The sequence below is a fragment of the Microcaecilia unicolor genome, chromosome 2 (genome assembly GCF_901765095.1).
Source record: "Microcaecilia unicolor chromosome 2, aMicUni1.1, whole genome shotgun sequence".
NCBI lineage: Eukaryota > Metazoa > Chordata > Amphibia > Gymnophiona > Siphonopidae > Microcaecilia > Microcaecilia unicolor.
The window spans coordinates 580,781,655-580,925,833 of NC_044032.1; positions in this window are offsets into that span (position 1 = coordinate 580,781,655).

The window sequence follows — 144,179 nt, forward strand, 5'->3', positions numbered from 1 at the left end:
GGACAATCTTGTGGCTGTAATAACCTCTTTTACTTCACCTATTAACCATGTTGTTGTTTTATCTTCTTTCCACCTTTGCAAATACGTGGAATGCATCTGGTTTTGGCTTCCAAGATGGTATTTTTGAATAACGTCCACACCTGATTTAGTGTTCTAACCTTACCAGCCGATCAGTTTAGTTTCTTTTTAACCATTTTCCTCATTTTATTATTATTGCCCTTTCAAAAATTAAATGTAGCTACAGTAGATCAAACTTGAGCAAGTTATGATCACTGTTTCCCAGAGGGCTCTAGGTGTTGTTGATGATACATTGAAACCTTCTGCTCAGTGTGCTGCTGCGGCTAAGAAAGCAAATAGAATGTTAGGTTTTATTAGGAAAGGAATGGAAAACAAAAATGAGGATGTTATAATGCCTTTGTATCACTCCATGGTGCGACCGCACCTCGAATATTGTGTTCAATTCTGGTCGCCACATCTCAAACAAGATATAGTAGAATTAGAAAAGGTGCAGAGAAGGGTTACAAAAATGATAAAGGAGATGGGATGACTTCCCTGTGAGGAAAGGCTAAAATGGCTAAGACTTTTCAGCTTGGAGAAAAGGCAGCTGAGGGGAGATATGATAGAGGTCTATAAAATCCCCAGCCCCATTCCAACACCTCTCCCTCATTCTCAAACTCCCCACCTCCACATCCCACAGGCCCCACAGCTTCTCTTCTCCAACATCCTGTCCCCTTCTGATGCAATTTCCTGTTTTTGCGGGCAGAGCAGGATGCAGTCAAGGGAGAGGAGTTGTATCAGAGGGGGCGGGATGCAAGAGAAGGAAAGCTGTGAGGGGAGGACCTCAGGCATAAGTTTGAAGGTAGTATAGGGCTGGGGCAGGGCAGTCTGAGATTGAAGGGAGAGGCACCGGATCATGGATGCGGAGGAGAAGGGGCAGTATGCTGAACTGGAAGAGTGGGAGAAATAAGAGGCTATTGGGAGAGGACTGGTCCCCGAATGCATGTGAGGGCAGCCAAATGAGTATGGAGGGGATTCTCACAGGATCCCTGCGGCACACCAGTTGAAAAATGCTGCTCACAGGAGATATTCAGTAGGAGAAAGCCAGCTATCCCCCACTGAATATTGATGGTTATGGGCATGTAACCAGCCAGGTGCTGATCATGGCCAGTTAAATGCTTTGAATACCGTGGGGGAGGGATATTCTTTCAATGCAAGGAACAGTACTATGCCCAAACAGAAGGAACAACAATGGTCTTTGCCCTTTATCCAGTGGTAGCCAACATATGCATGAAGTCTCTCGAATCCACCCTACCCAAGCTCAAAAAACAAACTGTGGATCCATCATGTGAATGATACATTTATAATTTAGACCCATATATGATAAGTCCTCTGCAACTTTCTCAACCATCTGAATAGCAGTCACCCCAACAAAAAAATTAATCATGGAGACCAAAATCAGCATATATGTCTTTCCTTTCTGGATGTAAGGATCAAAAATTGGACAGACAGAAGTCTAGGTCACACTATATTAAGGCTGCCATCTGGATCCAGTTTCTCGGGACAGGGTTGATCCAGGTCTAGGTTTATTCCAGCACATGCTGGGACTTGTAGTCTTCATTTTCTTAGGGAAGACCCTGCATGCAATATAGTAAACCCAGGACTGGATCAACCCTGTCCTTCACATCTGGATCCAGTTGGCAGCCTTACACTATATACAGGAATTCAACTCAAAGTTTTCTAAATGTAGAGTACCACCATCATCCGGCCACATAAAGAGGAGTCCTATGTACCCTAGTAAACAGAACACTAAGAGTCTGTGACTCTGACAATCATCAGAAAGGAACACTCTCCAAGACACATTCTTAGCCAAGAACTACAGCAAAAGAACCACTTCTTAAGACCTAAACATTCTGTACAACACAACCCATGAAAACAGCAACAATTAACAGCCACTATATGGGAAACCCCATGACAGAAAAAAACTTGCAGTGCTCCCCTATGCCTAAAGAGTGACAGACCACATAGGTAAATCGCTAAGAAGAAGAATATCAGAACAGCATACAGTGCATCACAGAAGCTGGCATTCACTCTCACAGATTTGAAGGACCAACTACCTTTTTCCAAACTCCTGGATTTTATGTAATCCCATGCCGTTGTGGCCAGTTACACATTGGCAAAACTAGCTGCACCATAGAAGAAAATCTACAAGAGTATATCAGACAACTAAAACTCAGTAACATAGAAATACACGTTGTAAACCTACATGCAAAAAAAAAAAGCTGGTCATAAGATTAGATTTGAGGACCTATAAATCTTGGAAAAAGAAGCTTGTTGGAAGACAAGAAGAATCAAAGAAGCAGTGAATATACCAAGATACCCACTTAACCTCAATGGAGACAAAGAAAGCATGATAAAATAACATAACATAGGAGTAGCCATACTGGGTCAGACCAATGGTCCATCTGGCCCTGTATCCTGTTTCCAACAGTGGTTAAGCCAGGTCACAAGTACCTGGCAGAAACCCAAATTGTGGCAACATTCCATGCTACAAATCTCAGGGCAAGCAGTTGCTTTCTCCATGTCTGTATCAATAGCAGACTATGGACATTTCCTCCAGGAACTTGTCCAAATCTTCTTTACACCCAGAAACACTAACTGCTGTTACCACATCCTCCGTCAAAGAGTTCCAGAGCTTAACTATTTGTTGAGTGAAAAAATATTTCCTCCTATTTGTTTTAAAAGTATTTCCATGTAACTTCCTCGAGTAACCGCTAGTCTTTGTACTTTTGGAACAAGTAAATAATCGATTTACTTCTACTCATTCTACACCACTCAGGATTTTGTAGACCTCAATTGTATCTGTTCTCATCTGTCTCTTTTCCAAGCTGAACAGCCCTAAACTCTTCAGCCTTTCCTCAGATGAGAGGAGTTCCATCCCCTTTATCATTATGGTTTCTCTTCTTTGAACCCTTTCTAATTCTGCAATATCTTTTTTGAGATAAGGTGACCAGAACTGAACACAATACTCAAGGTGTGGTCACGCCATGGAGCAATACAGAGGCATTATCATTTTCAGTCTTATTTACCATCCCATTCCTAATAATTCCTAGCATCCTGTTTGCTTTCTTGGCTACAGCCGCACACTGAGCAAAAGATTTCAATGTATTATCTACATTGATATACAGATCTTTTTCTTGAGTGCTGATGCGTAACTATGGTTCAGATTATTATTTCCAATGTGCATCACCTTGCATTTGTCCACATTAAATTTCATCTGCCATTTGAATGCTCAGTCTTCCAGTTTCCTAAGGTCTTCCTGCAATATTTCACAGTCTGCACGTGTTTTAACAACCTTGAATAGTTTTGTGCCATTTCAAATTTATTCACCTCACTCATTATTCTGATTTCCATATCATTTATACCTTGTTAAATAGCATCAGTCCCAGTAAAGATCCCTGTGGCACTCCACTGTTCACCCTCCTCCATTGAGAGAACTGGCCATTTAACCCCACCCTCTGTTTTATGTCCAATAACCAATTCCTAGTTCACACGAGAACCTTGCCTCCTATCCTACTACATCAACCGATTCACCTTTATTCACATGTTTATTCATGCCTTTAAAGAAATGAAGCAAATTTGTGAGGCATGACTTCCCTCGGCTGAACCCATGCAGACTCTGTTCCATTAAACCATGTTTGTCTACATGTTCTGAAATTTTATTCTTTATAATTGTTTCCACTATTTTGACCGGCACTGACGTCAGGCTTACCAGTCTGTATTTTTTCCAATCACCCTGGAACCCTTTTAAAATATCGGCATCACATTGGTCATCCTCCAATCTTCAGGTAATACAGACAATTTTAACGACAAGTTACATATTACTAAGAGCAGATCATCAATTTCATGCTTGAGTTCTTTGAGTACCCTTGGATGTATGCCATTCGGTCCAGGTGATTTACTACTCTTTAATTTGTCAATTTGGCTCAGTACATCTTCCAGGTTCACCAAGATTTCTTTCAGTTCCCCCATATCATCACCCTTGAAAACAATTTCTGGTACAGGTGGATCTCTTACATCTTCTTTTGTAAAGACAGAAGCAAAGAATTCATTCAGTTTCTCTGCTATAGCCTTGTCCTCCCTGAGTGCCCCTTTTGTTCCTTCATGATCTAATGGGCCCACAGATTCCTTCACAGGCTTTCTGCTTCTGATAGACTTGGAAAAGGTATTACTGTGAGTTTTAGCCTCTCTAACAAGTTTCTCTTCATATTCTCTTTTAGCCTTCTTTATTAATGCTTTGCATCTGACTTGCCAGTGCTCATGTTGCTTCTTATTTTCTTCATTTGGGTCCTTTTTCCATTCTTTGAAGGACAATCTTGTGGCTGTAATAACCTCTTTTACTTCACCTATTAACCATGTTGTTGTTTTATCTTCTTTCCACCTTTGCAAATACGTGGAATGCATCTGGTTTTGGCTTCCAAGATGGTATTTTTGAATAACGTCCACACCTGATTTAGTGTTCTAACCTTACCAGCCGATCAGTTTAGTTTCTTTTTAACCATTTTCCTCATTTTATTATTATTGCCCTTTCAAAAATTAAATGTAGCTACAGTAGATCAAACTTGAGCAAGTTATGATCACTGTTTCCCAGAGGGCTCACCTCTTGCACTATGCCCTGTGTACCATCAAAAACCAGATCCAAAATGTATCTCCCTTTTGTTAGTTCCTGGACCACTTGATCCAAGAAGCGATTGTTTATTACATCTAGAAATTTTATCTCCCTCACACTCATTGGTGTAACATTTATCCAGTCAATATTTAGATAATTGAAATCACCCACTATTATTACAGTGTTGCCCAATTTACCAGCTTTTCTAATCTCTGTAAACATGTATTCATCTGTTTGTTCATTCTGCCCAGGTGGATGGTAGTACAGTCCTACAAGAATACTCCTTCTTTTCACACATTTAATTTCAATCTTTAATGATTCCATACTGCTATCTGTTTCATGTGGAATGTTTATTTTATTTGACTCAGTTCCCTCTTTAACATATAGCACAACCCCCCTCCAATTTGATCCTCTCTATTATTGAAATATAATTTGTACCCTGTTAACACAGTGTCCCATTGATTGTCCTCTTTCCACCATGTATCTGAGATGCCTATTATATCTACCTCATCATTTAGTGTTATATACTCCAACTCTCCCATATTAATTTTTAGGCTTCTAGCATTTGTTCACAGGTACTTCAGATTGTGTTTTTTACTTGGATCTACAAGCTGCTTAGAAGTTAAAGGGGATAATGTGCATCCTTTACCCTGCTCTCTCATTAAGCACACCTGGCTTCCTTTCAACATTGTTGAAACCTCTCTACTGGGATTCCCTAAATGTCCTGTTTCAGTAGTATCCTTCAATGATACTCAACACCGAACCATGCGCTCCTTAATGACTGTCGACTTTCCCTCCATTCTAGTTTTAAAAAGCTGCTCTATCTCATTCAGCAGAAGTTTAGCACTAATAGGACTGGCTATGTCTTTTTCATCCCTCCCAGAGTTTCAGAATGTGACCTATTCCCCCCCCCCCCCCCAAGTCAAAACTGTTCCAATAAATTTCCTGCCTTAGCTTCCCTCTAAAATCAAAATTGGTGACCAGCAAGTTTTCTGCCAAATTTCAAATCTGTAACCAACTGACTTTCCTAGTTCAGATCCTGGCAAAATCTCTTGCCTTCCTAGGGAAATTGCCCACCTCAAACCCAAACCAATCAGATCTGAGAACCTACTATATAAAGACCAACTGAATGACTCACAGCGCATCCTGAAGAAAGCTATATCATGCTGGCTGAAATGTTGGTTCTATTTACTCAAATATGAAATTGATGGATATCTAACAAAAATGGACAAATTGAGAAAAATGAAAATGAATTGGAAAAATTAATGTGATGCACTCAAACTTCTTATATAATTTTTAAAGCATCAGAATAATCCAACACCTTATATATTTCCTAAGGATTGGAGGAAGAAAACCCCAGAAGCCCAGGCCTTAACACATACCTCTCAATCTTGGTGTTTGGCCCAATGGACTCAATTCAAATCATTGGTCTTAAAAAAAACCCTCCAAACAATTTAACTCATGCATACAAAATATAATTTAAACATCATTTGAATCTCAATTAATAATGTAATTTAAATCATGTACATATCTTCTGTTTGCAGAAAACATATTTAACAAGCAAGCAATTAACTGTACTCTCCCGACGGGGATCTCTATTTCACTTTACACAAGCTTCTTCAGGGGATCCAATCTACTGTGCTCTTATACTCTTTTATTCAAAGTGTGACAATAAACTTGCTCTTGCATAGTCTTGGATTCTGTTTTATCCATGATGCTACTCACAAAATTACAGTTCTAATTGTATATGTTCCCTTTCAAATTGCTGTAACTTATCTATGCAGTTGCTGTACATTTTAGGTGGGCCAATACAAATTTACCGTCTTATAGGGCAATTTTATAAAGATACATTTAGATTTAGGCACCTAGAGGGTGCTTATGTGGAGCCTATTCTATAAAAAAAAGGCAGATGCCTGCATTGTTTTATAGAATAATAGCATAACATATATGTTTAGGTGCAAACACCTACACCAGCCATACAGCTGGTGTAAATGCTCATGCATAGATTACAAAGAGACATGTGTAATTTCCTAAGGAATTTGAGGGGAAAACTGGATAAATTCCTCCAGCGGATTACTAAAGTTGTATAAGGAACTTTCCTGGTTCACTGTGGGGAGGGGTGGTATGTAATGGGGAGTGGAGAACTCAGCCCTAGGGTAGTATTAGGAGTTTGAAAGAAAGGGGATGTCATAAGGGTGTGGAGTCAAGATATAATAAAACTGTTGCATTGCTGAGCACATGATTTTTAATTGATCACACACCCGCCAGGAGAGAGGGTATCCCAACTGGGCCCAACAACCTGAGACTGAATAAAGAAAGTCTCTACTAGAATTGTAGTGCCTGGGAGAAAAGCTCTGGGTGAGAAGAGAGAGAACCTTCTGGGAGAAGAACAGGGAAAGGCCTGTTCTGAGGCAAAGGGGACAGCTTAAGAAGCATACCTCTGCAAGGACAAGGACAGGGAGGTCCACTCCTGAGGAGATCTGATGGCTGGGAGTAGTGGAGGGGAGGGAGGGGGAAGTGCTGGACAATGGGAGGCAGGAAGGGGATAGATAGAGATAATGGACCCCAGGAAAGAAAGAAGATAAGGGACCTGGGGAACAAGGAGGGGGAGAGAGGTTGAGAAAAGGAGAGATGTTGGGTCTAGGGGTGGGAAGGAAGGAGATTATTAGTCCTATAGAGAAGGGAAGGGTAATGGGATTTCTGTGGCTCCCTGCCCGTCTTCAAGTCTTTGCTTAAAGCCCACCTCTTCAATGCTGCGTTCGGCACCTAACCCGTGCAGTTCACTGAATCCAGACTGCCCCAATTTGACTGCCCCTATCAGACCGACCGTTCACTTGTCTTTTAGATTGTAAGCTCTTTGAGCAGGGACTGTCTCTCTTTGTTAAATTGTACAGCGCTGTGTAACCCTAGTAGCGCTCTAGAAATGTTAAGTAGTAGTAGTTACAATTAAAGCCGTTTACATATTATATACAAGTACTTATTATGTACCCAGGGCAATGGAGGGTTAAGTGACTTGCCCAGAGTCACATGGTTCTGCAGTGGGAAATAAATAAAATACCTTTAATTGTGTGATTAATCATGATTAATTTTTTTTAATCATCTGATTAATTACGATTAAAAATGTAATCAAAATGCAGCTTTAGTTTCCTGCAATATAATAATGTGAAGAATCTGCTTTATGTTATCATATTCAACAACATTTAGTTAACTCAGTAGCTTGATTTTCATAAGGGGGAGGAATCGATTGTATGAACAGCAGTTTGTGCTAAAACCACATTTCCACTAGAATGACATTCCTCTATGTGACAGTAATAGAAACATCATTTTCTATTAAAGCTAAGTCTTTAAGTAAAATCAAACTGATCAATAGACTGAAATCACCGAAAAGAAATATTACCTATACTATAATAGAGAAAACTTCCATTAAATATCTACTAGATCTTGTCCTGAGCAGGTGGTATACAGCCTAATAAAAGTGTTGAAAAAGCTCGTCTTTCAATTTGTAGACAGAAAATAGCTTTCAGAAGATCAGTGGATTTGTATAAGTTATTTTCCTTTGTCTATTCAGTATAAGGAAACACACACTTTCTTGTCTGAACGATGGTCTGATTATGAATGGACTGCTCACAAAGCTCATTAATTATACACTTTATAAAACATGCTTGCATTAAACAGCCATTTGTCCTATCTTAAAATATTTCACTGACACATGAATAATGCCAGGACAAGGGCTAGAAAGATAATTATAAAATAATTAGTTACGTGTTATTTAATTACTCGTGTCCTCACCTCCACTTAGTTTTCACGTTTTGTGGTAGTCTTTTTTTCATCGCCCTGTTTTGCATAAGCAATACATCAGAAAGCACTCTATAATAAATGCCCAACAGCTTCTGGCCTTGAACAGCTTATTCGCCTAATTGTGCATCCCATGTGGATTTTTCATAATACTTTACAGATCTAATTTAAATACTTTTACAAAATTCATCAAAAACATTCTCTGAGGCACATTTATACAGCTTACTTTTAAAACTTCTAATGAATTCTCCTGATATGTAATTTTATACTCAACATCATGATTTGAATTAAATAGTATTGAACAAGGTGTTCATTATTGGATGTGAATTATAATTAGAATGATAGGCAACCTTAACTAAGAAAACTCTTTTATTAATTTTCCTCTGGGACTCCCAGTTTGCAATCCAGTACAAACACCTACTCCTTCTGCTTGAAATCCTCTATAAAGGTTACGTGTAAATTAAGTGCTGTCAGTTTTAGTTGTGATGCACTGAGAATTAACTCTTGAAATAACAGATGTGGTACTCTGTTTCTATTAGCTGTATAATATTCATAGACCTACCTTTTACATCTCAGATTTCCTAAGCACCATGCAAATATATTTAATAATGGGAGAAATTTACAACAACCCTATATTTCTGTTGGTAGCTTTTTATCACTTTAAACAATCCAAATGATTTTAGTCTTGCCCGGTGTGCAACACTGAGTGCATTCTTTTCAGAATTATAATTAAAACCGCTGTGGTTAGTAGCCCCACTGTGACCACAGTTCTGCTACTGTTGTATATTTTGTTTTAAAAAGTTTACTTTGATGTTTGTTTTATGCTGATTACATTTAATTTGCATTACAATGTAGGAAGAAAGATCAGTGAGAGTTGCATGACAACCTTACACATTTTCAACTCTGACAATCACTTCTACAGTGGCACATTTGTAATCTAACGTGGATGTTTATTCACATCCTTAGTATTTTGGACACTGGAAGAGGAATCTCTCATGAAATTCATGTTTTGATAAATAGCGACTGTTTTTTTACATCCTTAGCAAGATAAGGCCTCCAAAACTGAACACAATACTCCACGTCGGGCCTCACCAACAACTTGTACAAGGGCATCAACACTTCCTTTCTTCTGCTGGTTATACCCCTCTTTACACAGCCTAGCATCTTTCTGGCCATGACCACTGCCTTGTCGTACTGTTTTCTCACCTTGAGATCCTAGGGGTCATGAGAGATCAAAAGCTTACCTTCAAAAATCAGATAGAGAATGTGATGACTAAGATGTTCCAAATTCTTTGGAGACTGATAAGGATATGGAACTGCTTTCCCAGAGACATTTTTTGCATGCTAGTACAAATGATGGTCCTAACACACATGGACAACTACAACAAATTATACACCAGCTGCAAGGAAGAAATCCTGAAAAAAATTCAGACCACACAGAAAACAGCAGCAAGATTAATACTAAGAAAAACACATTACGATAAAGCATGCCCACTACTGCAAAAGCTCCACTGGCTCCCAATAAAGGAGCACAACTCATTCAAAATATGCACCCTGATCCATTGAATAATATTTGGCATGGCCCCAGCTTATATGAAAGTCCTAATCAATGTCCCTCTCAGGAATGCAAAAGTCGAAGCCTGCACTTACCTAAACTTCCACTACCCAAAATGCCAGAAACTAATATACAAGATCATATACTCAGCTGGCTTCTCATGCCAAGGCACAAAACTATGGAATGCCCTACCAAAAAAGTTAAGATGTATAGGTCAATACCTCAACTTTTACAAACACCTCAAAGCATTTTTCTTCAGGAAACTTTATTATGAAGACCACTAATTATTCTCTTGATAACCTTGATCTATGATCTTTCTCTCTGTTCCTCTTAAATATGTAATCAGCTGACCTATACACCTTGCCCTTTTAGAAGCAACTTCTATAACTTTCTGAACTCAACTCTACTTAATTTCTATTTGGTCTGTTACCCCCCCCCCCCCCCCGTTGTTAATGTGAGCCACAAAGGGGCATAATCGAAAGGGACAGCCAAGTTTTCCTGTGGACATCCTCGCAGGATGGCTCCAGCAACGGGCGGGGAAACCTGTATTATCGAAATAAGATGGACGCCCATCTTTTGTTTCAATAATACGGTCGGGGACGCCCAAATCAGCAAATTTAGATCGACCTTAGAGATGGTCATCCCCAGCAGAGATGGATGTCCCTCGGACTTGGTCGTTTCTGATTTTGAGCGATAATGGAAAGTGAGGATGCCCATTTCAGAAATGACCAAATCCAAGCCATTTGGTCATGGGAGGAGCCAGCATTCATAGTGCACTGGTCCCCCTGACATGCCAGGACACCAACCGGGCACCCTAGGGGGCACTGCAGTAGACTTCACAAATTGTTCCCAGGTACATAGCTCCCTTACCTTCAGCCAGATGCACTAACTGAACGGAAAAAGCCCTTCCCTTACCAATCCCTTAGCGATTCAGAAAGGAACAGGCATGCATGCAGGAAATTGCATGCAAATGAGCTGCTCACTGTTAGCTCATTTGCACACAATTTCCTTCCTAAGGAGGGGAAACCAGTGCAGAGCAGCCAAGCATTATGTGTGGCTGCTCTGTGCATGCCAAATACAGCTTCATACATGCAGACAAGCTGCGTGTATAATAGCCGTCTATAGAAAAAAACAAGTTCAGGTGAAAACGTCCAAGTGCTCGTCTTTTTTTCTTTTGGAGTAAGGGTGAAGGACGTCCTCCGTCCAAAATGTGGATATTTCTGTGAGAAGGATGTCCATGCCTCCGCTATGCCTCTGACATCCCCTTTATTTATTTGGATTTTGGATCACAAGTAACAGCAGTGGGATTTGAATTGACCACCTCTGAGCAAGACCAGTGCTCTAACCACTAGGCCTACTCTTACACTCCACTCCCTTGAACTTTGGCTGTCCCTGTGGGGGGGGGGGGGCAGTTCAGGACGTCCAAAATGTTTGAAAGAAGGACGTGCATGCCCTCTGCTGACACACACATACCTCCCCCCCCCCCCCCCCCCCCCGGGGACCTGCATACTGCTACGATGGACCAGGTATGACATTTCAGGCTGGCAAAAAAAGTTTTTAAAGTTGTTTTTTTCAGGGTGGGAGGGGGTTAGTCACCACTGGGGGAGTCAGGAGAGGTCATCCCCGATTCCCTCCGGTGGTCACCTGGTCAGTTCGGGCACCTTTTTGAGGCTTGGTCGTAAGAAAAAATGGACCAAGTAAAGTCGCCCAAGTGCTCCTTAGGGACGCCCTTCTTTTTTCCATTATCGCTCGAGGATGCCCATCTGTTAGGCATGCCTAATCCTGCCTTCGCTACGCCTCTGAAACGCCCCTGGGAACTTTGGTCATCCCCACGACGGGAAGCAGTGGGGGACGCCCAAAGTCGGCTTTCGATTATGCCGATTTGCTTGTCCCTGAGAGAAGGACGCCCATCTCCTGATTTGTGTCAAAAGATGGGCGCCCTTCTCTTTCGAAAATAAGCCTGACATTGAATCAATGTAAGTTAGGAAATTGTGGGATATAAATGTTATTATAAAGAAAGAAAGATACTACACAACTGAATTGTATTTCTTAGTATACTTTCATTTAATTTCCCCACCATGGCATTAAGGGACCCTTTCACCAATGCATGATAGGGCTACTGTGCAGGTAGTGTGCAGCAAAACAGCACTACTACCAGGCGCACCCAGGCACCCTGCAGTAGTTTTGGTTTTGCCACACACCATTTTGCACACTAGAAAATTATTTTTATTTTCTAGCATGGTGGGGCAGCGAAGAGGCATTCCTGGTGGTAATTGGATAGTGCGAGCACATTGTGTGCTGACCAGTTACTGCATGAGTAGCACATAAGCCCTTACTGCCTATTAAATAGGAGATGTAAGGGCTCAGATGGTAATGGCCGTGTGCTAATTTGGAAATCAGATGAGGCCATTAATAGAAAAAAATTGAAATTCAGCCATTTTTGAGTAATGTTACAAAGTGGCCACGGCACACAGGAAACCCACATACTGTACTATAACTACCACAGGCAGTGGTGTGCTGGAGCCGGAGCCGGTTGTTAAATTTTGTGAGCCAGTTGTTGAATGGATCCAGCACACAAACATCAGATCGTTTTTTTCCTCCTTCTCTAGAGCTAATAGTATCATCATCTCTCCCTCCTCCCCGCCAGCCCACAAGTCCAGCATACATTTCTCAGATTCCTACCTCATATCCTCCCTCAGGTCCATTCCCCTCACTATCGTCTGTCAAAAACAAGGAGTTAGGATTTGGTCAAGCATCACTACACTTCCAGCAGCGCTAGCGGCAAGATGCTGCCTGGCTGGCGCCTTTTCTCTGCCAGATCCCACCCACATGGAAGCAGGAAGTTGCATCAGCGAGGACAGGACACAGCAGAGGAAAGGCTCTGTGTTGGCTAAGCAGCCTGTTACCGCTAGAGCTGCTGGGCTGGAAGAGTAGTGTGGTTTGAACAAGGAGGTTAGATTGAGAATCCTCCTTGGGTTTAAAGGATGACCGGTGAGGGGAATGAATCATCTGAAGGAGGATATGAAGTGGGAAGCTGAGAGAGGTATGCTGGACTCATGGGGAAGGGGGGTGATGAAGCTGTTAGCTCTAAGGAAGGAGGTTTGATTGACAACAGGAGATGGCATGAAGTACAAAAGTTGAAGCCAATCTGTTTCCCCTTTCCTGTGCAGCTGTCTTCACCATACACTCAAAAACAAAGCAAGCAAACCTATGAGCTGCTGCATTCACATTGTCGTTCTTTATTTTTGGTAGCATTTTTATTTAATCTCACTTATATTTTCAAATATGCTGGCTTGTGCAGGATATGAATGTACACAGAAGAAGTATAATAATGGAATAAATTTTCATAAATAGAGTAGTAATTTGTTATAAGCCGTAATCAACATGTCATTTGGAGGAGCTGGTTATAGGGATACCCTAGCACTGTTTTAAATGTGCACAGATTTTTTTTCTCCTGGTAATGGGCCACTGAAACAGACATCATGTGATGAGAATGAGGTTCTCAAGATTCAGAGTTTCTACCTATCTATTTATTTATTTACGTATCTATGGAATTTATATCCCACATTAAACACGAATTAGGTTGAAATCTGGGAGATTTAAAATCTTTTGTTTTTCCCTGTGCCAAAATGGTTTGTGGGAACTTGCTCCTTTTGTTTTGTGGAATGCAGTGGTATGTTATAAAAATGCACTGCATATTGTTTATTACTACTATTTAAAAGAGAGATATTGAATGAAGACAGAGCTACTTTCATGCAGAAGTCCAGAGTCAGTCTAAAATGTACCAAAATTATCCAGTTCTGTAACATATATTTATATCTCCTTCAAGTCTGTTTGGTTGAAAAAGGCATTTCTTTTTTTTTTTTTTTTTTTTTTTGGGGGGGGGGGGGGTTAATCTTTCTCTCCTGGCTGTGGGTTTGTATATAGATGAGTTCCAGGAATAATGATAACTAAGAGAAAGCAGCAGGAGAACAGATGGAGCTGAATGACATTTATATTCATACACATTATTTTCAGTGGCCCAATAAATACATAAATAAATAAAGAATACTTCTAATCTTTACAACACCAGCCTTCCCAAGGCAGATTACAACATCAGTAAACAGTGTATACTCACTGAAATTTGACCATTTATTACTATATTGTATAGAACAGTGTAGACAAATGAGCACAAAACACAACCTTTATTAGTGTTGTTTCTACCAGCTACAATAATTTTAAGCTGTTTTAGTGATATTAAATTTTATTTCATGATATGTATATCTACTGTGACAAGGCTACAGCCCAGAGGTGCAAAATGAAACAACAAAATCCTGAACTACGTCTCCCAGAATCCATTGCTTGTCCCAGCAAAGGGAGCCCCAGGGATAGACAAGATGGGTATATACCAACTCTGACCACAAGAGGGAGGGAGAAGGAAGAAGCCCAGTTCCCTGGCTCCATAATCAATACATGATGCCTCCCACCTGTAGAGGGAAGGGTGGGGTGAGAAGCAGGTGGTGGAGGAGGGGGTTAAGGCTGCTGAGCAAGAAGCAGAAGGAGGATGGAATGGGACCTGGAGAGCCCTGAGGAAGGTAGCACCTAAAGGGGGAAAGCTATGGGTTTAAACGTTTTGATTTAAAACCTGTTGTAAGGAAGAAGCCTGTTTTGATTTGAACTGTTTGCTGTGGGGGAAGGGCAGAGGACTGGAAGAGTTATAAGCCTGGTTCCCCAGCTGCTCCTGTTTGTTGTGTAAGAACTGTGGGAGCTGGAAACCCTGGTTGGACAGGAGGGAAGGCCAGCACTGCTTGTGATACGTACTTTGGGCCAGCACTGCTTTTGATACGTACTGTGAAAAGGAAGTATTTCCAAAGGGGACTATTGCAGCCCTCAAGAAAGGTCAGAGACTTTGGATTGCTGGGTGAGGGGCAGCACTACCCTGCCTGGGGCAGCCCTAACCCAGGGCTGGACTGAAGCTTTTGTTTGTAACTTGGAAACAAAAATAAAAAGAAAAGAATATTTGAAAGTATCTGCTGGTGGCAAATTGTGGGGCTTGATTAATCCTGGGGAGGAGACTTCCTTCCTCTCCCTACTGGCGCAGCTAGGGTTACCATATGGCTCCAGAAAAAGGAGGACGGATTGAGCCAGCCAGGTTTTACTTCCATTGCTTTCAATGGAAGTAATTGAGCCAGCCGGGTTTTACTTCCATTGCTTTCAAGCAATGGAAGTAAAATCCGGCTGGCTCAATCCGTCCTCCTTTTTCTGGAGCCATATGGTAACCCTAGGCGCAGCGGTCCCGTTTACACTACACATGGGAAGTTTTCAAATAATTTAAAAACCTGTCAAATAAGTTTTAAAAAAACCTTTTTGTCCTCCACCTTTTAATGGAACAACTTTAGACTTTTTAACAGATGGATCACACATAGTCAGATCATGTTTACATTTAATTCATAAGAACTGCCATACTATATCAGACCAAAGATCTGTGAGGTTCATATACGTTGAATGTATCCTAACTCTTCCTCTCCATCTCTAAGTTCCCCCAATTGTATTTGCCATACATGTAGCCCATTCTACCACAATTTCACCTTGTATTGTTCATACCTGTATTTGTTTAAACCGGAATCGGCTAACACCGTTTACGGTACTATGTAAGCCACATTGAGCCTGCAAAAAGGTGGGAAAATGTGGGATAGAAATGTAACAAATAAATAAATAAATAAAATGTCACATATGCAAATGCAAGAATTATCCATCAGGTGTTTCCCCGACTGAAAAAATGTTGAGAGCCACTGCTCTAGAGAATTCTGGCAACCATTTGTACGATTGCTACTACTGCTTAATATTTCCAGCTACTAGGAAAGGTTAAGCTTGTGCTGTGCCTCTGTTTGAAACAAAACTCCAAAAAGAAGGCAAGGAAAAACAAGGGAAAATACCAACATCACAAGATACGTCTCACCTGACTGTTGTGATTTTAAATTCGGAAACCAAACTCAACCCCCAATAAGCAAATCTAAATACATACTCAAACATCCCACACATACACACCCCAGCCGTCCCTAGCAGTCAAACACCTATACCCTCCCCCCATTACATTTTATTTGATGCTTGATATACTGCCTTTCTGTGCTAAACCAAAGTGGTTTAAATATATTACATACAGGTACTTTCTCTGTCCCTAATTGGCCCTGCTGCAGGTAACTCGGGCTAAGCTTTAGTAAAAGACCCCCAAAGTTTTGAAGGTCCTTTTATTAAGGTGCGCTGAAAAATGGCCTGCGATAGTGTAGATATATGTTTTGGGTGCACGCAGAATCATTTTTTAGCACACCTGTAAAAAAATGCCTTTTAAAATTTTTGCCGAAAATGGATGTGTGGCAAAATGAAAATTGCCGCACGTCCATTTTGGGTCTGAGACCTTACCACCAGCCATTCACCTAGCAGTAAAGTCTCATGCGGTAACTGGGTGGTAATGACCTATGCGCGTCAAATGCCACTCGACGCGCATAGCTGATGTGTGCTAGAAAATAAAAAAAATATTTTTCAGATGCATGTAATGGACATGTGCCAAAAATGAAATTACCACAAGGGCCACACGATAGCGAGAAGGTAACTCAGAACTGGCGAACGTTTGGCGTGCAAATGCGCTTACATGGCTAAGTAAAAGGGCCCCTTTGTATCTGGGGGTTAAATGAGTTGTTCAGGGTCAAAAAGGAACTACAGTGGGAACTGAACCCAATTCCCCAGGTTCTTAGCCCACTGCACTAACCATTAGGCTTCTCCTACACTCCTTTTTTCTTTTTTAACCACAAATTATCTTACCAATTTGTGCTAGATTGGCTATGCTCCAATTCTCAGTTACCATACAAGAACACAAAATTTCCTATCTTCCTATCACTCAGATCCCATAAGACCCTCTCTTTGCAAGTAAGACCCCTTCTCAAACAAATCATACATTTTTCTGATAAGGTATAATTCTGGTTATAACTTATTTGAAATATTTAGGGGAAAATAAGGTAAATTGGATGGTGGGTTAAGCAGAGACAAACCGCCAAGGACACTAAGGTCATTCCAAGGACTTTCACTAACTATACCCTCTCCAAAATACATTACACAATGTGATACCCGCAAGCGAGTCTTCTTCAGAGTAGCCCCCACACTCTGGAATGCACTGCCTGAAAGGCTCCTCTTAACACAAGACTATCCCTACTTCAGGAAGCAGGTGACGGGGGCGTGTCAGAGGCATGTCGGAGGTGAGACTGGGGCCTGGTTATCAGCCGAGGAGAGATGGGCGTCTGTAGCTGATAATCGAAAAAAAGGCGTTTTTACTGCGATTTTGGGTCACTTTTTTGACCCTTTTTTTTCATGAACAGGTCCCAAAAAAGTGCCCCAACTGCCCAGATGACCACTGGAGGGAATTGGAGATTACTTCCCGGGCTCCCCCAGAGGTCACTAACCCCCTCCCATCAAACCGCCCCCACTTTAAAAACTTTTTTTCCCAGCCTGCATGCCAGCCTCAAATGCCGTACCCACCTCCATGACAGCAGAATGTGTTTGATCCTCTCACAGCCTTTCCCTGGGTCAGATGTGGCTCTCGGGTGCACTACCGGGTCACATCAGCATTGCATTGTGGTGGGTGTAGGGTATTGGGCTCTGTGATGTCATTAGCTTGTGTTACAGTCTCACGATGTTGGTAGTTGGTAGGCTCTGCTCCCATGGTGCTTTTCCCCCTGCTTACTGGGTCAGAGTGTGCCCTGTTGTGTTTCCTGTTGTAGTCCTTGCGGTAGTGGCCATTTTTGTAAGCCAGTTTTAGTTCCCTTTCCTGTGTTAGTCACGTTACAGAACTTAGTTCTTACCTTGAATGTGGCTGAAAGAGGGCATTGCACACCATTCTGCCAGCTCATACCTACTGCTCATCTCAGTACCAGGGAGACTCGTTGCCAGTGGGGCACAACCTCCGATCTGCAGTTAACTGTGAGTAAACGTGCTTATTCCAATAAAGGACGTTTTTGGAGAGATTAGTCTTCAGGTGTCAGCAGCAACAAGTCCTAGAGGCCTGCGTGTATGCAGGTCCCTGGAGCACTTTTAGTGGGTACCGCAGTGCACTTCAGCCAGGTGGATCCAGGCCCATCCCCTCACCTGCAACACTTGTGCTGGTAAATGGGAGGCCTCTAAAACCCACTGTACCCACATGTAGGTGCCCCCTTCACCCCTAAGAGCTATGGTAGTGTTGTACATTTGTGGGTAGTGGGTTTTGGGGGAGGGGGTTGGGAGCTCAGCACCCGTGGTAAGGGAGCTATGCATGTGGGAGCTTTTTCTGAAGTCCACCGCACTAACCTAGGGTGCCCAGTTGGTGTCCTGGCATATCAGGGGGGCCAGTGTACTACCAATCCTGGCCCCTCCCACGACCAAAGTGGCTCGGATTAGGACGTTTTTGAGCTGGGTGTTTTTAGTTTCCATTATCGCTAAAAAAAACAAACGCCCAGCTCAAAAACGTCCATTTTTTCGAAAATACGGTTCGGCCCGCCCCTTCATGGACCCATTCTCGGAGATAAACGCCCATGGAGAAAGGTGTTTGCGTTCGATTATGCCCCTCCACGCCATACTTTGAATTGTTATTTGAATACTTTTTTACTGCTGTAATAGCCTATTGCTCATGTTTGATCTATTCTTATTGTATACCACCTTGAGTGAATTCCTTCAAAAAGGAAGTATATAAATCCTAATAAATAAATAAACACAAGTGCCACTGTGACTCATTTCTGACATTTGCTTGGACCATAGTCACACAGTGTGGCTTCTGGTTATGTTGCTAGGTGGAATGTTCCATTGACTCTGTTGCCTTTCCAAAGGGTATACATGAGTAGAGGCCCTCTATTACAACCCCTGCACTCCCACGTCTCGATCAAGCTTATTAAAGGATGAGTAAACCCACATGGTCTTTAATGTCCCTGGAGGTTAAGAGGAGATTCTGAGATGCTATAAAGGATGCCTATGTTAGAAGTCCAGAGAAAACAAACAAAAAAAAAACCGGAAGATATACAGAAAGACCAAACTCGAAAATGTAAAAAAGCCAAATTTATTTCTCGAAAATGTAAAAAAGCCACTATGTTAGAAGTCCAAAAGGGTGCTTATTTTAAGCCTGTTTTATAAGGCAATTAAGTTGCCAATGTGCTTTTATAAAATAGGCTCTCAGATCTACCACCAGCAGATCACAAATAAAGGTGCTTTCATTTGAAAATGAGCTTACAATCTTGTAGTTGCAGAGTACCCATGAACTTAAAACTCCACTCAGAGTACTTCTATCACCCTCTCACACATAATATGACTATCAAAAGATTACTCATTCCATCCGTGAATTTTAATGACTGAATCATTTTGTTAAAATAATTGAAAGTTACTTTGACTTTGTAGACTTAGATTTATTGTAACCATAATTGGATCTTTTTACTTCATACACTCACTGTTATGGGCCTGGTTTACTAAGGAGTTTCTTCCATTAAAGCTTGGTGAATCAGGCAATATATCAATGCTGACTTGAGTTTTTCTCTCAGCTCATAATATTCAACATTTTTTCAACTACATTTCAAGTGCCTGCTATAGGTAGAACATAATATCTGTCCTTATCTAACTGCTGAAGATTTTAAAAGGTCACCTTATCAATTGTCAACAGAACTGTTAGTTTAAAATTTCGGCAATCTGAAGAGGCCTGAGGCTGTTGTGGCAATTCATGATCATGTCTATTAACTCAAAATGAGTTACAACAGGTTGCACTAGCAACATATCTGACATAAATAGCCAATAGCACAGTTGTTATTAAATTGCTGGTGCAGTCTATCACAATATCATACATTTTCTTTATTATTAAATAAAATTGTATTGCTTATGAAAGATGAAGATTGATAGCGCTAAACACAGAAACCTTCCATTTTTCAAGAAATGCAGTATAAGCATCCCTGCCGCACCCACTCTGTTGAGTTCCCTTCCTACTCAGGAGGGATCAGCTCTAGGAATGAGAATGCATTTCTTTCCCTACACTCATTCTGTTTTTGTGATAGAGATACCCTTTCTCTTCTCAAGACTGTTAACTTATTTCACCTTCATCATCAAATGGCTTTCAAACAGCAGTCAAGAATATTCAGCACATTCAGATTTGAAGTGGCAACCTAGAAGCGAAAAAATCTGCATTGTCACTTTAATCCACTAAAACATGTTAATCCCTCTGACAATGCATTGATAAAACATTTAAGCATCATATTTCTACAGAGCTGATAATTAATATTTGCCTTCAGTTCAATAGGTTTTAAAAAATATATAAAATAATTATACTGTATAAAATTTCACATCTGTTAATAACAGTGCATAAGTAGAAGGAATTACGAAGTCTGATTTAAAATACAGAACACATCATTTTATTTCATTTTGTTTAGAAATCAGAGCTGAATGAATGAGTATGCGTCTGAAAGGAGGAATACACCACATCTCCAAAACACAATCTATTTACATGAGATAGAAATGAAATAGTTTACAAGGAATGGCTTTCATTACCTTTTTCGAACATAATCTAATACCCAAGTTTAAAAAAAAAAAAAAAGCCCAACAAATACTAGAATGTGGAACAATTAAGATTCTCCCCATAAGCCCAACTCTATCATTTTATTAAAGGCTATTGGGAAAACCCCTACAGAATAACTAATTCTAAATTATACTCAATAAAAACAAATTAATGTAATAATTTTCTTTCTGAAATTAATTTAAACCTCTGTGGAGGCTGCAACAAATTTAGTCCTTACCACAGTGTGCATGCATAAATTTATGAAAGGCTTATTGCACTGCTTTAGGAAAAGATTCATTGTTTCACAGTCAATGGCCAGAATTCCCATCTGGAAAACTGGCTTTAATTGCTCATTTTTGCTTCCACTATATAGCAGGACATCACTGAAATGTCTTTTTTTTGTCCAGCCTGCCTATTACACATACTGTTAAGACTATCAAATCAACTCTAACAGACTTCACTTGGCAAGTGTAAGTTCTTTTTCTTTGGTCCTCATTTTTTTTCTTTTCTGATAGCATTTAATTTGATAAGAGCTGCCTTAAAATAGCTGATATTTTGAGTGCATTACAAGGATTCTTTTCATAGACTTAAATGATCAGTAGAATGTATTTCTCTTTGCATTAGGAATTATATAACAGGGAAATAGCAGCTCTCAGGATCCCTTCCCTTCAATTGAATTATTTCCTCTTGCAAATAAACATATAGCAACCTAGCTTGTTGGATACATGGTTGCAACTTTATTAGATAAGCTGACATGGCAATCTAATTAGTTACTCATAGTTTACAGCCTATTCCTTTTCTATCCCCTAACCTTTTCTGACCCTGAAAATAGGTGCCAGTCTGCTTACCCATCTCCCGCGGGAGGTGGAAGAGATGAAAACGGTAACTGAATTTTAAAAAATGCATGGGATAAACACAGAGGAATCCTGTTTAGAAGGAATGGATCCAAAGAAGCTTAGCTGAGATTAGGAAACAATACCGGTAATTAGGAAGCAAAGCTAGTACTGAGGAAACTTCTATTTTCTGTGTTCTGATCATGACTGGGCAGATGCAGCTTCAGCTTCAGAAGCTGGTGAACAAGGCAAGTGCTGGGCAGACTTCTATGGTCTGTGCCCTGATTGTGGATGAATAGATCATGGATTACCAGGAGTGGAGCTTTTCAGGGGCTTCAATGTTAACGTCTGAAATTTTAGAAAAAGGACAGTGCTGGGCAGACTTCTATGGTCTATGCCCTGAAAATGGCAAGGACAAATCTGGACCAGGTATATATATGAAGTATCACATACCTTATGTAATGAGTCCATTATCCGGTACTCGGTGAGAAACCACATGGCAGGGGGGGGGGGGTATAGGCCCTCTTGCTATTTTTATTCTTGAGTGGGAAGCACACTGGGGATGGGCAGTGCTGGTGCTGGTGCATCGCATCCATGATGAGTTTGGCCACCTTTTAAAAAAGTCATGGCTGTCCAAAGGCCATAAAAATCAGATCTGGAGAAAGATAGCTAAGGATATGAGTGCCCTAGGTGTCCAGAGGCACACTGTGGATCAGTTTGTGAAAGAAAAATCACACAAGCTGTGGAAGCATGTGAAGGGTATTGGGGAGGGAGGGCTTGATGTGACATGAATCTAATTCCACTGGAGGAGGCTGTGTTGCCCACCACCGGTTATGAGCAGGTCATGGGCCTGTGCAGTGGCATTGACATGTTGGAGGAGTCCACCAATGTACTGGAAGGTGAGTTCGAGGTGGTGGTGGTGGGGAGACCACAGGGTGATGGTACAAAGTATATGATAACAACTGCCTTATGTGTTTTGTTTGTAGGGGAATGTCTTGCGGTAGGCACTTTCAAAGGGTGCTCCGGTTTTCACCGAGGAAGATTTGTGAGAGATACCAGTGCCAGAAAAGATATTCAAAACTGATAAGTCAGAGAAAATGAATGAAATCTCTATAAACCTGGAAGATGTAAAGGCAGAATTTGAAAAATTCCAGAGTAGCAAATTGCCTTGACCGGATGGTATTCATCCCAGAGTACTGATAGAGTTGAAAAATGAACTTCCAGAACTATTGTTAGTAATAAGTAATTTATCTTTAAAATCAAGCATGGTACCGGAAGACTGGAGGGTGGCCAATATAAGGCCAATTTAAAAAAAAAGGTTCCAGAGGTGATACGGGTTCCTGTAGGTGCTAGGCAAAATGGTAGAGACTATTATAAAGAACAAAATTACAGAGCATATTCAACAGCATGGATTAATGAGACAAAGCTAAAATGGATTTAGTGAAGGGAAATCTTGCCTCAGTAATCTACTACATTTCTTTGAAGGGGTGAACAAACTTGTGGATAAAGATGAGCTGGTCGATACTGTGTATCTGAATTTTCAAAAGGCATTTGACGTGGAGGGGCATTTTCGAAAGGGATGTCCAGGTTTTGATTTAGACATCCTCGCAAAATGTCCCGATCCAGGGGCGGGGAAACCTGTATTTTCAAAACAAGATAGACGTCCATCTTTCGTTTCAAAAATACCGTCATGGACGTCCAAATCCTTAAATTCACATGCATGCTGCCAAAAAGGGGGCGTGGCTATGGGTTTAGAATGGCTGAACTGTTGGCAATCTGAGGATACACCTGCTTCATGCCTAACTTAGGCCTAAATCTAAGCACCAATTATAGAATACGCTTAGTCAGCACTGATTTCAGTGCCAGTTTTTTAGGCGCCATATATAGAATCTCCCCCTTAGCAGCTAACCTGCTCACCGGCAGTGTCATGTGACAGCCAGTTAGCGCCAATATCTTTGGCCTATCTTTGGCCGCTAAGCCAGACAGCTAATGAATATTCATTTAACTATGTTTTAGAGGCCAAACCCCCCTGGAAAATCAACACCAGTCACCGGATATAGCCCCCTGCATTGCATTTCCAGGTTCACCGCCGACCATGGGAGTTAGCCGGGCTCCCTCCCGCAGTCTCAGTATTGGCCCCAATGTTATTTTAATCACGAAAATGTTTTCCCTTGGATCCTTCTCAGCCTATATACTGCTCTCTAGTACCACTTTAAACCAGCGTGTATTTCTAGATATTTCTTGCTTGTCTGTCTCTTCCTCAGCTCAGATTATTTGACCTGGCACTTTAAACAGCAGGTGAATGCTTCCCTATGATTTGTAATTAGAAACCTTTTCACAAAAAACACATTGCTTATTGGTCAGTTTCCAAAATCTCAGCCAGTAATTTAATTCTTCAAGTTATAATCGGCTGAATTCATATTTATGACATTTTTTCCTGAGGTCATATGGGTCTAGGAACACATGAAGTCTGGAATTAATGTCCACTGGAAAGAAGTAATATTTAATTTATATTGCCAGTTCAAAAGAACATACAGCCTAGGTTCCATTCAAAAAGTAACTATATCGTAGGACAGGCTATAATATGGAGAATGGGCAAAACATCACAGAAAATTTAAAAACCTGATTGTTACACATATAGATAGAATTTTTATTTGTTTGTTAAGGCCAATCAATCTGGAAGGATGCCCAAAGTGGTATTTTGAGCAGTCTAATTTAAGAACACAAGAAAATAAGACACTGCCATACTGGATCAGACCAAACGGTATATCAGGCCCTGGATCCTCTTTCTAACAATGGTCATATATACCTGGCAAGCTCTCCAAAAGTAGACAGATTCCATTCTTCTTATTCCACAGAAAAGCAGTTGATTAATAGCAGGCAAGTATGTATAAAGTTTATATCATTTTCAAAGGAAAAACTATACATATACTTTATAACACACACACATACATACACACACACAACAGAAGTGGTCTTGCTAGTCAAAACAGCAACCCCACACTTCCTACTCAAGGTTGTGGCAGCATAACATGGTTTAACCCAGCCTCCCTTAAGTTTGCTAGCCTCAGCTACTGTTCTGACCTGGTTTCACAGCCTGCTTCACTGACACAGACTACTCAATAATTACTGTGGATTCTTTGGGATTTGTATTAGGCCTTCAAAACTCAGTCTTGAAGGCCCAGTGTTGCTTTTTTTGTTTGTGCACTTCTTGTGTATGCTGTAATTACCCTCTCTGTTTGTTCTGGATTCGTATTAGGTAAATGAGACTTTTATTAGAGGTTCACTTTAAATGGAGAGTGTATAAGTCATTATTGTCTTAGATGCACAATGATTAAGATATGTACACAATGATTAAGCTATATAGCTGAAGAGAAACAATAATAGAAAAGAAACAATCATTACATCACTGGTCATTAATTACTACATCCAAGCAAAGCCAGGAGTCTCTCGACTAGGAAAAGCAATAATAAACCATACATCAAAATATACAAACATCATTGGTCACACATCACCCACACTTTTTACATCAGCTGAGAGAAGCCCCTTTTTCAGCGAAGCCAGAGTCTCGTAACCATGCATTTAGGTTCCTATGCAGCACATCTGCCCATAGATGAGCTTCCGATTTCGCTATAAGAGGCCCCCCTTTTAATCAGGCTTAGAACTCATTTTCAGAGTTAAGGAAAATTACAGAATGCTTGAGACATGTGAGAATGTGGTCACATGTTTCTCCATCCAGATGGCCAGCCTGAACTCGAAACATGTTCCACCTCTCTCTGCACATACCAAATTAATTAGAGCTGTCTTATCTTCTTACATATTCCAAATCATTTCACACAAACAGAATTATCACTTCAATGAGAGAGTGCACTGTCGGTCACTCAGAGTTGAAAAGCAATCTTTAAAATCCTTTACAGTTACAGAGACTTGACTCAAGGAAAGCTGGGGTATAAAAATTGTGCCCTTTCCATTGGCTTCCCTTTCAAAGTGGGCAGGGATGTGTGAGCAGCATTTAGGAGTGTGTAACACAGGACACGCACCAGACTTGCTACTCTCCTGCTTTTCTTACCCATAGTCCAGCCCATAGAGAAATGTATACCAGTTCCTACCCCCCCTCCCCACTCCCCCCATACTCTCAAACTGCATGCACACAACCATCCAACCCAACTCATACTGCAGACACACCAGCTTTCCTTGAGTCAAGTCTCTGTAGCTGTAAAGGATTTTAAAGATTGCTTTTCAACTCTGAGTGACCGATTCAGGTGATATTTCAAAAACATGATATAATATAAACCTCTCAACACATTACAAAACATTGCTACCCAGCAGCAAGAAACAGCAGAGCACATCTCATAGTGATCGAACATGACAGTGTCTCAAAATGGTATAAACTGTGCACAGTGAGACCCAACAAGAGTCCCATAGCTAGAGAGTCCCATAGCTAGATGAAGGCAACGTTGATGTGTTGCATAGATGGATTCATGATATATCATAACATGATGAAACTGCATTGTGCCTGAAAACATGGCAGGAAAGACTATATAAGTCAAAGTGGAACCCAGCCAAAAATTCAGGAATTCAACAACACAATGTAATAGTTGATTAAGGAACAACTTGGCCATAATCTTCCAATAATTTTTTGAGGGCTTCGTTTGGCAGACTCAAAATGATGGGTGTGGTTAGCATATGTCACCCATAGCCTCACAGGATAAAACATGCTGAACTGTGCCCTGAGAAGATGCAATTGCAGTCTCAAGGCAAGGAGGTTCTTTCTTGATTTTGCCATGTCAGGAGCAAGGTCAGGCAAAACAGTAAGTTTTGCTCCAATCCAGGTTACATTCCTGCATGATTTAGCTGCTGTGATGATAGCCAGAGCTTGAGGGTATCTCAGCACTTTCGACAGCAAGGGCTGTGTGCCTTGCAAGGTGGTAGGCCTTCTTGCTGGGACCCACTGCTCACATTCAACTTTGAGCAGCTGTTGAAATGAAAGGTCTAGCAGCATTTTTTTTATATATAAATGGTATTTGATAAGTTGTATGGGATCAACACCCTTGGCACTATCGGATAAGCCCAGTATGTGAACATAATTCCTACAGCTTCTGTTGTTTGCATCCTCAAGTTTCTTCTTAAGAAATCCATGATTTTATAACATTGTTGAAGTTCCTGAATGGCAGATTCAATGTGCACCACTCTTACGGAAAGCATATCTTGCTGCTCATTAAGAATGCCCAGATTTTCCTTAATATTAGCAATATCCTCCTTCAAGTCATTAATGGCTAGAAAGCTGTCCCGGATCATATTTTAAATTTGCTTTAATTCCACCATATCAGGATCCAGGAGTTCTGACATTTCTCTCAGAGTCACCATTTTTATGGGGGTCGGCATGACTTGTTTTGGATGTTTATTACTGGCAGCCAGTGGAAATAGGGCATCAATTTTGCCAAGTTTTGCTCAAACCATGTTTTGGCTATAAGGCCTGCAATGTAAAACTGGCAGATGTAGCAAATATTGATGTTAGAGGGGTTAGACTTCAGAGCAAACGGTCTATGTGGCCATCTTGGATCTGAGGCTACTGGAAACCTTGGCATAGAGCAGTTTTATTCATGTTGGGGGTGGGTGGGGGGCATGAGAAATAGGCTAAAGCCAACAACAGCTTTCACTTTTGTAAACACCCTGGCCTATTTATCTTCAATGTTTAATGGAACAATGAATCATGTTTCTCTTAATGAAGGCAGGGGAATTTGTCTAATGGTAATGTGGGGCCAACAGTTGGCATTGAATTGGCAGCCCTAGCAGCTCAATGATTGACTTCACTGCACAGATTTTTGTAGGTCCATGGCTCCTCTTATAACCTTCTTGCAGGACAGCTGGAACCTGCCCCAATGCCACAGTTATTAATGATGCCTGTGCAGGCTATACGGCAATATAGAGTTAATTACAGTAAAGTCTAATTTAAATAGTTTCTGAACCACTAACAATGCAGATGAACCTTTACAATTTTCAGTTACCTAATAATAAGTGAATAGAGTCAGTAGGACACATTTCTCTTCTTGTCAGCATGGTGCCTCCTGAGGATCCTGGAACACAGAACTACTCAGCTTTGTTTTGTTGTCTGAAACATTCCAGAATACTCTAGAGGTACCACTGACAAGCAGATTGATGTATCCTACAGACTTTATAAATCAATACTATAAGGCATGGAAAATATAGATTTAATTAGTTTCTTTTGCATCTAGATTGCTTACTTGTATCCAAATATTAAAATAAAATTAGTTGTCTAGAGATATATAAAATATATACGTCACTTTAATATATATTATGAAGTTCTGAAAATATAGCTTTTGTTATTTCAGTTTAGAAATTAACATTCTTTAAAAAAATGTGGGGCCTGTTTACTAAGCTGTGCTATATTCGTGTTAGCATTTTAATGCGCATTAACCATGTATGCACTTACAATATCCCTATAGGTGCCTACACAGTTAACATACACGATAATTGTAGGTGTGTTAAAAATGCTAACGTGCCTTAGCAAGTGATATGATCATAAATTGCATCCTATTATTGAAACAAAATATGCCTGTCTGGTGTTGAACAAGATCTGAAAATAAGTTATTTAATGACGTGAAAATATTGCTTTTTTTGTTGAACTATATTCGTCCTTGGATCTGTTCTGAACTTGTAAATTTAATCTTTGGGAGTGTTTTACTTTCTATTTCTATTAATCCCAATCTAGATAAAATTCTAGCAATCTGAATATGTCAAATTTTATTTTAACAAACTAGTTTCAAACTTTGCAAAAAAACTATGTTTATTGAGTGGACTTTTGATTGTTTGCCAAGGAACATTCAATACTGATTGAACCCAGGAAAGTAGTGGCAGTTTGTTCAACAAGTTGAACGTGGTTCTTCAAAACTTGGGAGATGATGAAACATTTGATTAAATTTGTAGAAAAAAAAGTTAGATACTTTTGTAAAATGATCAGATCTTTGAACAAAGTGCAATTCATTATAGCAGATTGGATTGAATTTCCCCATCAAATTGACTTTTGAACTTACAGGCTAAATTAAAAACTGGCTGGATTTCCTAAAGGTTAGCAGCTTTGTGGAGGGCAGTTCTATGAAAGGACTTCTATTTTGACTTGCCTGTTTGACGCCTATCCCTTTATAGAATACTAGCATAGTGGAGGAGTAGCCTAATGGTTATTACAGTAGCCTAAGAACCAGGGGAGCTGGGTTAAAGGCCCACTACAGCTCTTTGTGATTCTGGGCAAGTCACTTAGGGCCCTTTTACTAAAGCTTAGCGTGCCCTAAATGCTAAGAACCCCACAAGTATAAAATAGGCTTCATACCATTTAGAGCACAATAAGCTTCAGTAAAAGGGCACCTTAACCCTCCATTATTCCAGGTACAAAATAAGTACCTGCATATAATATGGAAACTGCTTTGATTGTAACCATAGAAAGGCAGGATATCAAATCCCATCTCCCTTTAAGTGTGACCACTTATACCAGTTTTAGAGCTGGTGTACACAGTCATGCCTAGATCACAAAAAAGTGTCAAAAATATGGTATTCTACAATATTGACATTTACATACATATGTGCATGCATATATGTATATACTGATATACTAGAAAATCACCAAAACAACATAACTCAACAAGAAATAAGATACTCCTAAATAAATATTGCTCCTCAAAAACTTATTTGCTGAACACTAAAGAGGCAGTCTAAGATTAAAGACTGAACATCAAATATATATACAATTTGTGTAATAGAACCCTCAGTTTGTAAGATGGTTATGCACCATCCGGTGCTAAATACTGCACCCAAGAGATTGCAAAACAGTCTCACTCACTATAGCATGCATACCGTCATAACAACAACAACACATCCTCAGGCTCTGCAATTATAAAGCGACGGACGTCACACTATAGTATATCAAACAAATGATAATATATGTGCTCAAATGAAAATACATTTCCCTAATTAATGTCCATATACAATTAAATCAATAGTCACATGCAAACTTATCTTAAATCAAGCAAAGGGTAACAAGTTCAGCAGACTCGATGAGGAGCCTCATTTCACTTATTCTTATTCTTATTCTTATTATTAGCATTTGTATAGCGCTACCAGGAGTCCAACAAAGTTCAAGTCCACTGGATCCTAGTTTGATAATAATTCCTTGCTATCAATAATGCTATATTCTTGGGCTAAAGACAAGGCAGTAAAAGGCAACTATACCACTTCAGGTTCAATTATCTGTTTTTTGTAGAAAATGGTGTACCAAGACATTTTTGATTGAAGGTTTTTAAAATAATAGTTAAAAACATCCATGAACAATGAGCTGTTATGCATGTTTTTTCCATCACAGCTGCTCATTATTAATACATTTACAAGAATGTTCATATGTAGCTGACTATACAGGAAATATTACTGTGACAAGCATAATTTTGAAAATTATTCTTCAATTGGGCCCTAAGCAGAAAAACAGCTAAAAGCACCCAATTTATTTTTTTGTATATATATTTCATGGTGATTTATACATTTTTACATGTTTAGGATCCTATTCTTAAAAAAATAACAATTCAGTACAGCATTTCTGAGTTTTGTGCAAAAAGTTCCAAGATGCAAATACTTTAACTGTTGATTAGTCTAATGTCTACATCCTTCTGAAACAGCAACTTAAAGATTGTAATTAGTAAGTATTTTTTTACTCAAACTAGTAAAAATTTATCAAAATAATATGAGATTGATATTTTAAAGCACAGTACCAACTATGTATTTGATTTTTTTTGTTTTGTTTTTTTATCATGGTGGTTCTGTGTATAAATTTGTCCGTTCTCTACATGCTTAGCTCCACTTGGAACATTCCTACACCAAATTTAAAACTGCACTAAAAACATATTTATTCACTATGGTTTTTCCAAACCCCATAGCCTTTCCCTTGTCCCTCCTTTATTCTTTTATTTACTGTGTAAACCACATAGAATCCAAAAATGGCCAAAGCAGTATATCAAACTGTTTTAAATAAATAAAATAAATATAGAATAGCCAACATTTTTTTCATTAGGATAATGAGCACAATTCGAGGTTAAGTGAGAGCAACAAAACAAGTTATACTTGTGGAGAATAAGGTTGCACATCTACTAGAAATTTTAATTGCATACAGCGTCCATTCCCATTCTCAAAACTGACATATTTCTATTATTAAAACACAAATAAAATCATTCATCTTACCTTTATTGTCTGGTGATTATTTTTCTAATCAACTCTTTCCCTGTCTCTGGTTCTGCTTCCTTTTCTTCCTAGCACAGTTCTGTGCTCTGAACCCTGTTTCCAGGACCTCCTTTATATACACTAATTCTGTTTTTTTTCTCCTCCTTCACTTCCTGCTTATATATGCCAATGTTAAAAAAGGATTCCAGGGGTAATACAGGAAATTACAGACTGGTAAGCCTGACATCAGTGCTGGGCAAAATAGTGGAAACTATTATAAAGAATAACATTACAGAACACATGGAGGGGCATAATCGAATGCGAAAGCCCATCTCCATGGGCAACTATCTCCGAGGATGGGTACACGAAGGGACGGGACAGATCGTATTTTCAAAAAAAGATGGGCGTCCATCTTTTGTTTCAATAATAAGGTTGGAGCCGGGCAAATGCATTGGATTTGGGTGGATTTGAGATGGGTGGTATCAGTTTTCAGCAATAATGGAAACCGAAGCTGCCCAGCTCAAATACGAACACATCAAAGGCATTTGGTCGTGGGAGGGGCCAGGATTTGTAGTGCACTGGTCCCCCTCACATGCCAGGACACCAAACCGGGCACCATAGGGGGCACTTGTAAAAATTAACAAAAAAAATTAAAATACCTTCCAAGTCCATAGCTCCCTTACCTTGGGTGCTGAGCCCCCCCAATCCCCCCAAAACCCACTCCCCACAACTCTACACCATTACTATAGCACTTATGGGTGAAGGGGGCACCTAGATGTGGGTACAGTGGGTTTTGGGGGTGGTTTGGAGGGCTCCCATTTACCAGAACAAGTGTAACAGGTAGGGGGGGATGGGCCTGGGTCCACCTGCCTGAAGTCCACTACACCCACTAACAACTGCTCCAGGGACCTGCATACTGCTGTGATGGAGTTGGGTATGACATTTGAGGCTGGCATAGAGGCTGGCAAAAAAAGTTTTTAAAGTTCTTTTTTTTTGGTGGGAGGGGGTTAGTGACTACTGGGGGAGTCAGGGGAGGTCATCCCCGATTCCCTCCGGTGGTCATCTGGGCAGTTGGGGAACTTTTTGGGGGACTTGTTCATGAAAAAAAAAGGTCCAAAAAAGTGGTCCAAATTCTCTCTTCTGCCGCCCTTCTTTTTTCCATTATCGGCTGAGCATGCCCATCTCTCCTCGGCCGATAAACACACCCCAGTCCCACCTTCACCACGCCTCCAACATGCCCCCGTCAACTTTGTTCATTCCAGTGACAGACTGCAGTTGGAGGTGCACAAAATCGGCTTTCGATTATACCAATTTGGGCACCCACGGGAGAAAGGCGCCCATCTCCTGATTTGGGTCGAAATATGGGCGTCTTTCTCTTTCGAAAATAAGCCTGATAGACAAACATGGACAGAGTCAGCATGAGTTCAGCCAAGGGAAGTCTTGCCTCACCAATTTGCTTAATTTCTTTGAAGGCATGAATTCATATGTGGATAAAGGTGAGCTGGTTGATGTTGAGGGGCATAATTGAACGGGGCGCCAAGTTTTCCTGAGGACGTCCTCGCAGGACATCCTGTGAAGGGACGGGGAAACCCGTATTATTGAAACAAGATGGATGGCCATCTTTCGTTTCGATAATACGTTCGGGGATGCCCAAATCTCAGCATTTAGGTCGACCTTAGAGATGGTTGTCCTTAGAGATGATCGTCCCCGGTTTTTGCCAATAATGGAAACCGAGGATGACCATCTCAGAAACGACCAAATCCAAGCCATTTGGTCATGGGAGGAGCCAGCATTTGTAGTGCACTGGTCCCCCTGACATGCCAGGACACCAACCAGGCACCCTAGGGGGCACTGCAGTGGACTTCAGAAAAAGCTCCCAGGTTCATAGCTCCCTTACCTTGGGTGCTGAGCCCCCAACCCCCCCCCCCCCCAACCCACTACCCACAACTGTACACCACTACCATAGCTGTTAGGGATGAAGGGGGGCATCTAGATGTGGGTACAGTGGGTTTATGGTGGCTTTTGGAGGGCTCACATTTACCACCACAAGTAAAACAGGTAGGGGGGATGGGCCTGGGTCCGCCTGCCTGAAGTGCACTGCAGTACCCACTAAAACTTCTCCAGGGACCTGCATACTGCTGTCATGGAGTTGGGTATGAGATTTGAGGCTGACATAGAGGCTGGAAAAAATATTAAAACAAAATTTTTGAGGGTGGGAGGGGGTTAGTGACCACTAGGGGAGTAAGGGGAGGTCATCCCCGATTCCCTCTGGTAGTCATCTGGTCATTTAGGGCACATTCTTGTGGCTTGGTCATAAAAAAAAGGACCAAGTAAAGTCGGCCAAATGTTCGTCAGAGATGCCCTTCTTTTTTCCATTATTGGCCGAGGACGCCCATGTGTTAAGCAAGCCCAAGTCCCGCTTTCGCTATGCTTCCGAGATGCCCCATGAACTTTGGTCATCCCCGCGACGAAAAGCAGTTGAGGCTTTCGATTATGACGATTTGGGCAACCCTGTGAGAAGGATGCCCATCTCCCGATTTGTGTTGAAAGATGGGCGCCCTTCTCTTTTGAAAATAAGCTTGATAGTGTACCTAGATTTTCAGAAAGCTTTTTATTTTTTTTTGTTGTTACATTTGTACCCCGCGCTTTCCCACTCATGGCAGGCTCAATGCGGTTTACATATTATATACAGATACTTATTTGTACCTGGGGCAATGGAGGGTTAAGTGACTTGCCCAGAGTCACAAGGAGCTGCCTGTGCCTGAAGTGGGAATCAAACTCAGTTCCCCAGTTCCCCTGGACCAGAGTCCACCACCCTAACCACTAGGCCACTCCTGAGAAAATTAGAGTCATGGGATAGGAAGCAATGTTCTGGTGTGGATTAGGAATTTGTTATTGAACAGAAAACAGACGGTAGGGTTAAATGGTCATTTCTCTCAATGGAGGAGGGTGAACAGTGAAGTGCCACAGAGATCAGTACTAGGAGTGGTGCCATTTAGCATATTTATAAATGATATGGAAATTGGAACAACAAGTGAGGTGATTAAATTTTCAGTTGACACAAAAAATATTCAAGGTTGTGAAAACACATGTGAAATATTGTAGGAAGACTTTAGGAAGTTGGAAGACTGAGCAATCCAAATGGCAGATGAAATTTAATGTGGACAAATGCAAGGTGATGCATATTGGAAAGAATAATAAGAATCATAGTTACCTGATGCTAGGGTCCACCTTGGGGGTCAGCACTCAAGAAAAAGATCTAGGTGTCATTTTAGATAATACTCTAAAATCAGTGGGTGGCAGCAGCCACAAAAGCAAACAGGATGCTAGAAATTATTGGGAAAGGAATAGTGAATAAGACCGAAAATACTATAATGCCTCTGTATTGCTCCAAGGTGTGGCTGCACCTTGAGTATTGTGTTCAGTTCTGGTTGCCGTATCTCAAAAAAGATATAGCAGAATTAGAAAAGGTTTAATGAAGAGTGACAAAAAAGATAAAGGGAATGGAACTTCTATGAAGGAAGGCTAAAGAAGTAATGTATCTTCAGCTTGGAAAAGAGACGGATGAGGGGAGATATGATTGAGGTCTATAAAATTCTGAGTGGTGTAGAACAAATAACAAGTAAATCGATTTTTTTACTCATTCCAAAATTACAAAGACTAGGGGGACACTCAAGAAAATACTTTTAAAACAAATAGGAGGACATATTTTTTTTCACTCAATGAATAGATAAGCTCTGGAACTCTTTGTCGGAGGATGTGGTAATAGCGGTTAGAAGTATTTGGGTTTAAAAAAGGTTTGGACATGTTCTTGGAGGAAAAGTCCATAGACTGTTATTGAGGCAGATGTGGGGAAGCAACTGCTAGCACCTGGGATTTGTAGCATGGAATGTTGCCATGATTTGGGTTTCTTCCAGGTACTTGTGACTTGGCTTGGCCACTGTTGGAAACAGGATACTGGGCTAGATGGACAATTGGTCTCACCCAGTATGGGTATGTTCTTATTCAACTTTCTTCCATTTTCTTCTTACCTCTCAAATCTATCTGGTTTTCATCTCCTTCCATCTCTCTTCCCCTCCTCTCCATAGGCACCATCTCCTCACATTTCCCTTTCCCTACTCTCCATGGCAACCATCTCCTTCTATTTCCTTTCCCTTCTTCATGGACACAATCACCTCAATCTCTCTTGCCTTGCCTTCCCCTTCCCTCCCCTCCCCTCCATGGGCAGCATCTCCTCAATTTCTCTCCCCCTCCTCTACAGAGCATCTACTCCTCTATCGCTCTTCCTTTCCCTTCCCCTCCCCTCCTCTCTATGGGCACTATCTCATCCCTTCTCTCTTCCCTTCCTATCCCCTCCATGGGCACTATCTCACCTACAAAACCCACTTGAGACAGGATGCTTTGGTCAGGGTCTCTTCCACCCCCTCCACCGACTGACATATTTTTCTATCTGCCATGCCCCCCCCCCCCCCCCCCCCATTCTCTGGCATCTTTTTCTCTCCTAACCATAAGTCTGGAGCTTATACTTCTTCCCACATAGGGTTCTGCATCTGCCTGCCACCCCTCTCAATACCCCTGCTGGTCTACCTTAAAAGTGGTCTTCTGCTGGCCTTGGCAGTGGCGGTATTGCACATATGCTGCCTGTGGCCTACTCTTAAATTTCTCCTCTGTCCCATCCTGCATCCCCTGATATCATTTCATGTTTGTTCCTGAGTGGGACAGGTCTATTATAGTTCAGTTTGACCTAGTTGACTTATAGGGGCATAATCGAACGGTGCCGGACATCTATATGGCCGGCGCCGTAAAGCGGCAGCCCAAACGTATTATCGAAATAATATAGCCAGTATTTCGTTTCGATAATATGGTTGGATCCGGCCAAACCTCAGCATTTGAGCCGGCTTTAGAGATGGCCGGCATTGGTTTCCGGCTCAACGCGTGGGATACAAATGCAATAAATAAATTAAATAAATAAATGGGTCCTTTACATTATACTGAATGGTTATTGGTTTGGATTCATCAGCCATCCTACATATTGCCCTCTTTTAGGGACTACACCTCCATCTAGATACTTAGCTTTGTTGCAAGAGGAGATCCTTTGTCACCCTCCCCCACCACCAAAAGACAGGAGGTGTAAACCTTATCCTCAAGTTTTATGTAAACAGATCTCCCAATACTATTGATACTAAACATACCTATTAGATCCAGAATGAACACGCAACAAAGATGGCTGGTTGAAATAAGTATCATACTATAAAAAAGTATAACAACTTATAAAACAAATTCAAGCTCTGGAGGATGAAAATCCAAACTCAGCTGAACTGCTCCTATCTAGCAGTACTGCCATATTTCACATTGATTAAACTTATTTTCTAGAGGCTGCTATTTGCCCAACTGAATGTCCCAAAAGATCATCCTCTTCATGCAGAGGTGTACAGTTAATCAATTATCTTTTATTAGCTCATGATATACAATATGTCTAAGGTCTCATTAAGTATCTGCCATGCTAAAAATAAAATTTCCCTTTCCTGAGCTTTGCCTCTGAGACCTAGTATCACTTTGCCTGAGTAGATGTTACAGACTCAGCTCCACTGAGGGAAAAGTTATTAGATCCCTATCCCAATTTTGCATTTAAGTTTATAAATTTCACCTTTGTATAGCAAATGCCAAAACCATTTTAAGAAACATTTCAGTTGGTTTAAGTTTTATATTTTTTTATTCTTGCTAATTATGCGCAAGTGCTTCTACGTCATCTTATTTTTGTAATTTAGTGTGGTGAACACTCAGGACTTAGCTCATAAATAGGGAATGAATGTAAGAGAATATGAAGAAATCCACACTTTAACAGGAAACAGGACCACCTAGAAGCTGCCTTGTAGGAGCTTATTCTATAAAGAAACATAAGCATCTACTTACCTGTATGGGATACTAGAGTAACAGGTCAGATATGTGCCTATATTTTATGCATGTCTACTTATGCCAGCCATAAAGTTGGTATAAATGCTCACAACTTAATACAGAATAAACTTAGGGGCCTTTTTACTAAACCTTAGCGTGCATTGACAGATATTAGGGTGCACAAAGTGCCACATGGACTATAGGAATAAAACAGCATGAGCTAAATTTCAGTAATGGATATGCATGATAAAGATTTAGATGCCCACTACATCCATAGTCCCCCTGATTTTATAAAAGTTGCCAATAATTGCGTGCACAAATTTAGGTATATTCCCAATTTGTGCCCCCAATTTAACCCATTAGTACCCAATGTTCCCATAATAAGCCATATGGGAACAAATTGATTTGTTCCCATATAGGAACATCGGGCACTAATGGGTTAATTGAATAACAAGCCAATTAGTGCAAAAATTTGGCTTTTTAGCAAGCAGTTATTGGCACTAATTAGATTTAATTGAGACCAAAATACGTAAAGTTAGACACAGGATCTATAGCTAAAATTTATGAATGGTCCAAAAATGGGGGTATGGAATTGGGAGGGTCATGGGCATTTTGGGGCAGAACGGGGCCAGGACTTTGAGTTATACACATAATTACAGAATAATGGTGCTCTGTGCGTAAATTTAAGAGGGGGCATTTGTACCACGTTTTCATTGGTGCAAATAGCTGTGCTAAATTTACATATGACTCTCTGCTTAAGTGTGTATTATAAAAACTGTGTTGAACTTTAGGTGCGGCTTATAGAATGCCGTTTTTGCAAGTATTTTTTAATGCTGATTTTTAAAGCACCATATATAGAATCTAGTCAAATATGCAGATCTCTCTCATGCATATTTATTAAGGATATCTTGAAACACTGGCCTGCTTGCAGCCCTTGAAGACAGTACTTGGATAAGCCTAGTATAGGGAATATATGGGTATTTACGGAATAGCATGTAAGCTGTTTGCACAGCATTTAGGGCCTGTAATAAAAATGAATTTTAAAGATTGTTTTTCAACTCTGTCTTGACCGACCAGTGCACTCGGGGTCTGTATTGCTGATTAGAAGTAATTCTGTTTAAAAATGATTGTTTAACTTTGTGTGAGAACAAGTTGGAATGGAGAAGATAAGACACAGCTCTAGTTAATTTGGCATGTGAAGAGGAGAATGGTGCTTGTTTTCAGAGTTCAGCCTGGCCACCTGGACTTGGAAAGCATGTGACCATATTCCCACAGTACCTAAACAGAGAAGCATTCTGTATAGCTGAACATGAGTTCTGAGCCTAATAAAAAGGGGCGTTTCTTTAAGTGAAATTGGGAGCTCATCTGTGAATAACGTATGTACTGCGCAGAGAACCTTGTTCCTTGTCAAAGAAGCTCCTGATGATAAGAGCCTGGATTATGTAAGGACCAGTGATGATTGTATGTATAGTGTAAAATTGCTTCTTTTCCTGGTCTAAGAACTCTTAGCATTGCTTAGATGTAGAGACCAGTGATGTAATGATTGTTTATATAGCTAATCATTGTGTGTATATAGCTAATCATCATATATATCTTAATCATTGTAGATTTTAGCACCTCTAATAAAGATCTCATTTATCTAATACGAATCCAAAAGAATCCACGGTAATTATTGAGTAGTCTGTGTTAGTGAGACAGGCTGTAAATCCATAGCAGTACAAGGCCTTACTCTATCAATGTTATGTTCCTAAATTCATGTTCTTAAATGTACACTCCTAAATGTATGAGCATAATTTATGCTCCTAAATTTACGCTCATAAATGTAGGAGTGTAATTTATGCTCCTGAATGTTTGCTAAATCTATAAACATAATAGGCCCTAAATTAGGAGCATAGATATTGCTTGTAATTTAGGAACATAAATTTAGTAGCATAAATTTAAGATCGTAAATTTAGGAGCATAACCTTTATAGAATAAGGCACTTAGTACATATGTGTGCACATAAGTAGGTAAACACTAGTATTCTTTCACTTATGTGCATATGTGGTTCCTAATTGTAGGCATCCTCTTAAGTACATAGGCTGAATAGGGCTGGAAGCCATGGTGGCTAAGCAGCACTACAACTCCCATAAACACCTGGGACAGGGATATCAGAAGACAGACAGAATGCTGAAGGCAAGTGAATCCCAGATGATCCAATTAAGTGGTATCTTTCCTAGGTAAAAGGGAGGTTTATCCCTAGAAACAGGTTAGGCCTGATTGTGGTAAAGAGTGAGAAGCCTTTTTGCTAACTCAACCCATGGAGATTGTACCCAGAATTCCCTGCTAGGTGTCACAGCATATTGTATATAGGTTTGCTGAACATTTTATTGTTGTTCTTTAATTTTTACCTTTGCTAAGTGAGAATATATGCTATTCTAAGAAATGGGCACACTCTTTCAAAGATGGTGGGAGGTGGATAACATTTATTGTCTGCATTATCATAGGTGGAGGCAAAGCTCAGCATTTCCTTGGTGCTAAATAAGGAAAAGGCTTGTGGGAAGACAGAGAGACAAAGAGAAACAGTATGGGGCATTTTTGTTGTGGTAGAGGAAAATGTGGCATGCAATCCAGACCACACTGTTTGAACTGTGAAGTAAGGAAATGAGCTAGTAAAAGGATTTTCATTTTGAAAGGAAAAACAATGGGCTGTCAGGCATGGGTTCAAGTAAGACTCTAATCAGTCTAAAGAGTTTTAAGAGAATCTGAGCTATTGCACTGCTGAGAAAATCCAGGGGGAAATAGACTGAAGCAATAAAATAGGTAAGTGTTGAAAGTCCTGTCTCCCCTGTTTAAATCTATTCCAAATGATAGTTAAATGAAGTACCCAAGAACTGGGATGAGGTATGGAGTCTGGCAAAATAGCACACTGTTGGTGGAGCTAATCATTTACTCAACATGGCAAAACATAAAAGAAGGTTCTGGGGTCATGCTACAGAACCCTTAAAGAGTTCTACTTCTGCCACCATTTTGGCTCCATAAATACTTTTGTTTCTCAAGGGAGCCCTAGTTCATCTATCAAGGCAATAGTTATATTTCCCAGCAAATGGGATCCCATGAGCTCACGGCAGAAGTATATCTTTTTCTGCTGGCTAGAGCAGCTGCTTCTGATGACATGGCATTGGATTCAGGAGTCCAGATTAAAGGACCCAGTGTCAATTTGGAAAAGCTACTGAGGGTCAGCTTGTCAGTTGGCTCAGGTGTTTAATTGGGACCTGCGGATGATCTTGTAGGTGGAAGTGGATGAAGATCACTGTAGCGGGATGAAGTTACTATGACTGTGAAAGCTGACTCTGCATCTTTGGCTGCCTACTTGTCTCAGCTAAGATAAAACATCCTCTGGTTTTTGACATGGAGACTATCAGGTGAATTTTCGAAAGAGAAGGACGCCCATCTTCCGACACAAATTGGGAGATGGGCATCCTTCTCTCAAGGTCGCCCAAATCGGTATAATTGAAAGACAATTTTGGGCGTCCTCAGTTGCTTTCTGTTGAAGGGACAACCAAAGTTCCCGGGAGCGTGTAGGAAGCGTTGCGAAGGCAGGACTGGGGCGTGCTTAGGAGATGGGCATCCTTGGCCAATAATGGAAAAAAGAAGGGCGTCCCTGATGAACACTTGGCTGACTTTACTTGGTCCATTTTGTTTCACGACCAAGCATCAAAACGGTGCCCAAACTGACCAGATGACCACTGGAGGGAATTGGGGATCACCTACCCTTACTCCCCCAGTGGTCACTAACCCCCTCCCACCCTAAAAAATCTTTAAAAATGCTTTTTTGCCAGTCTCTATGCCAGCCTCAAATGTCATACTCAGGTCCATCGCAGCAGTATGCAGGTACCTGGAACAGTTGTAGTGGGTGCAGTGGCCTTGGGGCAGGCGGACCCAGGCCCATCCTCCCCTACCTGTTACACTTGTGGTGGTAAATGGGAGCCCTCCAAAATCTACCAGAAACCCACTGTACCCACATGTAGGTGCCCCCTTCATCCCTAAGGGCAAGCTTGCTGCCCCTGAGGATGTGCAGAAGGTGCATGTGACCTAGAATGATGTCTGGTGACACCCCAGCAATGCCACAGAGGTCAGAAGAGAACCTCTGATTGTGAAGACACTAGAATAGCTTTGTGTGGAAACTCAGAGAAAGACATGGCCTGGAGAGGTGATCTTTGAAATTTTGATTTCTATATATTTACCCTCTACTACTATAGCTCCTGCTGCTTTAAAATGCACTTTAGTGTTTAAATTTGAATCTATTTGGTTTGTGTTACAAGATATGTGGAGATCACTATCAGGTCAGCTCCAGATGTTGTCCCATTGAATTACTCAAATATCTAGGAACTCTATGCAAATTAAAAATAATCTGGTTTCATGTGAGAAAAGTTTGTAACTTTGAAGGAAAGAGTTCAAAAACTTGCAACTCAGATACACTTTTGATGAATGCCAATCTAGTTATTCATCAGAAGATAGAGACAACACTCCATGTGTGAGCAAGTTGTCACCATCATGCCCCCCTCATGCTTACTCCCTGAGGTGAAAATTACTTAAAATGTGTTCCTTTGATAGTTCCAACATCTCCCACCCTATGACCCCTTGGCAGGCTTACCTGGCTCCCTGGGGTCTACTGGGGAGGGGCAGTGCCCACTTACACCCACTGCAATGGTCTTCTGGCTCAAAATAGCCACCAGTACCTCTAGCAGTAATATTGTGGCATTACTGCTAAGGACCAGGCTTCCATATATGACTGAATTTTTTAAATTAAATCCACATTTTTAGAATGTACTTTGGTTCTCTTTGTACCCTTAACATGCTTGGTATCTACTTAACTCTGCAATGCTTAATGAAAGCTTTAATACTAAAATTTAGACCAAATTAATAATTTTTTGTCCTTGGTAATTTTTGCCCTAAACATTTCTACTTACATTACTGTTGGTCTGTTTCCTTTTGCTGACCTCTTAACTCCCAACCTCAAATCCCCTTTCAGTATCACTCAGCTCTTTAACATTACATCCCTGTTTGCATATGTCTTTGATTCCTTTTCCCTTACTACCTGTGCATCCACCTGGCTTCCCTCCCTGCTGTCATTTCTAATTATCTTTCCATCTCTCATCCTTGCTCGACCTTCTGCAATGTCTCCATCTATTCCTGTAGCTTTGGCTCAGCTTCTTAAGACAGACTATTTTCACTGTATTAGTTAAAGACCCTGAAAACAGCACAACAGTATGGGCATTTCATGACTCAAGCTTACAGTTAGTTTATTAGGATTTAATATACCACCCAAACTAACTGGCAGATCTAGGCGGTTTACAAAAAAATAATACAATTAAAACAAAGCAGGAAAGGAACTTAAAGATCCATATATTACCAGGGAGCAAACATTACAGAAAGACCTGTAGGTATAGATCATGAGAGAGAGAGAGAGAGAGAGAGAGAGAGAGAGAGAGAGAGAGAGAGAGAGAGAGAGAGAACATACACATATTGACTGGGCTGGAGGACATAAAGGAAGTACAACAAAGATGGGGCATTGGAAAACAGAAATTGCCAGGAAAGATAAAGATGAGAGGGTAGCATTGGAGGGTCAAAAGTGAAAGGTATAGGAAAGGGGGAAAAACTAGAGGAGGATAAAATCACTAGAGTAGTGGTATCAGAAGAGAGGAAGACATCACTGTGGTGGGTGTCAGTGTGGATGTTAGAAGAGAAGACAGAAATCATCGAGCAGAAATACCAGATTACCAGATGGGAGAGAGAGAACATGGGGATTTGGTGGGCTCAAAAGAGCAAATAGATGAGAGAGAGAGGGGGGATAGCACTGAGTATTAAAGCTGGATAGTAGAGTTCAAGTGGAGCAGAAGTAGGTTCCTCTTGACTTTTCTTCCCTTCCCAGTAGGCTTCATCTCTGTGATTACATATTGGGGTAGCTGAAGAGGCCATTTCTATGGTTCACAACCCTAGCAATAATGTTATGGATCTACTAACCGGCCTGGTCCACTTGCCACATCATCTTCCACCCCCTCATGTAAAAAAAGTCATCAGTTCATTGCAAGCTCCTGTATAGAACATAAGAGTAGCCATACTGGGTCAGACTAATGGTCCATCTAGCCCAGTATCCTGTTTTCCAAACAGTGGCCAAGCCAGGTCACAAGTACCTGACAGAAAACCCAATTAGCAGCAACTTTCCATGCTACCAATCCTGAGGCAAGCAGTTGCTTCCCCATGTCTGTCTCAATAGCAGACTATGGACTTTTCTTCCATGAATTTGTGCAAACCTTTTTTAAACCCAGATACACTAACCTCTATTACTAAATTCTCTGGCAAATAATGCCAGACCTTAACTATTTGTTGAGTGAAAATTATTTCCTCCTATTTATTTCAAAAGTATTTCTATGTAACGTCCTTGAGTGTCTCCTAGTCTTTGTACTTTTGGAACGAGTAAAAAATTGATTTACTTCTACTCTTCCTACACCACTCAGAATTTTGTAGACCTCAATCATATCTCCCCTCATCCGCCTCTTTTCCAAGCTCAAGAGCCCTAACCTCTTTAGCCTTTCTTCATACGAGAGGAGTGACATCCCCTTTATCATTTTGGTCACACTTCTTTGAACCGTTTCTAATTCCGCTATATCTTCTTTGAGATATGGCGACCAGAACTAAATGCAATACTCAAGGTGCAATCGCACCATGGAGCGATACAAAGTCATTATATTATTTTTGATCTTATTCGACATCCCTTTCCGAATAATTCCTAGCATCCTGTTTGCTTTTTTGGCTGCCACTGCACACTGAGCAGAAGATTTCAGTGTATTATCTACATTAACATAGCACTGGGCTCCTCATTTTTCTGATTTTTTTTTTTTTTTTTTGCAGTATTGGACACCAGATTCAGATAATTTTTTCAATATATTAATTTTATAGTATGGCAAGGTAATACTACCTGTTCATAGTATTGTGTATAAAAAATGCAGAAAATAGAATATGGACTTACTGCCATCTTGAATAGGAGTTCTTTCACCACATAAATATTGAATGTCTCCTTTTGTACTGAAATACTCATGACAAAGTCTGTTACATTCTGAATGTGTTTCCGTTCATGCTAAATCTTCTTTATAGCACTCCTACATTATGAATTTGCTCAGCATGCAAAAACACTTGTATGTACAGTATGCCACCCTTGTATTACTGGCAGTCTAGATTGCTCACAAAGGATCAGTACATTTTCAATTAAAGCAAATGAACAGACTTACAATAACAGTACATTACTGCATGCCAACATGTAGCACTTAAGCAGTTTGACTTTGACAGTAGGTTTTATGCATGCCTGCTTCTTGGGCTAAGGATCAGCCTTCCTCAACATCTATTGCAATGCAATGGGAAAATAATTGTATATTAGTAAATCAGCACTACAAGCATGACATTGTCAGAGAAAATTGTAGACTTGTATCTGTACTCCTTTTGATATGCCACACAAAAAGAAGTCATGTTAAAATGAGCAACTGAGCCATGCAAACCTAACATTTTTATTATATCTTTAAAAAATGTTATCTACTAAGCAGTTTGTTTTAAAACTAGCATAATAAAACAATTTTGTTATTTACATTTTGGACCCAAGTATCGCTTTATATCATTTCACAAACTAAAGGAGGAGTGGCCTAGTGGTTAGAACACCAGTCTTGCAATCCCGAGGCAGTCAGTTCAAATCCCACTGCCTCTCCTTGTGGTCCTGGGCAAGTCACTTAACCCTCCATTCCCTCAGGTACCAACTTAGATTGTGAGCCTTCCTGGGACTGAGAAATATCCTGAATGTAACTCACCTTGAGCTACTACTGAAAAAGGTGTGAGCAAAATCTAAATAAATAAATAACTGAGTGCCTCCAATTAGGCACTGAAAGGTTGCAAAGCTAGAGCATATTCTATAACAGAACCTTGTGCTAAACATTAGGCACTCATACTGGCACCAGTTGTAGAGCGGGCATCTAAATGTGAGAGGGATGATTCTAACTTTCAGTATTCTGTAAACATGTGGGTCAATAGCTCCTGGCCAGTTCAATTGCTTGCTCCTCTGAGAATTGTGGAATATAAATGTTTTTAAATAAATAAAACTTAATGATATGTTCCACTTCTCATAAAGAGACTTAAATATCAAAAATAGCAAGGAAAAGCCTCAAAGAGCTCCAAATATATATTGATTTATAGAGCTATGTTAAAAAAAAGATCTACTCTTCATCATTGGCACAAACGTTCCATTCATGTGCAGATATATCACCCATAAAGGGGTCATTTTACTAAGGTTTGCTGAAAAATGGCCTGCAGTAGTATAGACATGTGTTTTGGGCACGAACAGAATCATTTTCAGTGCACCTGCAAAAAATGCCTTTTTAAAATTTTTGCCGAAAACAGACGTGCGGCAAAATGAAAATTGTCGCGTGTCTATTTTGGGTCTGAGACCTTACCACCAGCCATTGACCTAATGGTAAAGTCTCACACGGTAACTGTGCGGTAATGACCTACATGCCCCAAATGGCACTTATCGCGTGTAGCTGACACGCGCCAGAAAATAAAAAAAATATTTTTCGGGCGCATGTAGCGGACACGTGCCAAAAATGAAATTACTGCAAGGGCCATGAGATTACTCCATTTTGACATTCGTTGGACGCAAATAGATGCTTATGTGGCTTAGTAAAAGGGCCCCACAAAGTGTCTAATTGAAATTGTTCAAATATTCAAAACGCTTAGCAATTAATACACTTATCTTAAAGAGCTTGTAGTGAGCCAGCTTCTTAAACAAGAACAGGATTCCCCAGGACCTGCAATGGCTAGCATTTCGCAAAACTGTGTCAGGGTCCACAATACTAGGGATCTACAGACAGCGCTTCTGTATCTGCTGCTGTTGCCTGTCATAAATAAATAACCAGTCATTTTCAGCAGCACTTAACTGGTTAGTGCCACTGAAAATGTTTGATTAATGCCTTTCAAAACCAGCTATTTTGGGACATTCCAGGGGAAGAGTCAGTTTTGTAAATCCACAACATAGGCATTTGCACTCTCCCATCATCATTTAGGCAGAATAAAGACAAATGACAATCAAAATAACAACTCTTAAATCAAGCAGGTTTGTGGCAAACATTCGGCCACAGCTTTGTTAAGTTCCATTTAATCCCTTTTTAATCATCCCACAAGACCCCACTACAACCAAATAATCATGTTCAATTTTCCAATATTATAGCATTAGATAACAATATTAAAGTCAAGAATTTTACCAGTTAGACAGTAATAAACCAACTGAACTTAACAGGTATTTTAAATACAAATGAGAGAGTTTGCAGTAATGCCAAACCTAGTCCTTGTCACCCAAAGGTATTTATTTATTTATTACATTTGTACCCCACGCTTTCCCGCTCATCGCAGGCTCAATGCGGCTTACAAGAGAATACAATCTGTAGTATCAGAATCAACAAAGGAGGTATGTGATAGGATAAATAAACAAGGGGTAGATGGGATAGAAGAGGTGTGAGAGAAAGGATAGGGATAGATAAAGGAGAAGTTAAGAAGAGCATGGAGGGTAAGGAGGTTGGTAGGAGATATTTTCTGAGTCATTGTTGTTAATGATTAGTTGAACTGGTAAATAGATGGATTGCTTATGTTTGCTTATGATATGTCAAGTGTGTAAGATGTCCATGAGCAGCAAGTGGGGCAATATGTGCATTTCTGGGAGAATCAGGATACACTTAGCTGTGTCCTACATGGATAAAATGGCCAGCACCAAGGGTCCTCCATTTTGCATTGGTTCCAAGTGTAGAATCCATGTGTAGGTAGCACTGTGCCTTCCTGTACTACACAGTGGCTTCTAGTGGGCTGTCTTCAGAGATCATCAACATAGCTGCCAGACGGGAGTTAAATTTCCCTGATGCAGAGAGCAGTCTTCTGGCATGCTTTGTGCTGGCAAATGAGGGCACAGAGGCCAGATCATTCAGCAGCAAGGAATACTTGGAAAGGAATTCAGATGGCACCATGCCCCCATGCCCCTACACCAAGACCCACCCAGGGATGATACATAGGCACAGAACTAGTAAAAATGTTCAGTGTTCCCTCTAAGCTGTGCGAGAGTACTCCATCTATGTTTCTGCCAGTGGGAGGTGATGAAAATGTCACCCGCCTCTGGCAGGAACATAAGTGGAGGAATCCCGCACAGCCTAACGCGAACAGTGTCTACCACCCTGCATCATGGTGTCACTTGGTATTGAACAAATGTGGCTACCCATGATGTATATGAAAAACATTTCAGTCTAGAGAACAATAAGACCATAGGTGCTGCTCATATGGATAAAACAGCCCCACTGAATCAGTCACCTGGCAGAACCCTTCCGTGCACCCCAATTCCCCCCCCCCAAAATAACCAGAAAATCACACAGCCCTAGGTACCGCACATGACCCCATTAATTCCTCCCAAAACCCACCAATGTCAAAATACAATATATGCCCCAATTATTGCAGTTTTATAAGGAAAGTCCAAAATATTTCCCGCTGTAACATACTGCTCCAACCCAACCCCAAACCTGATAACCCATTATTTATTTATGACATTTATATCCCACATTAGCCCAAGTTGGAATACAGGTTCAATGTGGTTTACATAACAATTGGAAAAGCATGGACATGTTCAAAACATATTAATAGAAAGTAATATACATCATCTAATGTTAGACTAGTAAAACTTGAGTTAGGAGTAGATGTAATTAAATGCTTTTACATAGCAGTGGTAAGCCCAATGCAGACTCACCACTCGCTCTTCCAGAACTATTGCTGGCCCAACTTGCCAGCTGCCAGTAGTCCCACCCTGAGCATGTGCCATTCCAGGTGGAAAAGAAAACCTGGTGGTAATCAGGCATCGCTGCACACTGGCAGGTTAGCGCGGGAGCCCTTATTGCCACCTCAATGGGTGGCGGTAAGGGCTCCCCGCTGCATTGCCACATGGTAAGAGTTCTCTTACCACATGGCCATGTGTGCCTGGGGGCTTTTTACCTGCTGCGGAAAGAAGGAACCTGGCGCTTGGGAGAAACAGACCCTGCCGCTAGTGCAGGGCTCTTTTTTTCCACAGCTTGGTAAAAGGACCCCAAAGTGATTTAAGTTAGATAATTGAAATATGGAGGAAAAAGGTAAGGACTAGGATTAGCTGGGATAGACAGGAGTAGTGGGCAGTGGGATGAGGTGAATATTAATTATAACACCTTGGATAGGAGTGAGGTGACAGTGCCTATCCTGGCTCCCAAATTGTGGCAGATATCCTACCAAAAACGTTGACCATCTTAGCCTTCTTGTTCTCTAATTGGTGAACTATTTCAGCTGAGCACACCAATCAGAGCCATCCTATCTCATCGCTAAGCTTCCCATCCTATCCTATCTTACCCTCCCTCACACATCTCTTCTCTTAAACTAGTAACCATGTGAAGGATATTCAGCTCAACCATGTTATGGGTACCCACTCTTTAGTGTGTGTGTATGCTGAAGCCCAGCCATAGCACAACATTGCATTTCTGGCCATAATTCTGGCAGTGGTGAGCAAAATGCTGAGCGCCGCTGGCTGTCTATGCCCCACCTATGAACTGCCCATGTGTACGCTCCCATAGCTAATATGCTCTATGCAAGTTAGTCACACATTTTACAGAATATTGCATAAGCACTATACTAGTATATATGGCAGCCCTAAATTTACAAGACTAATGTGGAGATTCAGTGCTAGGATCCCTAATTTCTTTTTCCACCGTAAATCCACACACACACACACACACACACACACACAGAGTACAGACCTGTGGTGAAGAGGTGCTGAAAGGAGAGCTGCTGTACCCTGTGGCTGCTGAACAATGCAGAGGGGAGGGGGCCCCCCTGCAGGAGGGCCCCAGGCTGAAAGGCCTAGCACACTTGGAGCTGAGAAACACTATGAAGGGGAGGCTTCCTCCACCCAAGCCCCAAGCATGCAACCAGGAGAACCAGGAGAGCCCAGGCCTGTGGACGGAGGAAGGACCAGAGCCCAGCAGCGCTTGCTGAGGAGCCAGCTCACCCTGACTGTAAGTCCTGGCCATAACATTCCTAAGCTGGGTGAAGAACAGGGGGCAAGAAGGCAGGGCCCGGGTTCCAGAGCAGGGTTCTCTGCATCCAGTATCAGAGGAGAGGTGGTGGAAGAGAATAGCGGAGAGTCTGAAGAGGACGTTAGTGAGGAAGAAGAGGAGGAGAAGGAATCCAGGCCTAGGGCCTGGCAGAAGAAAGAGGCCCAGCATATGACTCCTGAAGAGGTAATTAGATCAGTGAAGAAAATGAATCGAGTAGAAGGTGAAATAGAGGTACTGAGGAAGCGGCTGAAGCTAGCAAAAACTATGTGTAACCTGGCTTCCACTGGCCCACGAGACAAGTATGTTAAGGGAGTTGAAGCACTCCAGAAGCGGCTTACAGCAAAACAAAGGCAGCTGCAAAAACTAAAGAACTGCAGAGATAATCCCCTTCGTGAGGTTTTCCTGAACAGGGAACGCATGCAGCAGACCCAGACGCAGTCCCAGATCCAGCAGGAAGCAGAACCCAGAGACACACAGGACTCCGTGGTTCCAGACACCCCAGAGGCTATGCTGGAAGGGACAGCAGGGGAAGAGAAACAGCAGCAGCCAGAAGGAGGGAAAGACAAGACTGACACAAATAATTCCCAGTTATCACCAGTATTTTATTTCCTACAGGATTCCCAAGAGCTAGGTGCTCCATCCACTTACCAGCCTTGTAGAACAGAGGCTCCTAGTCCAGTTGTGGCAGGTACTGTGGATAAGGAGGGGCTCCAGCACTGCATGCAGCAAGAGAGCCTGGCAAGTTTGGAACACAAAAGAGCTATGAAACTGAAAAAAATTCAAAAACGTCCCTTATACTTAGAGAGCTGGCAGGGCATAGCCGAACCCACAGAGAAGAGCTCAGGTTTGCTGGGAGAGACAGAGAAGAAAGACAGCCTGGAGAATCAGAACAGTTTGAATGCTGAGGAGAATCAGAACAGTTTGAATGCTGAGGTAGGAGAAGAATCACTACACACTGAGCAAGTACAGAAGTTACCAGGAACAACGGGAGGGAAAGTAGAGCAAAAACAAGGGGTTTTGCAGATGGAGACAGAGACTAAAGAGGATGGGAAAGTACAGGAATGGAGTAGTGGAGTACTACAAGAGATGGAAGAAGCTGAGAGCAAATATGGTGGACAGAGGGCGGGAACATCGTGGGAACACCACAGTCACTCATGGACAGAATTGATAGGGCAGACCTCTGAGCAGGGCTGTCCAAGAGCTGCCATCCAATCTCAATCAGAAGTGCTGATGACATCATGGGGGAAGCTCAGTGACAGGCAGGGGCTCCCAATAGATTCTGCCACTCAGAAACAAGAAGAAAGAGCAGAAGGGAGCTTCTCAGAAACTCATGCCCATCAAAGCAGGAGTCCCAGAAAGGAGAGAGAGAATTGTGGAGAGTGTCAGCTGCACCAGGAGGCGGAGCCAAGACCCAGATCGAGTGAGACAGGGCATGGAGGAGAGTGTCAGCTGCACCAGGAGGTGGAGCCAAGACCCAGACTGAGTAAGACATTGCCAGATACAGAGAGAGTACATGAAGGAGAGTGTCAGTTGCACCAGGGGGCGGAGCCAAGTCCCAGACCCAGTAAGACAGAGCATGGAGGAGAGTGTCAGCTGCACCAGGAGGCAGAGCCAAGACCTAGACTGAGTAAGACAGTGCCAGATACAGAGAGAGTACATGAAGGAGAGTGTCAGCTGCACCAGGAGGCGGAGCCAAGACTCAGACTGAGTATGACAGTGTCAGAAACAGAGAAAGTGCATGGAGGAGAGTGTCAGCTACAAGAGGAGACAGATCCCAGACCTGGTCTGAGTGGGACAGTTGCAGAGCAAGGGAACGAGTGCTGGTTGGGAACAGCAGCAACTGGCAAAGGACTGGAAGTAGAATATTGCAGAGGGGGAAGAGACAGAAACAGCACAAGTGAACTGAACATAGTGGGGTTAGTGGACATGGGAGAGGAGGGAGGGGAAGAGAGGGGGAGGGGAGGAAGGCAGGAAGGGAGTGGGGAAGGGGGGAGCATACTGGTATCAGCCCCTTTATCCTTTGCAGCAGTAGTACGGGGAGGAGGGGCAGAGACAGGGAAGGAGGAGGGGAGGCAGGAGTCAGACATGGAGACAAGGGGAAATCCATTTTCTGGTCCGTTGCGGGGTCCCGGGAGCGGTGTTACCCCAAAACGTCGAAATGTTGTCCAGCTGCGTTGGGTGGGCACAGGGGTAGCACCACCTAGAGAGGTTGTTTTAAGAATGGTATTCTCCCTTGGCTTTATCCCTGAAGATTTGTATGCATGCATACACCCTGTGGGAATCCCTGAATATGATATTAGTTTCTTAACAGGGCGAGGTTTGGACCTGTTTTGGGAAAAGTACACAGAGGTGCAGCATCAGGGTAGATGGGTGGATTTTAAGGCTGTCCCCATCAGTAGACAGGACGCAGTCCAGATTACCATTTTGGTACGTAATGAATCTCTTATGGCTGCAGACCTGTCATACTGGTTGGGACGGTATGCCGAAATTAGGACCCCATTAAGCAAAATACCAGACCAGAGTCGTGTGTGGGCGGGGGGGTGGAGTGCCCTTGTAAAATTAAAACAGGCAGGCTATGTCACCCAACATATACCTTCAGCCGCATACATTGGAAGGGATCGAATTCAATGCTTTTATGCAGGACAACCCAGACAGTGCTACAGGTGCGGATCTTTCCGTCACTTAAGCATGTCATGTACAGTGTTAAAGTGCTCGCGATGTGGTAGTACAGATCATGACACCAGCGACTGCACTACCATACGCTGTAACCTGTGTGGAGGCTTGGGGCACCCTTTTAGCAAGTGCCCACAAGCATCGCACAATCAGGTAGAGGAAGAGAGGAGGGGGGAGGAAGGGGCACAAGCAGAAACTACAAGGATACAAGGACAGAAGCGGGAAGCATTAAAGGGATTAATGGATAAATCAAATACCACTATTCATACAGAGGCAGGCACTAAGGGAAAGGGAAAGGGGGAGAAAAGGGCATCAGGTTTGGATCACATTCAAAGAAGGGGTATTTGTGAAAGGATGGAAGAAGGAGGTGGGGAGAAGGGGGGAGAAGAAGGGGAAGCATGGACCCTGGTAGGGAAACATGGAGGGAAGGGGGGTCGGAGGAAGGAGGGGAGGGGGCTAGCCCGAGCGGGGAGAACAGATATTCTGGAGAAGAGCCAGAGTAATCGATATGCAGTGTTTCAGGTTTCAGGTGAAGGAGAGGGTGATCTTGAGATGAATCCACCCCAAAGGGAGGTTTTGGAGGAGAAGAGGAGGGAGGGGAGGGGAGCAAGGAATGAATCATCTGAAAGACTTAACAGAGAGGAGCCAGCAGTGTTACCCCCCAGTCTAACATCACATCCTACTAGTTTAACGAAGGGCCTCATGCAGGAAATAGAGGAGGGTAAGGAAGGGATGAAAGGGGAAAGGGCTGGTCCAGAGGAAACCAAGAAAAAAAAGGGTAGAAAGAAAGCCGGGGAAGATGACTCAGAGTGGGAGGATTTGGAATTAGAAGAAATTATAGAGGATCCTGAAGAAATGATGGGGGCAGGAATATCTGTGAAGAGGGATTGCGGTGAAGAGATGAGGAGGGGTAAGAAATTTAAGAAATAAACCATGGCTGCCTTGTCCTTAATCTTTGCAACTCTGAATGTAGCCAGCATAAAGGCAGAGAGAACTAGATTTGTCGCCTTTAGCGATTTGACCCAGTGCAAGGTAGACTGCATCCTGTTGCAGGAGACTCATTTGGATTCTTTGCAGCTCCTGCACCGGGCCAAGAGAGATTGGAAAGGGGGGCCCTCATTCTGGTCTCTGGCCAAAGAAAGATGCGCAGGGGTGGCTATTCTTTTTGCCACCCGAGAAGTGGAGATTACGAGGGAAATAGAGGTGGAGATAGGGAGGTGTGTTGTCTTAGACGTTTTCATTAGAGGGGTAGCAGTGCGAATCATTAACTTTTATGGGCCCCAGATTAGTTGGGAACGCAAGCAGCTGTTGCTCCGGGTGAAACCGTATTTATATACAAGCAAATTGGTGGTATTTGGAGGAGACTTTAATATGGTCTTACAGCAAGCAGATAGAAAGGGGTCCAGGCGTCAGGTGGGTTATGACAGCCTCCAGCTGGCAGCAATTGTAAAACAGGCAAGACTGGAGGTGGCGGGAGGGAAGGGGTTCACTTTTAGAAGGGGAGACACGGAGAGCCGTATTGACTGGCTCTTTGTAGGCGGGTTGGCTAAGTTTCAGGGGCAGCCGAATAGATGGACGGAATATTCAGATCATGCCTTAGTTTCCACAGTCTTAACAATATGCGAAGGGGCGCAGAAAGGCCCAGGATTTTGGAAACTGAGTGCAAAGTTATTAGAAGTAGAGGAAAACAGACAAATATTTGAGGGTTTTTTAGCAGACCAAGAAACACTATGGGAGGTGATGGATGATAAGGGAGCCTGGTGGGACATGGTAAAGGGGCGAGTCAAGGCCCTTTTCCGGTCCCTAGCCAGGAAGCAGAGTCTGGGGTTACAGGCACAGTGCTGTCGTCTTCGTAAGCAATTGGACCACGCGGTCTCCAACCATCTAGAGAAGGGAGAGATAGAAGCTTTGCAGGCCCAGTTGAGGCTGTTGCAATATGATCGATACGCTGCTTTGCTTCTGGAAAGGGAATATGGGCATCGGTATTCCCCGGATCCTTTCCAGAATTGCAAGGTAGCAGTAGGACACAAGGTCATTTATGCTATGAGAGATGAAGCAGGGCAGCGATTGACGAACCAACGTTCAATCGAGGCCAGGGTCATTCGGTTTTACACCCAATTGTGGGGGAAAGAGAGCTTGGTTTCTAACTTCATGCTATCATACGTGCAGAGTGCCCCAGGCTTGGAAAAGGTTTCGGAGGGGGAGATGGAACAACTGCTTAGGCCCATTACCACAGGAGAGGTAGATGATGCTATTGATACGCTATCAGCACGTACAACTCCGGGTCCCGATGGGCTGACCCCAGAGTTCTACAAAAAATTCCGTGTGGTCCTGATTCCAGTGTTAGCTGCAATTTTTAATAATTGTTTGCAGAACGGGCGTTTGGCCCCTTCACAGCAGTGTTCTATTTTGGTTCTCCTCGCAAAGAAGGGAAATCTGGAACTTATCGAGAACTGGAGACCCATAAGTCTTCTGAATGTAGATAGGAAAATAATGGCCAGGATTATTTACAACCGCCTGGCTGGGGCAGTGGGTGGTCTCTTGTCCTCAGCACAGTTTTGCTCGGTGAAGGGGAAAGGGGCAGTGGAAGCAGTTTGTACCATCCGTGAAATAGTGGAAAGGAGTCAAGGTGGGACAAAGGGAAAGTATTTGCTGACCCTTGATCAGTCTAAGGCTTTTGACAGGGTGTCCCAGGAGTACCTATGGCTAGTGCTTCGGTGCTATGGGATACCCGACCAGTTTATAGGGTGGATCCAGACTTTGTATCGCAATGCAAGGAGTAGCACTCTAATAAATGGTTGGGTGGGCAAGAGCTTTGCAGTGAGGTCAGGGGTACGGCAGGGGTGTCCCCTCAGCCCCTTGCTGTACGTCCTTTCCTTAGATCCTTTCCTCAGAAGGTTGAGTGGAGGGTTTAGCGGTCAACTAGAGGGCATCTCTTTGGGTTCACACACATGGCGATGTGTCGCCTACGCAGATGATGTCACAGTAGTAATCAGTAGCAAGGAGGAAGCCGAGCGAGTTCAGACCTGGATGGCAGAATACACACAGGCTGCGGGGGCCCAGATAAACCAGGATAAGAGCTCCGCAATTTGGGTAGGACAGGGCAGACCAGCTTTCAAACTTCCCAGTCAGTACCCAGTAGCAAGAGATGAAGTACGGATCCTGGGTCTCTGGGTAGGCAGACAGGACTATGATATGATCAACTGGGAGAAGGGGCTGGGGAGAGTCGAGGAAAGGGTGGCCCAGTGGAAATCATATAAGTTGCGGTTTGTGGAAAAACTGCATGTCATTAAGACCTATCTGATACCCCTTCTCCTGTTCATATCCAAGGTCTGTTTACTGCCTATATCGTTACATGCCAGAGTATACAGCTTGTTTTTCCAACAGCTATGGGGGAACAGGATGAATATTATCCGGAGGGAGGTGACCTATTTGCCCAAAAGGGAGGGGGGGTTGGGAATGGTCAACCCTGTGGTACATTTTAGTTGTTTCTTTTTCCAACAAAATCTGGGAGGGGTCTTGCGGGAAGGGAGGCCGGCTTGGGCAGACTGCATGGCCTCCTGGCTTCAGCGGTACTTGAGGGATTGGGTGAGGGGAGGTCAGGCAATGCCCCTGCGAGGGAAGGCGGGATACTTGCCACAGTACATCTCACCTCTGTTGAGATTGGTGAAGAGATGGGGTATCACAGTACAGGAAATCCAGAAGGAGGACAGGAGGCAGCTACAACACCGCATTATTCAGACACACTTTTCAACACGTCTAGCCTTGAGGGACTGCCCAGGTCCACTACAGGAGGAAGGTCTGGCTTTCCTCAATTCATCACGCCTCCCCCGGAAGATTGCGGACATGGCCTGGCTGACTTTCCACAGCCGGCTTTATGTTCGAGCTAACATGAAAAATAGAAACAGCAATGATCGTAAGTGCCCGAGGGGGGAGTGCGTGACGGAGGATGAAACAATGGACCACTTCCTCCTCAAGTGCCCGTTCAATCAACAAGTCTGTCAGGCAGTAGCCCGCCAATTAGGGATTCCTTTCTTCCACCAGCTATCTTATGCAGAATGGGCCTATGGAGGGTTTCCAAAAGGAAAGGGGTGGTGTAGGGAGACACTGTATATCATCGCTGCAGCCCTTTGTTACTTCCTGTGGCAGGCACGCTGCCAAGCTTCATTATATCGGAAGTGGCTGTCTGTACAGGAGGTGGCAGGGGATGTGGTACATTTTGTCCAGCAGCTGGCAGTGAGGGAGAAGGAGCATTGTTCTGGACTACAGTGGGCAAGGCATTGGAGGGGTTTTTCGTTTCAGCCTCCCTGAGTGGGAGGGTTTGTTGAGGGGCGGGGGTATTGGCCAGTAAGGTTTTATTTATGTATTAGTTAGCGGGTTTTATTGCTTGTTTTATCGCTTGTTTGTATGCTTGGTTTGTCTTGTTGCAAGTTTCAATAAAGACAATATGACACACACACATATATATATATATATATATATATATATATATATATATATATATATATATATATTATACCTACTTTTAATTAAATTCTGACTGTAAACTTCAGCTCTCTTAAAGTTAAGAGCATAAATTCTTTGATTATTGTGCCTGTTGTGTCATTTACTATCTGCAAATTATAAGGGCAGTTATAATATAACATATCCAAAGAGTATGTACAAAGATTGTTTTTGTTTGGACTTTAGATTTATTGCTTGTCTTTTCCAAATCCTGCTCGAGGCAGTGGCGTAGCCAAGGGTGGGCTTGGGTGGGCCCAGGCCCACCCACTTTGAGCTCAGGCCCACCAGTAGCAGCACACCTATGATGTGGCCGGCAGAGATTCCCAAGCTAAAAACTCCCAACAACTGTCCCTCCTGCATACCTTATAAATAGCAGATCTTCGCCTGCAGGAAGCAGCGACTGATACATACTGCTTACACCGGCCCCACAGACTTCCCTCTGACGTATTCCCGCCTATGCGGAAACAGGAAGCTGCATCAGTGGGAAGGATGTGAGGCCTACATGAATAGTGTGTATTAGTTGCTCCTCACTGAAAATCTGAAATTTAAAAGGTGTGCAGGAGAGGAGGGATATTTGAGAGACCATATGGCATGCAGGCGAGAGGAGAGACCAAATCACCTATGGGATGGGGTGGGGTTCTTCTGCCCACCCATCTTGGGCCCAGGCCCACCCAAAATTGGGTGTCTGGCTATGCCCCTGGCTCGAGGTGAGTCACATTCCAGTACCCAAATTATTTTCCTACCCAAATGGGATCACAATTTAAGTTTTACTGAAGCAATGGAGGGTAAAGTGATTTTCACAAGATCATAGTGTCAGTGGGGAAGCAGGATTTGAACCTTGGTTTCCCTTATTTACAATCTCCTTTTTGAAATTAACTGCAAAATATGCAACTTTTAAAGCATTTGTTTATGTTGTATCTGAAATTTGTGGGGTGGGGATGGTGGAGGTAACATAATTGAACTAAAAAATCTGCCTTAAAAAAAGGTCTATCATATTTTCCTTATTGTACTGCATAGGTGACCTAGTTACATATAATGTTAATGCTAAGACAAGTGATAACAGAGTAACTGTCTCCATTAATGTAGAAGGCATTACATATTAAATACTTTAATGACTTGCTAAAATGCATAAGTATGCAAAGCAGCCTATGAAATATAGCACAGTTTGCATTAATGCAAAACTTTCACTATATCTCTCGAGGTATAGTAAAAGTGTTTGTGTTAGAGTGAGCAGAGTTTTAATGAGCACACCTGCAATGCTTTAAGGAGACTGTTTAATAAGCCGTATTAAGGTTCTGCTGTTAACATGAAGTAACTGAAAAAGTTAACCAGTGGTAGTTGCCAAACTAGGCAGAAGCTTTAGGAGCTTTTCTGGTTGCTAGAAGAAGGCAGATATGCCTTTACTGCAGGGCACATGCCTCTAATATGCATGTATTTATTTATTTATTTATTTGTTTGTTTGTTTGTTTGTTGCATTTGTATCCCACATTTTCCCACCTATTTGCAGACTCAAAGTGGCTTACAATGTTCCATCATGGCATTCGCCATTCCAGAGTAAAATATACAATTGGTATTACATAAAGAACATGGATGACATAATAGAATTAAGCAATCAGGTATAGAAAGAAAACATTCAGAATATCAGGTAAGTGGTGATGTGTTATAGTTCCTATCATTGATCATTGTGGTATGTCTTGTTGAAGAGATAAGTCTTCAGTGATTTACGAAAGTTGATTAGGTCGTAAATTGTTTTCAGGCCAAGTGGCAGTACATTCCACAGCTGCGTGCTCATGTAGGAAAAGCTGGACACATGTGTTAGTCTGTATTTTAGTCCTTTACAGCTGGGGAAGTGAAGGGGGCAACTCTATAAGTGGACACCTGCTTTTAAGTGCTCCTACGTCATTAGGTGAGCACCTATTCTATGAAGCACTGGATACAAGCACTAGAAGTAATGGTGGTGCCGGTATAGGACCATACCTTGATGCAGCTTTGAGAAAAATGATTCATGTTGGTAGAGGTCCTTGATACCAAATGAAGTTACATTTGACATAAGTGATTTTTGACATTGAAATGTATTAAAGTAATATTTAAGCAACTTTCATTAGTTAAAGAACTGTGGATGTTATTTGGAAGCCAATGAAGAAATGAGCGAGGCACTAGGCTGCGACCTAATGTGAAACAAGTTGTCTCTAAGGCTTCTAGTTCATGGTTACTGTTCACATACTCTATGGCAAGGAAGTTGTGAGTGAAAACTTGAGCGCTGGGTTTTGTTCTCAATTTGATATCTATATCTCCGCTGTTTATAAACTGTGGGAAGATTAATTCTCATAACCTATTCTATAATGGCATCTGGGTGCACAGATTCTGTAATAGAATATTACCATAACCCAGCATCAACACAACTACATGTATGTGACTGCAGTTATACCAGCCATAGTCCTGGCATAACTGTAGTCATATAAATGCAGCAAGGGTATTTGCAACTGACAGCATTCTGTAACTTACACGTGTAGATTGCTCCCCTTCCCAAGCTCCACCCATCATATGCTAGACCACGTACATGTGCCCTTATAGAGTAGCACTTAGTCATCCTGCTGCCGTTTACACACAAAAGTGCTAATATTCTATAAATTTACATTTTCAAGTGGAGTGTAAATCTGGATGGACATTTTTAGAATTGTCCTTTAATTGCACAGCTGCTAATATGGATTCCAGTTAGATACACCTCTGGAATAATAACCTTTTTAGAATGGTACAAACCTGTATATTAGCTATGAGGTGTAGTCTTGCTCATTTCATACCCATTGCATGCACTCTAGCATTAATTTCCACATTAGAGGTCTATTTACTAAACAGTTTAAGGTGTTTAACATGGCTTTTAATATGTGCTAAGAGTTAGCAAGGTCCTGTGTGGAAATTCTATCACTTGGCATGGAATAGGTGAGGACTGCAGGGTTGTTACCTTGTGCTAGTTACTAATACAGCAGGTAGCATTGCATTCAGTTCTGGTCACCGTATCTCAAAAAAGATATAGCAGAATTAGAAAAGGTTCAAAGAAGAGCAACCAAAATGATAAAGGGGATGCAACTCCTCTCGTATGAGGAAAAGCTGAATAGGTTAGGGCTCTTCAGCTGGGAAAAGAGATGGATGAGGGGAGATATGATTGAGGTGTACAAAATCCTGAGTGGTGTAGAACTAGTAGAAGTAAATCGATTTTTTACTCATTCCCAAAGTACAAAGACTAGGGGACACACGAGGAAGTTACATGGAAATACTTTTAAAACAAGTAGGAGGAAATATTTTTTCACTCAAAGAATAGTTAAGCTCTGGAACTCTTTGCCATAGGATGTGGTAACAGCGGTTAGTGTATCTGGGTTTTAAAACGGTTTGGACAAAATCCTGGAGGAAAAGTCCACAGTCTGCTATTGAGACAGACATGGGAAGCAACTGCTTGCCCTGTAATTTGTAGTACGAAGTGTTGCCACAATTTGGGTTTCTGCCAGGTACTTGTGACCTGGCTTGGCCACTATTTGGAAAACAGGATACTGAGCTAGATGGACCATTGGTCTGACCCAGTATGGCTACTGTTCTGTTCTTATGTTTTTGTCAACCATCCTGCTAATGCACATTAAGAATAATTTCTCTGTGCTGATTCCCCAAAGTGTTGGGCATGTCCCTAATAGTTAATGCAGAGTCTTTGCTCCTAACATTCCTTAAATTTTGCAACCAATACAAGTTAAGTGCAAATCTTTAACAAAATAGGACCCTAAAGACTTTATGATCTCAATTCAAGTTTCAAGTTTATTAGGGGACTTTCTATTCCACACATTAAGCATATGTCTCAGCGGCGTACATTCTAGTAGTAGTGAAATCAGATAGGCAAGGACAGAGCGGACAATAGGAGCCAGGGTGGAATTACAATTGTTGATAGGAAAGCAAGAGAGGGGGCTAGGGTAAAATATTAGGAGGGAGAGGAGAGACTTACTTTTCATGCATCTCTTCCGGCTATGGACCAAATGCTTCTAAGAAGAGGTAGACACTCAGGTAGGGAGTTCCACAATATAGAGGCCTGAACTGTAAAAAAGAAATGGCATGCCAAGCTTGGGGGAACATCATGGAGAGAAGGAACAACTAAAAGGTCCCACTGAGATGAATGTAGCAAGCGAGGAGGGTAATATTGTTCCAGGATGTCAAAGAAAAAAGAAGGTTCCTGGGTAGTATGAACTTTAAATATAAGCAGAAGAATTTATACTGAATTTGATAGTGAACAGGTAACCAATGGGCTTCTTTTATTAAGGGAGTAACATGATCAAATTTTTTATGTCCTGTTATAAGGTTAATTGTGGTGTTTTGGATGAGTTGTAAATGGTGGAGTTGGCATTGTGGAAGGCCTGAGTAAAGTGGATTGTAGTAGTCTAGCTGGGAAATAATAAAGGAGTGAACTAGTATATTAATGGCTGAAGGGAATAGAAATGATTTGATCGCCCGAATACACCTAAGAAGGAAGAATGAGCACCGCATTACTGAAGAGATTTGTGGAACAAAGGTGAGAGCATTATCAAGGGTGACCCCCAGGACCGTAATGGTATCAACCAGAGTAATGGTTGATGTATTCAATATAATGGGGTTTGTCAGCACCTCTGGTTTAGTCGAAAAAAAGGACTGCTTGCAATTTTTCAGGGTTGGGCAGTAAATAATGTTGTGTAAGCCATGAGGAGAATAAGTCTAATTTGCAGTTAAGATCTGCTAATTGGGCTGGATCTGATGGATTAATAGGAGTAAGGACCTGGATGTTATCAGCATAAATTAATTATTCAAGATCCAGTGAGTCTAGAAGGTGAAGAAGTAGGGCGAGGAAGACGTTACTCCTTAGGGTAAGGAGTAATAGTCCAAATTGGAGTGAAAGAAGGAGACAATATATCTACGATCTGTAAAGTATGAGGCAAACCAGGAGACGGCTGTTCCTGTCAATCCTAAATGGTGCTTAGATATGGGAGCTCTTTATAGAATAGTGTTTGGCGCCGGGATACAATTCCAGTTTTGGGCATGAGGATTTACAGCAAATAAAACCTGGTGTAAATTATCATGCCAAAATTAGGTGGTGGTTTCTTCATTCTGTAACACTGCATGCAAATTCCAGAATACCCCTGATCTGCCCATGTCCCTCCCACAGCCGAGCACCCTTTTCTGATCTGTACATATCATTTACATGCGGACCCTACCACCTAATTATGAATGCAGCACGGATGAGTGAGCTATCTATCTGTCTTCCTGCATGCTTTAAACTTTTTAATTGTGACAGCAGATAGTGACATCAGCAAGTGAGCTTCAGCGGCTGCTATTCATGGCTTCTCAACACCAGAAATTGCCTTTAACATCAGAGACAGTGTTGACCAGTGAGCTATCTGCTCTCCTGCATGGTTTAAACTTTGAAAAACAGTTAGTGACATCATCACATGGCAGTTAGAACAGCATGTGGACTCGGCAGCTGATGGAATATGAAAATTGTTGCTGCTATCTGATGCTCTCTACTGAAATGTGGATGCACATTAAGATACAGAAAAGGGAGGAGTTCTGAGACAAGAGGACAGATGTGCCGGAGATGCAGGGACCCTAGGAGTGTGAAGCCCTGTGCGACCGGTCCTGAATTTAATTTCCCACTATAACAGAACATAAAAATTAAAAATTATAGGTATTACAAATGATCAAGACCTTTCTTTTGATCTGCAAGTATCTCTAGTGATAAAGAAAGACTTTAAAACTTTATGGAGGTTGAAAAGAACTAGACCTCTTTTCTCAAAAACTTTTTTTCAGAAACTTTAGCCAAACCCTAGCACTTTCCCAGTTTGATTATTGTAATGCAGTACATGCAGGATGCAAGGGCAGGGTCATAAAGAAACTACAAACAGCCCAAAACACTGACATAAGATTGTATGTAACATCTCATGTTTTAACAAGGCATCGCCACTCTTTTACTCATTATTTTATTTTTATTTATTAAGATTTATTTACTGTCTTTTTGTAGGAATTCACTCAAGGTGGTGCACCGTAAGAATATATTTCAAACATTATCATAGACAATTACAGCAGTACAAATATTCAAATAACAATACAAAGGTTGGTGTGGTATACTACATACAATGTCAACACAATACGTAATAGAACATTTTAGTTGACAGTGTAGGGTATAAGCAAAGATGGAACATTTGGGGTCCTGTTTACTAAGTCGAGCTATAGGCACACTAAACTTTTAGCGTGTGCTAATTTTTAGCACTTGCTAATGCTAGTGACACCCATATATTCCTATAGGTGTCTTTAGCATTAGCTCATGCTAATTTTTAGCATGCATTAAAAAGTTAGCATGCCTACAGCGTAATTTAGTAAACGGGGCCCATATATAGGTAAGAGAGTAAGAAGAGTTAGAAAATAAGGCAACTAATTTAAAGAAAAGTGCACATAAGGTCAGAGAGATAGTTAAATATTATCTTAGCTATGGTAGGAAAGAACCAGGCACACCCATTAAAGGGGAGCCGACCACAACCGGGCTGAAGGCCAGCGAAGACAGAAGAGTGGGGGAGGGTACAGGGAGGGCCTAGCTAGAGAGCAGAGGTAGTAGTGGGAGGGAAACAAGGGGTAGCAAGGGGAGGGGGCAGGAAAGAAGGGGAGGAGCAAGGGAGGAGGAGAGAGGAATTTGAACTGCACAGAAAGTCCTTTTGAATTTGGAAGCAGGAGAAGAGCAACCCTGGGCAGCAGCTCCTGAAATTTTTACAGGCACATGTTTTGTGTCTGCCCTGGGCAGAGCTTGTGCAGAGTACAGCCAAAGAAGCTCTTACAGCAGAGCACGATATTCCAGCAAATTGAGAACAAATTTTACGGTATGTAGACATTTAAAACTTTGTGCAGCTGCAAGGCATTTTAGCTTTCTCCTGCCTACCCCCATTTAGCTTTTCCAGGATGGCCGGCCATCTCGGGTTAGCTGCCTATCTCACGGCATTACGCGCACTAGGCTAGAGTCCCACATACGCTGCCCATGGCGCATGGCAGATGGGTTTGCCACAGCGCAGTTGTCGTTTTTGGCCGGCCATGCAGTGCTCACAATCCGCAGTGCATAGCATGGCACTGAGGCACGACTCGGAAGACCTTGTGCACAGTACTGAACCGAGGCGCAAACGATCTCAGGGAGACAAAAACACCTTTAATGGTACGTCATTTTTGCTCTTCTCCTGCCTCAGCGGCACACCGCATGTTAAGATGGGGTGATGGCCGGCCACTAATACTTGGCCAACAGTTACGCACTATACGGCAACGGACCTTCGAGCCCCGTTGTGGCCGGCCACGCCGTGTTATCTAATTCGAAAAATTAATGCGTTATAAGCTGTCCATGCCAATACGGCGATGGACCTTAAAACCCGTTATGGCCGTTGATTGTTCTACAGGCACACGTGTCTAGGCCCATTTCGGTTGATCTGGCAGACCTAGTGCATAACACGGCACTGAGGCACGACTTGGAAGACCTTGTACACAGCACTGAACCGAAACGCAAACGATCTCAGGGAGACGAAAACATCTTTAATGGTACGTCATTTTTGCTCTTCTCCTGCCTCAGCGGCACACCGCATGTTAAGATGCGGTGATGGCCGGCCAATAATACTTGGCCAACAGTTATGCGCTATACGGCAACGGACCTTTGAGCTCCGTTGTGGCTGGCCATGCCGTGTTATCAAATTCGATAAATTAATACGGTATAAGCCGTCCATGCCATTACGGCAACGGACCTTAAGCCCCGTTATGGCCGGCCACACCAGATTTTCGATGTAATGCAGCAAAAATGAGTGCAGTATAAGTCGCTCATGCTGTATAAGCCGCCCAGGCCACGCAGAGCTATACAAGCCCCATTGTGGTCGGCCACGCCGTGTTATCTAATTCGGTAAAATTTAGTGCGGTATAAGTCACCCATGTTGTATAAGCTGCCCATGTCACGCAGCACTACGGCCATGCCGTGTTTTCTACTCGGTCGACTACGCTTCATCCTAAACGTTACTTACCGGCGCCATGTCTGTATGATTGGCCTGCCATGCGATATTTGAGATGCAGGTTTTTGCAGAAACGTCCACATTGCGATCCTCGCTAGTCAGGGTCTTCTCTTGTGGGCCACTTAGGGGGAGTCCCAAATTGGCGGGACATGCGCTTTGCTACGCATTGTAATTGCCCGCCCATACAGTCGGCCATTAACCTACAGAGGCACGTATGGCAGCGGTGAATTTCGATAGGGTGGCCATTTGCATGAGTGCCGATTGTAAAAACGGTGGCCACTTTCAATACACCACCCATTCCGACTAGCAGTAAAATTTGGAAAAGGCAGCCAGTTTTATGGCGCTAAAATTCACTAGAATGGACATTCCAAATACAAATGTAACCGCAGCAGCCACCTTGGATACCGCACGCATGTGTCTTTGACACACGGCATAGGCTGGAACAATTGATATCATACCGTTTGGTGCCAGCATAGCGGGACACAGTACTTAGGGGCGTCAGACAAACATATCGGTTACAGTATGCTACTCTCAGCTGCCGTTAGGACCAGGTCCATGGGGGGAAGGGTTGGTACAACAGTGTTAGTCCTAGAGGGCCATGTGCACTTAGCGGCCATTTTGACTAGAGCGGCCACATGGACTAAAGCAGCTAATTTGAAAACGGTGGCCATTTTGATAGAAGGACCACCGGTCTTACTGATTTATCTGCCGGATTTACAGGGGCCCGGCCATTTTAATTTTAGCGGCCCATTTTGCATACGGCAGCCGTTTTGACTACCAGGCCAAATTTGAATGTAACAGCCATCACCTGTGGGGCTTTAGGCCTGCCATTTAAGGAAGGGCGCACTGCGCAGACAGCACACAGTCGGATATGTAGCTGTGAGCAAGGAGGGTACAGTTTACACAGGCACCATAGGATGCACGCAGCGATTGGGGAAGCCGGCGTCACCACAATCAGCTATTATGAGGTCATTTAGCTTTAAATTGTCTATTCTTTTAGTCTCTCCATTGCAGTAATGTCATTGTAGTGTGCAAAGGAGACATATGCACCAGCAAGGCCAGCCAAGCGGCCCACCAAAACTCCGCCAGCTAAGACGTGGAGTGCTGCGGCCCCAGACCTTAGAAGTCACAGTGGACCTACACCACAAGCACAGACGGTGCGTGGGCCTGCAAGGGAGGTAGCAGCACCGCAGACTCCACCTCCATAGTTGTGGGGCTACCGCCAGTACCGGCAAGGGGTAAGTCTAATGACAGCACCACACTCCTTCCAGCGCAGACGCATGACATAACTAGATATGCAGTACGGGACGATAAGAACGGGTAACGGAGCCCAATATGGCAGGACAGAATGCGGTTGTGGCACCGGTCGGTGCACAGGGGACCAGTCAGGATGTGGGAGTACTTAATCACAGGAGCGATTCATTAGGTACCGTTCTCACAATACAGGTGGATCGATATCTTCTCCCTCCTTGTGTGGGAGTTGCATGAGGAGGGTACCGTAGGCAGGGATAGCGTAACAGATAAGAAGCCCAAGATATTCGGGTCCTTCATGAACTGGTCGTAGGCTGTTCACATACTTAGGACACTCATCTGTTCACATACTCAGGACACTCACTATAGTGAAGGAAACGGAAAGGGGCCCGGACTTGGTGTGGGATATGGAATATAATTTTAAAAGCGCATGAGATATTTAGGGGACAGGCATGGCTTAACTAAGATATTAAATTTACAAGAAAGCAGTGCAGACAATCCATTCATATCAGGTCAGCACCAGTGGTAGTCCTGTCAGGCAATGCTGTCAGGACAAAGGCAGGACGGAGGCAGCGGACATTGCACCTAGCACCCGACACGCCCGTGCGGGCAGGCATGCTGCAGGGCAAGGCAGGCTCCCCACAGACAGGGAACAGCAATCTAGTAACATGGGACAGGGTACTGAGGGAGCTAGCGCTCCCCCCATCAAGCTTATGAGACAGGAGAAAGCAACCTATTAACTCAGGACAGGGTCCGGAAGCCATCAAGCTTCAAGGTTAGCCCGTTACCCTGACAGAACGGGTGCATCACCACAGGTTTCCAATCAGGTTGCATGATTCCATATTAGAGGACAACACCACAGTGACAACACTACCCGAACAATGCATCCTCGATTCACATGCATCGACAGATAGCTGCAGGCAAGATTACCAAAGAACTATTGCTAGGCTGCATAGCGGGGCTGTTTGAGGACCCGCCCTTCAAGGCAACAACAGTGTCTCCGCTAGGCTTAATACCAAGGAAGGAGCTGGGGAAAGGTAGGCCCAGTCGTAATTTGTCCCGCCACATAGGAACATCAGTTAATGACTACATTGACCATAGCAGCTGTACAGTACAATATGCATCTGTAGACAATGCCATTCAAATAATTCGGCGGCAAGGCAACTAGGCACATTGGGCTAAGGTGGACGGAGATTCGGCTTTTCGCACCTTGCCTTTACACCCACAGCCCTTTCCCTTGTTAGGTGTCAGGTTCCAGGAGAGGTTTTATTGCAATAAATGTGTCCCCATGTGTGGCCACATCTAGTGCGCATACTTCAAAGAGCTTAGCATGTTTGTGCATGGGGTAGTGGAGCAACTAGCCCCCACTAGGTCTCTGGTCCTCTATCTGGAGGACTTCCTGTTCAAAGACCGGGAATCACAAGAGTGGACAGACGTGTTACAGGTCTTTATCCACTTGGCACAGAAATTGGACATCCCATTAGCCGTTGAAAAAACAGTAGGCCCACGGCGAATCCTTATGTTATAGGTATTGAATTGGAACTAGATGTTCCAGACTGCCGGCTGACAAAATTGATAAGCTTGCCAGAGCGGCGAATACGAGGTGGCACTGTAAAAAAGCAAGGCTGAAGCAGGTACAGGAACTCCTGGGTCCAGTAGGCTTCGCAATAAGGGTGATTCCCAATAGCTTTAGCAACATCGGGAACAAACAAAGCGCATTTTCATCTCAGACGTACACAGGACATCAAACGAGATTTAGCAGGTTCTTGGCCCATGGGATTTCATTTTGGCACGATTCACCCACTCTCACGGAAGCCCTGCATTTTCTTTACAGATGCGGCAGATTTACTTCCAGGGAGCGTGGTGCGCAGCAAGCTCGGGTTTCAGCAGGGACCACGTAGGATATCATGTTTCCTGGGGGGACCTGGCATATCTCACAAGTCAATTGTAATTCCCTCAGACAATATGGCAGTAGTTGTCCGCCATGCACTTCCCACAAGTTATGTGCGCAGACAGAGAGTTCCGCAGTGATTACAGCTAAACGTATACCAGGCAGGAAGAATGGTTATAGTGGATGCTCTTTCTCGTTTTTAGAGCGCAGACCCGGAAATGGGACCCGATGCTGCGATAGTTAACAGATACCTCGCGGACAAGATACACAACCGCACATACAGTCAACACTTAGAAGAGAAGGGTGGTACTGATATATTCCCGGCCCCCGGCATGTATGAAGGGAATTAGCAGAAACCAGGTCTCAATCATGTTCACAGCCATCAGTTTTCTTGCCAAAGCGGTGGCTATCCAAAATCCATCTAGGTCATTTGTTGTCACGAGACTGATGAAAGGATGGGGCAGGCCGGGAGTACCCTACCCAGGTAAAAGAAAACCCAGTACCGGCAGGGAAATGGGCCGTCTCTTTGCATCATTAGAGGAGATAAGTGACACTGAGTTTGAGGGCCGTCGAGTCAAATGCGCATTCTCATTAGCTTTGCATGGTGCTCTGCGAGTCAGTGAGTTGGTGGCTACGTACAAGCATGCCCACCATGGCAAGTCCCTCTTAATACGTGACGCGGCCATTACAGCCGCGGCAACTGACCTACTTATTCGCAAATCAAAATGGATCGGAACGGACATGCCCTGTCCTGAACCTTCAAGCTGACTTAAAACAAAGACCAAAGACCAGCCTGCTGATTCATACACTATGTACAGTACCCACTCATTTAGGATTAGGGCAGTTACGGCAGTGGCAGCGCTAGGAGTGTCCATAGAGGCCATCAAAAGACTGGGCCGATGGCGACCTAATGTATACAAGCGCTACATCAGACCCATCTAGTGTATACAAGCGGCACATTGGACCCATTAAGGCATCCACAGCAAAGTGATAATGGCTGCTTGCACTGTGCTAACATGTCGCTTCCCATTATATTCTATTACAGGTATCCATATCCAGAATGAGCTGCAGCGGATTTGGATATGCGGTCACTCATCACTTGTATGTACATTAGGCACAGGGAAAGGCAGTGGGCGCATAGAAGGGCAGCAGTGAGAGCCTGGGTTGTCAGGGCGATAGAGGAGCCAGGGCGATAGAGTAGCCATAACAGGGTATAGGTAAGGGAGGGATGCTTCAGGCATTCATGTGTGCATTAAAAGTCATACGATCCCACATGACTTGCGAATAGATACAAACCATAGCGTTGGGGCATGACCGCAGCCAGGAGGGGTGGGGGACCACGGCAAACGAGGCGTCGTTGCCGTGGCCTGTGGCGTTAGACTACAATGTTTACGCACAGCCAGCAATGGGTACACAGCAGCTTGACACATAACAGTTACAAGTTTGGGGTAACTACTGCTGCAGAAAGAGTTGTGTGGAAAATTATCAAGTTGATGCAAATGGTAGGCTTGCATGTGAGCAGCCTTGTTATAAGGAAACAACGTGTATACAGCTTGTCTCCTGGCTTGGGTGGCCGGGAGGCCTAGAACGTCATATTGTAAATGTGGTAGGTGCCTCCTTCAACGGGAGACACCAAGTGACGTCGGGTGCTTGGAAAACAGCACAGTAGGCCACAGGGGCTTGGTACGGCTTGGCCTGTGGCCCAGAATATGCAACTACGTGTAGAAGCTGTGTACCCAGGTAGAAATGCATGCTGGCATAATGATTAGTAGAAGATGTAATGTAATTTGTTTAAGTTGTAACAATTTTGATGTTCCTGGCTGCGGCCAAAATAAATCCAATTCTATCGAAGATACGGCTTGTAGTGTGGTATTGAAGGGGGCGGGGGTTAATACGTCTCAGTGTGTGCCGAATGCCCGAGTTGAGAACCAGGCACACCCATTAAAGGGGGGCCGACCACAACCGGGCTGAAGGCCAGCGAAGACAGAAGTGTGGGGGAGGGTACAGGGAGGGCCTAGCTAGAGAGCAGAGGTAGTAGTGGGAGGGAAACAAGGGGTAGCAAGGGGAGGGGCAGGAAAGAAGGGGAGGAGCAAGGGAGGAGGAGAGAGGAATTTGAACTGCACAGGAAGTCCTTTTGAATTTGGAAGCAGGAGAAGAGCAACGCCCACCCGCCCACCCACTTGAGAGGCAAGATTTGTCGCAGCGAGGCGTTAGACTACAATGTTTACACACAGCCAGCAATGGGTACACAGCAGCTTGACACATAACAGTTACAAGTTTGGGGTAACTACTGCTGCAGAAAGAGTTGTGTGGAAAATTATCAAGTTGATGCAAATGGTAGGCTTGCATGTGAGCAGCCTTGTTATAAGGAAACAACGTGTATACAGCTTGTCTCCTGGCTTGGGCGGCCGGGAGGCCTAGAACGTCATTTTGTAAATGTGGTAGGTGCCTCCTTCAACGGGAAACAACGTGTATACAGCTTGTCTCCTGGCTTGGGCGGCCGGGAGGCCTAGAACGTCATTTTGTAAATGTGGTAGGTGCCTCCTTCAACGGGAGACACCAAGTGACGTTGGGTGCTTGGAAAACAGCACAGGGGGCCACAGGGGCTTGGTATGGCTTGGCCTGTGGCCCAGAATATGCAACTATGTATAGAAGCTGTGTACCCGGGTAGAAATGCATGCTGGCATAATGATTAGTAGAAGATGTAATGTAATTTGTTTAAGTTGTAACAATTTTGATGTTCCTGGCTGCGGCCAAAATAAATCCAATTCTATCGAAGATACGGGTTGTAGTGTGGTATTGAAGGGGGCGGGGGTTGATATGTCTCAGTGTGTGCCGAATGCCCGAGTTGTGGATACATTGACTTCTGATCAAAGTCAGGGTTGCCTTCAAATTATATGTCTGTGCATTCCAAATGATCTATTATGGCCCCTGGCTAAATAGAAAGGGTGAAATGACTAGGGCTCTTCAGCTTGTTGAAAAGATGGTTGAGGGGATATATGATAGAGATATACAAAATAATGAGTGGAGTGAAATGGGTAGACCTGAATCGCTTGTTTACTCTTTCCAAAAATACTAGGAATAGGGTGCACGCAATGAAGTTACAAATTAGTAAATTTAAAATTGGAGAAATATTTCTTCACTCAACATGTAAGGAAACTCTGGAACTTGTTGCCAGAGAATGCGGTAAAAGCAGTTAGCTTAGCAGGGTTTATAAAATGTTTGGATATCATCCTAAAAGAAAAGTCCATAAGTCATTAATAAGATGGACTTGGGAAAATCCACTGCTTATTTATAGAATACATAACTGTAAGTAGGGAGAGCAATGTTACTACAACAGCAATATATTATTTGTAAGGGGACGTCTCATACTGTCACACAGATACACTGTGTCATGCTTATGTTAAGCCTCTGCAATTGTGACTCAGTATAATCATCGACTGCCCCCAGCCTCCAGTAGTGCACAATATTTGCTTGTAGTGAATCTCCTATTGCTATACTTTAAGTGTAAATGTCTTTATATAACATTGTGCTCACATCATTTTTTATAGTTTTTCAGTGCACTAACGATAAAGTTCTAAAATTCAAAAAAGCTGTAACGCTGTTGCAATAAACTTAGTTAGAATGCAGATGATTAACTTCTCTTAGTGTTACTTGAAGCTATGAGCCACTTTATTATCCTTCAAATTCATATAATTATGGATCTCTCGTGCTTCCAGGATTTCACTTGCCAGCTGTTCGTGACTATGACATAATGCCAAATAGGTGGAGCTTGTAGGTTTTAAACAAGAACGCTAGCGCCATTTTTTCTGGCTCCTTGTCCACACCGGTTGCTGTTAAAGTGAGATCAGATGCCATAAATTAATAAGGTATGCAAAAACAAAGTATATATATGAGTTAAGCTCATGTTCTCCGTGTTTTAACAGGTATATGCCAACTTCCCTTGACAAAGCAGCAGATTGCGAAACAGGCTCCTGTCGGGCTGGCATAGATACCGGAGACATTATTAAACGTTGACAAGTGAAATCCTGGAAGCACGAGAGATCATAAGTACATAAGTACATAAGTAGTGCCATACTGGGAAAGACCAAAGGTCCATCTAGCCCAGCATCCTGTCACCGACAGTGGCCAATCCAGGTCAAGGGCACCTGGCACGCTCCCCAAACGTAAAAACATTCCAGACAAGTTATACCTAAAAATGCGGAATTTTTCCAAGTCCATTTAATAGCGGTCTATGGACTTGTCCTTTAGGAATCTATCTAACCCCTTTTTAAACTCCGTCAAGCTAACCGCCCGTACCACGTTCTCCGGCAACGAATTCCAGAGTCTAATTACACGTTGGGTGAAGAAAAATTTTCTCCGATTCGTTTTAAATTTACCACACTGTAGCTTCAACTCATGCCCTCTAGTCCTAATATTTTTGGATAGCGTGAACAGTCGCTTCACATCCACCCGATCCATTCCACTCATTATTTTATACACTTCTATCATATCTCCCCTCAGCCGTCTCTTCTCCAAGCTGAAAAGCCCTAGCCTTCTCAGCCTCTCTTCATAGGAAAGTCGTCCCATAATTATATGAATTCGAAGGATAATAAAGTGGCTCATAGCTTCAAGTAACACTAAGATAAGTTAATCATCTGCATTCTAAGTTTATTGCAACAGCGTTACAGCTTTTTTGAATTTTAGAACTTTATCGGTAGTGTACTGAAAAACTATAAAAAATTATGTGAACACAATGTTATATAAAGACATTTACACTTAAAGTATAGCAATAGGAGATTCACTATAAGCAAATATTGTGCACTACTGGAGGATGGGGGCAGTCAATGATTATACTGAGTCACAATTGCAGAGGCTTAACATAAGCATGACACAGTGTGTCTGTGTGACAGTATGAGACATCCCCTTACAAATAATATATTGCTGTTGTAGTAACATTGCTCTCCCTACTTACAGTTGTGTATTTTACAATAGCTAAAGGGTGGAGCATTGCCATTTGTTTCTATGTTTTTTAATATTTATAGAATAAGCAGCATAAAAAGTATTTGTTCTGTTTTGGGATCTTGCCAGGTACTTGTGACCTGGATTGGCCACTGTTGGAAACAGGATACTGGGCTGGATGGACCTTCGGTCTGTCCCAGGATGGCAATGCTTATGTTCTTATGTTCTTCCATGATGTTACATAACATTCAAAAATTCAGCCTAAAATAAATAAGAAGATTCATTTCCAAATTAACTTTATTTCTATTGTTTTGTTCACTGGAAGTTCTCTAATATTTCTTAAATTTGTCTAAAACTCAATTTGAGCTGAATCAATGAGCTCCTCAGCCTTTAGCATAGTAAGGGTTCAGGAAGGGTCACACCACAATCCAGTGTCTTGTTTTCTGTAGAACAGACAATCAAAAACCTAATATTAGATTCCTACTCATAACAGCTGAACATCCAGAACTGGAATATAGAACTGCATAAGGAAAATCAAATACTGACCTTCATTCTGAATTGTTATGAATATAATTGAAAAAGGTCAACTTGATACCCAATTTAGATCCTTATTCAATAAAGAATGGGGGGAAAAAAGCTTTCTTTTGAATAAGGCCTTTCATGCATTTGATTCTTCTATTATTTCTCTGTCATATCTTACTCTTTCATTCCTATCAAACTAGAACTTATTTTATGCTCATTCTAAGAGCACAGATTTCACAGTGTTGTGTCTGAAAGAGTAAGCAAGCTGAAGGGGAAAACCAAACAAGAGCTCAGCAGAAATTATTAGAAAACTATTATTTACTAATTATATGGTTTAAGGTTTGTGGGTCATTAATCAATAATACAGTTTACAACATAGTTTATATCTTGCTGAGAAACAGCTTAAGTGTACAGACTAGTGTATCTCAATATCTTTAAACAGATGAATGTAGATCAGAAGTAACAAAGCAAGGTAGAAGACACCCCCCCCCCCCCCCCCACACACACACACACAATATTCAAAACTATTTAACTGGCCAGAAATGACTCCTGGCAGGTTAAATAGCATATAATTGCATAACCACGGATATTCAGTGGGAGATAACTGGTTATCTCCTGCTGATTATCCGCTAACTGGCTATATCATGTGACATACAGGCTCATTTTCAAAAGAGATGGACGTCCATATTTCGACATAAATCAGAACACGTCCAAATCGTCATAATCAAAACCCGATTTTGGATGTCTCCAACTGCAGTCCATCAGAAGGACGTCCAAATCTCAAGGGGGCATGCCAGGGGTGTGTTCAAGGCGGGACTTGGGTGTTCCTAAGACATGAACGTCTTTCAGCGATAATGGAACAAAACATAGACATTCAAGACTAAAACATAAACATTTTGAGCTAGACCTGTTTTTATAACAAGTTACTACAGTGGGAATTGAACCCACTTCCCCAGGATCAAGGTCTACTACACTAACCACTAGGCTACTCCTCTACTCCACAGAAGTGCCTCAAATGACCAGATGAGCACTGGAGGGACTCGGGGATCACCTCCCCTTACTCCCCCAAATCACAAAACATTTTTCCAAACAGCACTTTCAAAAGAAAATGACCTTTCCTGTTCTGATTTTGGACACTTTACAAAAAAACGTCCAAATTCAGACTTAGATGTCATATCTAAAAATGCCCTTTCTGTATTTGACTTGTCCAAAGTCTCAAGGAGCAGCAGTGGGCATTGAACCCATGTTACCAGGAACAAAGCCTGCTGCACTAACCATTAAGCCACTCCTCCTTTGTTTTGGACGTCTTGCATTTGGACGTTTTTTGTTCGAAAATGGACCAAAAACAAGGACGTCCAAATCACAGGACGCCCTTGGTATTTTCAAAACGAAAGATGGACATTCATCTTTTTTCGAAAAAAAAAACCTTTTCCCCGTCCCCAGATTTGGTCATTTTACAAAGACGTCCAAATCCAAACATAGACGTTTCTTTCGAAAATGCCCCTCATAGCTAGTTAGGCATGGATATTCAGTGCCAAACCAGCTTTCTTTAGTGGTCAAAAGAGGCCACTTAAATAGCAGGCCTATATTTAACCACTAAAGAGTTAACCAGTTAGCGCTGAATATTGGCATAGCCAGTTAACTTTTGAATATCTGGGTTTAACACTGGTGGTGGACAGCAAACACGATGCCCACCACCAGCTGAACATTGGGCCCATAGTTATCAAGGTATGTTACAGTCATAACACTCATTTTTTGCCTCTTAATATGTGGTAAAGGGCATTAAGACACACTACATTACCATAAACCATATTGGTTTAAGTTACTGCAAGTTACAGGCTAATGAGATGCAAAACCTACAAATGCATGTAAAACAGCTAATCAGTATGTAAATTGAATACACGGCTTGTATTAAACTGTGTTATTCGAGGAAAAATACTGCCAACAAAAAGCTGGAGTTACTTTTCTGTCCAGGGAGCATTGGGCCTTAAAGCCATGGCCCAATGCTTCCAGACACTTCTCTTAAATGGACTGGTCAAAATCACACTGAGCTGCTCCCCGACATCCACCCAATCAACACCCCACCCCTCAGTGATTCCCAGTCGCTCCTGTCCTTGCAGGCAGAGGATTCAAAATAGTACTAGTGACAGCAAACAGCAGTTTTGTGGTACAGTTGATACCTAGTGATACTACTGCAAGACTAGGGATCGCAAGCATCATTTTGAACCTGGCAGTGGCAAGTGCAGGAGTGATATTGGATTGCTCCTACCCTACCCCACTAGACCTCAGGGATATTTTAAGGTAGGCTGGGAGTGTGAGCGAGGGTATTTGCTGATTGGAAGGTCCTTTTGGGTGCAAGGAGTCCTTTTAGGTGACAAGGTATTTCTAGATGAGGGGGTTCCTTCCAGGTGGGGTCTTGAATTGGGGGGGGGGGGTCTTTCACAGAGGTGCTCAGATATGGGATGGCCTTTGGAGAAGGGGTGATTGTGGAAGTATGGGAGGCAGCTCAATGTGACTTTGGATGGCCCCTTTAAGAGCTGGTTGGGAGTGCTGAACCTCGTTTTGCACAGAAGTACTTTACTCCCTATACTGTATTGCTTTCTTGGATTTTTGCAGCCTAACTGCATGACCTGCATTTTTTAGAATTAAATCTTAAGCTTTGCTAGGTCCCTCCTCATGTTATGCACATTATCAGGGGTATCTGCCCTATTGCAGGTTTTGGTATCATCCACAAACAGGCAAACCTTATCAGACAGTCCTTTCACAATATCACTTATAAATATCACCTATTGTAATATTGTTTATTTAGGATTGCCTAGCCATGCCCTCAAAGTATTACAGACCTTACAAAATATCCAGTGGCGTACCAAGGGGGGAGCAGTCCACCCCGGGTGTCAGCGGGTGGGGGGTGCTCCGCGAGAGACGACAGCTTTTATTTTTTAAATCCGTGCAGCGATCGCCGATGCAGGCAGCGCCTCGCGTCTGCCCTGCATGAACTGAAAAGAGAAAATGGCTTCTGGTGTCGGGCCTTCCCTCGCTTGTTGTCCCGCCCTCTTTTGAGGTAACTTCCTATTTCCTCGAGGGCGGGACAACAAGCGAGGGAAGGCCCAACGCCAGAAGCCATTTTCTCTTTTCAGTTCATGCAGGGCAGACGCGAGGCGCTGCCTGCATTGCTGCACGGATTAAAAAAAAAAAAAGCAGGGTGGTGGCTTTAGGGTGAAAGAGGGCTCAGGGCTCTCGACAGAGGGGGGGCTCAGATGGGAGAGGGGGGGCTCAGAGGGGAGAAGGGGATTGGTGAGGGTGCTTAGAGGGGAGAAGGGGATAGGGGAGGGTGAGGATGCTCAGAGGGGAGAAGGGGATTGGGGAGGGTGGGGGTGCTCATAGGGGAGAAGGGGATTGTGGTGGGTGGGGGTGCTCATAGAGGAGAAGGGGATTGGGAGGGTGCTCAGAGGGGAGAAGGGGAGGGTGAGGGTGCTCAGAGGGAAGAAGGGGATTGGGGAGGGTGGGGGTGGTCACAGGGGAGAAGGGGATTGGGAAGGGTGGGGGGTGCTCATAGGGGAGAAGGGGATTGGGGAGGGTGGGGGAGCTCAGATGAGAGAAGGGGATTGGTGAGGGTGCTCAGAGGGGAGAAGGGGAGGGTGAGGGTGCTCAGAGGGAAGAAGGGGATTTGGAGGGTGGAGGTGCTTATAGGGGAGAAGGGGATTGGTGAGGGTGGGGGTGCTCATAGAGGAGAAGGGGATTGGGGAGGGTGCTCAGAGGGAAGAAGGGGATTGGGGAGGGTGGGGGTGGTCACAGGGGAGAAGGGAATTGGGGAGGGTGGGGGTGCTCATAGGGGAGAAGGGGATTGGGGAGGGTGGGGGAGCTCAGAGGGGAGAAGGGGATTGGGGAGGGTGGGGGAGCTCAGAGGGGAGAAGGGGATTGGGGAGGGGAGTGCTCAGATGGGAGAAGGGGTCTGAAGCTGGAACTGGGGTCTGACAAGGGGGCAGGTGGGAAAATGGGTCTGGGGCTGAAAAGGGGGGATGCAAGGCATGTGGTGGATGAAGGGGGCTGGAACTGGGGGCTGAAAAGGAGGGTATTTGGGATAAGGGGGCTAGTACTGGAACTGGGGGCTGAAACGGGGCAGGGGCTGAAACTGTGGGCTTTAAAGGGGACAGGGAGAACTGGCTGGGGCTGAAGCTCAGGACTGATGGGAGAAAAGGGCTGGGGACTGGTGGAATAGTGGGGCTGAAAAGGGGGGCAGGTGGGAGATGTGGGCTGTGGCTGGAACTAGGGGTAGGTGGAATAAGGGGGCTGAAAAGAGGGGACAGAGAGAGAGGGAACAGACCCTGGATGGAAGTGGGGAACGTAAGGGAGGGCAGACCTTGGATGGATGGGAGAGGGAGGGCAGACGGATTGAAGGGGCAGAGAGAAAGGGCAGATGGTGGGTGGAAGGGGGAGAGAGAAAGAGGGCAGACTGGGGTAAATGATGGATGGAAGGGGCAGAGATAGAGGGCAGATGTGGATGGAAGGGAGAGAGAGGGCAGATGTTGATGGAAGAGAGAGAGAGAGAGATGGCAGACTGGGGCGGATGGTGGATGGAAGGAGCCGAAATAGACGGCAGACAGTGGATGGAAGGGGCAGAGAGAAAGGGCAGACAGTGGATGGAAGGGACATTAGAGAGGGCAGACACTGGAGGGCAGAGAGAGAGAGAGAGAGAGCGAAGACAGATGCTAGATGGAAGGAAGACTGTGAAAAGAAGATGAGGAAAGCAGAAACCAGAGACAACAAACTGTAAATAAAATACATTTTTTTATTTTTTTGCTTTAACATGTAAATAAGGTAATCGTTTTATTGGACTAATTTTAATACATTTTGACTTAACTTTCAGAGAACAAAACCCCCTTCCTCAGGTCAGGATAGGATAATGTAACAGCACTATACTGTATTGACCTGAGGAAGGAGATTTTAGCCTCTGGAAGCTAAATGTATTAGTCCAATAAAATGGTATTATTTTATTTTCTGTATTTGTTTTATTTCTATGTTAATTTGTAAAGTGGTGATTGGTGTTAGTTTTTTCAAATTTACATCTGCTGTCTTTATATTTTGCACAGTCCTAGGGGACCGTTTCTGTTTCTGTGGTGTTACATTGTATGCAGAATCTGGCATATGGGGATCAGTTTAATTTTTGTCTAAATAGATTACTTATTCTATAGTGGATTAGGGTGTATCTGTGTTTGTGAAAATCACATGGCTTTTGGTTGGCATTGACTGCATGATCCACGATCTGTACTAATCTGTCTGTTTTCGTTTTACAATAGGTGAATTGATGTTCTAGTGCTCACTGTAGTGTTTAAGATGCTTTCCTTTTCCTTGTGTGACTCGTACAAATTACTGCTTATGGTATGGTAGAATCGCTCTATAGGTCCTGAATGTTTTGTATTCTCGGTATGCCTAGTACTGGATTTGGGGGGGTGTTAAAAAATGACCGGCCCCAGGTGTCAACTACCCTAGGTACGCCACTGAAAATATCACTATATATGCTTATTATGTCATTTATAGAAATCAGACCACATTAGCCAGTCTTTAATGCAACACCATTGGTTACTTGTTGAATTTTATTTCACTTTCAAACTCCTTCTAAGTTGTAAGGCTTATCATTTTAGTACCCCTAGATATTAATCATTGCTTACTACTCTCCAGGTCAAGTACTTAGATCTCTTGAAGATCATCACCTAGTTTTACCAGGCCCTCGTGTCCCTCAATTAGAATGTACAAGTCACAGCATTTTCTTTTTCATGGGCCCTACTCCTGACTCTTCATCTGTGAAGTAAATAAGTATTGCCATACTGGGAAAGACCAAAGGTCCATCGAGCCCAGTATCCTGTTTCCAACAGTGGTCAATCCAGGTCACAAATACCCAGCAAGATCCCAAAAATGTACAAAACATTTTATACTGCTTATCCCAGAAATAGTGGATTTTCCCCAAGTCCGTTTAATAACGGTCTATGGACTTTTCCTTAGGAAGCTGTCCAAACATTTTTTAAACTCCGCTAAGCTAACCGCCTTTACCACATTCTTTGGTAACGAATTCCAGAGTTTAATTACACATTGAGTGAAGAAACATTTTCTCCGATTCGTTTTAAATTTACTACATTGTAGCTTCATCGCATGCCCCCTAGTCCTAGTATTTTTGGAAAGCGTAAACAGACGCTTCACATCTACCCGTTCAACTCCACTCATTATTTTATAGACCTCTATCATATCTCCTCTCAGCTGCCCTTTCTCCTAGCCGCTTTAGCCTTTCCTCATAGGGAAGTCATCCCATCCCCTTTATCATTTTCGTCACCCTTCTCTGCACCTTTTCTAATTCCACTATATCTTTTTTTTAGATGCGGCGACCAGAATTGAACACAATATTCGAGGTGCGGTCGCACCATGGAGCAATACAAAGGCATTATAACATCCTCATTTTTGTTTTCCATTCCTTTCCTAATAATACCTAACATTCTATTTGCTTTCTTAGCCGCAGCAGCACTCTGAGCAGAAGGTTTCAACGTATCATCAACGACGACACCTAGATCCCTTTGTTGGTCCATGACTCCTAACATGGAACACAGAATAGAAATAGTTGTTGAACAAATTTCCCTTATTCTCACCAGCTTCTATATATTCCTCCCTTTCCTCCTTGAGTCTCGCAATGCACTTTTGTACTTCTTCCTATCACTAACATAAAAAATGCCTTACACCATATTTTAACATATTGGCTATTTTACCTTCTATTTGCATCTTTGATTTCCTGACTAATTTTGCAGCTTCTCTTAGCTTTCCCAGATATGGTTGCCTGTCTGCCTTTTTCTGCAACCTCCTGTAGTTTATAAAAGATTAACCTCTTTTTTTATCTTACTTTTATGAATTTTCCTTACAAATATGTTTGGTGCCTAAAATAGCTTCTTTCGGTTTTGCATACTGTTCTACCTTGCAAAGTATTACTTATACTAGGCTTGACATTCAGTTTAAATCAGAGTATAGAACATCACTATGAGAAGACTCAAAACTCCTGAACCCAAATCTTATTTAATGTAGTAATTAAACAAGGAAAAATAACTTACAGTTCAGATTTTCTGGACAACTATTTTGCCTTGTAAACTGGGAGTCTATTCTCCACCAACTCTCTCTTAATCAAAAGATACTAGGAGATTTTCAGCTACACACTGAGTAGTAATGCTGTTTATACTTTTACAGCTTGAAAGGATCATACAACAGAATACAATATAGGCAGTTTCAGTTCACAGAGTAGATATGCTTCAGAGTAACTCTTACAGACCTGATGGAGAGAGAAGGGGGGGCAACTTGCCCAACATGCACAGAGAACAAGGCAAGCCAATATAAAGAGATCCATAAGACAGAGGGAACAGGACATGTGCTCTAAAAAAGCCTATTAAAGTGAACTACAACATTACAGGGATTTGTAGTTCTATGATACAGGATACAGGCAATGCTACATATACACATAAATAACAAATAGCCTCCTTCCAAGCAAATGGGGGCAGGACACCCACTTCTTTTCTACTTATCTCAGATATTCCCATTCAGCTGAGCTTACAACTCTATGAAGTATTCTTCCTCTCAATAAAGACTTTTTTTTTTTAAAGTTTAGACTCTTCACTTTTGAATGAACTCTTTCCATGCTTGTCTTAAAACTGAATCACACCATCTTCGGTGTGCGCCGATCCATTTTTCAATGCGCCTGTAAAAAGGCCTTTTTTAAATTGTTGCTGAAAATGAATGTGGGGCAAAATGAAAATTACCGCACATCCATTTTGGGTCTGAGACCTTACCGCCACCCATTGACCTAGTGGTAAAGTCTCACGCAATAGTCGGGCAGTAATGACCTATGCACGTCAAATGCAACTTGGCACATGGCCAAACATACAAATTATTTTTCAGACGCATGTATTGGACATGCACCAAAAATGAAATTACCGCAAAAGCCACGCAGTAGCTGGGTGGTAACTCCATTTTAGCATGCGTTGGACGTGAGTAAACAATTACATAGCTTAGTAAAAGGTCCCCTTCAAATTTATGCATACATCTGTGTAGTTAGCATACTATAAAGATGCATGCCTAAATTTGTCTGTGGGTCCAAGAAGGGGGCGTGGTCATGGAAGGGGAATGGGTGGGTCAGGGGCATTCCTAGAATTTGTTCACAGTGTTACAGAATATGGCAGATCTGCACCTAATTTAGGCATGAGGATTTATACCAGGTTTCAGTTAGTATAAATCCTTGTGCCCCAAGATTAGGCATGCATCCTGTTTCTAAGCGCTATTCCATAAACAGTGCCTAACATGGAGCACACATTTATAGAATAGTGCTTAGCACTATTTTTTTTTTTTTTGGGGGGGGGGGGGGGTACAACAAATTTGGAAGCCATTTACACAATCTAGTCCTAATTCTAGTATGGCCCCATCCCACATGGATTCCATCATCAACTGCTGGATCTGTTTTCCCTGTAGAGAATCCAGAATCTCCTTACTTCTAGATGACACAGTAACGTGGATGTTCCAATTAACAACTGGTATATTAAAATCAACTATTAGTAGTATTTCCCTTTTCATAGCTATATTTTGAGTCTTCAATTAAATCTCTGACTGCTTTTGCTTGTGAAGGAGGTCAGCATATCACAGCAATGTAACTAGAATTTTCTTTTCCCTAAATCCTGCCATTTTGTTGCTTTATTATTATCTTTAGCATATAGTGCCACTCCCCCCCTTTCTTCCTACCCTGTGCTTCCTGAATAGATTATGTCCCAGCCATATTTCTCCAGACATCTCTGTGACAACCTCTAAATCCATTATGCTAGAGAAGTTGAAAAATAATTTGGCATGCAGTAGTTCTGTTTTACAAACTGACACTATAAGAGAGCATGTGAATGTTAATGTTGTGTAGATTTGTTTTAATAAAAAGCATATGGATTTCAGCATGCTCAGTTTATGTTGTTCCACTATTGATTTAATACATTTGCAAACAGAGAACTCAAGTCCCTCAGCCACAATTTTCAATAGATTAGCTTTTAATTTTCAGCCATTTACCTACCTACTGCTGGTCTTAATTTTGAAAGTAAACAATGGTTCTGATTGGAATGAATTGCTATGGCAATATTTCACAGTAGGACTACTTTCCTTAGATGTTTTCATTTTAATTTTTTGTTTCCTCAGCATTGTAGTTGAAGCTAGGGTGAGTTAATCTTCTATAGGATTCAGAGTCTCTTGATTCCTGAAGATTGCAGGTAAGGTTATTATAAACTAGACTGAAGGATTCTGGTGGGGTAATCATATTATTTGTTAAAAAGGAATGTTACAAATTGCTGAAGTATGTAATTTAAACTATAAATGACAGTTTATTCTATGGAATAATTCTGCTTTCCATATAAGCATGATTTTTCGGGTACCTTCAGGTTTCTGAAATATACCTACAACAGAGAGGCGTTTCACCTTGAGTATCTGCTGTGGATATGAGAGATTTACACCATTACCCTTTTATTTTATTTTCAAAGAACAATAAGAACTAGGAGGGAGGGAGAGAGGGGAGGGACCCTGGAACTCGGAGGGAGGGAGGGACCCTGGAACTCGGAGGGAGGGAGGGGGGACCCTGGAACTCGGAGGAGGGAGGGAGGGGGACCCTGTTATTTGGAGGGAGGGAGGGAGGGAGGATGGACCCTGGAACTCGGATGGAGGACCCTGGAACTTGGAGGGAGGGAGGGAGGATGGACCCTGGAACTCGGAGGGAGCGGGGACCCTGGAACTCAGAGGGAGGGGGAGGGAAAGGAGAGAGAGAGAGGGGAGGGAGGGGTCCTGGAACTGGAAGGGAGGTAGAGGGGGGATGAGGGAGGGGGACAGGGAAGGGGGAGAGGGAGGGGGGCAGGGAATGGGGAGAGGGAGGAGGACAGGGATGGAGAGGGAGGGGGACAGGGGAGAGGGGAGAGGGGGATGAAGGGGAGGGGAAGGGGAGGGAGGGGGATGCGGGGGAGGGGGAGGAGGAGGGGGAATGCACCACCTGTAAAAAAATAATTCAGCACCCCCAATCATTTTGAAAAGTTGGCTCCTATGTTTAGTCATAATCCTACAAATGGAAGTTTTACCTCATTGGATTCATAGCCAAACACATATATTAGCCCCCTCCTTCTATAGGTTGGTACCTAAATTTAAGCCCCATTTGCAAGGTTAAATTATAGAATACTAGCATGTATGTGGGGTTATTTGTGTAAGTGCTAGATCACACTCAGCACTATTCTATAAAGGAACATGCAACTTGCTTAGCACATAAACATAAGGAAATGTTCACAGGGGAGGAGCTTGGGCAGCAGCAACATTTATGCACGTAACTTACAATAAGTTCCATCCAAAGTGCAACTCTTAGGCATTCACATTTACACATGCTATTGACACGATGTGTTAACACCTAAATCTAGGTACGTTACTGTCAGAATTCTATAAAAACACACACAAACATTTTTATAGAATAGCGCTCAGCACACATAAATCTGGTGCTTAATTTCTAGTGCCCAGTTATAGAATTACCCCCAAACTGCTGGTTTCTATATATTGTACCTTTACTTCCACGCAGAAATTGAAGTGTATTTTATAACAATGTGCATAACTTAATTGGTTAACTAGCTAATCAGTGATATCAATTGGATGTTAACAAGTAATTATCAGCATTAATTGGCATTCATTATGATTTATCAGCAGAACTCGCTAAGCGTATTCTGTAACATGGTGCACCTAAATTCTAAGTCACATAGTAGAAAAAGAGGCATGGCCTTGGCATGGAATGGGCAGGTTGTGAGCATCATAGAATATACCCAGTCCGTGCCTAATTTAAGCGTTAGCATTAAGACCAAGTTTTACTTGGGGTAACTGCCAAGACTAAATTTCGCTGTGTGAATGGGTACTCAGTATATTCTATAAACCGTGTGGAAATTTAGGCTTATTCTGTAAAGAATTATGGAATTCACCTAGGCATATTACAGAATTTGCCTAGGCGTATTGGGTAAGATTCTATATATGGTGCCTGAAAAACCCATATGGAAAACATTTCTGCCTAAGCGTATTCTATAAGTGATGCCTACATTTAGGTGTGGTATATAGAATACACTTAACTGGTATCCTAGAGCCTAAAACTACGTGCCTCCATTTATACCAATGAAAATGTGGCATAACTCCCAGTGCTTAGATTTAGGCACAGAGGGCCATATTCTATAACAGTGCATGAAATGCCCATGAAACAGCTATTTCCCCGCCCATAACCATGCCCCTTTTTGCTTGTGCACATTACAATTTAGGTGTAGTATATTACAGAATGCATGTAAATTCTAATTATTGCCAATTAGTGCTAATTATCGCTTAAGTGCTTTTAACAATGCCAATTGGCTTGTTAAGCCAATTAAGTTACTTGATAGAAATGTACCCTCCAATCCTTGCACCTACTTTTCCCTTTGGGTACTTTTTGCACTTAAAATATATGCAGTTTTTTTTTAAAGCATATATACAATCCCTACCCTAAGCCCCGTCTCTTGGAATGCCTTCACTCAGTGATGGTAAAATTATTCACACTGTGAAGCAACACATACACTGATATCTGCACATGGAGAGCACAATTTTCAAATAAACCATTTATGTAAAAATGACTTTGAATATTGTTCTTTGTGAGCTTAACTATCAGCCCATGTTTGCCTACTCAGGGCAAGATAAACAAGTTATTTCATATTCTATAACAGCTTGAATCAGTTTGAAATGTTGTTAAGACAGATCACCTTTTCTACTTTGCTTGATATTAATTTCAGCATGTTGCCCACGATGTTTCACTTTTCAATATCTCTCCTCCATGAAGATTATTACAGAAACTACCTATAGCCTAGCTCCAGTATTACAGAACAGATGTTGGAAATGTGTTCCTGTTTTAAGATTATAAAATGTCTAGAATCCTAGATTGCTTTGATCATATTTCACACCTCATTTGCCCCTTTGCTTATTTAACAACTCTGTGTTGTTTTCAAGGCAGCATTTATTCTTTGTGACCAGAATTAGAATTAGTGGCAAGGCTGTTTTGATGCTGGATAAGTACCAGTATTAGCTGGGCATATATTCAGGCATACTATTTATCATTATCTCGTCTATCACATTCACAACAGCTATTAGTCATATTGCTTGAGTTGGTTTTCTTATCACACCATTGTGATACACAGATGCTTTATCTGTATGATTTTTTTTTTCATTCAGGGAAGCATTTTTTGTTAAGGAATGATGGAGAAGACAGCTAACCATGAAGTCTTTACTTAAGCTTTTGCTACAAGAGATATTTTGTACACTGCCTACGGTATCAACGAATTATAGGGCAAGCATGTGTTTAATATGAGATTTAGGATGCAGTTCATTAATATATCTGTACAGAGACAGACAAAAGAGATAATGGATGATATTTAGCCTCAGCAGTTGGTGTTTTCGTAAAAATTATGTGCCACAGCTGAAATAAATCTGGATATTCAGTGGCAGTGTCTGAATATTGGCCAGCACTAAATACCTGGATTCAGTGGTGATTGGCATTGCTACCACCAGTCCACTATCCGGATAGTAAATTGGACAAAGTTCAGATTGCCTTTTGGAAGTCCTAACTTTGGGACCTTTTTACTAAGGCATGTAGACGCCTACGCGCATCCAATGCGTGTCAATTTGGAACTACCGCCCGGCTACTGCGTGTCCCAGGTGAATTCCATTTTTTACGTGCATCTGATTCGCACGGCAGAAAATATTTTTTTTATTTTCTACTGCATGGCACTAACTGGACAGTAATTGGCAGTGTATGTGCGTTGATGATTACCGCTCAGTTAACGCATGAGACCTTACCGCTAAGTGAGTGGGTGGCAGTAAGGTCTCAGGCCCAAAATGGATGTGTGCCAATTTTTATTTTGCCGCACATCCATTTTTGGCCTTTTTTTTGCAGGTGCACTGAAAAATGGACCTACATGCGTCCAATACATGCACCTATAACAGCACAGGGTATTTTTATGGTGCACCTTAGTAAAAAGACCCCTTTATCTGGATAGGTATCCGGTCAGTGGGCTGTATATTGATGCTAGTTAACTTCTGGCTCCGCCCTTGCTCCACTCCCTATAACCCCAATACTATTCCCCAAATTCTATAAATGTGGCCTAAAATTGCTTGTGCAAATTTAGGCGTACACCCAGTTTACACACACAATTTGACTAATGAGACAATTAGCGCTGATAATTGAATGCTAATACTTATTGGCATTAATTGGCCTTAATTTAAATTTACATGTGCATTTTTAGTCACAAGGACTCACATATGGAGGAGTGGAGTGGAGGAGTAGCCTAGTGGTTATTACAGTGGACTTTGATCCTGGGGAACTGAGTTCAATTACCACTGCAGCTCCTTGTGACTCTGGGCAAGTCACCTAACCCTCCATTGCCCCTGGTACAAAATAAGTACCTGAATGTATGTAAACCACTTTGAATGTAGTTGCAAAAACCTCAGGAAGGTGGTATATCAAGTCCCATTTCCCTTCCCCCCCCCCCCCCCCCATATAAACTTTACATGTGGCTCCAAAAACAGGGCACAGACATGGGATGTTCATGGGTGGATCAGGAGCATTCCTAGACTTTATGCATGCTGTTATAGAATAACAGCATGCATAAATTTATTTGTTTACTTGGTATAAATCCTTGCATCTAAAGTTAGGAGCTAAAGGGGAGATTATATAGAAAATTGGCACTGAAATCAGTACCAATTAAGTTTATTCTATAATTGGTGCCTAGATTTAGGTGCCAATTATAGAATATGCTTAGTTATATTTTAGCACTAAATCTACATGCATCCATTTACACCATCAAAAATGTGGCATAAATCCCAGTGCATAGATTCAAGCACCTTGGGCCATTTTCCATAACTAGGCGTATCCATTTCAGAATGCCCATGAAACACCCATTTCCCTGTCCATAACCATGCCCCTTTTTGCCCGAACGCGTTACACATTTGGCGAGCATTGTTACAGAACATGCTTAGCCTAAATTCTAATCAGTGTCAATTAGTGCTCACTATTGTTTGTTAAGTACAACACTCATTAGCTTATTAAGCCAATTAAGTTGTGTGCATTGTTATAGAATCTGCGCCAATTTCAGTGCAAATCTGTAGGCCCGCTATATAGAATCTGGGGTTAAGGGCTAGATTCCAAACATGACGCCTGAAACTTCTGTGAGGAAAAAAATATATGCATAGGCATATTCTGTAAAATATGCCTAAAATTAGCTTAAATTTCCACGCAGTATATAGAATAATGCCAAGTACCTCTCCACACAATCAAATGTAGTTGCAGCTATTTACATCATGTTTTAACATAAATCCCAAAGCCTAAATTTGGCACAGAGTGGTTGTATTCTATAACAATGTGCTTAGATTTTAGAAATACCTACCTCCTGCCCCTGGCCACACCCCCTTTTCAACTATGTAACTTAGAATTTAGGTGCACCATGTTACAGAATATGCTTAGAGAGTTGTGCACGTAAATCTTAATTAATGGCAAATAGAGCTGATAATTGCTTGTTAACATCTAACTAACAGTGCTGATTAGCTATTTAACCAATTAAGTTACACATATTGTTATAGAATACGCTTTGATTTCCACACAGAAATTAGGATGCCGTATATAGAATCCCAGGGTAAGTGTATTCTATAAATGGTGCCTAACCTTCCGCATCGTTAATAGAATAGCGCTTAGCATGTTTTTTTTTTCAGCACCAATTTTTTGGTCCTATTTGTAGAATTTGGTTCTATCTGTATAGTGCTAAGGAGATCTGTAATGATTCAGCAGAACTATTTAAATAGCAACAATTATATGAAATATCTAGATAACTGTGTGAGTTATCACATATTCCCCTTTGAATATTCTGGCCCATTGACTTAACAATAGAAACAGATCACAATTCCTGATCTGTTTTATATAAACCAATATTTTCTTGCTATGCATTGAAAATATCCAGTAAAATGGCATAATGTCTCAGTGTTTTGTGATTTTATCTAGAAGGTGTATTATTTTAAAGCAGTATAATATGTTAGACCAAAACACTGTGTGGGGGGAGCGGTTCTATAAATGCATAGCTATGGGGAGGAGCATAGGTGAGTCAAGGGCGTTCCCAGAAATTAGGTGATATGTTACCGAACACTTGGATTTGAGTGCCAAACTGTCTTCAGTTGAGTATGAGCATTTATACCAGCTTTTGGCAGGGGTAAGCACTTGCATGCATGCTCACCAAGCTACTATTCTATAAATGACATGCTTTGTGAGCACCCTTTACAGGCTACTATTTTAGCGTGGCTTATAATAGCACCTATTTTTGTATGCCATTTACTGAATTTCCCCTAAATGTAAAATTGTGCGTACAAGTTTATAGAATTATGGACTAGGATGTTGATGTTTAAATCCTTGGGATTTTCCTCAGCTTAGTGACCTCATTTGCACGACATTTTACTAACCGTGCAAATAGATGGATAGCAAAATTTTGCATTAAATTCTGCTACAAAGGCAGGCTGAAAAATAACTGTACCTCTTGAGATACACTTAGTGCTTTTCCAAAACTCATCATTTCAAACATCTTTAACAAAATTCTAAATTAATTAGCTGTTTTTCTTACTTCAGCAACATGTCTGTTCATCAATTCTGAATGTAAATAAATCAATGTTTAGCAGCCTCTACACAAAGGTTTACAGTTGGAAATGACATACTTGTGAAAACCTTTTATTCCCATTTTATTTAGCCTGAACATGACAAAGAGTGTACAACAATGCATAAAATTCACATGCTAATAAAGAAGAAATATACAACCATTTAATACATAACTGTACAAAATAGCAAGAATAAGGAATAACAGTACACATTCTGCCCCTCCGGTTTGCTCTGTCCGGACAGTCAAAGAATATCAATACCACCCTCCTTGTACATGTATGGTATTATTGCCCCCACTCCCCACCCCCACACTTGCACTCAACACTTGACACCCACCCAAACACAACCCCCTCACTCTCCACCCCCAAGGGAAAAGCACTCAGTTGCATCAAACTTACTCAGATTCATCTAAGTCACTTATTACCAATGGGTATGTCCTACAAAATTGAGCCCAGAACTGCTTATAATACAGCACAGCCTATGGTGTACTGACTATAATCAGCTACATTTAAACACTGCCATATTACCCATCGGATCCATTCAAACATTGGATGGGGAAGTGCCATCTTGAACCCAGTATTTCAAGATTACCCTATGCACCAGCAAAAAGGCTGTGAGCACAAAAGGGAAGATTCTATATATGGCACCTACAAAATCCACATGGAAAACATTTTCGCCTAAGCGTATTCTATAAGCGGCATCTAGATTTAGGAGCAGTATATAGAATACGCTTAGTTGATATCTCAGCGCCTAAAAAAATACACCTCCATTTACACCAATGAAAATGTGGGATAAATCCCAGCATGTAGGTTTAGGAACACTAGACCATATTCTATAACTAGGCACGTAAATTTCAGAATGCCCAAGAAATGCCCATTTCCCCACTCATAACCACACCCCTTTTTGCCTGTGCATATTAGAAGTTACGTGCACTGCATTAGAGAATGCACTTAGCGAGCTGTGTGTGTAAATTCTAATTATTGCCAAATAGTGTTCATTATTGGTTGTTAAGAGCTGTTATCAACGCTACTTAGCTTGTAAGCTACTTAGATTGTAAGCTCTTTGAGCAGGGACTGTCTTTCTTCTGTTTGTGCAGCGCTGCATATGCCTTGTAGCGCTATAGAAGTGCTAAATAGTAGTAGTAGTTAAGCCAATTAAGTTTTGCATGCTGTTATAGAATCCGCTTCAATTTTAGTACTGATCTCTAGGCATTCTATATAGATTCCAGGGGTATGAGAAGGGCGACAAACATGATTACGGGGATGGGACGACTTTCCTATAAGGAAAGGCTGAAGCAGCTGGGGCTCTTCAGCTTGGAGAAAATGCAGCTGAGGGGTGATATGATAGAGGTATATAAAATAATGAGTGGAGTGGAACAGATAGATGTGAAGCGTCTGTTTACGCATTCCAAAAATACTAGGACAAGGGGGCATGCGATGAAGCTGGAGTGCAGTAAGTTTAAAACAGATAAGAGAATTCTTTTCTTTACTCAGCGTGTAATTCGACTCTGGAATTCGTTGCCAAAGAATGTGGTTAAGGCGGTTAGCTTAGCAGAGTTTAAGAAAGGTTTCGATGGCTTCCTGAAGGAAAAGGCCATAGAATGTTATTAAAGGAACGTAGGGAAAAATTCACTATTCCTGGGACAAGCAGTACATAATGCTTTGCTCCGTGGATCTTGTCGGGTGATTGTGACCTGGATTGGCTACTGTCGGAGACAAGGTGCTGGGCTAGATGGACCTTTGGTCTGTCCCAGTGTGGCGATGCTTATGTCTTATGCCCACTGTTATGGAATACAGTACAGCGAGATGCACACAACTCCCAATTGATTCATTAATTCCAATAATTGATTGCTAGCATCAGGGGCATATCTAGACCTGACATTTTGAGGGGGGGGCAGAGTTAAAATGGGGGGGGGGGCACTAACCCCACATCACCCAGCATCGAGTTAACTCTGCAGTTCCCACAGTTCCACAGCCCACACACCACCAGCCCAACCCAGCATCACTTCACCAGTGCCCCCAAAGTTGTTGTTTGTTTGTTTGTTTGTTTTCCTGGAGAGTCTGGATTCTCAGTCTGGATTCTGGAGTGGACAGCAGGCAGGGCAGTGTGGAGCCTGGAGGACTACTGGTGGTTCCCAAAGCAAAATAGTGTTCACTTACCAGAGAAATGGCCTCTTCTCTCAGAACTTCTAAAAAAGAATGTTCAGTGGGACCTTTCCACTTTATATAGTTTTGAATCTAAGGGGCCTTTTTTAAACAGGCTCTTTGAAGCTGACTCAGCAACCTATGCAAGTATTCTACTTCCCCACACTTTAATTAACACTTAATTGAGGTCACTGGAGGTGCTACCTCTCCAGCAGCCAAGGAACAGAAAATAACTACCTTTTAGAATAAGAATTTTTGGCTGTTTAGTTTCTACCTCCAGAAAAGGTTTCAGTTTAAAACTATGGGAAAAGGGTTTGTACACTATCCAGCTTATTTTCGAAGGAGAAGGGTGCTCATATTCTGACACAAATCGGGAGATGGACGTCCTTCTCCTAAGGGCACCCAAATCGGCATAATCGAAAGCTGATTTTGGCCGTCCTCAACTGCTTTCCATCGCAGGGACGACCAAAGTTCAACGAGGCATGTCGGCAGTGTACCGAATGTGGGACAGGGGCGTGGTTAAGAGATGGGCATCCTCGACGACCATTAAAGAAGGGCGTCCCTGACGAGCATTTGGCCGACTTTACTTGGTCCCTTTTTGTTCACAACCAAGCCTCGAAAAGGTGCCCAAACTGACCAGATGACCACTGGAAGGAATCGGGGATGACCTCCCCTTACACACCCAGTGGTCACCAAATTAAAAAAACAAATTAAAAAACATTTTTTTCCAGCCTGTATGCCAGCCTCAAATGTCATACCCAGCTCCATCACAGCAGTATGCAGGTCTCTGGAGCAGTTTTTAGTGGGTACTGCAGTGCACTTCAGGCAGGCAGACCCAGGCCCCTCCCCCCTACCTGTTACATGTGTGGTGGTAAATGGGAGCCCTTCAAAACCCACCCTAAACTCACTGTACCCACATCTAGGTGCCACCCGTTACACTTTAAGGGCTATGGTAGTGTTGTACAGTTGTGGGTAGTGGGTTTGGGGGGGGGTTGGGGGGCTCAGCACCCAAGGTAAGGGAGTTATGCACCTGGGATCAATTTGTGAAGTCCACTGCAGTGCCCCCTAGGGTGCCCAGTTTGTGTCCTGGCATGTGAGAGGGGACCAGTGCACTACGAATGCTGACTCCTTCCATGACCAAATGGCTTGGATATGTATGTTTTTGAGATGGCCGTCCTTGGTTTCCATTATCAGCGAAAACCGAGGTCAGCCATCTCTAAGGTCGACCTAAATGTCAAGATGGTCGACCTAAATTTTGAGATTTGGGCGTCCCCGACCGTATTATCGAAATGAAAGATGGATGCCCATCTTGTTTCGCTAATACAGGATGCCCCGCCCCTTCACCTGGGTGCCTTTAAAGATGGGCGCCCAGTTTGATTATGCCCCTCTATGGCAACTAGTTAATGATGCTTGCTTTTCTCTCTCTCTTTATTTCCCCCTTAATACTAAACTAGGTCCTGCTTGTTTCCCCCCCCCCCCCCCCCCACTCTCTCTCTCTCTCTATTTATTCCCCATTAATACTAAACTAGATCCTGCAGTGCCTGCTAGACTCTATCTGTTAATGCTGTGGTACAAAGTTTTTAAAACTAATTGGAAAAGACTATGGAGATTAGTTGATAAAATTTGCTTTTTACATTTTTATTTTGCCTATCACTAACCTACAATTCCTCATTTAAACCCCAATCTTTAAGTTTCCAAAGCACAAAACAAAATAGTGTTCACTTACAGAAAAATGTCCTCTTCTCTCAGAACTTCTCAGTAAAGTAAAGCTGTGCTAACTACACAAATGGAAGTTAGCATGTGTTAATTAGCATGTGTTAATTACCATGCACTCACAGCATTATGCAGTCCACTCCCCTTGTATGTCCATAACTCTTCCTCTCACACACCAGTTAGCACATGCAAACCACCATGTCACTATAGTAGCTGTTAGCACAATTCTGCAGTAGTGGCATGATAGAAATACTACTACTACTACTACTACTTAACATTTCTAGAGCACTACTAGGGTTACGCAGCGCTGTACAATTTAACAAAGAAGGACGGTCCCTGCTCAGATGAGCTTACAATCTAAAGGACAAAATGTCAAGTTGGTGTAGTCTAGATTTCTGAGTATAGGTGTGGTGGTTAGGTGCCAAAGGCGACATTGAAGAGGTGGGCTTTGAGCAGTGATTTGAAGATGGGCAGGGAGGGGGCTTGGCGTATGTGCTCAGGGAGTTTGTTCCATGCTTGAGGTGAGGCGAGGCAGAAAGGGCGGAGCCTGGAGTTGGCGGTGGTGGAGAAGGGTACTGAAAGGAGGGATTTGTCTAGAGAGCGGAGGTTACGGGTAGGAACATAAGGGGAGATGAGGGTAGAGAGGTAAGGAGGGGCTGCAGATCGAGTGCATTTGTAGGTTAGTAGGAGAAGCTTGAACTGTATGCGGTACCTGATCGGAAGCCAGTGAAGTGACTTGAGGAGAGGGGTGATATGAGTATATCGGTCCAGGCGGAAGATAAGACGTGCAGCCGAGTTCTGAATGGACTGAAGGGGGGGATAGATGGCTAAGTGGGAGGCCAGTGAGGAGTAGGTTGCAGTAGTCAAGGCGAGAGGTAATGAGAGAGTGGATGAGAGTACCGGTGGTGTGCTCAGAGAGGAAAGGGCAAATTTTGCTAATGTTATAGAGGAAGAAGTGACAGGTCTTGGCTATCTGCTGGATATGTGCAGAGAAGGAGAGGGAGGAGTCGAAGATGACACCAAGGTTGCGGGCAGATGAGACGGGGACGATGAGGGTGTTATCACCTGAAAGCTAATAATGCCACTTTTTCAAAAGAAAGGATGTTCTAGAAGGAGGTGTCATGATATGAGGCTCCAAAGCAGTAGCTAAGAAAAAAAACATTAAAAAAATAGAAATTGATGTGAAGCATGGAATGTCCTCTAGTGACAGTGGAAATGATAATAGCTAAACAATACTTGAGTTTAAGAATGCATGGGATAAGCAGAAAGGATCCTTAATTGCTAATAGTGGGTAGAGCAGAGGTATAAAGTGATAACACATATTTAGAGGTGGGTTTGGGGCTTCCAGAATGTATGACAGAACAGGAGGAGGTCAACATGAAATCTTAGAAGTCACAGAAGCTAGACAGTTATTTATGGGGTGGGGTTATCTGATACGTTGGGACAGTAGGATTAAGCAGCTGCTAGGTTTGTCTGACATGTTGCAAGTTTTCTAATTAACTATAACTCCCCTTGAAAACACAAGTACATATACCCCCAGGTGTTTCTGATGCAGGAATCAGGAAGCCAAGCATCTGTGCAATAGCCACACTCATATTGCTGGTTAATTAGGAGGGTATAGGTTAACTGGGGGAAAGATGATAGGGCTCAGCAAGATGGTCTTTTCTACTAAAATTGATTACCTGTGGCCTAATAATTTATTTATTAGGATTTATTTCTCACCTTTTAGAAGGAACCTAACACATTTCAAGTGCTAGAGAACAGGGAAGAGGAGGATAGAACACTGGAGAATGAGAAAGCAAGAGAAGAGATAAGTGATAGTATAGTGGGAATTGGAAAATGAGAAAGATAGAGGTACAAAGATTGTACAGTAAAGAGGTTAAAGGAAAATATAGGCACGGGTGAAGAGAAATATGAAGGAGAAGAGGTTTCAGAATTCAAATCACTTTTGATGGTGTGGGCTTCTTTGCAGTGTTAGCTTCTATTATGATTATAGCTATGAATGCTCAATAGTACATCCAACATGAAAGCTTAACAAATCCATTTGCATTTTCTCTTTTAGTTTCATTTGCAATAGTACTGTTGCTGTAATTGGGGCACCAGTGTTAGCGGTAATTCTAACACATACACAAATAGCGTGAACTGAAAATCAACACTTGCTTTAGCACACAGGCTCCATAACCTTTGCAAATAAATGCATGCAATGCTACTTTTTGCACAGGGGAAAAGTTTCTCACTACTCATTTCCCCAGCTCCCATCTCCCTGAAGTCAGCAATGGAAGCATAGGCTGCCATGAGAACATTTACAAAAATAGTGCTGTCAAAGTAAATAAATGTACTGAATATCTAATCCTTAGTTTATTCATGGAGCACAGTGTTTGCACATTCTGTTGGTCACAGGCTGAAACTGAATGTGCAAACAATATATTCCAGAATAATTTCAGACTGGATTTATAAAGAAGCTTTTAGTTAACTTTTTTCAGCACTGCATTTGAAACCAGATTTAAGTTCATTTTAATTGATTGTAAAAGTTATATATGTGAAATAAGGAAATAATATCAGCTATAATACAGTTCTATCCAATGACATTGAGATGTTGGACCATTCTATGTGAGCATTCCATTAAAGCAGAATGACACGAACAATAAGCATTTCATGCTGAAAGATATACAACTCTAACGTAAAGTAACACCCAAATCGCACACTGTGGGGACTCAAATTCACATTAAATAAACAATGTCCCAAACATTTATGTCATACGCAGGATATATCAACATACCAGTTGATACCCGGGGAAAATCAGATCAGCTGCTTCTCACAACCATATGAACATTCTTGTTCTTTCGCACAGGCGAAATGGTGTGGAGCAAATCCTCATATATTCCCCTTATTTCTTTTATAGTAAATCTTATCTTATCTTGTTCCTTAATTCTCCAAAGCTGTGCAAATATGCATAAAGCCTTATATTCATAATTCTTCTTTCATAATTATTCTTTTCAAACATTTACTTATCTGTAAGGCAGCAATCTAAAAGCAACAGGGAACCCCCGCCGACATGGCCAAGTTTCGCATAAAGCTTTATCAAGGAAGAGGCTCTCTTTGCATCCTGCTTGTAACCCTGTCTACCAGAAAATGGCCGCGCGGCCATTTTCTGGTAGACAGGGTTACAAGCAGGATGCAAACCAGCTTATAATCGAACGAGAATAACGCCCAAGTTCCGACCTAAATCGGGAGATGGGCGTTCTTCTCACAAAAACAAATAAAGCGGCATAATCGAAAGCCGAACTTTGGACGCTTTCAACTGCACTCCGTCGCGGATGCGGACAAAGTTGACGGGGGAGTGTCGGAGGCGTGGTGAAGGCGGAACTGGGGCGTGGTTATCACCCGAACAGAGATGGGCGCCCTTCGCCGATAATGGATGCGTTTGTAGCTAGAATTTAGGGCACTTTTCCTGGACCCTGTTTTTTGACGAATAAGGCCCCAAAAAGTGCCCTAAATGACCAGATGACCCCCAGAGGGAGTCGGGGATGACCTCCCCTGACTCCCCCAGTGGTCACTAACCCCCTCCCACCACAACAAATGATGTTTCACAACTTTTTACTTTCACCCTCAAATGTCATACCCTCCTCCCAAGCAGCAGTATGCAGGTCCCTGGAACAGTTGTTAGGGGGTGCAGTGGACGTCAGGCAGGTGGACCCAGGCCCATCCCCCCCCTACCTGTTACAATTGTGCTGCTTAATGCTACTAGTCGTCCAACCCCCCCAAACCCCCTGTACCCACATGTAGGTGCCCCCCTTCACCGCTTAGGGCTATAGTACTGGTGTAGACTTGTGGGCAGTGGGTTTTGAGGGGGATTTGGGGGGCTCAACACCCAAGGGAAGGGTGCTATGCACCTGGGAGCTCTTTTACCTTTTTTTTTGTTTTTGTAAAAGTGCCCCCTAGGGTGCCCGGTTGGTGTCCTGGCATGTGAGGGGGACCAGTGCACTATGAATCCTGGCCCCTCCCACGAACAAATGCCTTGCATTTATTCGTTTTTGAGCTGGGCGATTTCATTTTCCATTATCGGTGAAAAGCAAAAACGCCCAGCTCACACCTTGGCGAATAAAGCATGGGCGTCTATTTTTTTTAAAAAATACGGTTCACTCCGCCCCTTCACGGACCCGTTCTCGGAGATTAACGCCCATGGAGATAGGCGTTTCTGGTCGATTATGCCCCTCAAAGAGAGCCTCTTCCTTGATAAAGCTTTATGCGAAACTTGGCCATGTCGGCGGGGGTTCCCTGTTGCTTTTAGATTGCTGCCTTACAGATAAGTAAATGTTTGAAAAGAATAATTATGAAAGAAGAATTATGAATATAAGGCTTTATGCATATTTGCACAGCTTTGGAGAATTAAGGAACAAGATAAGATAAGATTTACTATAAAAGAAATAAGGGGAATATATGAGGATTTGCTCCACACCATTTCGCCTGTGCGAAAGAACAAGAATGTTCATATGGTTGTGAGAAGCAGCTGATCTGATTTTCCCCGGGTATCAACTGGTATGTTGATATATCCTGCGTATGACATAAATGTTTGGGACATTGTTTATTTAATGTGAAAGATATACAACAGCATATTTCCTACCTTCTCCTCTCTTTTCCTCCCCCCTTCCTATCCATCCCACCTGACTGTCTACAATTTCATTAATATTACAAAGAAAAACTAACTTGCTGTTTTTAGAAAAATACATTAGCAGGAGACAGGTATCTCTCATAAAACAAGAAAAAATTGAAAGGAAGTGGTACAAAACTTGCCGGGCTAGCAACATGCTTTTTTTTACCGGTTCCAGCCGGTTCAGCGAGCTTGGTATTCAGCGGGCAACGAACAAAGAGTCTCTGTGGGCTTTTCACCATTCACAGTGGCAGTCAACAAAAAATGCATGCTAAACAATGCTAATGAGCCAATCATTAATCAAATGTGCATTCAAAGTGATGCACAGCTGTTTACGATCAATGCACAGAAAGGGCCACCTACCTTTAGCAGGGAAAATTTTACAGGAGGTTTGGAGCAGCTGTAGCAGGCAGTTCATTATGTTAGCAGTGGTATAACACATCTTGGGAGCCAGCATCCTCTTGGCTGTCCTGGGCAGGGCTGCTGGAAGACCTTGCAGAGGGCCATGGGAGACCTTAGCCATACAGTAAGACACTGATTATCCGGACTATCCTCTACAGGGGGTGGTCCGGATAATCATAAATCCAGATAATAGGACAAACCAATTTTTATCAAGAAAACACAATCACGGCGCATTGTATATTGAACATTAGTTTTATTTTTAACAATAAGTTGGCAGAAAAAAGTACAAACTACAGTACAGTATTTGTAGTATATAAAATACTGTATATCTATTTAAAAAGGGAAATACAGTGTAATAAAGTACAGTACAGTATTTGAAAGTAAAGTGCATAGAGGTACTGCATATACACTACTGTACACTAGAAAATGAAGTAATTTTTAATTGCTTCAAGGCCGATTTTCATTTCTCTGCTGCAAGATCATGCCCATGTCTTTTAAGACAAAGGAGCTGGATAGCATTACTTTTTTCCTGCTTTTCCAGCCAAGCCATTGCAGTATTTAAACATTCAAAGGCTTCTGCATGTGTTGGTCCCGCATCAGCATTAACCTGGTGATCATCATCAGTTTCTGATTCTTTGTGTTCCTTGTTTTGTACTGATTTCACGATTTCATCATCTGTTGTGATCTGATACCCTGGGTCATTTGCATCACTGCATATCCATTCGCTGACATTCTCAACATCACAATCAGAGCAACCAGGAACCTGTAGATGATATTTGACAATGTTTTCAAGGACCTCATCTTCTTCTTCTCCCTCTCTGTGTCTTTCTGGTTTGTTTAGAATTATGTTCCAATCATTTTTCAGGGTTTCATTTTTAACCTTATTCCAAGCATCAGTAACTATGTAGGAACAATCTTTTATGTTCAATTCTTTTATGAATTGGTTCTTGCGACATTCAGTTTCTATGTCAACCAAAATAAGTTTTTGTAGCAGTTGTTTCCTGTAAAGTTGTTTCAAATCCTTGATGTATTGGCTGCATTACAGATGTCACATTCTGTGGCTAAAAAAAAAAGCACTTTGAATTTTACCTTCCTCTCGCATGGACCATGAGGATTGACTTTGCATATACAGCAATATTGGAAAAATAGAAACTAAAATGTAAAATATGAGATGTGCATTTCCAAAAGTTGACATATTCTAATTAATAAATTCAAAATAAAATACTTTTCAATATTGCTGCTAACTGGCCATCCCTTAACCTGCTAAGTTAGGAGTGGGGCTTGGCAGAGTTAGGGTGAAGTAGCAACTTAGCCAGTTAGCAATGAAGCTAGTCAACTGCATAAAATTAGAACAGCAAAACAGCTGTCCTAACTTTTTTTTATTAGAAATGTCAAAATGTACATAGCCATAATATGCAACAACAATAAAAAATACACCATTACATAGAATAATATATAAAAAATAAAGAAACATTTAAGCATTGGTGTAATAGCCCACATTAAAGGAACCTGTTTACTCATTAATCAAAAGGAAAAAAAATATAAAGAAAACACAGAATTAATCACAACCCATTTTACTATGCTGCATAAGCGCTTATGCGTGCCCAACACACCTCAATTCCGAGTTACCACCTGGCTACCGCGCATCCTGGGCAGTAATTTAATTTTTAATGCACATCCCCTATGTGTGTCAGGAAACAGACTTGGGCATAGGAACTCCAGAGAAGAACCCAAGGTCAGACCCTCAGGCACAGCCTTTGCACCCCCATCAAAAACTAGACTACGAATCAGAGGAAGCAAAGAGATATTAGGTATTGGAGAGGGGGAGTGTTCTCTATGGTGAACTTATAGAAGCTTATAGAAGCTCATTTGGAAGTAGAAGATATAGCTACATGGCTACTAAGAGACATAATATGTTTGTCCATCGGACCTTGAAGAGGAGTACTCACAGTTACTGCTGCCTTAGGCTGAGCCTTCTATTTTTTCCTATGATGTCAAACTTACTCCTTGATGTTCCAAGGGGCAGGGCATGCTCCTTTGGCATGCCCCTTGAGCCACACCCTGCAGCCACGTGCCTGTGGCCACATGGCACAGTGGCCACTCAGTTTTATACTGTTCTGGTGGTGCCTACAACTGACATCACTGTTCTGCGCAAACGTCCTCCAAGCATGCCAGAAAGTTTGGGAACCTCCAGGAAGGTATTCTCAATCTTTCTCATGCCAGCAGCTCCTTTGGATGACAAACAGGCTCCCATAGCTATCCTAACTTTATGCATAGAGTTAACTGGGCACCGGTCTGAATATTGGCCAGTATCCAGTTAAAATCCAGGTTGGTGGTTATACCTCAACATTCAATGCCAGGGGCTACACATAGCCCAGCAGAGAATATCCATGGTTAGTTTAGCCTATGGCCGGAAGTGGCTTACCACTGCAGATTGAATATGAATTTCTAATATTTTTGAAGTACTAGCTAATTATGCTTTTGAACTAACCATCAAACTATTGGAGTAGTACATGTCATTCAGTGGCCTAAACCAAAAGTTTATATTGGTAAGTTTATCCAACCTATGATTGACTGTTTATTGGAACATGAATGAATGTCTGACCCTCTAGGTACAACTCAAAAAGAATATAATCACTTGATATCATAGGTCAAAAACCTCCTTCCCATCCAATAAACTTTTTTGTTTCATTTAATTTTTAAGCAAATGTTTGAATTTTCACTAAAGATCTTTTTTTCCCAACCCAATTTCAATAGGGTTGGTGTAAGTTTCTTGCAACGTCTGAGGTCTTTTCCTCCATGAAGTGTGAAGTTCTATGTGAGTTATATTGGATTGTGGACATTATAGACATTTTTTTTTGTGTGTTAAGTGACCCTCTTGTTACACATTGCCAGAATTTGTGACATGAATTTTCAGGAGTGATTTCCAGATGACCGCACATTAAGAAGAGGATAATCTGGCCAAAATACTGTTACAAGTGGATCAGAAGTATATTTATCAAATACATTCTTTTGAACCCTAAGGATTGAAATCTGGGAAAGAGGAGATATGATACAGATGTTTAAATACTTGAAATGTATTAATATAGAAAAATATCTTTTCCAGAGAAGGGAGAATGGTAAAACTAGAGGACATGAATTAAAGTTGTGGAGAAGAAGACTTAAGAGTAATGTCACGAAATTCTTTTTCACAGAGTGTGTGGTCGAAGCCTGAAATGCCCTCTTGAGAGAGGTGGTAGAGACAAAAACAGTGACAGAATTCAAAATGATGGGAGAAATACAGAGGATCTGTAATTAGAAAATGAATGGTAAAAAAAACCTTAACTTAAATGGCTGCATTTGTGTGGATGTGTCGAGTGACGCTTAGATGGCGACTCCAACTGTAATGAACTAAGGCCAATGCCTGGCAGACTTGTATACTCTGTGTCCCATATACAGCAATCCTGTTTAGGATGGGCAGGAAAGAACTTCAACAGCAACTTCAGTGGCTGGTACCTGAGGACAGTCCTGGATAGACTTTTACTGTCTGTGTCTCACAAATGGCAAGACAGGCTGCAGTGGGCTTTGACAGCATCTACAGTAGTTTGAACTTAAGGACAGGGCTGGGCAGACTTCTATGGTCTATGTCCCAGAAATACCAAAGAAAGACCATGATCAAGTATTTTACATCACATTCATTGTTGATTTAATTATGAATTGATAACGAGTGTTACAGTTAGGCAGACTGGATGGACCGTTCAGGTCTTTATCTGCCATCACTTACTATGTTACTATTATTACTACGATAACTTGGTGCCTTGAATTAGGTGCCACAATGGAATGCAATAAATGACAATTCTATAATGGCACTTAGGTACACCTAAGACATCATAGAATATGAGCATAAACCCGCTTTGGTGTACCAAATGTTAGGCATTACCACTTATGCCAGGTTATTCTATAAATTGAACTTGAATTATATTTTTATTACATTTGAACTATTGATATGTTTATATTATTTATTAAACTAAGAAAATTGCATATCTATCTATGTTATTATTGATATGTTTTTATCGATCTTTAACATTTGCTTTACAAGTGGTTAATTTGACAAATTTACATGTCTGTTAATCTTATTGGTTTATTTATATTTGTTTTGTTTATAGTTATAATATGTTTTAGAATGTTATTTTATTTGGATTCTTTGTATTTTGTTCTTTTATTTATACTTCAGATTTGATCTACAGTACTGCCCCAGAAGCAGCCTTTCGTAGGTAAAATGTGGCCATTTTGAGCTATTTTAATAAAAAAAAGTTCACCTCCTATGATCTTCTCTCTTTTATCACGACCATTGTCTGTGGATCCCATTTGTCTCTTCTGTACGTGTACCACCCCCGCGCTTCACCCATGTGTTCACCCCCACCCTGAAAGTTATGCACTATAACAGCTATGCATAGTGCATTTTGCTGCATATCTGCCCAATTAGGGTGTCACATGTACATGGCACGGGTAACGGCACATGCCCATTTATAGAATTTCCTATATAATATCAAATTCCCAGTGGATGGAACAACTCTATTAAAATGCTAGCTGAGCAAACTACAAAACCTGTGATTTAAGTTTGATAAGGCTCTGGAGGCTTCAAAGGGTAAGCACAGCTTTTCTTTTTGTTTGATGATCTCAGAAAAGTAAAAGAAAAGGCAAACTGCAAATTCTTTCTGCTTTAGAGTTGATCCCAGTTAGATAACAGCTAAGCAGTCAGTGAGATGTTGGATCCCTATATGCATTAGAGCAGAACTCCCATTTTACTAGTTAATTTGAAAAAGTATTAAACCCTTTATAACCCTCATCACAATCTAGAGTACATTTGCATATCTCAGGGACAAATAGAGCAAACAAATGACAAAGGTCTTAGTGCAAGTCTCCTTGACTAATTTTGAAGCAATGCATTTTTTTGCCTTCCATTTTTTATACTAAAGAAATAATATACAGAAACATAAGTGGTTTTCTGAACAAAATTTTGGTTTACATAATTTTGCCAATTCTTAAATACAGCACTTTCAGACACAAATTATGCAGTGTTTTCACATTGTTTCCTATTGATTATTTTGTACTTTCCTGAAGTATAAAAGATCTGCTGTTATGGCCCTGTTTACTAAGCTGCACAAAGGATGCACTAAGGGTTTTAGCGCACGCTAATGATTAGCACATGCTAAATGCTAAAGTCACCCATAGGAACATACGGGTGACTCTAGTGTTTAGCATGCACTAAAAACGCTAGCACACCTTAGTAAACAGGACTTCGACATTTGGTGAATTACTTGTCCAGCAAGCCCAAAGTAGATGAACATCTATAAAGAATGCATGTTAACATATATTTAAAAACAGCTAAATTAATTTATTCAACCATTTTTTGAAAGCAAAGCTATTAAGAAAACTAATTTATGCTTTATTTTCCTCTACTTTTGCCCAAATTTAAATATACCCATGATGGGGGGGGGGGTGTTATAGACCCCTGGATTCTATATAGCGCGCCTAGAGATCCGCGCCAAAATCCAAGCATATTCTATAACAATTTGCGTAACTTAATTGACTTAACAAGCTAATCAGCATTGATAATAGCTCTTAACAAGCACTAATGATCACTAATTGCTAATAATTAGAATTTATATGCACACTATATAATACAGTGCACCTAACTTCTAATGTGAGCAGGTAACCAGGCAATAAGTGCCTACGCGTCTTACTAAAAGGTCCCCTAATTGTATTCTTATACCACACCTCAATCTAGGTGCCGCTTATAGAATACACGGATGGACTCATTTTCGAAAGAGAAGGACGCCCATCTTTCGACATAAATCGGAAGATGGACATCCTTCTCTCAGGGTCATCCAAACTGGTATAATTGAAAGCAGATTTTGGACGTCCCCAACTGCTTTCCATCACAGGGATGGCCAAAGTTCAAGGAAGCATATCAGAGGCGTAGAGAAGGCGGGACTTGGGCGTGCCTAACACTTTAATGTCCTCGACCCATAATCGAAAGAAACAAGGACGTCCCTGACAAACACTTGGATGACTTTACCTGGTCGTATTTTCCTTATGACCAAGCCACAAAAAGGTGCCCGAAATGTCCAGATGACCACCGGAGAGAATTGGGGTTGACCTCACCTTACTCCCCCAGTGGTCACTAACCCCCTCCCACCCTCCAAAATATATTTAAAAATATTTTATGCCAACCTCTATGCCAGCTTCAGATGCCATGCTCAGCTCCATCACAGCAGTATCCAGGTCCCTAGAGCAGTTTTAGTGGATACTGCAGTGTACTTCAGGCAGGCGGACCCAGGCCCATCCCCCCTACCTGTTACATTTGTGGAGGAAACAGCGAGCCCTCCAAAACCCACCACAAACCCACTGTACCCACATCTAGATGCCCCCTTTCACCTTTAAGGGCAAAGGTAGTGGTGTACAGTTGTGGGTAGTGGGTTTTGGGGGGCTCAGCACACAAGATTAGGGAGCTATGTACCTGGGGGCAATTTATGAAGTCCACTGCAGTGCCCCCTAGGCTCAGTTGGTGTCCAAGCATGTCAGGGGGACTAGTGCACTACAAATGATGGCTCCTCCCACAACCAAATGGCTTGCATTTGGCCGTTTCTGACATGGATGTCCTTGGTTTCGATTATCGCCGAAAATCAGAAATGACCAAATCTAGGGACGACCAAATTTCAGGATTTGGACGTCCCTGACCGTATTATCGAAACAAAAATGGACGTCCATCTTGTTTCAAAAATATGGATTTCCCCGCCTCTGGATTGGGACGTTTTGTGAGGAAGTCCTCATGAAAACTTGGACGTCCCTTTCAAAAATGCCCCTCTTAGTCAGCTTTGATTTCTGTGCTGATTTGTTAGGTGCCATATATATGGAACCTTTCTTAATGTGTGTAAATAGTTGCACTCAACATATAGGCAAAAATAGATATTTTTAAAGCTGGATTATTACAAATAGCTATTGATAACAATACAATCCAGATTGAATTTTCTTTAGACCCTTTTTGATCTTAAGTATAGTGAAGTCCTTTTACAAAAGCACAACTTATAACACAGATACTTCAACGTCAGAGATTGATCATATATTTATCTCAGAACCTCAGTGATGTTAATCGCTATCCTTTAGATAAAAGTGATTTCAGTAACATCAAACTCTTCACCGGTTCTTTTTCTTTCTAATTTCTTAATTTAAATATATATATATATCTTTAACATCACTTATCTTTTCAATTTATCATACTTGTCGGACCCAGGGGATCATCTGCCCGACATGCACGTTTCGCCCATAATGGGCTGTCTCAAGGACATTCCCCTGTAATATAAATCAAAATAAATTAGTAATCCCCCTAGATTTCAGCATTAAGCCTACATCCAGAAAGTAACTAAAGGCTGAAACAAACTCGCCCCGTGTTTCTTATAGCGTCAGCTCAGCAAACGTTTTCAGCCAAGATGGCGCCAGCATTTTTTAGAACCAGTTAAATAGACACTACATTATGACGTTCATAGGCCCCGCCCCCCAAGGCGTTCCACCGGCAGCAAAGAATCAATCCTATAATGCTACCGGTGGAGAACCGGGTGTAATTCAGATCAGAGATGTCCACTCAACTTCAGAATTCAATCCCTTCGGTGTAACTGTTTGAAGCATAAAGATATTAAATTGCTCTCTATAGTTCAACAATTTCTTAATTGACCCACCCTCCTCCCGATCATCTAGGCATTCAACAATCCTCCATCTTATGTCCTCCCATGAATGATGTTTCTGAAGCCAATGATCTACCAGCGGAGCTTGCAGATTTTGAGTTTGAATTCTTGATTTATGCTCATTAAGGCGTGTTTTAACAGATCTAGAGCTCCTACCAATATATACTAAACCACAAGGGCATATAATAGCATATACCACATTCTTACTTTCACAGTTAGTTTTTGAAATACTTCTCATAGTCCTATCTCTATCTGGTACTGACCAGCTATCTCCCGTTATCACTAACGGACACCATTGACAGTGTCCGCAAGCAGTTTGACTGCCCTGCATATCAGCTCTATGATCCTTAATAGAAAATTTATTCTTACTGAGGCGTTCTCCCAGTGTTTTACCCCTAGTAAAAGAAATAAGAGGCATATCTTCAAAACAGGGATACAACCGCATAATATGCCAGTGATCTTTAATAGCTTTTGCTATTTTCTGGCTGATCTCAGTAAAAGGCAAAATGCAAGTAAGACAGTCCTCTTCTACTTTGTCAGTTTCTTGTATCAAAAGTGATCTCTGAGCAAACCTTGCTCTAGTATATGCTTTTTTTATAGCCAGTTTTGGATAGCCCCTTGCCCGAAATCTTTCTTTCAGATCTCTAGCTTGCTTTTTAAACTCAGCCAAAGAGGAGCATACTCGCCTAACTCGCAGAAATTGGCTAATGGGAAGATTATACTTCAAATGAAAAGGGTGGAAGCTGTTGAATTGCAACAAAGTATTCCTACTAGTTGGTTTCCGATATAAAGAAGTATACAATCTCTCTCCTTCTTTATAGACCAGGAGATCCAAAAATTCAATAGCTGTCTCCCGAACAGTCATTATAAAAGTAATATTGACATCTATAGTATTAAGCCAATCTACAAAATCCATTAAAGCTGATTTTGAGCCCGTCCACAGGAAGAAAACATCATCCAAAAATCTTCTCCAGAATTTTACATATTTAAAATATGAAGAGGGATAAATTGATCTAGACTCCATATTTGCAATATAGAGAGTCGCTACCGAGGGAGCTAAAGTAGCTCCCATCGCTACTCCCTGAGTCTGTAAATAGAATTGTTTATTGAACCAGAAGTAGTTCTTACAGATGACTAATTCTGCCAGGCTCATAATGAAGTCTGAAGAAATCCTCTGACCCCCTGGGCGCATTTCTAGAATCTCCTTGATAATTCTTAGAGCACCAGTCTGCGGAATCTTAGTATATAAAGATACAATGTCTAGCGTGACCAGCCTTGTATCGGCCGTCAAGCCATCAAGAGCTTCCAGGTGCCTCAGGAAATGGGAAGAGTCTTTAATGTAGGAGTCCATTTTCTTCACATGTTCCTTTAGGAATTGGTCAATAAAAATAGACAGAGGCTCCAAAACTGATGACTTAGTAGATACTATTGGACGCCCAGGGGGAGTAGACAACCATTTATGAATTTTGGGTAAGAAGTATATTTTTGGGGTTTGAGGATACTCCTCCATTAGGAACCTTCCTTTTTTCGCCGTCAGCATTTTATTTTTAACTGCTTGAGAAACTAGTTCCTTCACTTCTTCTTCTAGTTCATTCAAAGGATCTTCAGGGAGTATTTTATACGAGATGGGATCGCTCAATTGACTTTCTGCTTCTTCCATATATTGCATTCTGTCCCACACAACCGTTGCTCCCCCTTTGTCAGCTCTTATAACAATAATTGAGGGCTCATTAATTAGACTATCCAATGCTGTCCATTGTCTAAAAGTCATATTAGTTTTTAAAACATCAGGACTAAAATGTTTTTCTATTTCTTCTAACTCACGAAGGATTATATCTCTAAAGGTTAACACTATCGGGTTTATTGATCCTGGAGGATACCATCTCGAAGAGGGTTTCACAAAAAAAATATCAGGGGAGGATGGATGATCAATAAAAAATATTCTGCATTGCAATTTCCTAAAAAACTTTTGTAAAGCCACTCTCAAGTGGAAGGGATCATGACGAGTAGTAGGCACAAAACCTATTTGCATAGGAGTCACCAACCAGAAAAGGGATCTAGGTGTCGTCGTTGATTATACGTTGAAACCCTCTGCTCTGTGTGGTCATCCTACAGGATGTGTTGGAGGACGTGGGTAACTGTAATAGAAGAAACATAAGAACATAAGAATTCTTATATTTCTTCTATTACAGTAGCCAACATAAGAATTGTCACTGTTGGAAGCAGGATACTGGGCTACAAGGACCATTGGTCTGCCCAAGTATAGCTGTCTTTATGTTCTCATGACACATTTGTCATCAGTGGAAGCATCCAAATTCAAACAGGATCAGGAGAAGAGATGTTACTTTTCTCACGTAGTTAGAAAGAAAAATGGGATGGTAATGTTGATTGTTAAATCTCTTCAAGGTTTAGTGATTTCACATATTGTTGATAAGGAGGTTTGCTGAGTGATAATTATTATAGAGCTTTACAATCAGAAATATGTCTTCATAAATGTATGCTCCCAATTTGGATGAACCTCATTTTGTTCTATTCTGGAAGATCAGATCGTGTTGATGGGGTCACTGGAAGATATAGACTTCCCTTTAGACTTTATCCTGGATCACAATCCAGTGGTACAAGCAAAAAATTTAAAAACAAATATAGCACTCATTTTGAAAGCTCGTGGATGTCCATCTGCCCAAAATATCCAAAATGGTTATTTACTGTTACAAATAGTACTAGAATTAGGAGATAATCTATGAAACTAATATGTAACATATGTAAAACAAATCAGAGAACATAATTATCCATGCATTATACAAAAAGAAAGCTATGGAATTTGTTGGTGGGGTATGTAGTCATTAGATCTAGCTTAGCTGAATTTGGACTACTTCATGGAAGAAATGCCCGTAAATAAGGAGGGGCAGGTACAGGTAGAAAATAAAAAGTGAGTTCCTAGGTTGCTTTGAGGCCCTTTTACCTTGCAATCTTAGCAGAGGTAGTTGTGGGAAGTCTCTGTTGGTGATTGTGTTCTTGTTTACAATTTGACAGCATTTTTTTTAGTAAAGAACAGTGGCAAAAATGTAGCAAAACGCTTTAATATAAAGAGAACTGGCATTAGCATTTAAGGGGTTTACCTTGACAGTGGGTTACAGTGAGAATTGAAGGGAATGGTTATAGGGCTTGATATACCACCTTTCTGTGGTTTTTGGCAACTAAATTCAAAGTGGTTTACATATTATACACAAATACTTATTTGTACTTGGGGCAATGGAGGGTTAAATAACTTACCTAGAGTCACAAGGAGCTACAGTGAGAATTGAACCCAGTTCCCCAGGCTCAAGATCTGCTGCACTAACCACTAGGCTACTCCACTACTTGAGGTGGACAGAGACTGGAGCTGCATAGAAATTTAAATTGTAGGCTGCATGGAAGGAAGGTGAAATGGAGTAATGAATAGAGGCATTTTTGATGTGACGTCTAAGTCAGACTTTAGCAGTTTTGTGCTAAACATCCCAAATCCAAATAGCAAATGTAACCATTTTCAAAAAAAGCAAAATGTTTATCTTTTTGTAGCAAAAATACCATTTTTAACACGGTTTTGTGCTCTGTGCGTTTATCTTTTCAGGCCAATTTTGAAAAAAAAAACTGCACAAGTGAAAAACTTTGAAAATCAAGCCATTGGGATGTAGGATGGGGGCAGCATTTTTAGCACACTGGTCCCCCAGACATCCCAGGAGAGCAATGGGGCACCCTAGGGGGCACTGCTATGGACTTAATTTAAATGCTCCCAGGTATACATCTCACCATTGCTCCCTTATCTTGTCTGCTGAGCCCTCCTAAACCCACCCAAATCCCACTATCCCCAACTGTACAACACTTATTGGTGAAGGAGCACCCATATATGGGTATGTTAGGTTTCTAGGAGTTTTGGAGGGCTCACAGTTTTCACCACAGGTGTAACAGATAGGGGGAGATATAAGCCTGGGTCCACCTGTCTGCAGTGCACTGCAGCGCAAAAAACAGAAGAAACCAGTCGTCGCAAGAAACAACAAACAAAACAGTGAAGATGACTAGAACAACATCAAATAAAAAAAAAATAAAGCCATGAAAAAATAATGAAAAAATGATAAGAATCTTCAAATTTGTATATAAAAATAATTAAAAAAATGAAAAATAAAAAAGAGACTCTTTGGTTGTAAGAATTAAAAAACAGAGGCTTTGGGGCGGAGCAAGATGGCGGCAGCAACATCATCCCGCGAGTGAGCCTTCGGATAGCGCTGTGTTAAACCCACACCTCTTGGTAGATTTTTCTTCCTTAAAGATTTATCTTACCTTTTTTCTTTCCTCAACGATGCCGCATACCAAGAGGAAGGGGGTTTTGAGAACCGGAGCCCTGCCGGTACGAACTTCGACTCCAACACAGCTCTCTATCCAAGGATTCCTCACGAGAACCCCTGCTACGATGCCGGGAAGCCCTGCTGAGCTCGTTGCCCGAGGAGAGGCTGAACTTCAGGGGCAGGACGTTTCATTGTCCCCCCCGGCGCGCCCACCACCACCGCAACCGGCTGAGGTCGATGATGGAGGAGTAGCCCCAAACCGTGGTGACGGGAGAGGAGAGCTACTACTGGGTCCCCACTTCGACGTTACAGCTGAGGCCTGTACAATAGCAACGGCTGAGAGTCAGATGGCACAGAGACCAGGAAAATCTCTAGTCTCCTCGCCGGCGGTGACTCTTGAGGCAATATGGGAGACTCTACAGACGGTGATGGAATCAACTAGCAAGATTGAAACGTTAGTGGGTAATGTAAAGGAATTAACTACTGCATTTTCTTCTATGAAAGAAGAGGTAACTGAAAAGATCAAAAATTTGTCAATTGAAACTTCTAAATTGAAGGAAACCTCAGTTAAATTAATACAAGACAATATGCTGATACATAAAAAGTTGGAACATTTTGAAAATTATAACAGGAGGCTAAATTTACGATTTCTGAATTTTCCACGGACTTCTATATACCCTCCATTAGAAATTTTTAAAAGGTATTTGGTGGAAAATTTACAATTTACCTTAGAAAATGTGCCTCCAGTGAACAAAATTTATTATCTCCCTACAAAGAAAGCAATACAAGTGTTGGAACAACCGGATTTAAATGTATCAGAACTACTGGAAACATCGCTGACTGATATAACTGAGCGGCAAACTTTGCTGGTCTCATTCATATTTCCGCAAGATTTAGAATCTGTTAGGAAGATGGCTTTGAAGAACTTGCAAACCCCATTTTATGGGGGGAAAATCTGGGTATTCCCAGATGTTACTAAACAAACTCAAATTAGGAAGGAAAGACTTTGTCTTTAGGAGCCTCATTCCATTTGAACTATCCTAGCAAATGCAATATAAAATATTTAGGGATAAAATATGTTTTCTTTGAACCTGAACATTTAAAACAATTTATTTTTCAGAAAAAATTATTATAATGCTTCTTGAATCTAAACCGTTATGTTTCGCCTTAAGACTAGGATGTTGGGAGTGTAATTATATTTTGGGGGGTTTGTAATAATCTGCTATTGCTTTATTTCAATCTTGAGATATGTTCAAGTAAATTTCTTTCTCCTAAGTTAACGGCTCTTAGCCCCTGGAATTTGGTGGTCTAATACAAGTTTTGTAATACTTTCCTGATTTATTTTGTTTAATTATGTGGTAATTTCTTAACTGTATTACCTACTCAAGTAGTAAATGCTTGTAAAAATGTGAAAATGATAAATAAAATAAAAAATAAAAAGAATTAAAAAACAAACTTTATTAATCAATGAATAGCAGGGAGAAAAGGACTCGACACAACTGTGTTTCGGCCGTACAGGCCTGTGTCAGGAGTCTTCTCACTGTATGCTAATTTCTTATATTATCCAAATGGTGGAGGGAATATATGTATCTCTTTGCTGATGTTGTAGCATCAAACAATACTTGAAACAAAATCAAATCAGAGAAGTGTCTCATCTCTATGATAATATAAGAAATTAACATACAGTGAGAAGACTCCTGACGCAGGCCTGTACGGCCGAAACACAGCTGTGTCGAGTCCTTTTCTCCCTGCTATTCATTGATTAATAAAGTTTGTTTTTTAATTCTTACAACCAAAGAGTCGCTTTTTTATTTTTTATTTTTCATTTTTTTATTATTTTTATATACAAATTTGAAGATTCTTATTATCATTTTTTCATGGCTTTATTTTTTTATTTGACGTTCTAGTCATCTTCGCTGTTTTGTTTGTTGCAGTGCACTGCAACCACTACACTACTCCAGGGACCTGCATGTTTCTCTGATGGACATTGCTTATAACATCTAAGGCTGTCATAGAGGTTTGCAAGTACTATTTTTATTCACATTTGTGGTGGTGAGAGGGAGTCAGTGACTACTGGGAGAGTAAGGGGAGGGTCATCCCTAAATTCATCCTGTGGTTATCTGGTAATTTAGGGCACCTTTTCGTGTCTCATTCATTAGAAAAACAGGTCTAGACCAAAATGTTGATGTTTTTCCCCTGGATGTTTTGGTTTAGTTCTACTATGGCTGTAAAACACCCAAGTGCACCCCCTAATCCCACCTTCAAACCACCCTCAACATGCTTTTTGTGATTTGGACACACTACAGATGAAATGCATCGCTAGAGTCTGCAAAACAGGTTTCATAAATACTGATTTGGATGCTTTGAGGAAAAAATCCATTCAAACAGTGATTTATGACAGTTTTTTGATGCTTTTCTCTTTCAAAAATGAGCCCCATAGTACCTAATGGTAGATAAAGACCTAAAAGTCCTTCCAAAAGTTACACTTTTTATCAGTTCATTGATTAACCCAATAATGAGTGTGATATAAAATACTTGATCTTTTTTTTTTTTGGGGGGGGGGAGGGCTGTAAAAGTCTACCTGTCACTGTTCTTACATTCCAGCTACTGGAGTTGATGTTGAATCCCTCTCCAGCCCATCCTAAACCAAATAACCATATATGGGACACAGACCATACAAGTCTGCCCGGCACTAGGCTTAGTTCTTCACAGCCAGAATGACCATCTAAGTGTCACTTGACACATCAACACACATTCAGCCATTTAAATTTTGTTTTTTAATACCATCCATTTTCTAATTAGGGATCCTGTGCTTATCCCAGGACTTTTTGAATTCCTTCACCATTGCCTCAGGAGGGCATTTCAGACATTGACCACTCTTTCTATGAAAAATAATTTTCTGACATTACTCCTAATTCTACAACCCCACAACCTCAATTCATGTCCTCTAGTTTCACTGTTTCCTCTTCTCTAGAAAAGATTTAAAGATTTGTATCCAGGTTTGTTATGCTATCCAGATTTTTATTTAGCATTTGATGTAATACCACAGAACGAGGCATCTAGGTGGTGTACAGTCCCGTTAAACAGTTCCAAAGATAGACAATGACATCAACCAGTAGACAGCAAATAGTATATGAATGGGAAAATGAGAGGAGATGGAGTGAATAACACAACAAAAATTCTCTCACAGACAAGAAAAATAATGGAACACAAGAGGGAAGGATGAGGGAGAGATAACCACCCATATGATACTGAAAGAAAATTAAATGAATGGTAGGTGGGAATCACTGAATTATGATGAGCAGTACTGTAAGAGCTTGGCAAAAGATAAAAGTGGACAAGTGGGGGTTTAGAGATGTTGATATGTGCTTGGCGAAGATGATGTCAGCTAAATTGGGTGAACTGTGACCTATGTTGTTCTCACAAATTTTGGGAGATGGGGGTAGTGGCTTTGTTCATGTCAGAGGGAGGACACAGTTCTCTTTCAGATAGTAATGCCACTGGGTTGGGTCTGTTACTTCATTTGGTGTATTACTGGTTGGGCAAAACAATGCATGTTTTCAGTATAATCTGGGGTGATGTGAGCAAATGCAGTGTTGTTTTCATCACAAATGCAGTTTGTGTGGGGGTGGGGGGTGGGGGGGTGGTACAGTGGGTACAGGATCAGATAGAGGGCAGCTCTTTTGGTTCTCAGATGTTCCAGGATTAACTATTTCTGACCAAGGCACATTCCTCAATTAGTATTCAAGTGTTAATTTAATGGTGTTCAGACAGGGCGGTGGCTGAATATTTGTTGGGTGGGTTTTAGTTTGGTTTTGCTACCATGTGATGTGCCCAGTTTCCATCATAGAGCTTGGAATTCAGTTTCAGTGGAGGTAAAGAAGGGGGGTCATAGTCAAGAAACTGCAAAATAAAGTTCATTTGGGCAGGAGAGTAGGACTCTTTGATTTGCCTCCATTGATGAACTTAGTAATATCCGCAATGGGTGTCATTTTTTAAAAGGAACCCGGGATATATAGATTGATATATAATTTGTTTTACCTGTTGAGCTGGAGTGTTAATGTTTTTATTGATCCTGTTCTTTGTAACATGCAATATGTTACATTCGATTCAGTGGTTAATTTGCTATGCTAGGCAAAAGCTTATATTGAGACAGCATTTCACTTGCTTTCCATTCATCCAGACTCATTTCATTTACTGGGTTTTCAATTTGAAGGAAAGTGTGATTTGGAGAAGTATAAGCCCATAGTGTGCCATTTTTTTTTTCACTGAGTGATGTGGCAGGTGGCATTGTCAGATTTTATTTGGATGATTTTCTTTTTTGTTGCCTCGGAAAGATTGAATGAATATGAGAGCTGGATGGCAATATGTCAGGATATGTCAGATAAATTTGGGACTCCATTTGCAAGAGAGAATGTCAACGAGGTCCGTGTACAAAGCTGACATTCTTACATATTAAGTTAGATTCTGTACAAATGAAATCATGCTTGCTGCTGGATAATTTTTAAAAATTGGCAGAGTTAATTTATTTGTTTGGCAAGCAACTGGAAATGACTTTGAGAGAGCTACAGATGTCAATGGGATGCTTTAATTTTGTATTTTGGGAAATTCCTAAGGACAAAGGTTATACAAGGTGCCTTGCTGACTTGACGTGTAAGGAGTAAGCTTTATTATGTGAGGGTGACTCATCAGGTTAAATATAATTTATGAGTTTGGAAGACTTTTCTGAGGAAGTTTAATTGTGTCCATATGTGGCAAGTACTGGTAGTTTCAAATCGATTTGGACCTGTTTAAGGAAGCATCTAGAGATTTGGGATTTTGAATATATTTTAGAAGCGGATGGTGTGCAGAACCATACTACTACTACTACTAATCATTTCTATAGCACTATTAAACATATGCAGTGCTGTGCACATTATATGCAGGTGCTTTCTTTGTCCCTGGAGGGCTCACAATCTAAGTTTTTGTACTTGGGGCAATGGAGGGTTAAGTGACTTGCCCAAGGTCACAAGGAACTGCAGTGGGAATCAAACCAAGGTTGCCAGGATCAAAGCCTTCAGGACTAACCATTAGGCTCCTTCTCCATTCCATGGCCAGAGAAGTGGAAGGGTGTGGGTTGGGGTAATATATAGCACTTTTAAAGCTGTTTCCGGTGTTGGTTGTGGTTTTGTTTTAGGGTGACAGACTGCTACAAAAGAAAGTGATATTGTGCCTGGGGTCCTTGATGCCACTGCTACCAGAGTGTATATGGACCATGTTGACAAGCAACTTAGAAGATTGTTAAGGAGGTCCCTGAAAGGTGTACCAGTCAGGTTGGGCGGTTTTTTGGAGGCATTTCCAGAGCAAAATGTTTGCTTGGGAAGCAGTGGCGTAGCTACAGGTGAGAGTATATGGTAGTCAACACGACCAGAACATGCCAACTAACCAAAATATAGCAGATTGTGTCACCAGAGCTGTGCCAGCATCCTATCTAATGGAAACCACATGGTTATCAGGACAAGATTTCCTTCTAGCACCTGGCCACATGTCCCCAACTATGTACCCATTCCCTCACAGCATCGTACTTGGGTACATATGCCAACCTCTGCTTTATAAAATTTCCTATTCAGTGTGGGATTTGTGTCTAAGATTCATGGGCAGAATGGCCTTACTGCTTTTTTTTTTTTTTATTCACAAACTGGTGAGGGGTTTCTTTAGTGTTGGTTGGAATGGGTATGTAAACATATCAGGTGATCTGTACTGCATGATACATTGTTGCAGCTATTTAGAGTGCTGCCTGAGATGTGTTCCTCTCAATTTGAAGTAACACTGTTAAACATTAAAGTCTCAATTGCCTTTTTTCAGCTTTATGAATAAGTGAATTGTTAGGTGCAGTAAAGACTTCACAAGAGTATGTTGGACTGTTACAAGATAAGTTGATGCTTGAGAATGAGAGGGTTTGTTTAAGAATCAGAAGTTCCAAGACAGATCAATTAGAAAAAGGAGTGGATGTACATTTATGGAAGGTGCCAGGATAGTAATTTGCTTGGTTCACTAGGATATATTTTGCAGTTTGGTGGACAAAAAAAAATGATTGTTTTGGTTAACCTATAGGGGGTGCATCCTCTTTATCAAGGTCTCAGTGTAATGTAGTAGTTGCTGGATTGGCTGCTTCTGTTACTGTGGGCAAAGGTTTTCAGAGCAAGCAATTCAGCTTTTGAATGCTTGTTTTCAGAATCCTTGAAGATTATATTCACTAAACATGCTATTGCTTATATTTGTTTGCAGTTGCTCCATCAAGGACAGCTCCTGTTGAGTTTGAGGTTTGGACGCGTGGTCATTCATTCATTTATAATTTGTGCTCTGAAGAGAATCCAGATGGGGAATGCATTTGCAGTATAACTGCAGTAGCTGGAATATGCATTGAAGTCAGCTATTACCTTTATTATTTAAAACCCAGTCAATGAATTTTGATTAATTTTGATTAATTTGGGTAGAAATGATGATCTATGGTATATAAAGGGGATAGATTTGATTTAAGGATAATTCATTGATATTTTTTTAATGCTGTGTTGATGTGGTCACAAGTTTTACCAAGAGAAGTTTGGAGGAATGCTGTAAAATAAAGACAGTAAAGACAAGTAGAAAGAAGTTCAACTCAGAAGTGTCTAGGTCTGTGGTACTTTGGAAAGTTTGGTTGTTATTCTGGCTTATCTGATGGAGTACATCTCTCTGATATATGTCAGAATATATTACTGAGTTCAATTCAGGATACATTAGAAGGTAGTGCAAATCTCTTAGGGTCCAGTATTTTATTGGGGACTCGGGGACATGCAGGTAGTAGTCACCACTTGTGATGGCAGTTCAGAAATATTTGGGGAAATGGCATGCATTGGACTCCCAGATTGGCTACCTGGAGATTGGCAAGCATGAATGGTTCTGCCATGTAGCTGACAAGGTGAGGTCTGGAAAGGTCTTTGAGCTACTCCCCATATCTTGCGATATTGCAGATGAAGCTGTTCAAAAAAGATGCAACTAGGATGACATCAGCTAGTCTTAATTAAAGCCAATTTGGGGGGCTTGATTACGTTTTGAAGTTGTGTTGATGTTTTTGTTGAAATTAATAAAGCTGCAGCCTGTTTTTGTTACTTCATTGGGTAAGAGTTATATTATTTGGTAAAGGATGGGATTATATGGTGAATGCAGTAGAAGTGAGTTTGTGAATGCATATGCTGCTTCTTTTTGGGATCCACCAGTTATTTCCCAATGAGTCTGACTGGACATTGCTAGAAACAGAATACTCTGCTTCATTGACCTGCTGTCTAACCCACATTTCATATCTGATTGGAAGGCATCCTAAAGCTTTAGTTCAAATGTGCAGATTTACTTGTATATTTTTTGTATATAAGATGCTTTATAATTTGTTCTATCATGTGTTTTAGTGCCTCTCTTAGCCATTAACATACTAGCACAAAGGTGACACCATTTTGCCTGTTCAAAGTTCCACTCATCCTATTCCTCACACACCCTTCCCACTTCCTGTTTTTGCTGTAGTCTATTTTAAAGCAAAAGCATTGATGCTTTATGATGCATTCCATTAATCTCACCTATAACCCTCTTGTATTAGCTCTTCCTAATCATTAGTTCACTGTTTTAAGTTGAAACTCATTGTTTATTTACCTTTCATTGGTGTTTCTGTCAGCTTGCCAATCTCTCTTGACTAGTTCATAAGCTGCACAAAGCAAAGACAGCTTCTTATGTGTATCTCTACAGTGCTATGTAGGTGAGAAGGCACTTGTTCAAGCACAATGAATCATGTCTCTCACTCCACAAAGCTCTGTTAAGCTTGTTATAAGTTCCAGACCGGGCAACATGGTGCTGTGTTATCCACTTGTGAGAATATAAGGCCTGCTGTCCTCTGAGAATACCTGCTATAGGTATCTTCGCTTTATCCTAATTCATAGCACCCTATTTTTTTTAATGTGCACAAAGGCTTCAGCTAGCACATTAAATTTTCTTACTTCCCACGTACTGTTTCAGCATGCTTACATTGTACAAGGAATATGTTCTAATTTGTACATAATATGGTACAGCGTGGAATGGTAGCATTTGTGACTATAATCCCAGAGGACATAAGTAGAAATTATTGTCTTTGGTAAACGTTGGCTCTCTCCTAATCAGCAGAAGGGCACACAGTTGACAGTGAGTCATTTATAAATACATATCCCTTATGGGGAATAACCATTATTTTTTTTGAAGGTAGACACTTTGAGCATTATGCAGTCAAAAGCCAGGCTTCTGGAATTATGTGCCTGCCAGTTGTTCATTTTGCTGTGCCAACTTTTATGTGTCACATTTCAAAACTGATTTAAATGTTGAAAAGGAGATTGGATAAATATGATACTGTTCAGACATGATTTGTCTAATCTCACTTATTTCCTGGAGAGAAATAATAAACAGATTTTCCCATTAGAAATAATTATTTGGATATTTTCATTCCCCGCACCTGTTCACCCCCCCCCCCCCCCCATATGATGTAAAATGTCTCTGTGTTGCAAGCAAAATTGGTTATTCTTATCCTTTTCTTTTTTTAACAAAATAATGGGCAAACATTATTCTCTCTTTATGTCTTGAATTCTGATTTTTTTTTCCTAGAAAAGAGTTATCATAGAGAGGAATCAAATACTCAGATTCATAAATGTCTTGTGTCTATATTTTACATAGTTTCTGCTCATTAATTTGTATTTTATCATACCCCTGGGTGCTAGTAATTTTAAATTATACCTCATTTTATATGCAGATTTGGAATCATGACCAGCTGGGATGTTTCATCTGAAACATCAGTGGGAGAGAAAATTTAAACTCTGGGAGGAAAGCTTTAGTAAATCAGACCTTAAATGATTCAGTGAATTAGCTATTGCTGCTAATTTTGCCTAATGTCTGGTCTGTCAGAATAATTATAGCATAGTCCTTTCTTTCATTTATAAGAACACTACTAAGGGACGTGGAAAGGGTTTGAAAACAGTTATCTGGTTGTACTTGTCCATATTTATTCTTGAAATAAAAAGGGTGTTTTTTTTTTTTTGTAGGATCCTATCAAGTAGTACATAGAGATTAAATTTATGCTATGTGACATTTAAGAACTAATTTAATCAAACACAGGCATTGTACAAGGAATTGCATTTGCTGATAACACTAATACTTGCTTGTAAGATAGAAGTTACAAGATATTGATACAGTATCTCTTGTTGCAATCTCATAGAAAAATGTGTTAAATGGTGATAAAAATCATTTAGTTTGTGATCAGCCCTTACTTTATCCATTGTTCTTTCCTCAAATCAATTTGTGAGATGGAGAGAAAAGCGACATTAAGAGAAAAAGAGAATGTTATGTTATCTAGTCAGGAATGCAGGTATTACAGTTGATTGTCTGGGAGCACATCTGTGTGATAAACACATCCAAAAGAATTTTCAATGGGAAGATCATGTCTAGTACAAAGGCAACATCAATGAATTTTTTAAAACTATTGGCACTGGTGCAAAGTCTGCATACTTTCCCTTTGAAAATTGTCTAGGTGAAAGCACCTTCATAGGTTTGAATTTGTGGTTTTGTTTTCTAGTAATTTTTGGATACAGTACATTGCTTATAGTTCTCAAAATATTACTACCATTCTGACAGCTATATTGGGCACCAAAATTACACATTGGTCATTTGGGCCTTGCAATGGCGAGGATATAACTCAGATTAACCTGAAACTATATACAAACTGAGAGTGCAGCCTGAAACAGAATAAAACGGGCCTAGGGGAGTGAAATTGGATTAGGACCCCAAAGAGATTCTGCAACACTGTCTGCCTGAACCAACTGTCACTTTAGATATGCAGCTCAAGAGATGTGAATATGTGGACTGAAGACCACATCACAGCCTTGCAAATTTCTTCAATGGAGGCTGACCGCAAGTGGGCTACTGATGCAGCTATGGCTCTGATATTGTGAGCCTAGACGTGACCCTCTAGGGTCAACCCAGCCTGGGCATAAATGAAAGAAATACAATCTGCCAGCCAATTAGAGATTGTACATTTCTCGATGGCAACCTCCATCCTGTTGGATCAAAAGAAACAAAAAGTTGGGCGGACTGTCTGAAGGGCCTTGTCTGCTCCACATAAAAGGCCAATGCTTACTTGCAGTCCAAGGTATGCAAGGTGCTCTTGCCAGGCTAGGCATGAGGTTGGGGAAAGAATTTTGGCAAGACAGTTGACTGGTTCAGATGGAACTTCAACACGACCTTAGGTAGGAATTTAGGATGCGTGCGGAGGACTATTCCATTCTGATGAAACTTAGTATAAGTTGCATCTACTACTAGAGCCTGAAGCTAACTGACTCTAAGAGCTGAAGTAACAGCCACCAAGAAAATGACCTTCCAGGTCAAGTATTTCAGATGGCAGGAATTCAGTTGCTTGAAAGGAGCTTTCATCAGCTGGGTGAGAATGACATTCATGTCCCAAGACACAGGCGGAGGTTTGAAAGGGGGCTTTGACAAAAGCAAACCTCTCATGAAGCAAACAGCTAGAGGCTGTCCAGAGTTGGGCTTACCTTCTACCTGGTGATGATAAGCACTAATTGCACTGAGGTGAACCCTTAAGGAGTTGGTCTTGAAACTAGACTCTGAGAGATGTGGTAGGTATTCAATCAGGGTCTGTGTAAGGAAGGTAACAGGATCTGGGGATTTGCCCCACACCAAACAGAAACCCTCCTCCATTTAAAAACACCTCTTAGTGGAATCTTTCCTGGAAGTCAGTAAGACCAAGAAAACAACCTCCGGCAGACTTAAGGATGTAAAATTCTAGGCTCTCAACATCCAGGCTGTGAGAGTAAGAATCTGAAAGTTGGGATGCAGAAGAGATTCCTCGTTCTGTGTGATGAGGGTCAGATAACACTCCAGTCTCCATGGTTCTTTGGAGGATAACTCCAGACAAAGAGGGAACCAGATCTGCCATGGCTAGTAAGGTGTGATCAAGATCATGTCCCATGGTCTTGCTTGAGTTTCATTAAAGTCTTCCCCACAGGAGGAGTGGGATGATACACATACAGAAGACCCATCCCCCAATGCAGGAAGAAGGCATCTGATGCTAGTCTGTCATGAGCCTGAAGTCTGGAAGAGAGCTGAGGGACTTTGTGATTCAGTTGAGTGGCAAAGAGATCCACTGAGGGGGTGCCCTATGTTTGGAAGATCTTGCGAGCAATGCCCATGCTGAGAGACCATTCGTGTGGTTGCATAACCCTGCTCAGCCTGTTGGCCAGACTGTTGTTTTTGCCTGCCAGATAAGTGGCCCAAAAGAACATGCCATGTCAGTGAGCCCAGCGCCATATTCAGATGGCCTCCTCACACAGAAGATGTGATCCGGTGCCCCCCCCCCCCCCCCCGCTTGTTGGTGTAATACATTGCAACCTGATTGTCTCTTTGAATGAGCACACTTTAGTGATACAGTCGATCTCTGAAAGCCTTTAGAGCATTCCAGATTGCCTGGAGCTCCAGAAAGTTGATCTGAAGACCTTTCTCCTGGACAGAACAGGCTCTTTGAGTATGAAGCCCTTCTACATGAGCTCCCAAACTCAGGAGAGATGCATCCATCATCAGAACTTTTTGAGGCTGAGGAATTTGGAATGCTAGTCCCAGAGTCAAATTGGATGGAATGTCCACCATAGCAGAGAGTGAACAAGCTCTGGAGAAACTCGGATGACAACTTATAGATTTCCTGTAGCCTGGCATCACTGGGAGGCTAGGGTCCATTGGGCTGATCTCATGTCAAAGCATGTCATGGGAGTCATATAAATTGTGGAAGTCATGTGACCTAGAAGCCTCAATATCTACCGAGCCATGACCTGCTGAGAGGCTCAAACCTGAGAAGCCAGAGTGATCAGAGTGTCCACTCTCAGTCCTGGGAGAAAAGCTCAAACATTGTGCGTATTGAGCAGGGCTACAATGAATTCCAATTTCTGTGCAGGGTGAAGATAGGACTTGTAGTAATTTATAATTAACCCTAGTAGATCTAGCACCTGAATAGTCCTCCTCACAAACTCCCAACAGCATCCTCTGACATGCTCTTCAACAGCTAATCATCGAGGTAAGGAAACACATGCACCCCTAGCTTGCATAGCATCACTGCGACTACTGCTAGGCATTTGGTAAAACCCTGGGTGCTGACGCAAGGCCAAAAGGCAACACAGTGTACTGGAAGTGATGTGTTCCCAGTCAAAACTGAAGATACTTCCGGTGAGCAGGAAGTATCAGAATGTGTGTATATGCATCCTTTGAGTCCAGAGAGCATTTCCAATTGTGTTAATGAATCATGCAAAGAAGAGTGCCCAGGGAAAACATCCAGAACTTTTATTTGACCAGGAATTTGTTCAGGGCCTTTAAGTCTAGGATGGGATGCATGAGGAAGTACCTGGAATAAAACCCCTGCCATTTTCCCCCTTGTGTAATGGGTTCAACTGCATGGGCCTTTAGAAGGGTGGAGAGTTCCTCTACAAGTACCTGCTGGTGCTGATAGCTGAAGTAATGAGTTCTCAGTGGGCAATTTGGAAGTTTTTGAAGCCAATTGAGGGCGTATCCAAGGAGGACTATTTAGAGAACCCACCAGTCGGAGGTTATAAGGGGCCACCTTTCAAAGAAAAACATCAGCCTCCTTCCAACTAACTGGTTATCTGGTACGGGCACTTTGACAGTGTCTGTGCTCTACAGGAACCAATCAAAAGCCCATCCCTTGCTTTGGCTGGGGAGCAGCAGGGGCCATAGGCACATGCTGTTGACAAGAATAAGCACTCTGGGGTTGAGCCTGAGCAGGCTGGTGAGAGGGGATGGCATACCTATGCCTCTGGGAGTAGTAAGTACCCCTCCTCGACTTGCCAAAAGACCTCCTAGATGAGGAGGCTGATGCAGAAGGCACCCGATGGGAGAGAGAAGAGGTGGTATCAGTGTGCTTCTTGATTTGGTCAGAGACTTCCTCAACCTTCTCTCCAAAAAGTTATCCCCCTGGCATGGGGCATCCACCAACCTCTGCTGAACCGATTGTTCCAAGTCAGAAATATGTAGCCATGAGAGTCTGCGCATTGATATACTCTAAGCAGAGATCTTGGATGCCATGTTAAAGGTGTCATAGGCACCAACACACCTTCTGCTTGGCCTCAGCATACTCCAGTAGGAGAGAGTCCCACAAGTACATGCCTGTAAAGATCTGGTAAGACTGTGTATGGACATGAGCATTGAGACCTGGAACATCTTCCTCCCAAAACAGTCCAAGGTCCCAGCTTCTTTGCCTGGGGGCACTGATGCATAGTCTATAGAACTCCTGATTCTCTTGAGAGCAGATTCCACCACCATGGAATTGTGAGGCAACTGAGGACTATCAAAACTAGGTGTGCTGTGGATCCAATACATCATGTTGATCTTCTTGGGCAGGACTGGGACTTCCAATTCCTATCATGGAGATGAACAGTCACAGCCTTCATAGGTGGAGACTCATAGTATAGGACCTCGAGCATCTTAGCCCTGGGCTCACCCTCCACCTCCAAATGCAATGGAATAGTCTCAGCCATTTCCTTTACAAAGCAGGGAAGTGAAAGGCTCTCCAGAGGAGATTTTCTTCTTTCAAGTGGAGAGGAGGGTTCAGAGGGGATGCCATTGGACTCATCCTCCGAACGGTACCTTGGATCCTCCTCTGACTCCCATGAGTATTCAACATCGGTGTCAGAAACTCCTCGTGGGGGGGTGGGGGCTGATATCGAGCTTCTTACTAAGCGTGGGAACCTCTAAATCAATGCCGAGCAATCTATCTCTTTGTTAAGACAACTACATAAGTACATAAGCACCGCCATACTAGGAAAAGACCAAGGGTCCATCAAGCCCAGCATCCTGTCTCCGACAGCGGCCAATCCAGGCTTCAAGAACCCGGCAACACCCCCCCCCCCCAAAAAAAAAAATAATGCTCAATGGACTTTTCCCTCAGGAATCTGTCCAAACCCCCTTTAAATTCCGTAAGGCCAGCTGCTGTCAATACATTCTCCGGCAATAAGTTCCAGAGTCTAACTACACGCTGAGTAAAGAAAAACGTTCTCCTATTTGTTTTAAATCTACCATATTCTAGCTTCATCTTGTGTCCCCTGGTTTTGTTGTTGTTTGAAAGTGTAAACAAATGCTTCACATCTGTCCGCTCTACTCCACTCATTATCTTGTAGACTTCTATCATATCACCCCTCAGCCGCCTTTTCTCCAAACTGAAGAGCCCTAACCTTCTCAGCCTTTCCTCATAGGGAAGTCGTTCCATTCCCTTTATCATTTCCGTTGCCCTTCTCTGCACCTTTTCTAATTCCTGTATATCTTTTTTGAGATGCGGCGACCAGAATTGGACACAATACTCGAGGTGCGGTCGCACCATGGAGCGATACAATGGCATTATAACATCCTCGTTTTTGTTTTCCATCCCTTTCCTAATAATACTCAACATTCTGTGTGGTTTCTTGGCCATGGCAGCACACTGGGCAGACGTTTTTAACGTCTTATCAACGATGACTCCCAGATCCCTTTCTAGGTCCATAACTCCTAACACTAGGGATCACTGTATTCCATTTAAAGATGAACTGCTGCTCTTTTTTAAATAAAATTGTGGATATGTCTCTCCCATAAGCTAACATTATGTGTGTTAAGACTATAAATTTTAGATCTTGCTTTCCATGTTTATGTTGTTGCCAATGCCCTACTAAGGGAGCTTCTTTCTTGTGAACCCTTAAATTGCTTAAATGTTCCTCTATTCACTGTTTTACTTTTATCTTTGTATGGCTGATATACCATTTATTGCAGGGGCAAATTATTCCATATATTGCTTGTTGTGTGTTACAATCTGTCGCATGTCTCAACTCAAAAGGTTTGTTGGTTGCTGGATTAATAACTTGTGAGGTTTTCCAAGCATTTTTACAATAGATGAAACAGTTCCAAGGTTTATGTCCCCTTTCTTCTGATTGTAATGTGTTCTTTGTCTGTTTCCTTGAAGCTGTAACATTTTCCCCTATATTCCGGGCTCTAGTGTATGTGAATTGGGGTATTTGGTCAAAACCATGAACAGATAATAATGGCCAATGTTTCTTTTTATATTTCTAATAGGGGTGATTTGCCACAAAGAAGGTAGAATGCATGTTAACCTAACTTCTGCTTGTTTAACTGACGTATGTAACAGCTATTGTCTGTGTGCATTTGCCCACTTGTATGCTTTTCTGACAACTTTGTTTGGATATCCTTGTTGATGAAATTGAATCTGTAGTTATTTGGAAAAAAATTGAACTTCTCTTGAGTCCCACATAGCTGTTTAATCTCAAAAATTGGCCTGTGGGGATCCCGTATTTCACTGGTTTCAGATGATAACTATTAAAATGTATTAGCGTGTTGGAATCCGTAGGCTTTGTGTACACTGAAGTATAAAATTCTCCATTTTGAATTTCTATGTTAATGTCCAAGTAATTTATAATTGAACCGCCCACTGTGAATTCAAATTGTATGTTATCACATTACTACTACTACTTAACATTTCTAAAGCGCTACTAGGGTTACGCAGCGCTATACAGTTTAACATAGAAGGACAGTCCCTGCTCAAGGAGCTTACAATCCAAAGCACAAATGTACAGTCAGTCAAATAGGGGCAGTCAAATTGGGGCAGTCTAGATTTCATGAATAGGTATAAAGGTTAGGTGCCGAAGGCAACATTGAAGAGGTGGGCTTTGAGCAAGGATTTGAAGATGGGTAGGGAGGGGGCTTGGCGCAAGGGCTCAGAAAGTTTATTCCAAGCATAGGGTGAGGCGAGGCAGAAAGGGCAGAGCCTGGAGTTGGCAGTGGTGGAGAAGGGTACTGAGAGGAGGGATTTGTCCTGTGAGCGGAGATTTCGGGTGGGAACGTAAGGGGAGATGAGGGTAGAGAGGTAATGAGGGGCTGCAGACTGAGTGCATTTGTAGGTAAGAAAAGAAATTGTTGTAATAGATCATCGCTGCCAGTCCAAATGATGATGATGTCATCTATGAACCTCTTCCAAAACTTAATATAGGAGTGAAATCTGGAAGGATATAAATACTTTTCTTCAAAATTGTCCATGTATAGACATGCAATCATTGGAGTCACCATTGCCCCCATGGATACTCCATGGCTGTAAATGTTGATCCACTATTATACAAGCTTCATCTTGGGGAATCTTCGTGTATAATGAGACCACATCCAAAGATATTAATTTTATTGACATATCTGAGATCAATCTCCTGTAGCAATTGTATTAAATGTGCCGAATCTCGCAAATTAGGATGGTGTTTTAGTCACTTTAGGCAGAAGATAATAATCTAAATACTGAGATAATGGTTCATTTAAAGAGTTTCTACCAGAGACTATAGGTCTGCCTGGTGGATTTTGTCACATCTTGTGTATTTGGGGCACAAAGTAGATCTGTGGTGTTTTGAGGTAACGTGGTAACATAGTAGATGATGGCAGAAAAAGACCTGCATGGTCCATCCAGTCTGCACAACAAGCTAAACTCATATGTGCTACTTTTTGTGTATACCTTACCTTGATTTGTATCTGTCATTTTCAGGGCACAGACCATATAAGTCTGCCCAGCACTATCCCTGCCTCCCAAACACCAGTCCTACTTCCCACCATTGCCTCCAGCAGTCTCTTGCCACAGACAATCCTTCAATAAAAATCAAGAACAGTACTTGTTTGCAGTAATTGATTGGTTTGTGAAGCTTGCTTGACAATCATGAAGGACTTCTTCATTAAATTCGCTACAATAGGTATCTGTAAAATTAGATGACAGCTTAGGAGGATTATCTAGTCTTTCTCCTAGCAGTCAATATTCAAACAAATTTACCGTCCAGAAACGGTTCCTGGCCAGTTCAATTGCTTGTCCAGAACTATCTGCTGATGTTCAGCAGCGCTTAACTGGTTAGTGCTGAAGAATATCATCACAGACCATTAAACTCAAAGCCGGCTATTTTGTGGGTGGTTCAATGGTGGAGTCGGCACTTAAGCGGTACCACCTAAGTTTAGCGATTAAATCACACCGAATTAAAAGTCAGTCCTGTTTTTATGCAATGTCGCTTATGCAGTTAAGTGCTGAATACCGCACTTAACCACTGAAGAGATGGATGGCTGTGTAAACCCGGATATTCAATGCCACGGTGCCTGAATATGACCCGGTATTGAAAATCTGGAAATAACGTTGATAGTGGCTAAAAAGGTCACAAAAGAAAACAATGGAGTATGCACAGCTCACAATACAGGAAAAGTGACCAACGTTTTGATTAGAATCCACCCTGCCACCCCCAGGTAAAAAAAAAAAAAGGAAAAAAAAAGAGTGCTTCCATTCTTTTGGCACTCTTACACTTTGATAGACACTTATGAAGAGCTTTTCTAGGCTAAGGTGAACTTCTCTTGCTTCAAGACTCTTAAAAGTTTAGTGTCCCATCTAAACAAACACTGCTATATGATAAAAGACAGACAGCTGCGGAGACAACAAAAGGGGAATGAAGAAACATTCATTTATATATTCTCATTAAGGAGCATGTCACAATTCATGTATCACAGGTAATTAACTTGACTCAAGTCCAAAACCTGGGCCTGTACTATATAAATACTGGTATTCTCTCATTGAGAATGTTCCTATATTGGTAGCTTCCATTAGTTTTAATTTGATGTTTTCTTGGAGCATCCCTTCTGAGTTATGATCTAATAGTCTGTAAAATTCCTAGTTAGATGACTGGCGAATTGTCTCTATTTTTATAACCTTCCATATTCTGTATTACCACCTGCCCGGTGTATAATAATACTTTCATCTGCTTGTAAATCCTGTAAAGCTTTCCTTTGTGCTCCTGTTAAATTTTGTGGCACATAATTTAATCATTGTTCCATGTTAGCTAGATCCCTCAAGACTAAGTGTTGAAATGTTTCTATTATTGGGTCTGGTGGACCCGGAGGTACCCATGTTGAAGGCAAATGGTGGTAGACATGATAGTTTGTCACTCTTCTCCTATGATTGTTGTATCTTCTTGGAGTTTCAATTTCAATTTTCTAGATAGTGACGATTGGTAAAGACATCACATAACCCCGAAGGTATGAAAGACAATCCCAGTTGTAATATTTTATTCTGTTCTAGTGTCAAAGGCTTGGAAGAAAGGTTTTATACTATTCTTTTAAACCCCGTTGCTGTCGACAGTTTCTGGTTGGTCACGTCTGAATATGATGTAAGGCTGGTTGTACTATGTTGTTCGTTGTGGTTGGTAAAAAAGCTTCTGAATGCATTGTTGCTATGGAGTATAAAGCAGTTGACTCTGAATTAACTGAGGGCCCTATATTGAGTTCTCTTGTTTCCCCTGTCATGGGGTCTTCTCCTGAAGAGTTACTCAAGTTGTTATCAAATCCTACTCTTTTCATCTTGCAGCTTCCAACTTGTTTTGTAATTTAATCTGTTGCTTTTGGAGTTCTTTGTGTAATTTATCTATAGTAAGCAACATGAGGTCTAATGAATACCGTGTTATTACTTCATTCCATTGTTGCACAAATTCTCTGTCATCTAGAAATCACGGTTCTTTATTCCAGCACAGTCCTCTAGGGACCTGCTGGGCATGACAGTATTCTACCAAAGTTTTAATGTGAAATTCTGTTGAAATAATCAGTTTGTGTGTTTTCATAAAGTCTGACCAACATAAACCAATGCTTTCCTCTCTGGTAGCAAACAATCTGTATCCTGCCATTATTTCTTGTATTTGTTCCATAGGTAATCCTGATTTTGAGTTCCATCCAGTAGCCATATTAACCCTTTTTCAGATGTACTCTAAATAATACTATTGGGTTTATTATTTGTTCGGTTCATACTTATTTTCCATGATTATATCCAGAAACCTCCCTTATTGTTTCTCCGTTAATCTTAATTTTATCATTGATTTCCACTATAGTGTATCCTATAATATTACAATGATAGTGATGGGTGCTCAGTTGTTTGGTGCATTACACAGACTGGAGTCATATTTTCATAATGTCACCAGGCCACCATCATAGCTGTAAAAAGTTCCCCTATATTACAGGCTCTAGTGTATGTGAATCGGGGTATGTGGTCAAAACCATGACGAGTTAATAATGACAATGGTTTTTTATAATATTTTGTAAATTCATTTTTTATGAGCATCCACTAAGCACGCCGGAAATTTTCCAGCACACGATGCTAACCAGTCAGTAATTACATTGTACACGCAAGCCCAGTTAATGTGTGAGACCTTACCACTACGTCAGTGGATAGTGGTAAGATCTGAGGCCCAAAATGGACGTGCATCAATTTTTATTTTGCTGCATGTCCATTTTCGCACCCCCCCCCCCCCCAAATACACAAGCACAGTCCATTTTTTGGTGCAACTTAGTAAAAGAGCACCTAAATGAACACAATTTCATGCACATTAAAAGCTATCATGCAAAATCTAAATAAATCATAAAATGGTAGATTTTAAAGTCTCCAACTTGGCACAGCATAGGCAATAATCCTTTCTTTAGTGTAAAATAAAATATATAAAGTTGTGAGAAGAAATATGGTTGTATGAGAGAAGATGAGATTGTGAACCCCTGAGAGAGGGATAAAGATATATACTTTTGTTTCTTATAGAATGTATAAATCTCGGAAAAATAAATCCAAAATATAAAAAAAATAAAAATGCATGGAGAATGGAAGTATACAGCAGGTCAGGAGATAAACAAAAAAGGAATTCTAAAGCCTTTAATGTGTCCTCAGTTGGACTTGGATCACTACAACAGTGTGAGGGTAATTGACAATGATATGTGTGTGTTGTATTTCTAGAAATGTCTACATTTCTTACCTGCTCCTGTGCTAACTGTCACAAACTGGATAAAGGAAAAGCAAAGTAGGAGTAACAATGATCATGTAGTGAAAGGTTTGACATTTGTTAGTGGGGGTTGGTACATTGCCTGGCATCATGATTAATTTACTTAGCAATTTACTGATCAAAATGGGAGGAGAGTATCTAGATTAATGTGGTACCATCAGTGTCTCTCAAAATGCTATACAAACATAGAAAGACAGGTTGAATCAAAGACCCCAATGTGAAGCAGCAAATTTTTTTTCCAAGCCCTTGCTGTGATGCCAAGTTATTAAGGTATGGAAAGAGAAGGAAAAGGAAATTAATGGCTTACTTAAATTTAGATAAGTAGTAGGGAAATGAATTTAACTTCTGTCTTCAGGTTCCATTTCTCTGTGCCCTAATACTGGGTGATACTGGAAGCCATGCAAAATGAAAATATCCTTTAATGATGCATGAGCAAATGTATACTCCTAAATTTCTGCTCCTAAATTTACACTCCTAAATTATAAGCATTATCTATGCTCCAAAATAGATTAAGCTCATAATTTAGAAGCATAAATTTTAGGAGCGTAAATTTAGGAGCATAACCTTAACAGACTAAAGACCTATGTGGTGGAAGGTCAATAAAATTTGCATAGAGTCAAGAGACATATCAAACAATCTAGTAGATAAGAACACAAAGTTTAAAAGTGACCCTAGCTTTAATTGGGAGCAAATGCAGCTTGGATAACAACAGTGATGCCCTATCAAAATGGGAAAACCTTACAGACAAGCCTAGCTGCAGTGTTTTTCAGCAACTGTTTCCTACACTCAGCATAGATCACATTGAGATAGTCAAACTGAGACAAAACAAGCATCTGGACCCGGAATCTGAAGGTTGCAGCAGAGAACAAGGTTCATAGTCTACTAAACTGCTAAAGGATTTTAAAGGACTTGGCTACAACAGAGGAGACCTGGGGATCAAAAGATAGGTGTTGATCAACCACCACCCTCAGCAGTCTCAATGTTGACTCGAATGGGTAAGTTATCTGTTCAATAGTAAAACTCTGTAAAGGGTTGTGATCAAAAGGATTAGTGAGAACCAAGAATTGGTTTTGTCTTTATTTAATTTTAATTTAAAAGCAGATGCCCAATATTCCATCAGATCTAAGCCAGATGTAGCCCAAGGTTCCATCAGATCTAAGCCAGATGTAACCAATAGCAGAATATTTTGAAAGCCACTAACAAAAGGGATATAAATTGTGACATCATCTGCATAGATAAAGGGATGAAACCCATGGTCCTCTAAAAGACTGCCTAAAGGTGACATCAAAACATTAAACAAAATGAGAGACAGGGGAGAGCCCTGAGACACCCCACAATCAGAAGACCAAGGGAGATATGGAACCAGCTAATTTCATCTGGTAGGAACTGACCATTAGGAAACCAAGGAACCACTTCAGAACATCACCACAAATTCCAAAGTGGTCTAGCAAATGAAGTAGCATATCATGATAAACCATGTCAAATGCACTTGACATATCAAATTGCAACACAAGAACCCTTCTGCCCAAGTTAATCTCAGCCCTAAAATTTGCCACGAGAGTGGTTAGCACCACTTCTGTGCTGTAGCATGGTCTGAACCTTAATTGTGAGCTATACAAAACGAAGAAGGAGTCCTGATGCTCCATGAACTGACACCCAACAAAACCCTCCATTACCGTCTCCAAAATGGGGACAGAAGCCACTGGCCTGTAGTTGGTGACATCTTTCCTAGTAGCCTGGGTTTGCTTTGTTTTTTTAGGAATTGGAGTAAGCATAATAGAACCCTTCTTTTCAGGGAAGAGCCCACATGACAACATGAAAGGTACATGAGAGGTAAGTAATCAATAAAAAGGTCAGGGGGTGGTTTGTAATAAGTTATTTGGACAAGCATCCAACGAGCATTATGAAGAAGAATACTTTAATAGCACAGCTTTGACACTGTCAGAGGTAGGCAACTGGAAAGATGACCAAAGTTGATCAACCATTATACCTCTGCCCAGGGAGACTGGCTCACTGAGAAATTGCAGGGTCATCCTCAGGGGACAATACACTGCTTCTGATCTTCAGGATTTTCTGTTTGAATTAAGTGGCTAGCTGTGCCACTGAAGGAGCCTTTTCATAAGTGAGTGAAATTGTTGTTATCCATACAGATAGACCCACCAATGTAGAATGGTGACATATGTATCTTTGAAACAGTCAACCCTGCATGAAAGTAAACAAACAGTTGGCATGTTCTCCATGCTTTGATTTTCACTGATCCACAGTTTGCATGTTAATATTTTGTTTATTTGCTTTTGTTAAAAAAAAAATGACAGCTTAGCCAGACTAAATTAGTTTTTCTTCAGGGGGGTTGTAATACTCTTTTTCTATTATTATAATCACTCTACCAGTTGATTAGCATGCTGGGGTCAGATTAATTTTCAGATTAATCTGCCCGCAACCTCGGAGTCATCTTTGACTCCTCTCTTTCCTTCTCTGCGCATATCCAGCAGATAGCCAAGACCTGTCGCTTCTTCCTCTTTAACATCAGCAAAATTCGCCCTTTCCTCTCTGAACACACCACCCGAACTCTCGTCCACGCTCTCATTACCTCTCGCCTGGACTACTGCAACTTACTCCTCACCGGCCTCCCACTTAGCCATCTATCCCCCCTTCAGTCTGTTCAGAACTCTGCTGCACGTCTCATATTCCGCCAGAACCGATATACTCATATCACCCCTCTCCTCAGGTCACTTCACTGGCTTCCGATCAGATACCGCATTCAATTCAAGCTTCTCCTTCTTACCTACAAATGCACTCAGTCTGCTGCCCCTCACTACCTCTCTACCCTCATCTCCCCTTACGTTCCCGCCCGTAACCTCCGTTCACAGGATAAATCCCTCCTCTCAGTACCCTTCTCCACCACCGCCAACTCCAGGCTCCGCTCATTCTGCCTCGCCTCACCCTATGCTTGGAACAACCTTCCTGAACCCTTACGCCAAGCCCCCTCCCTGCCCATCTTCAAGTCTTTGCTTAAAGCCCACCTCTTCAATGCTGCGTTCGGCACCTAACCCTTACCGTTCAGTGAATCCAGACTGCCCCAATTTGACTGCCCCGATCGGACCGACCGTTCACTTGTCTATTAGATTGTAAGCTCTTTGAGCAGGGACTGTCTCTCTTTGTTAAATTGTACAGCGCTGCGTAACCCTAGTAGCGCTCTAGAAATGTTAAGTAGTAGATTGGAAAGGTACCAACTTTGTAGTTTTTAGACTTTTTGACTCTCTTTGATGGAGTGCTATGCAAATGGCTCAAAAATCTGGACTGGGATGGCAACATTCCTAACATCTGACCTGGTCAACATTGTATGCATGCAGTAAGCAGTATGAGGGCCATATAGACATTCTAATTGGAAAGTAGCACATCCTGCTGCATGCAATATATTCCAGACCATTGCATAAAGTCTAAGGTACCTGACCTTGTGGCCATACAGAGTGTGTAGGATATAATGGCACTTGAATGTTAAGGTTGAAGCCTTTAGCCAGGAGAAGCATTATATGATGTGGTAAATGCCTCTTGAGTCACACTCTGGCTACATAGAAACAGGGATAGAGTCTATAAGAGATCACTCTTCTGGTCATTGAAAGGGCATTCACGCACCACTTGTGCCAATAATTGAACAGAACATTTGCACTTTGGTTGGTAAGTGTATACTGACGCATGTAAGAGGCAAGAGGCAGTAGGGCTACTAAGAACTATTCTGTAAGTTTGCATATAATTGGCATCATGCATAAATGCAAGGGGACATTATATATGTGGAGTATGGAGGGGGTACAGGCGGTGCTGCCGTTTATGCATGTAACTTATAGAATACTAACATTTTCATGCACCCCTGCCATATTTATGTGACCACAATTACACCAGGTCTATGGTAGTCTATTCCTTTGTGCCATGTTATAGAGCATACAGCATGCCATTAATATGTGACATACTTTGGCTTATTGGTGCAGGTGCTGGAAGCAGCTATTCAGCAGGACACAGGTCTTATTGTAATGTTATTCTGGTATGATGGTGAGTGTTATTGGAATGCTACTCTGTATCTGTGTGAGAAGCTACTATGGGGGTCATGGGCCACCTACTTTGAAGGCAGCCACTATCCCTGTCTGGGAAAGGATAAAATAGACAACAGCCAAAAAGTGAGAAACAGGCTGCCAGCTTTGCTGTGTAGGCATTGCAAGGATGCATCAGGAAATGTAATGGGATCTTTGAAACAGCACTTCACAATATCTGTGTGAGGTAGTACAGGGCTTACCAAGCAACCAGCCTCCAGTTATCTGGCCATTCTCAAATGTCATAGACTCCAGAGTGTGAAAGGATATATGCATCATGGAAGGATCCTGGGATTCTGCAGAAAGCTGTTATTTCACCCAAGGCATCGCAGTCCACCTGCACACTGAGGTAATTAAAGGCCTTTCTGTTACGGTAGTTCCTCTCCCTCCATTATTGGGACATTATGGGCACATGTGTGCAATCTATGACCCCTAACACAGATGGGAAATGGGCCTCTTTATAAAAAAGTCATAATTTGCTGCCTCTGCTGCATATTCCTCATAGCCCTCATTTGAGCTTTGTGTGCCTCATGCAGCATAGTCAGTGCAAACCATATGTTCAAGTCACTCATTGTTCATGGCTCCCTCCACCTTCACCAGAACAGCCACTGCTGACATATACTCAGCTACAGACAGAATCTCTCTCTCTCTCTCACCCACACATACAGCTAGAAACAACTAAGCAGCAGAGGCATAACCAGACAAATACATCCTAAGGCAAGGATAACAGACACAGGGGAGCTGATAGACCACCGGAGGTAGCCAGGCTGCCTTCTACGGTCAGTGCTGAGCCCAGATATTAAATGTGGGCTGTTTCCAGTGACCACCATTGAATATCCAGTTTATTTTTGGCTGGTTTGAACTTAACTGGCCAAGCCGATATTCTGTACTGGCCGGCTAAGTTAGAACCGGCCAAAGATATTCCACCTATTCATGTGGCCACATTTGGCCACTTAACTTGTGCTGGATATTCCTGGCTAGCTGGTTACATCGTTCAATATAGCCAGCTACCCGCTATCCACTGACCAGGGATGTTCAGCAGTAGATAACCGTCTGTCTCCTGTTGAATATCGCAGAATAGCCGGCTAAGTACCATTTAACTGGCCAGGTGATGTTCCTGGCCAGCTAAATGGTTTTGAATATTGGGGGGAGGGAGCTTGAGAAGAGAAGAGCTTGGGGAGGAAGGGGGACTGAAAAACATAGGAGGTTTTAAAGGGGAGTTTACAAAGGGTCATCATAATAATAGGACACTATGTAGGGGAATAGTAGATAGCCAAGGCCAGACAAATGTTGTCAGAGATGTGGTAGATACAACTCACAATTAGATTTCTTCCAGTCAGCAAGACTGCAGTCAGTTCCACAAGATAAGTGAGGTTGGGATTTGTACGTAATTTATAGCGGCTGTAAATAGGCTTGTTTACATGTACCACCTTGTAATTCAGTGTGCTTTATGAAATACATTGTACATGTGTAAACCACAGCATCACCCACATCACACCCTAACACACCTCTTTTATAAACCTAGAAATAGGAACATGGCTGGTATGTCTATGTGTGAATTATTGTCTTTCTGAAATCACAATTTACTACTACTACTACTTATCATTTCTATAGCGCTACTAGATGTAAGCAGCACTGTACACTTGAACATGAAGAGACAGTCCCTGCTCGACAGAGCTTACAATCTAATTAGGACAGACAAACAGGACAAATAAGAGATAAGGGAATTACTAAGGTGGGGAAGATAAAATAAGGGTACTGAACAAGTGAGTAAGGGTTAGGAGTTAAAAGCAACATCAAAAAGGTTTACATGAGTAAATGCTATGTGGAGATCATGAATAATACTTGCAAAATAAGCTCCATAGTCTGTATAGTGTGAAACTCTCTTTCTCGTTTTTACTGCTACAGATTAACACTGTGATTTTGTCACCGTAGAAGTTGCCAAACCAATTCATAATTATGCTCTTTTGTGGAAAAGTTTAAAAACATATCTGTTCAATACACTTCATGATATTTTACGTTAATATTTCATCATGTACATTTGAGTATATGTACATTTAATATTGCAATCCACCTTGAATTCTAATGGAAATAAAGTAGGTTATAAATGATAGAATAGAATAGAAAGTAACCATATGAATTGGAAATTGATACTGCATATGACAAGGTGGACTGTTCTACTCAAAAACTCTTACTGTAATACATTAACTAGTCTGAAAGGTGCTACCAAATTCTGTCACTTTAGACTTCAGCACATTTCATTAGTCAAATGTAACTGTCAAAAGATGTTGCTGTACATGAGTTTTCAGTTATTTTCAGTTGTGTGAATAGTAAACCTGAAAACTGTTAGATTCAAACACTTTTCAGTTTGATATGGTTGAATAAAGTTATAATACATCACAATAAAGTATGCACAACTCTTGAAACCATACGACGGCTTTAAGTTTACCTAGCAAAGTATACCAAATGAAAAAGAATCAGTTTGCACATACTGTATAAGTATGCAGCTTTACAATAAACTATAAGGTCTGTTGGGCTCAATCAGCATGACTGAAAATCTATTCATATGTGAACCAACCACCAGGGAAACACAAAAAATAGTTTTCTTCACACAAAACATATATATCACCTGAACACATGCATTGAACTTTAAAGAATAATGAGAATTACATGCACCATGCCTTATCTCTGGTTTCTGTCCTGCAAAGGGTTACAGAACTATAGTGCTGACAAAACCAACAGAATTTCTCCCGAAGACATCCTTTCTCCCAAGAACATTATGCATAGAGGTGTGATCGAGGAAGTAAAGTTTATCACAGCCATCTATCAGCTGCTTCAGTAGCTAGGTTTGAGTCGACCCTTGTGTCAGCCTGATGGACGTTGGTAGTTAAACAATACATTATTTCTGTGCATTAGAAAATGTCAACCTGGTATCTAGATCCATTCAGTGAAGAGAGTTGGAGGCAAAACATTTTTAATGCATCTGAAAACAACAAACAATTTCTCTTCATTTTTAATACCACAGAATAGAAGGGTAGCTAAAATCTTGAATACTAATAGGACCCTGATGGGATTAGAGGGCAGAGGAAGCTTTCGTTTACTGATTTCAGGCTAATGATTTCAATCAATGTTTTCTTCAGTTTGGCAAGGCAATAACATTTTAACAGGTAAGAAGTTAGTACTAAAGCAGTCTCTTTTGTTAATATGCCACTAGAAGCAAACAAAAGTGGAGTTTAATGGGAAAGAGGAGTGGGCAGTTACCTGTGGTTTTATAAACCAGCAAATGTTTATCTATTTAAGACAGAACAAAGCCAGAATTAGCTCCACAGGCTTACTTAGATTAAATTGCATTTAGATGCAATTTGCAGGACCTATAAAGGACAATTTCTATATGAGCTTTATCAATAAGCCCACCACCATTGTAATGTATTCAACCAGAATGTTCAGGCAATGTCATCCTTGGTTCTGACTTAGGGGGCAATGCAGAAAGTTAGCACAGGTGGAAGTGCACAATTCACATGACATCTGCACTCAGTTTGCTGGGCGTGTAATGAGGAAAAAGGTTTGCACAGAAGCTAATCCTGTTCAACCCCCCAGAATAATACACCAGCACTGTTCCGATTAAACTGGATGGTAATGAGGCTATTAGCTATTCTACTCCAATGCCAAGAACTGCTTCAGACTACTTTAAGGCAACACAACACATGTGAACTACATCAAAGTGGAAATTGTGATTTTAGAAAGATTGTGATTCACACATAGACACACCAGCCACATTCTTTCTTTTAGTTAGCATACAGAGAAGAGGAATTGCCTGCAGTGAGGTGGCCAGCTTTTTTTTTTTTTAATATTGTTGTTCTGAGCTCTGATTTGAAATTACCAAGGAGTACTGGCTTTTGCTCCAGTCTTAGCCAAGAAGAAAAGAAAGTGTAGGATCTCTTTGCTAAGGCTCTGTGAACAGTTATATGCCCTGATCTTCCAAGGCACTACTTATATAGTATACAAATGTTTAGTTAGTGTTATAATTGATCCATATTTCAGTTGCCTGTTATTGTTTGCTGATTGCACATTTTCTGTTCATTGTTCTAATTTTTCAGACAATAAACATTTGCCAATTTATTGCCTCTGCTTATCTGGACTGATAAAGAATCCTAGTGGTTTGTGTGTTGGGTCTGTGAGTACTTTCTGAGAACTGTGGGGTCACTGGGAGTGTGGCCTCCAATAACCCAGAAATCACTACCTTTGCAAATTAGAACTTTGTCTAATTATTTTCAATTTTATAAGGATTTAAATATCTTTCTTTTTAGTACATTTTATGATTTTTATTAATGAATTTTAACGTTGATCTATGATCTTTTCTAACGGTGAATTAGTTGCCATGGCTTGGTTTATGTTACCTGCTTTGATTCCTGAGTAGATATAAGCGGGATTTAAGCATCAGAATAGAATGTTATTGTTCTTTATGTTTATTTACTTATATATTACTCGGTAAGAAGCATTTCAGAGCAGTTATCAATATTCACATTAGCAAAGAAAGGAAAGGAAGTACAACACATGAAGCGAAAGAGAACTTACAGTTCTATTACCTAGAAATGACAATGCTCCAAATTATCTCCCAAGTGAAACAGTGAGGTAACATGGTCAGGTATTATATGCACCCTTAAAATGAAACGTTTTCAGGTCAGATTTAAACCTAGCAAAGGAGTGTTCCAGGTGAAGGGTAGAAGGAAGAGCATTCCAGAGAATGGGGCCAGTTACACTGAAGATCCTGGACTGAACAAAATCAAAGCGGATATTTTGGAAAGATGGCATGATGAGGCAGTTGTTTGGGGATGAATGAAGAGCTCTGGATGGGGTATGTGATATTAGTAGCAGAGAGAGGTACAGAAGAATGCCTGAATTATCTATTTTGTATACAAGTGATAGGACCTTAAAGTAGATCCTGTGGGATGCAGGCAGCCAGTGTTCTTTGTGAAGGAGTGAGGTAACCAGATCATATTTCTTGGATCCTGTGATTAATTTTATGGCCTTATGTTCTAAAGATGGTGAATGTCCTGAACCCTATAGCAGGGAATTGCAGTAATCTAGACAGGATATGACAAATGAGTGAGTTAGAATTCTTAGGGCAGTTCAGTTGAATAAGTAACAAACAGAATTTAATGATTATATACATCTGAGGTGGAAAGCTCGTGGTTTCATCAAAAATAGTGCCCACAATCTTAATGGAGGGATTAAAGGTTATAGGTGTCTCTGTTAGAGAGATATTACTAATAATAATGAAGCACAGAAACAAAAGTATAAGGGCTAGTTTAGAGTGAAAATAATAATAATAATAATAATACAGACCACAAAACATCTGAGCTCTTTTTCTTCTTGTTGCCTCTTGTTTTGATTCGTAAAAGTCCCTTACATGCTACACAAATATCTTTCATCATACCCTATTATTCAACTTCATAGCACAGATGGGCACTCACCACTATCTTTAAAGGTCAAAAACTGACAAGTAACTATTGAAATATTGAATGTGACATTACAGAAAATAGAAACAAAGAGAATGTTCCTGAAATCTCTCATTTATCAGGGTGTGAGTTTGTGTGTGCGTATGTGTGTGTGTGTGTGTGTCAAACCAGGATTAGATGACTTTCTATTACACAAGCAAAAATAAAGAGATTCTGAAAAAGTCTTAAAGGTACATTTGTTTTTGTTTTGTTTTTTAATGTTTTTAATGCATTTAAAAGTGATTAAATAGAAATCAGAAATTGAATATTTGGGTGATTATTTTAGAAGCCCTAATCACAATTTAAATATGTAAATGCCAGCAGTTACTCATATAATATAGATAAACATAGTGGAAGAGTGTTCTAGTGGTTAGGGTGGTGGACTTTGGTCCTGGGGAACTGAGTTCAATTCCCACTTCGTGCACAGGCAGCTCCTTGTGACGGTGGGCAAGTCACTTAATGCTCCATTGCCCCATGTAAGCCACATTGAGCCTGCCATGAGTGGAAAAGCATGGGGTACAAATGTAACAAAAAACAACAACCTGATTTTAGAAAGCCTATATTTACACTATGGTCAGATGGCAAAGGAAAGGGGCTTAGGTGGGACCAAAATCTACACATCTATTCCCCATTTCAAGGAAATGCATGTAGATGCATTAATTTATTCACGTTGGGATTTATAGCTGCTCCTGGACACATATACAGTGGATGCCAAGTGAAAACGGGAACACTCGCAATGCTATACATATCCTTGCACTCTCCATTCTCAGTAAAGCATCATTCTGAGTTCTATGGTTTCTGGTATTTTTGATAAATTCTTGTCCCACCAGGACATCAGAAAAGTCAGGATAGCTCCAAATTAGGAATAAAAGAGAGGAAAAAGAATTAAAAGAAACATAATTTCCTCCCGAACCTTAAAAAATATTCAGAATAATGAGGCTGCTAGGAACCATATTTTACTGAAATATTTTCAGGATTCAAATCAGATCTATTAGAAAACAGATTATTTATAGAAATCCAAAGAAACTCATTATTTATCACACTTATATTGAGGACTGTCATCTATGGCTTTTAACCTGCAAGCAAAATAGCAATTTTGAAAGAGCAGAAAAGCCAGGCCATATAAGGATGCACTTGTGTTGTAATCATATTCCAAATAATTCAAATGAGCAGTTGTATTTGTATTCTAATAGATGTTTTGTATGCTATATCATGGAATTCATTGAAAACATTGCCAGTCCATCTTACAATTACAATATTTATAAGTTTGATGCTCTATGAGCATTACAGCTTTCTCTAGAATTCATTTATGTGTTTTTATATAGATAGATTACAGCTTTTTCTAGAATTCATTTATGTGTTTTTATAAAGATAGAAATAAGATGTTTTAACTCCTTATTTACTGTAACTGAAAATGTAGAGCAGTGTTTCCCAAACCTGGTCCTGGAGGCACCTCAGCCAGTCAGGTTTTCAGGATATTCACAATTAATATTCATGAGAGAGATTTGCATACACTGCCTCCAATGCACACAAATCTCTCATAAATATTCATTGTGGATATCTTGACAACCTGACTGGCTGGGGTGCCTCCAGGACCACGTTTGTGAAACACTGATGTAGAGAATAAATGACTAAACACACTAACCCCCAAATTCTATAAATGATGCTTAAAACTGCATGCACAAATTAGGGCACACAAATTTAGATTAATAAGATAATTAGCACTGAAAATGATATCTAAATTAGACCCCTTCCTGAAGCTGACATTAATGGCATCTAGAAACTTTATCTCCCAAAATTGTCACTATAAGAGGTTGATTGTAATTTAGCATTATTATTGTGATACCAATATTGTTTGCATTTTTATTGTCTTTTAACAAGTCATGATCTGATTCTTCATCCCAGCCAGATAGGCAGTAATAAGCCCTTACTATTATACTTTTTCATATTCTAGGTTGCAGGTTGTTTCCTACAGAACTTTTAGCATTCTTGTCTCTGTACTATCCTTAACATGTAGTGCCACCTATCAAACAATTTGATTTGCCTTACAAAGGGGGACATTTGCTAAGCTATCTTAAACAGTGGCTAGTGCTATCCACAGCATGGGGTGTTCCCATGCACTGAAGCCACTTTTAGTGTGGCGGTAAAATGACTCCATTTTCCCTATTAATGGCCATGCACTACTTTTCCCATTATGTATTTATTAGGATTTGTTTACCACCTTTTTGAAGGAATTCATTCGTTATTGTACAGCAAGAATAAGTCAAACATAAGCAACAGATTGTAGTCTCACCCCACGACTGTTTGTGATGTATGCTAGCAGCAGGATCTTGGTCAGCCAGATGTTGATAGTTGTGGCAGCTGTCCAGAAATCCCGTACTCAGGAATGGGGAGAGTACCACAAAACCTAACCTCGTCCCCTACTCCGGGAGCAGGGGAAGAAAATAAACTAAGTTCAGGATTTTACCCGTTCTGAGAATAAGCAACACAATTTCACTATATAAAGTTTGTTATAACCATTAATTTAATTTAATCACTCTAAATATTTTAACCCAACAACGATTAAGTAAAACAATTCTTATATCTTATGTTCAATGTACTGTTTCAACTCATTTAAAATATATACTATCTTGCTAAACTTTCTTAATTTTACTCCCTTCAATTTGAGTCCCTTTTATTTCTTACTCTCTTTCCCAAACACTTCCCCTTTCCCAACACAGTCACTTAGCTGAGGTTGACTTCTTTTCTGCTGACATGACGTGTATGTTGCGTGGCTTTCTTGCGTGGGGCCCCGTGTCGTTATCCGGTCCGTCCAACCGTCTTTGAGCAGGTCTTCTTCCTACACCTTTCACTTAAATAAAAGAACCGTAGGCAAAACCCTATCTCCCTGAATTTTTGTAGGCGATTTCCATCTGGTGAAATTATTAATTAGACTTTGGCCAAATAACTCTAATCAAATAAAATTAAATAAAGTCCCTTTTCTTTTCAGGCCTATGCTATTTATTCTATGGGTTTTACTCCCTTAGCTGAGAAAGAGTGTCTGACAACCAATCACTCAATACACCTCTTTCAACATTCCATACTCAGTATTTTTACCAACATTCCATCCCATGTATTACCCTATATTCACCCAACACCACAGTTTTTTTTCTCTTTCTCCTGCTAATTTATTTCCTAAAATATTTTTCTAACACAACTACTATTCTCTCATTTGGCTATGTTTGGATCTCTCTACTCTGTCTTCTCTGACAATCCCTCAACATGCACTCACATTCCCAACTTCAGAAGAAATTACAAGATAACCCTATTCCTAGACTCCTTCACTTTCCCCACTCACCACTTCACTCCACAGACATGCAAATCCCTTCCAATCTATTCCTTTTCTTCCCTTATATCCTCTTTCCCCTCTCTCACTCTGCACAGTGCTTCCACTCTCTTCAGCTGTCAGACTCTCTCTGTCAACAGCCAGCTGCTGTTACCAAGCCAACAGAAGCTCAGGTCTCAGCAAATTCCAAGGACCTATGCTGCTGGCCACAACGGAACTCTGGGACTCAGGTAATTTTATTTATTTTATTAACTCCTCGGGTTACAGGATATACACAGCAGTAAAAATATTCAAACAACAATACAAAGTATGGCGTAGAGGGGCAAAATCTAACAGGGCACCCAAGTTTTCCTGAGGGCGTCCTCGCAGGATGTCTCCGTGAAGGGGCGGGGAAACCTATATTATCGAAAGAAGATGGATGTCCATCTTTCGTTTCGATAATACGGTCAGGGACGCCCAAATCTCAACATTTAGGTCGACCTTAGAGATGGTTGACATAAATGTTGAGATGGTCAACCTTAGAGATGGTCATGCCCGTTTTTCAGCCATAATGGAAACCGAGGACGCCCATCTCAAAAACGACCAAATCCAATTCATTTGGTCATGGGAGGAGCCAGCATTCGTAGTGCACTGGTCCCCCTGACATGCCAGGACACCAACCCGGCACCCCAGGGGGCACTGCAGTGGACTAACTGATGCACTGAACAGAAAAAGTCCTTCCCTTACTGATCCCTTAGCGATTCGGAAAGGAACGGGCATGCATGAAGGAAATTGCATGCAAATGAGCTGCTCACTGTTAGCTCATTTGCACATGATTTCCTTCCTAAGGAGGGGAAGCCAGTGCAGAGCAGCCAAGCATTATGCGTGGCTGCTCTGCGCATGCCAAAGACGGCTACATACATGCAGACAAACTGCGTATATAATAGCCGTCTACAACCTTAAATAAATTGCCATCTACAACCTTAGAAAAATATAAGTCCAGATGAAAACATCCAAGTGCTCGTCAGGGATGTCTTTTTTTTTTTTTTTTTAGAGTATGGGTGAAGGACGACCTTTGCTATGCCTCTGTCCCTGTGATGGCAGTTGAGGATGTCCAAAATGTGGATGTTTCTGTGAAAAGAATGTCCATGCCTGCTATGCCTCTGATACCCCCTTTATTTATTTGAATTTTAGATCACAAGTAGTAGCAGTGGGATTTGAACTGGCCACGTTGGGATTGCAAGACCAGTGCTCTAACCACTAGGCCTCGCCTCAGGGATAGCGCTGAAAATCCTCCCTCCCAGTGCTGTACTAGAGGCACTTGGCATCCACTGTATATGTATCCAAGAACAACTATAAATCCCAAAGTGGATTAATTAATCCACTCCCTTGAAATTTGGCTGTCCCTGTGAGGGGGCAGTTCAGAACATCCAAAATGTTTGAAAGAAGGATGTCCAAGCATTCACTATGCCTCCGCTGACACACACATACCTCCCCTCCCAGGGACCTGCATACTGCTGCGATGGACCTGAGTATGACATTTCAGGCTGGCAAAAAAAGTTTTAAAGTTGTTTTTTTCAGGGTGGGAGGGGGTTAGTGACCACTGGGGGAGTAAGGGCAGGTCATCCCCGATTCCCTCCAGTGCTCATCTGATCAGTTCGCGCACCTTTTTGAGGCTTGGTCGAAAGAAAAAATGGACCAAGTTGGCCAAGCACTCGTCAGGGACACCCTTGTTTTTTTCTATTATCGCTCGAGGATGCCCATCTGTTAGGCACGCCCCAGTCTCGCCTTCGCTACGCCTTCGACATGCCCCCAGGAACTTTGGTTGTCCCTACGATGAGAAGCAGTTGGGGATGCCCAAAATCGGCTGGCACAAAATATTTTTAAAGATGTTTTTTGAGGGTGGGAGGGGGTTAGTGACCACTGGGGGAGTGATGGGAGGTCACCCCCAATTCCCCCTGGTGGTCATCTGGGCTTAAGCTTAAAGCGAGGGGGCCAAGGCCCCCTCATGTTATGTCCCTGGGGGAATAGATGCTGGGTAGAGGGTGTAATAGAGTGAACTGAAACTCTCCCTTACCCATCCCTGCTGTCATTGGTGTACATAAAATATTTTCTGGAATGGCCATGGGACTGAGGTGTGCCAGGGGGCAGAACCATGAGGTAGAGTGGGTGGAGCCAAGACAGAATAGGGCGGGACTGAGACGTGTACTAAAATCTCCCTCTCAAAAACTGAGACCCATTTGCAACTCGGTCACCATGATCCAAGTCTCCCTCT